Source organism: Limanda limanda, chromosome 5 (genome assembly GCF_963576545.1).
Source record: "Limanda limanda chromosome 5, fLimLim1.1, whole genome shotgun sequence".
NCBI classification, from domain to species: Eukaryota; Metazoa; Chordata; class Actinopteri; order Pleuronectiformes; family Pleuronectidae; genus Limanda; species Limanda limanda.
The window spans coordinates 25,089,464-25,232,711 of NC_083640.1; the positions used below are offsets into that span (position 1 = coordinate 25,089,464).

General features: G+C 42.6%; 6 protein-coding genes across 9 annotated transcripts in view; 4 read left to right on the top strand and 2 right to left on the bottom strand.

Annotated features, from left to right (window-relative positions):
- Positions 1-14,925, top strand: part of LOC133002300 (phospholipid-transporting ATPase ID-like) — a 25,969-nt gene extending 11,044 nt beyond the window's left edge. Inside the window, exons 5-28 of the mRNA XM_061072080.1 lie at positions 824-922; positions 1,836-1,897; positions 2,745-2,817; positions 3,084-3,154; positions 3,470-3,552; positions 3,641-3,799; positions 3,915-4,003; positions 4,728-4,921; positions 5,083-5,291; positions 5,745-5,788; positions 6,154-6,319; positions 6,594-6,782; positions 6,899-7,014; positions 7,139-7,303; positions 7,392-7,503; positions 7,690-7,795; positions 7,913-8,045; positions 8,147-8,330; positions 8,507-8,730; positions 9,895-9,978; positions 10,525-10,770; positions 10,852-10,990; positions 11,612-11,742; positions 12,107-14,925. Of these exons, the coding sequence (XP_060928063.1) occupies positions 824-922; positions 1,836-1,897; positions 2,745-2,817; positions 3,084-3,154; positions 3,470-3,552; positions 3,641-3,799; positions 3,915-4,003; positions 4,728-4,921; positions 5,083-5,291; positions 5,745-5,788; positions 6,154-6,319; positions 6,594-6,782; positions 6,899-7,014; positions 7,139-7,303; positions 7,392-7,503; positions 7,690-7,795; positions 7,913-8,045; positions 8,147-8,330; positions 8,507-8,730; positions 9,895-9,978; positions 10,525-10,770; positions 10,852-10,990; positions 11,612-11,742; positions 12,107-12,436 (3,408 nt within the window). The 3' untranslated portion in view covers positions 12,437-14,925. The remainder of the gene's footprint in view (positions 1-823; positions 923-1,835; positions 1,898-2,744; positions 2,818-3,083; positions 3,155-3,469; positions 3,553-3,640; positions 3,800-3,914; positions 4,004-4,727; positions 4,922-5,082; positions 5,292-5,744; positions 5,789-6,153; positions 6,320-6,593; positions 6,783-6,898; positions 7,015-7,138; positions 7,304-7,391; positions 7,504-7,689; positions 7,796-7,912; positions 8,046-8,146; positions 8,331-8,506; positions 8,731-9,894; positions 9,979-10,524; positions 10,771-10,851; positions 10,991-11,611; positions 11,743-12,106) is intronic.
- A 3,073-nt stretch (positions 14,926-17,998) lies between these two features.
- Positions 17,999-78,104, top strand: dapk1 (death-associated protein kinase 1). Its single transcript, XM_061072308.1, has 25 exons — positions 17,999-18,101; positions 44,739-44,960; positions 48,848-48,986; positions 51,061-51,190; positions 52,446-52,494; positions 52,666-52,692; positions 55,849-56,001; positions 57,633-57,678; positions 57,807-57,896; positions 58,101-58,193; positions 60,011-60,130; positions 60,612-60,710; positions 61,071-61,169; positions 62,320-62,418; positions 62,543-62,740; positions 63,440-63,637; positions 65,519-65,617; positions 68,560-68,637; positions 69,815-70,034; positions 71,529-71,714; positions 71,800-71,997; positions 72,556-72,694; positions 72,990-73,110; positions 73,585-73,773; positions 74,067-78,104. The coding sequence occupies exons 1-25, from the start codon at positions 18,040-18,042 to the stop codon at positions 75,345-75,347; spliced, it is 4,335 nt and encodes a 1,444-aa protein (XP_060928291.1). The 5' UTR covers positions 17,999-18,039; the 3' UTR covers positions 75,348-78,104.
- Positions 78,105-80,530: 2,426 nt separating this feature from the next.
- ctsla (cathepsin La) lies at positions 80,531-88,655 on the top strand. Of its 4 annotated transcripts, none has more exons than XM_061070819.1 (8): positions 80,531-80,594; positions 84,643-84,774; positions 84,852-84,974; positions 85,988-86,140; positions 87,091-87,315; positions 87,471-87,639; positions 87,751-87,868; positions 88,260-88,655. In XM_061070819.1, exons 2-8 carry the CDS (start codon positions 84,652-84,654, stop codon positions 88,357-88,359), a joined length of 1,011 nt encoding a protein of 336 aa, XP_060926802.1. In that variant the 5' UTR covers positions 80,531-80,594; positions 84,643-84,651; the 3' UTR covers positions 88,360-88,655. The 4 variants fall into 4 exon arrangements, with proteins under 4 accessions (XP_060926802.1, XP_060926803.1, XP_060926800.1 ...); XM_061070820.1 differs by having other exon boundaries at positions 80,532-80,594; positions 84,640-84,774; XM_061070817.1 differs by lacking the exon at positions 80,531-80,594 and adding an exon at positions 83,823-83,910 and having other exon boundaries at positions 84,640-84,774.
- A 1,031-nt stretch (positions 88,656-89,686) lies between these two features.
- On the bottom strand, positions 89,687-98,920 carry fbp2 (fructose-1,6-bisphosphatase 2). Its single transcript, XM_061071848.1, has 7 exons — positions 98,748-98,920; positions 97,576-97,738; positions 96,731-96,823; positions 95,794-95,934; positions 94,792-94,929; positions 91,168-91,287; positions 89,687-89,872 (listed from the first exon to the last, which is right to left on the bottom strand). The coding sequence occupies exons 1-7, from the start codon at positions 98,918-98,920 to the stop codon at positions 89,687-89,689; spliced, it is 1,014 nt and encodes a 337-aa protein (XP_060927831.1).
- Positions 98,921-100,148: 1,228 nt separating this feature from the next.
- Positions 100,149-104,594, bottom strand: LOC133001813 (fructose-1,6-bisphosphatase 1-like). The gene is made up of 7 exons (XM_061071511.1): positions 104,359-104,594; positions 103,162-103,324; positions 102,314-102,406; positions 102,091-102,231; positions 101,875-102,012; positions 101,645-101,764; positions 100,149-100,860 (listed from the first exon to the last, which is right to left on the bottom strand). The coding sequence occupies exons 1-7, from the start codon at positions 104,526-104,528 to the stop codon at positions 100,669-100,671; spliced, it is 1,017 nt and encodes a 338-aa protein (XP_060927494.1). The 5' UTR covers positions 104,529-104,594; the 3' UTR covers positions 100,149-100,668.
- A 38,598-nt stretch (positions 104,595-143,192) lies between these two features.
- Positions 143,193-143,248, top strand: part of kank1a (KN motif and ankyrin repeat domains 1a) — a 12,237-nt gene continuing 12,181 nt past the window's right edge. Inside the window, exon 1 of the mRNA XM_061072328.1 lies at positions 143,193-143,248. This exon is cut by the window's right edge and continues 2,595 nt beyond it. The gene's annotated coding sequence lies outside the window, so the exon portion shown is untranslated.

Consider the following 143,248-nt stretch of genomic DNA (forward strand, 5'->3'; position numbering starts at 1 on the left):
TTATAAGATGTGTTTCTCATCTCATACACAGTGTTAACTCAAAATGTCTCTGGAATGATGTGAAACCATCAGGGAAAATCTGTGTCACACGTACACGCGGCTCAACACCACTCGCCCACAGCTCTCACAGTCAAGCTGAACAGGATATGGGCAAATTAAGTGCAAAAATAGAGGAAGTGTAACGTAGCGTTCAGGAAGTTGCTTCATCGTGTGAACGGTCACGTTGCACCGCAGATAGACGAGAAGCAACTGGAGCTCTGCAGCAAATTGACACCAGAGATGCTTTTTTACTATTTATTTATGTTGCTTATACCATCTTATCAGGTCTTTTACTTTTAGTAAAACAACACAAACAGCTCCCATGTCTTATGGTTTAATACAAACTTCAGTGAAATTGAGGGGAAATTAGTTGAGATATGCTGCAAACAAAGGAAAACCTTTATTTGTTACAAGGTTTCAAGGGGCTTCACAAAAATCCATTGCAAAGAATGGATGAACTAAAATAGAAGGATTTCAATGAAGTTTAATTTTAAGCACCAAATCATAACATAATAGGTCAAGACTTTAAATATAGAGAAAACCAACATTTCTTGCAATGAGCAGCACTTTGGTGACTGGAACTGGAACTGAAAGATGGAACCAGACCTCACAAAGTGACTCTACCAATGTGATAATCATATGAGTGTTTGTGTTTGTGTGTGTGTGTGTGTGTGTGTGTGTGTGTGTGTGTGTGTGTGTGTGTGTGTGTGTGTGTGTGTGTGTGTGTGTGTGTGTGTGTGTGTGTGTGTGTGTGTGTGTGTGTGTGTGTGTGTGTGTTCTTCAGGTGATTCCTGAGATTTCCTCTCTGTCCTGGTTCACCACAGTCGTGCCTCTGGTCCTCGTGCTGTCGGTGACGGCAGCCAAAGATGCTACCGATGACATCGTAAGAACATTTTACCTTCAAAATGTCACCTTCAAACAAAATGTGCTTTTTTTTCAGCTTCATTGGGAGTTGACATAATGAACAGAGGATTTAAACCCGAGCTGAACTGCAGTGACGATGGGATCAACTCCCGGCTCTGCTACATATCATTAAAACAATATCCCGGCCATGTGAATCTTATGCAAACACACGCTGTCCTCAGCAGGGAAAACATGTGACCTCATTCTCAGTTGCCTTTGTAATGTCGCTGTGTGTTATCAGTCAAACACACATTCGTTCATTCACACAAATCGTTTATAGCCCGGTTAACGTCAGAATAAAGTCGATGTGGATCAACGTCTGCTAACTGAAAAACAAGTGACTTGATTCATGTTTTCCGGAGGAGTTACTTCTGTAGAAGTGTTGCTCAACAGATATATGGAGATGTTGCCATATAAGTCTGGTTAAACGACAAAAACTATGGCATTGGGAGTTCTTAAAAGCCCCCCCACCCCCACAGCCGACCTTTAGTGGGAGTTTTTCTTTGAGTTAATGGACAAACTGTTTTTCTTTCATCACTTTCTGAGGAAAACAGACTAAACAAACTGTGTCCTACCTCTAAAACAATGAGAGGGAAAAGAGTTTTCACTCTGGCTTCAACAAGTGTGTGTGTGTCTGTGTGTGTGTCTGTGTGTGTGTGTGTGTGTGTGTGTGTGTGTCACCCAGTGACCTGATGCCAAACCACCAGGAGGAAATAAGTGATGTAGTGAGTTAACCATTAGCTCAAGGAGGAGAACAAGAGTGTTTTTGTTTGGGCAGCGGTTGCGGTGAACGGGCGCCGGTAACCATCTGTGTCCTGGGTGAGGTCACCGGGTTAAAAATTCAAACACTCACCATGAAGTCAACATGTGTGTGTTTGTGTTGTTGTCTCCAGAATCGTCACCGGAGCGACAATCAAGTCAACACCCGAAAGGCCCAAGTTCTTATTGATAGAAAGTGAGTATAAATGTGTATTTATGTGCAATGCATCATGGGAAATACACCTGTCCTTGTTACCTCCTCCTTGTTAAACACATTCTGAACATTGTGTTAATAAAATTCTGCATTCATCCAAATATTTGTGTGTTTGTGGGGAGGCCATAATTTCCCTCAGATAACTTTCTCTACCTTTATTTTGAAAAGTCACAGTTCAATCAATGTAAAGTAGTCATACTAAGACCATTTTTAACAATGGAATTACGTCTATATACAGCATCCGTCACATACAAATCAAATAAAATAAATATTTCAGATAGCAGACTTCAGGTCAACAGGATACAAAACAAGCGCTCCTCACCATCCTGCAGCTGCTTCCTGTGGCGTTCCTGGAAAGATTATTTAACACACAGGGAATAAACAGATTCAGGACAATACAATTCAAATATACATAAACAAGTCAAAACTAACCACAGAGAACCAGCAGGTCCCAGTGTCTAAATGTGAAATGAGGAGGAGGCAGAAGAAAAGTTTATTGTTCTTTATTTATCAAAATTTTATTTATCAGTTTATCTCCACAAGTGAAGATCTAACAGTTGCTTCAAACCTCCGTGTTTCCAGGCACAGAATCGAGGTGGAGAAATAACTGATAATAATGTAATACACTCATCGAGCACTTTATTAGGAACACCTGGACTCCTCCTTCACCATGCAGTTACTCAGTCAGCCAATCACGTGGCAGCAGTGCAGTGTATACAAATCCAGCAGCAGCTTCACTTACTGTTCACATCAAACATAAGAATAAAGATAATAGTGTGATTTACATGAGGAACCAGCCTCGTACCTGACGTCTGTTTCCTGCTCTCAGGCTGCGGAGCGAGAAGTGGAAGGACGTGCAGGTGGGCGACATCATCAAGCTGGAAAACAACCAGTTTGTCACTGTGAGTCACTACAAAATAAAAGCTTCTACATTCATTTTATAAGCAATTTATTGATCTTTAAAAAGAATCATCTCAGGGCGGCTTACATCTTAATCTTTGTATTTTCTAGAATGTAAATTTAAATTTTATAATTGACAGAAATCACTGCATTTGCTTTGTATTCATGGTATCTTATGTATAACACTGTTTTGTATAGTTTCACACACTTTGCCTTGGTGTTTGTTTTGTTCATCAGAATAACAAACTGGCATCATGTTTGATTTCAGGCCGACCTCCTGTTGCTCTCCAGCAGTGAACCACTCAACCTGGTTTACATCGAGACAGCAGAGCTCGACGGGTCAGTCTGGCTTCTTTGTGTTGGAATTACACTATGTGTGTAGTAATAATAACACACATTCATAGATCAAAATCCTCTAAATGTGCCTGATATTCTTATTCTCATCAAGATCCATGAATTATATATGAAATCAGTAGAAATGTCCCAAAAATGGAATCTCGCAATGTTAGAGAAAGTTATGAAAACAAACAAACCAATAACACACATTTTCATTGTGTGGTTCTGTTCTTCCTTTTATCACTGTTCACTTATGTTTTTCCATTTTGTCTTCATCCCCTCTTCCTCCTCTTCTTCGTTTCCTCCCGTCTTCCGCAGAGAAACCAACCTGAAGGTGAGGCAGGCTCTGCCCGTCACAGGAGACCTGGGGGACGACATTGAAAAACTGGCTGACTTCAATGGTATCATTTAAAAAACTGCAGTAATCCCATTTGAGCTGGAGTTGTGTGTTTCTCGTTCTCTAACCCGTCTCCTCTCTCTGACCCGAAGGCGAGGTGCGATGTGAAGCTCCCAACAATCGCCTGGATCGCTTCACGGGAACTCTGACCTACGCCGGGCAGAAGTACTCGCTGGACAACGAGAAGATCCTGCTGCGCGGCTGCACCCTGAGGAACACCGAGTGGTGCTTCGGCCTGGTGCTGTTCGGAGGTGAGCGGGGGGTTTAACAGACAAGGACACGTTCTAATAATGAAACTTATAGAAACTGTGAATAATATGTAGAGAGACTTTACTCGTCTCTTCTTCGGTTCCGTTTGGCTCGCAGGTCCAGAGACGAAGCTGATGCAGAACTGTGGGAAGAGCACGTTCAAGAGAACCAGTATCGATCGTCTGATGAACGTCCTCGTCCTCTGTGTGAGTCGGCTTGAGATGATGTCATCGATTAAGCTGCTTATTGTTAAATCAGACATTATGGTTTATTTGGAATATACAGATCGATTCGGCCGTGAACCAGAGCAGCGAGAGGAAGATACATAGAAACTTTGAAGTTATCAAACTAATATCAATAGAAAATATCAGGATTATGGAAAACTAAAACTAAATTAGAAAATATATTGGATCACTCACATTCAGGACTATTTATTGTTTATTTATTACTTTTACAGTTTTAAGCTGTACGCTGTATATTGTTGTGATACATGTGAGGATAATCACTGATGCTTTTACACAAATGGATTTCATAATGGATAAATAAATTAAGTAGGTTTACACATTCAAAGAATTTGCTGTGGTGTGTTTATGCATAAGCACATATATAAAATAGGGAACAATAAAAAATATGATAACTACTCAGAGAAAACCATATATTTGTACAATTTGAAGTATGTGCAGTATAATTGGTATTGGCCACAATATTTTCAAGTATCAAAGGTAAGGACAATAAGTTATTTGAATTAAATTGAATGGAATTGATATGAATGTTTCCATCAGACATTTTAGATTTTTGAATTCAAATTAGAACAGGTTCTAAGTTTTCTTTTACTTACTAACTCTAGTTCTAGAAATATGTGTTTGTATGATCTTCATCTCCAGTTCTCCCTCTGAAGTCCACGTCTCCCTCTCCGTCCTCTCCCTGCAGATCTTCGGCTTCCTCGCCTTCATGTGCACCGTCCTGGCGATAGGAAACTTGTTCTGGGAGATGAACGAGGGCTCCCAGTTCACCGTCTTCCTGCCGAGGCAAAAGGACACCCATGCCGGTTTCTCCGCCTTCCTCACCTTCTGGTCCTACGTCATCATCCTCAACACGGTGGTTCCCATCTCGCTCTACGTCAGGTAACAGCACGTGTGAAGGTTCTGTTGATGCAGTTAAGGTATCAAGGAACAGAGCTTGGGTGGAAAGCCGTTCAGTAGTTTTTGCGTAACAAACCAACAGAAAGGGGCAAAAACAAGACTGATTCTCCTTCTAACCCGTCTTCCAACATCTTGTTCGGCAGTGTGGAGATCATTCGGCTCGGGAACAGCTTCTACATCGACTGGGACAGGAAGATGTACTACGCTCGCAGCGACACCCCCGCCGAGGCTCGGACCACCACCCTGAACGAGGAGCTGGGTCAAATCAAATACATCTTCAGTGACAAGACGGGGACGCTCACTCAGAATATCATGACTTTCAACAAGTGCTCCATCAATGGCAAATCCTACGGTGAGAATCCAGACGTTTTTTTCCTTTGGTGGATTCCACTTCTGTGTTTCTGAGCGTATCAGAAAACTGGAGATAAATAGGTTCCTCACCAACACAAATAGCTAAAGAGAAAGTAAACAATCTTAAGTGGGGTTGTAAATATTTTATCTGGGTGCATTCATTTAATTAGGAGTTCCCCAGGGAATATTCTTGGACCCCTTAATTAAATGTTTCTCCACCATAGACATATTTAAACTGTAGACCCACATGTCTTCTCAGGCTGAGGTTGTTTTAGTCCTCTTTTAGCATTTAATTAAATTTAATCAAATTTGAATTCATTTTATGCTTGTTTATGTTAATTCTTCTCTTTTTATTTCTATTTTGCAGCACTTAGGTTTCAAATGTGCTTTGTAAACAAACTTAGAAGAAAAGAAAAAACAAAGTGTTGATTCATCACTTTCTTCTTCTTTGCAGGAGACGTGTTCGACTACTCCGGACAAAGACTAGAAGTTTCTGACGTGAGTTAAACTGGTGATGTAAATACCTCGACTATAAGAAGTCAGGTTGTTTGTCATTTGTTCTGCAGCCCTCGTGTGATTGGCTGATGTTTTTATTCTTTATATCTGCTTCAGGTTAAAATAAGATAAGTTTATTTAGTAAGTTTTTCTCTCAGATAACGACTGTATTCCTCTACAAGGAATCTACAAAAAATATGTGCTGTCACAAAATCATTGATAAGAGTTATTTCATTGGATTACATCAAATTAGATGTTTTCTTTGGAAGAGATTCAAGTGGATCATTATTCTTACACTTCCAGATCCCTTGTATTAGGCACAAGTAGGGAGGTGGAGAGAGTAAAGACGTCTTCTGTTGTCTCTCCAGCTGACGGAGAAGGTGGACTTCTCCTTCAACCCTCTGGCAGACCCCCGCTTCGTGTTCCACGACCACGCGCTGGTGGAGGCCGTGAAGCTGGAGAACCCGGAGGTCCATGACTTCTTCAGGCTGCTGAGTCTCTGCCACACCGTCATGGCTGAGGAGAAGAAGGAAGGTGAGTCGGCATCCAGGACGTCCCTCTTTTATATTTGTGTTTATTAGGATTATCTAGGTCTGTATGTATTTCTATTTGTGATTGGAGCAACTGTAGTAAAATCTAGGTTCCTTCAGGAATCAATAACGTACTTCTGATTCTGTAAAAATCTTAAGTTGGCATTAAAATTTCAGTAATTGGGTTTCTTACAAAGCTTCAGACTACGTTCAAGAAAAGAATAGAATAAAGGAAGGAGAGTCATGACAAATGAAAACTAAGTGTTCTTCCCCTGCAGGCGAGCTGCTCTACCTGGCCCAGTCTCCAGATGAGGGAGCTCTGGTAACAGCAGCCAGAAACTTTGGTTTCGTCTTCCGCTCTCGAACGCCGGACAGCGTTTCCATCGTGGAAATGGGTCGGCAGCGCAGCTACGAGCTCCTGAACATCCTGGACTTCAACAACGTCCGCAAGAGGATGTCTGTCATAGGTACAAAATCATATACATATCAAAATTAGTTTGATTTCTCATTTAAATGTTGGTGAGCTCACTCTCTTCACTTTGTTCTCCTGTGTAAATGTTTGTGTTTTTACTTGTGTTCACAGTTCGGAGTCCGGAGGGGAAACTCTCTCTCTACTGTAAAGGTGCCGACACGATCATCTACGAGAGGCTGCATCAGTCCTGCAGCAAACTGATGGAAGTCACCACAGAGCAGCTGAACGTAAGGAAGTGTGTCAGCGTGTTGTCTCAAAGTGTTCATGTGTTCGACAGGCCTGAGAGTAAATACACAATCTCCTTCAGTATAAAAAGTTTGGATCTGTGAAGCTTTGTTTCCTGATCTGCAGGAGTTCGCAGGCGAGGGTCTGCGGACGCTGGTGCTGGCCTACAAGGATCTGGATGAGGAGTATTTCAACGAGTGGAAACAGCGGCAACATGAGGCCAGCACGACGATGGACGACCGGGAGGGAAAACTGGACCAGCTGTACGAGGAGATCGAGAAGGATCTGCTGGTAAAGAGCCCAAAACACACAACTGGATTTCTATTAAACAAAGCTTTTGATGATGATGAAGATGATGATGATGATGATGTGTGTCCAGCTGCTTGGAGCAACAGCCATAGAAGACAAGTTACAGGACGGAGTCCCTCAGACTATAGAGCAACTCTCCAAAGCCGACATCAAAATATGGGTTTTGACTGGTGACAAGCAAGGTAACTTCAAATATGATTTGAATTTCATTTATACAATTTGGGATATAATACAACTTTATATAACCTTTTTACATGGAAACAAGATGAGGAGATTATTTTCCTGTTTCATCAACTATAGTTTTTAGTATTTCAAGTATTTCAGAATTGTGGTTATTGTTTCGCTAACGTTTTTAATTTGTGTCGCAGAAACGGCTGAAAACATCGGTTTCTCGTGCAACCTGCTGCGAGAGGAGATGAACGAGATCTTCACCGTCTCAGGCAACTCCCCCGAGGACGTCCAAGAGGAACTGAGGTCAGTGTTCTCAAAATAACAATAATGGAACTCAGACTGACCGTGAGAATCTGAGCCACAAGCTGATTGTGAAGCGTTTCCACGGATTCATCCACTTTTTATTTTCTTGCGGTGCAGAAAGGCCCGAATCTCCATGAACCCAGATGCAGTGGATTCGGTGTTGCTGCCGGGAAGGAGTCTGGTGAAAGGAGTGATGATGGACGAGGAGGTGAACGGAGAACACGGCCTGGTCATCAATGGCCACAGCTTGGTACGGAACCTTTATTATTACCATACAGTTATGAAATGTTCAGCAGTCATGTAATCCCTGCCTCATCATCACGCTCCTCTTCCTCTGCCGTGGTCCCTCAGGCTTACGCCCTGGAGCGCAGCCTGGAGCTGGAGTTCCTGCGCACGGCGTGCATGTGTAAAGCAGTGATCTGCTGCAGGGTGACTCCTCTGCAGAAGGCACAGGTGGTGGAGCTGGTCAAAAAGTACAAGCAGGTGGTGACACTGGCCATCGGAGACGGAGCCAACGACGTGAGCATGATCAAAGGTACCAGCAGGGGCAGCAGAGAGCTTCATGGGATGGAAATGTATAGAATCTCCCTCCACTAAGTTTTAAGGTGGAAACATAACCTAATCTTTCTCAGGAGCTGGTGGAGACCAAACTAAAGTTTCCTCAGACAGGTGTAAAAAGATGCGTGACCTTCCTTCGTGTTCTCTTCCCAGCGGCTCACATCGGCGTGGGCATCTCGGGTCAGGAGGGGATGCAGGCGGTGCTGTCCAGCGACTTCTCCTTCGCCCAGTTCAGTTTCCTGCAGCGCCTCCTGCTGGTGCACGGCCGCTGGTCCTACCTGCGCATGTGCAAGTTCCTGCGCTACTTCTTCTATAAGAACTTCACCTTCACCTTCGTCCACTTCTGGTACGCCTTCTTCTGCGGCTTCTCTGCACAGGTGAGAGGACGGAGAGACAATAATGCTATTTATTGTCTTATTTTCTTTACGTGTATACTTCCTTTTATACCCTTTTTTTATTTATATTTTTACTAGGGCTGGGCAACGATTAAAAGTTTTAATCGAGTTAATCGCATGATTTCCCTGATTAATCACGATTAATCGCATATGTATACGCAAAATCCAATAATGAATTAAAAAGTAGTGTATAGCATACTTTTATTTGTAATGTTCTGCCATATGAACGAAAGTGCCATAACATTTGTTGTGCAAACACTTTTAACGTCAGCATTTAATACAGTAGCAGTTAAATAAAATATTCAGTGTAAACCTCAACTTAACAATGTTATCAAAGCAAATACAAAATTAAAGCTCAAGGCCACTGCCAGGTCATTAATGTTATCCTCTTCGTTATGAAAAATGTATACTCCTCCCTGCGTCTAACGTAGTCTGCCGAAGCCTCGCTCCGCTCGCTGTTTCGTTGAATGATTTGCTTATATCAACTGTGTGTTTTGCATTCAGGTGATATTTTAGACTTGAAGTACTCCGGTGATAAGAAAATTCACCTTGGCAGTGGCTACAAATAACTTTGGTTCTGTCGACTCCGCCGTCTGGAAGGACTTTAAAATTAAAATGGCCATGTAAAGCTCGGTACCTTTATCCATGGTTGTTTATCCGCCAATTATTTTCTTTTTTCCGGTTCCGCAGCAGTCAGCAACAGACTTTCACAAAATAAAAGCCTGACTTTCACAATAAAACAATAAATGATCAAACCTGAGTTAATGCGAGATAAAATAATTAGTTGAGTTAAATAAGTGATGAGTTAACTCGTAATTAACTAGTTAACTTGCCCAGCCCTAATTTTTACAGTTGTATATTTCTATTGTTGTATATTTGTGTAGAATGTCATGTTTAGACAAACATGTTTTAAGAGCATGAAATAGATGTAACAACTCTTTTATTTTATATTATTTAAATACTAGCATGTTCACATTGTGTAGACACCTGTGCACCATGATGTTTTAGCAAATGCTGTCTGGTTTTACAAAATTATTTTCCAAAGAGAAATGTAGATAAGGTCAATCTACCTTTGTTGTGTTACTAAGATTAAACCAGTTGTTGAAATATTCTCCTCTGATTTTGTTGTTTTTGTTGACTCCGCAGACAGTGTACGATGAGTGGTTCATCACACTTTACAACCTGGTGTACACAGCACTACCTGTGCTGGGGATGAGTCTGTTTGATCAGGTAACAGTGTGATGTGTGTGTGTTTATGTGTTAGTGCCTGAAACCAACAAGGATGTAACTTTAATATCTCTGTATTATCACCTATACGTACATTTGAGCTCAAGGTGTTTTATGAGTATTATTTAGACGGATATAAACATGAAGCTCAAATAACAAGAATTTCATCTCTGCAGTTTTTATGACTTTTTTTTCAGATGACTTTAGTATCTGTCACATAAAGAAACTTAAAAACACCCATTTAAATTTGACTGGAACATCTCCATCTGTATCGCCCCCTGGTGGCTGGTTACAGCACAAGTCATACTCCTCCTCCATGTTAGCAGACGTGACGTGGACCATCAAACAATCTAAGTAGACGTTACATAAATGTTTGTAAAGATGTTTAAAGTCCAAAAGGTTCTGGAGATATCGTGTTCACTAGGCTAAAAATATGCATTGTGAGGTCACAGTGACCTTGACCTTTGACCACCAAAGGTCCTGAGGTATCTAGTAGGACGGACAGACTACACAGAAACCTAATTACCATTATCTCCCCCTGCTGGTCAGGATGTGAACGACGTGTGGAGTTTCCAGCACCCTCAGCTCTACGTCCCCGGTCAACTCAACCTCTACTTCAGCAAGAAGGCCTTCTTCACATGTGCCCTGCACAGCGGCTACAGCTCCCTGGTGCTCTTCTTCATCCCCTACGCCGCCATGCACAACACGGTGAGGGACGATGGGAAGGACGTCGCCGACTACCAGTCCTTCGCCCTCCTCACCCAGACGTGTCTGCTGTTCGCCGTCAGCATCCAGGTTTGTTCTTTGGATAATTTTATCCTCTGCACTTGTGTCAGGCGTTGGTTAAAAGCATCTGATTCCTCTGTGCGTCTGAAGCTGGGGCTGGAGATGTCTTACTGGACGGCGGTGAACACCTTCTTCGTTCTGGGAAGCCTGTTCATGTACTTTGGCGTCACCTTCACCATGTACAGTAACGGCATGTTTCTCACGGTGCCATCGGCTTTTCCCTTCATAGGTGAGTGGGAGACGCACAGTTCCATGTTCCATTTATCTGCTTCCTAAGAAAAGCGTTGCTCATATTTCTATCAGGTTAATCCGGAGTAATGGTGACGATTCAAATGAGTTGAATTTTACTGACAAATGCAGCATCTAAATTTAGTTTAGTGTGTTTGCACAGGGCAAGTACACAAAGGTTTAACTAAAACAAATATGAAAACTCTCTTAAATATACTGTCATCTTTATTGAAAGTTTGCATCAAATGTTTCATTAGCCTCTTTGTCCTTTTTTCATGAATTGTTAGACTTGCTGAATTATTAATTATTAAAGTTTGGTAATTTTACAGTTTTTTTATTTTGGCAGCATTTTAATACAATTATGTGGACAAAATAAACAGTGGTGCCTCGTGTGGGGAATTAAAAAAAGATCCTGATTGATGAGATTGTTTTACATATCTCACCTTGCACATGAAATGAATGATAGTAAAGTAAACAGCCCTTCGTCTGATCTATCCGTTCTTTTCAATCTTCAATGCTAAAAATTTTAACTTTTTGTCCTGTTGATGTTTGGTACTGTAATATTCATGTTTAAAGTTTGATGGGTCAGAGTGTAAACACAGAATCGTGTGTGTGTATCCAGGAACAGCCCGTAACTCTCTGAATCAGCCCAACGTCTGGCTGACGATCCTCATCACCTCCACTCTGTGCGTCCTCCCCGTGATCACCTACCGCTTCCTGTTGATTCAGCTCTGCCCCACCATCAATGACAAGGTACTAGTCGACCACACACAGTTAAAGAAAACAGGACCCACATCTAACTCACTGGATAGTTTCTGCTTACGTACTCGAAAGGCCCCAATTCATGGGAACTGCAGTTTAAAGGAGACATTTAAGGTTTTCATGCTCTAATGTCCAGAAAACACATCACTTTGCTCAGACTGTCTACTGCTGCAGCTCCTCTCTTCAGCCTCTGTCTGAAACACTTGGGTTTAGCTCCTTGTGATTGGTGGGGTGCACTATGCAAATGTAGAACCATCAGCCGGGCATTGAACCTCCGACCTTGTGGTTGGTGGACGACCCGCTCTTCTCCCTGTGTGCCTCTCTAATATTCTGTCGTTATCTGACAAACTTCCAGGTGATGTTCAAGGTGAGACAGACCAAAGCGACTCCTCCCCCTCTTCCTCGCCGCGCCCGCATCCGTCGCACCAGCACCCGCCGCTCAGGCTACGCCTTCTCGCATGCGCAGGGCTACGGGGACCTGGTGACATCAAGGCGCTTCCTGCGGCGTCCAGCTTTGTCGGGATCTTCGAGTTTAGCAAACACGGGTCGCACTACCATGGGCTTCAGTCCAATGGGACGGTCGGCCGGATACAGCCCGACGGGACGTCCCCAGAATGTCAGGGTCCAGGATGTGGAGGTGACGTCGCTTCAGATGTACAGTACTATCAGAGACCCCGCCCCCTGACGGACAGGGGAGAACATCTGGGAGCAGGAACTGGACCATGTGAATGTCAGAAGTGTTTGAACTCACTTTTCTACTTTGGTTACCATGAAGAGCTCTCTCAGACTTTTCCAGAGAAGTTCATGTTGAAGATTTTCCAAAGTCCATCTCATCTACACAGACACGGTTTGAGAAGCGTCTGCTCTGAACCTTTTATTTTGTAAAATAACGTGCTGGCTTTTATTTTGTGTAAAGGAACTGCAGCAACATGTGTAGCCTCCTCTGACGGATCAACCGTGTTCATGTCAAACACGTCTCCTGTAAGTGAGAGACAGATGTGAAATGACACTAGACACATGTCTCCAGATGTTTACAGACTCCTCAGCCTTTGCTAACCAGGAGAATCCAGATCCACAGCAGGGTTCTGGAAACAGGAAATAACCAGCAGAGCCATGTGGAAGGGGACACGCTCATTTTTATACCCTAAGTGTCTTTTCTTAAAACTCTGGAAGCTGAATGAGCAGTCAGCACTTTGCCAGATAATAACCAAATGTCCAAGAGTTTATAAAAGTTGTTTTTCTCTGTGGCAGCAGGATTCAGCTCCAGCATTGTGGGACCATCCAGCTTTAGGACTTTTATTCAAACCGTATGTTTTTTTTTCACTTCTTCTCTGAGCTGGAAGAATTTTATGAAACCCAATGGACGAATTTATGAAGATGAAACATAACTGCATGGCAGAAGAGCTTGAATTACATTAATTAAAAAAATGGGGTTTTTAAATTATAATAATTTAGCATCATTGCCACAATGTAACGAGACATACTTTAGATTTTAAGCCTTTATTTAAGCGATGAAAAAAAAGCCAGTATTACTGCAACAGAGAAGGGAATTTAGCATGAAAGTCTTCTGCTTGATGTGGTTATGGTGGAGCCTTAAAAAAACAACAACTAAATAAAAAGAGACTATTATTGCCACTTAAAAGGAAAAGTCCTCGGAGGACAATTCTAATGTGTCATTTAAAGGGAGAATATCACAAAAGCCGCCTCTTTAGTGGAGGAGGAAATGTTTGGTAGCGGTCGACCGTGAGGTTGTCGTCGGTTACACCTGCGTGATATTCAAAGAGGTTTTATACTTTCTCAAGAAACAATGGGATTGGTTGAAGATTTTGGATCCAGAGGGAGTGAAACTCCAGCGAGCACAGGTTGTTCTTGCTTTTTAATCATGTTTTCTTACTCTTTTAATCATTAAATTATGACTTTTAACTTCTGTATCAATATGGCCCTTATACTCCATTTTATGCCAAGTTAATCAGCTCTTTATATAAATCTTTTTGTAGAGATTCTCCGTCGCCAAGTGAAAAACATTTCTGCTCAATAATTCAAACCCCTGCAGGCAGATGTTTTTAGAGGGATCATTACACCCCCACATCCTCTAAACTTGTTTCTGCTCCGTGTATTAATACAACACTTTATAGAACCAGTATTTAACTTATCTACCCATAAAGCCTGTATTTGATTAAAGTATCTTATGCAGTGCAGTTTGTAAAAGATTCAAGTCTGCAGTGCTGCACATGGAGGCCTCCAGATCATGTTTGGATCCAATTACTGTCGCTCAGAACCTGCACCAGATTGTGCCTCCCATGCACCTTGAGTTTCTGCTTCAGCAGCTTTTAGCCTCTTGGTTTGATCTTGCCTGCAAATGTTGGAAACTAGAAAAGAAGAATTCCCCCATTAAACAGCAGAGAGGTGACCTGGCTGTGTAGTAACTCATTTGCAGTGCAGACTTCAGAATGTAATGCAAAATTCAAAAACACAGAAGCTGCCTTAAATTTAAACGCAAAGGGATTTATTTCCCTTACATGGAAACAATAATGACAAGAATGTCAAGAATGTATAACAGAAAATAAGCAAATAAAAAATCCTTGTATGTAACAGTCAAGGTTAAGTGATGATTGTATGTTAGGAAAGGAAACATTATTGTACAAGGTAAGTGTTTTTATATCAGCAGCTGGACATATGAGTCTTTAATTTATTATGTGATGTGTTGAGGTTTCTGAAAGACTCCAAATGGAATTGGTTCAATAATTGAACAATATTTGATATTTGCCCACATTTATTTTTTTTCTCTGTGCCTCATTGTGTCCATATATGCAACTTCTGGTTTTATTCACTCACAGTTTAAAGGAAATCATTGCAACAGCCTGTTGGAGCAGGTTCAGTGTTTTTATCTGAATCTGAATTATTCTTTTTAATGCTTTGTGTGTCACTGTTAACTCTAAACTGTTAAACAATCGGATGCTGGAGTTCAGTGTATGTGAAGCTGGTTCACACCAACGACTGCTCCTTTCATTTTGTACTGTAAAGTGTTCTTCATGGGAAATATTTCATAGTTTGAATATGCAGAAGAAAGTACATGTTGTAGCATCTTTTGTAAAAACTGTTGCTAGTTTTGTAGATCGTCCGGTTTTGTGTCAGATTTTCATGTCACTGCAAACACACAATCACATGGGGGGGGGGGGGGGTGCTCATGTGTTGGTCCTGAATGTGGCTTTTGTGTTGATTAGTAAAATATGTCCAAACTAGAATGACACCCAGACAAGCCCATAGCTCCGCTAAGCCCCAACAGACAATTCAAGTTGCACCAAATTACACTCATCGATATCCGTCCCCTGAACATGTCTGACTGTTTTCAGCATGATTCATGAATTATTTCCAGTGAAATCAGTGACAATTTAATAAGTTCTTTCTTGGCTCATCCTTCCACCGAGTCATGTGGAACCCATACAGTAGTTTTCGTCTGAACTGACTTGGCTGAAGACGTAATGTGTCAGTGTTACTGAAATCACCCCCCCCCCCAGCATAACTGTGGTACTTTCCAAAATAAATTGCAATCATAAAATAACTAAAAGGATAATATTAATATCAATAATATTCATCAATGTAGTACAATCATTTTTGTTGTATTATTTTTGTTCTAAAGACTGAAACTGTAACAGTTTAAGAAATTAGATTTTTTAACTGCTCTACCTATTAATCATTTTGTATAATTTTGTACTTTAAAAGTTGTTATCGCAATAAAGAGAACAAAGATAACAAATATGTGGCTGTTTGTAACATTAATTCAAATGAATGATTTTAATTTGTACAACTTAACCTCTGTTCATTTGATTGATGTCACATTGTTTCATATATTTGCAGTTTCTCTTTTCACCAGTAGGTGATGCAATATACTCAGCACAAAACACACCCCCACCAGCCTGATGGTTTTAATCAGTGTGTAACACTGAAAAAATCTTACTGAGCTCTACACACCCACAACAGATTGTTGTTATTCTGTCGAGCAGCACATGTTGTGATCGTTATTGATGTGAGTACATGCAACGATCTTTCAAACAATAACAGCCCACAACTCTCATAATATCGAGTTGAGTCCCTCTCCAGCATCTCAAACATGTCATATCTTTACAGTTTGACGTCTGAAGAACCACATGAAAACTTTGCCTTGACTGAGCAGGTACAATACAAACCACGGTCACAATGAGTTTGAGGGGTCAAAGGTCAGCTGGGGCCTCCTGCTCTAATTTGTGAAGTTTGTTTTTCAGTAAATCATCCAGGGTGTGACCTGTCTCGGTCCCAGGGCGAGTCCCAGCCTCGGAGGCCCTGCAGGGGATAAGCAGGTTTAGAAAAGGGCCTGATGGAGAAGATGGATGGATGGTTGCTTATTGGAGTTTAACTTTTAATTTCTAAAAAAGAAACCCGGGTCATATTTGCTGTATTGTCACGTTAGTTTATAGTTTACATAAATAAAAACATCTGTAACTTCAGAAATATGACTGAACAACAAAGGATTTTCAGAATATTAATGAAGTTAATGTGTATAAAAATTAAATAAAATCCTTAATATGCTCTGATTTTGTGTACGATTTTCTTTATGAACCTGATCAAACATTTTAAAGTGCACATCTGCATGTTGTCCCAAAATGAATCAAGACAATGAATGCTTCTTAGAACATAGTTGAAAAATAACAAATAAAGAATAAATTAACCAGGATTTTGAGATTTTTTTCTTTATAAATACGATTAAAAATAGACTCAAGTGAACTTCTGTATCTTGACACAAAGTGACTTGTGACGATAAGAGTATTGTTGTGACATTAATTCAACTGTAAAACAATAATAAAGATACTTAGTCTTTATGAGACAGTAAGTCATTATTTTGATAAATATTATCATTATAATGACTTACAGGAGCTTTATTTGATTCCATATATATATTATAATAATATGACATTTGTTTGCCATCCAGCTGACAGGTACTGGTGCTGCGTTTATGGCCTGTAAGAAAAAACCCGGTGATATTTTGCTTTCACGTGAATAAATGTAGAATCCTAACATTTAACAAAAGGCAAATAAACCTCTAGTATAATTTAATTCAATCCCACAGGAGACAAATATCCACTGAGTTTTAAATCAGTGATGTAATGTGATGTTTAGACGTAACGTTAAAAAAAAAGGAAAACAGCGAAGTATCCGAGTTTCCCCACGGTCCCTGAAGGCGTCGGCCGCACCAGACCGCCGTACATTGTTAACGTTGATTTCGTGTTGTTCAGTCCGTCGGTTCCTGTCGGTTCGTGTCGGTTACTAACCGGAGCCCGGGTCCCCGTCCCCCGCTGCGACACCCGCCCGAGCCCCTGGACCGAACCGGACCGGACCAGACCAGACCACCGGGACCCCGACACCGGACTACCGGACCACCGTAAGAGCCTCCACCCGGCTGTTCCCCCTAACGTGTCGGAGTTCTTTCACCACCGGAGGAACCGCGCGGTGGTGAAAGCTAACGTCCCCTCGGACTGCGTGTGATAGTATAGGAAGCTAGTGGTTTACCCGGGTTAACTCAGCGGCGTGTCCCGGTTCCTCCCAGGTTGTTAGTGACAGAAAGGAGACTTTACCGGAGGGGGGGCAGGCTGCTCCGGGAGCACCGGGAGGAAGGAGGCGGAGGTCGGCGTGTTTCCCAGGGATACACCACGCTCCTCCCGGGGGGCTGTTAGCATTCCCCACCGCCCCGCCCCCCGCCGACACACTGGTAGTTTTATCGCTGTTTTTCTGTTTGTAACCCGGCAGGTGTTTGGTGTGAAGTGGCGCCTGGAGGAAGAGCAGGCACCGGGAGGAAGAGGAGAGCAGGCACTTGGAGGAAGAGCAGACCCCGGGAGGAAGAGGAGAGCAGGCACCTGGAGGAGGAGTAGGCACCGGGAGGAAGGAGAGCAGACACCGGGAGGAAGAGGAGAGCAAGCACCGGGAGAAAGGAGAGCAGGCACCGGGAGGAAGAGGAGAGCAGGCACCGGAGAGGAGGCACCGGGAGCCGTGACGTCGCCCCGGAGGTGCGGGTTCATTTTCCTTTTGTTGACCCACCGTCTTCTTCATCTTCTTCTTCTAAAACACACATATTTTCTCCTCCAGTCACATTCGAGGACCTTTCCGCCCCCCCTCCTCCACACACAACCACCCCGGCCATCATGGGGCACCGCCGGCTGTAGCCCTGCCCAGCCCGGGGGCTCCCGGTAGGGATGGTGCCGCTGTGAAGAGCCGGTGCGCCGTGTGGTTCTCCGCGGAGGGAAGCGCCTGGACACCATGACTGTGTTCAACCAGGAAAATGTTGAGGAATTTTACGAAATCGGAGACGAGCTGGGCAGGTGAGTTCCTGTTATTGTTCCTGCTGCTAACGCGTGTGAACTGGAGGCTTCTCCACGGGGGAGAAGGTGGATGAGATGCCGGGGGAAAGCTCTTCTATTCGGCCTTAACACAGACCTGAGCACTCCTCCTACACCAGTGCCTTTAAAACATGATTGAACATCTGTTTGCTTCCAACCCTTTGTGGACGTGATGTCATTAGCTGCTCTCTGTCATCCACTGAACTCCGGATATTCTCCTGCAATTAACACGAGGGGGCTGTTTTAAAAGCAAAATGTCTGAGTCAGTCGCTTTGGACATTCTCCTGAGTTCCTCCTGTCATGCCAAAGTAAAAACAATATCCCAATGAGCCCATGAGAGAAAACAGCAGGAGATTATCCGGATTCAAAACGAGGAAGTGGGGCGTGTTGATGACGTTTTTAAACACTTGATGGATGCAAAAATTAACGCTAACACCTCAGGATGAAAAAAGAGGAGCCATACATGTAGATGTCAACTTCGAAAGATTGCTGATCAGGGCTAATGTCGGGGACAGTGTGCAAGAAAAGCAATCAATCAGTCCACACACACACACACAAACTGTCATGCTTCCTATCACTTTAGCTTATTGAAATCAGTCCCAAATCCAAAGATATTCACTTTACACCCATGTGAGAGAAAGGACGGCAGCAACGTGTCACGTTTGAGCAGCTAGAATTGGCACAGTTTGGTGTTTTTTGCTTCTAAAATGATCACTAATGAATCATTTTCAACTAATATAATGGCAGAGGGGGAAATTTATGCAGTTATAAGAAGGTACATGGAAAGAAAAATTAAATTACCACGTTTATTTAGTAGGGAAATGCAGGATCGCAAATTTGTATATTCTGCATCCCGACTTCAGTTGTAAGTTTATTAAAACAGTAAAAGACAACAGCTGGAAGTCAAGATCCTATAAATGGTTGAATGTCCAGTTTCTGTCGTTGTCTTAAAAGATAGAGTCTGACCATAAATAATTCCTGAACGTCTTGTATGGATTCCCATGGAGCAGTATTTTCTCCCCAGTGAGATACCACGAAGTCATCCCACTAATGGAAGGGGTGTGACAAAGAACTGTATCAATTAATCGTCTAATCGTGGCAGTTCTAATTTTAACCCTTATACTATATCCAGAGTTTCTTAAATGTACCCACCGCACTGCGTACAGATGGCGTTAGTCCAACAAACACTAATGCATACTCTCTAATGCATAAGTCAACCACACACACACATACACACACACGAACACACACACACACACACACACACACACACACACACTACCCTTGAGAGTGGTACCCTGCTCCTGCTTCCCCCCAGTCTGACTGCATCTGATAAGCTCTGATTAATGCAGTCTATAATGCATCATTGTCAGTGATGAAGAGGGTAGCGTTTACTGTAGCTGCCCCCTTGCAGGTTATATTGCGTGGGGGGGGGGGGGGGGGTAGTCGGTATCTTTACCAGGAGAGGATTTACTCTGCAGCTCTGTTCGACAGGAGGAATGAATGTAGATGAAACAGTTTTGACAGGACGGCTGTTTTCATTCTTTGAGGGTTTTTGTTTAATGGAAAGTTGCTCAAATGACAAAGCAGCGCGGCCGCACAAAGGCTGAAGAGAAAGTGATATCCTTGATTTGCTGTCCTGACAATAGATGTGGCCGCCTTGTTTCCAGCTCATCTTTACTGCAACAGTGCATTTGTTAGCACAGGGAGTTTATGTTTTCGCTCCCTGTCCGTTTGTTTGTTTTTTTGTTTGTGAATGGATTTCCCTGGAACTTTGTTGAAGGATGTTCACACGAGCCAAGAAAGAACCCATTAACTTTTGGCACAGATCCGGACAAAAGTGGCTAATCGTTATTGCTTTCGTTAACATTGCAAATTTGGACATTTTCCCAGTAGATAACCCGTCATGACAGCTCACCAAGATTTAAGCCACGGTGTCTCAATCACCCGGTGGGTTCTGGCTGCACTATAGGTCATAAAAACCCACCTCCTCCATGTTACTGAATGAGACAGGAGCCAATAAGAAGTAAAAGTACATGTTGGTACAAGATGGTTTCGGTCATTTTAGGTAGTGAATATCATACTGATATGCCCAGTCCAGTAAATTTGGTTTTAATTGCTTATTGGATACTGTGAAACATCATGACTGACAGCTGAGACTGACATTGTTGCAAGATGACAGCGCTTGAATCATGGATATTTTATTTCAGGATAGTGGGAGGATGTGGACAGACGTTGTCCATCTTGATAGACAGTCTATTGAATTTAAGGGGACCGTTTGCTCTTGGCAGAGTTGTGCCGTTCTAGTTGACACAGCTGATTGCCGATGCCTCCTCATATGACTGTCAGAAACATGGATATGGAACTCTAAATGTCTGGTTCACAGTGACACATGTTTTCCAAAAGCAACCAATTCCTTTCTTCTCTCATGGGACCTGTCTGGAAACACAGCTTGTCCTTTTAAGCACTCACCTTCCTGCACTGTAGTGGAGAGTTTAAGTTGCTGTAGCTGCTTAACTATGCTGCCTTGGTAATGGAGACGATTGGGGAGCTTTGTGTAAGGGGATTGAATTTCTGGCTGGAGGTGAAGAGAGGTATACGTGTTTGTGACAGTCTCATATAGTCGCCATTCCAGCACCAGGATCTATTGTTCTCTAATGTGGTTTGATAAGGACATCGAGTTAAATCAGGTTATCTGCCATCATAATATAGTCACCTTGAATTTTCGATTATTCTGAGTGTTGAATTATATAAACCACACATTTGCTTTTCTTGTAAATATATCTCTGCTCTGTGCAAGCTGATTTTTATAAGGCTTTCAAGAAGAGACAGTAAAGCTATGCATGACTTGATTGGAGCTCAAGACTACAGCTTGATATGAAAATTAATAATCAGCCTATTTTAAACCTTGTTTAATCTATGAAATCCCCCTGGATACAAATACATGTGGTCTTCAGCATTAGCCTACTTTTGAAAAATGCATCCACTCATGAAGATAAATGAAAAATAGTTATTGAATTGGCTGATATAAGGTTTACACCTTGTCCACATGTAGAACAAGTCACTGGGCTTTATGCAAGTCATACAAACAAGTGGGATGAATTAGTGATTAAAGGGAACTCATTAGCCTTCAGTTAAAGAGAAGTGGCACATTGACGATTATGCATAGTTTTTTAACAGACTCCCAAACCTGTTGTGTGTGCCAGTTCCCTATATTCACTTCCTAGTGCATTTATTCATACACATGTCAATCATCAGAAGATGTATCTCCAAATAGAGAGATTTCGGTTTCATATAATTGTGAACTGAATAGTTTTTGTTTTCCGGGCAGGATGTTGATGTCGCTGCTGGCTCTGGGGAACCGAGATAAGTTTTAGCGATTTAATCAAAAAGACACCCGGCAGAATAATCTATAATAGAATAAAAGGGACCAATTTCAAGCCAAGCAAGATGAATATTTAGTGTTTACCCCAGAATGTTTTTGTCAAGAATTCTTTTAAACCATCATGCTCTGCACCTTAAACCTATACTGATTAATTCTAATGTGGCCAAGCAGCTCCCAGGTGACTCTCTGCTGTTGTTTGGGGAAAGGGGGGGGATCTGGGACACGGAGCAGCCTTTATAATGAACAGGGACATTTCAAAAGGTGCAAAATAAAAGTCTATTTGTAGGTTTTACCAAGTAGTTTTGCATGGCAGAGAGAAACCCCCATCAAGTCAGTGGTAGCTGTCTCTGACGGGCTGATATCTGATCTTCCATACGAGGCCTGTGTCAGTCTCGAATATCAGCAAACCTTTTTATGTGTCTAACCATAGAATGCAGTCATTCAGGATTACCTCAGCCCCGGTTAAAAACACGAGCAGCCTCCGAGCCTGCGTGAAGAAACAGACGTAGGAGAATTACTGTTGGATTATTCCTTCATTTTCCATGTTGTCATTCGTTTGGAGACCCACTGACTCAGCCACTTTCGTCTTGCAGAGAGAAAGATGTTATTAGCTGACTCTGGTATGCATGCGGTGCTTCTTTCATCTGGTCCACAGGGCAGATGGACTCTTATTTATTTTTGCAGTGCTCAGCCTCTGTCATTAGTCTGCATTAATGTGACCGCTGTGTCTGTGTCTCTCTACCAATCGGCCCTCGTTTAAGGTGTGTGTGTGTGCATCCATGCGTGCCTGTGTGTGTGTGTGTGTGTGTGTGTGTGTCTGTGGATGCGTTTGCCATCCATGAAGGCGGAGGAGGGACTGGTGTGTTTCAGAGTGGATTCTGCAATGCAAATGAACAAAGTCAGCATGAAGGCGTGGGACTACATTCGGGTTATTCCTCAGCAAAATTACCCCAAAGACCCATTTCTATGAATATGAAACAGGATTATATGCTCTACATCCACACGGGTTCCTATCTTAAACTGCAGGATTTCTTTTTTACCCTCAGGAAACTGGTCGTCTTTATGCTGACATTTAAAAAATAAATAAGTACAGAATATTCACTACAGCTAACTGTGACATCCTTTTTATTTGAGCACCAGCCAATACCGTAGATACACTCTGTGCAGACAGTGCCCCAGCTACTGACCTAGATATACCCCCTAGTATGGGTTGTATTATTGGGTGGAGGGGCAGACTCTAGCAGGAGTGGCCTTGATGAGACTTGTCACTCACCCGTCCCTCCCTAATCCTCCCCCCTCGACCCCGGGGAGCTGCAGCGCCGTCGCATAAATGCAGTGTTACCACTTTTCACTTCTGAGTCCAAGGGTTTAGCTTTTCATTTCATCCGTTTCAGGTTTAAATACAAAAACATCTTCAGTTTGAGAGGAGAGTTTTTAATGTAAGACTCCGGAAAAAAGAGATAATACACAGTCTGACGATGTGATGGTTCCTGTTTTGACTTTCAGTTGAGTTCAGTTGGATCTTTAATAGGTGTTTGGTTGATGTCACACAATACTGATTTAACCTGGGACCACCTCATGAAATCTGTCAAAAATATTTATTATTATATAGTACTTAGGTTAAATCCTGTAGCTCAAAGGAGGCGATTAACTTTACATTTTCACTGTGACGCATTAGAAATTAAAGGTCACGGGTGGTGATAACCGACGGTCACACTCCAGTGAGCTCAGACGTTACTGAGCAGCCAGACAGGTGATTGACACATGATCTTTCTGCCTGAGGCAATAAAGGACTCGACTAACGATTATTTTCATTATTGATTAAAAATGCAGATTATTTTTCCTTAATTGGCAGACATATTCTCTGAGCTGTCTGAGCTGCAAAGGAATTTTTGCTCTCTGCAAACTGTTGCAACAGAAAACACCAATTTACAGCTTAGATACATTTCTGAAAAGTGATAATAACCTAGAACAGTGAGCCCTACAAATAACTGGGGTCAGAGGTCAATCTGACAACTGCCTATATGCATGGATGGCAATGATAACACTCATAGTATGACATCATTGCAAGACATGCCAAACAATTTGGATAAATTTGGATAAACTCCCATTTAGTTTGTAATAAAACCTGGTGAGTCAGTGTATTCATTGACTCGATTACAGCAGCACTGACCTTCACTTTAATACCCTGCACGCTTTCAGACCGAAAGCCTTTTGATCTGGCTGTTCTCGAGCCCTGACTCCTGCTGGAACTGGGAATGAAGCCCGTTTGGTTTGGGGAAATAGGAAATCGCCCAAGCAGTGACTTTATCCTTTCCCTGACATGCCTGGTTTGGTGTTTATGCACGGTGGAGCCGAAGCCTGGTGAAGCCGAGCATCTAACCCTCATTAGTATGTAGCCACACTGAGCCGTGTGATCAGCATAATGAGCGAGGGGGTGTGGGAGAGGCTGATGCAGATGCAGAATGCTGTCTTGAGACATGAACGGTTATTTATCAACCATGTGTTGAGACTGATCTTTATTCAATATAATCCTGTCTCTAAAGCGGTTTTCAGATATGAACTCCAGAAAATATCCGGACCTTATGATGCTGACATTTTGAACAGTTTGACTTTCCCCCTATGAAATGTGCCTCAGGATAGTGTTTGGGTAAGAATATCAAATCTTGTTTTTCCCAGTTAAGTGTTTTGACCCCGCTTATTCATCCTGAGATATTTGTATTCCTCCAGTTTCATGTTTGCTTCGTGCTTGAGACATAATCAACACGCCCACTCGCTTGCTGTTGATATTCTAAACATTGGCCTGCTCTATTCTCAAATGGGCTCCAGACACTTTACTACGGGTCTGGCAGGAGAATATCAGAATGTTAGATTTAGGCTTTGCTAGTGTGGAATACAGTAGCTATATACAGCATGTTGGATATCTAGACACTTTTATTTTTAACAGCCCTACACAGGTGCAGAAAGAAACTTGGAGAACAGGAATTATTGGAAGCATAAAACTAACTAAGAGAATTGCTTGTGTTATACTGAGTTAGCCGTTGAGCCACCCTAGCTTCAGGCCGTTACTTGCAGAGCTGCACTGAAGAAAACTGTTCCAAACAAATAAATGAGCGGTTAAATTCTCCAATAATCAGTTAGCATGGATCTCAGCTCCTGATTGAAGTCACCACTGCTGGTCTGCTTCAAAGGCTTTGGGTCAATAACCCAAGCAGTGACCACATCTGTGCTCCGTTGGTGCGTCACAAATTGGCCCACAATTCCCACTTAATGTCTGAGATCAGCAGGGAATCACCGACCACTTCACAGCCGCACACATTTCAAACAATCCCCCTGATCTACCTTCAGTGTTGGGAAGGATACTTTCAAAACGTATTCCGTTACAGAATACAGAATACATGCCCAAAAATGTAATCTGTAACGTATTCCATTACATTAACTAATCTAAGTAACGTATTCTGAATACTTGGAATACTTCCGGTTTGTAATGCAAGTGTATGATTGCGGCGTTGTTATAGTCAGTGGAGCAGCAGCAGTTTAAACTCTCTCTCCGCCGATGCGGCGGGCCAGCTGGATGTCCGGCTCCCATCCTCTCCCATCTCTGTGCCGGTCCCACCGGAGGCTGAAGGACCCCCCCCCCCCTGCGCCAAGGCTGCCTCGCGCCGTGCAGCGATCGTTTCGGCGTCGAGCGTATCGCTCCAGGAAACACACTGAAAAATGATTTTAAACGATATTGATGACATTTTATATGATATAAATGATAAAGTATGCATCCCATAGTTTGTATTCCCCTTCTGTTGTCCTGGAGTTTTAATTTTACCAATTTTACCGATCACATTATTAAATGCCCCCCTCTGCCCATCCACTACAGACACACAAGCAGTCATAAAGATAAAAAGAGAGGGGGGGGGGGGGCGGAGAATACGTAATTTACCCTCGACACCCGACATTGAACGGAGCAAACAGCGGAGAAGTTCTTGCAGATAGATGACATTAAATTGGGACGCTGTTGCAGTTAATGTTGGAGCAACAAGTGACTATATGCTTTTATACTACTGGGTCAACGGGTGATATTATTAGCGCTGCCCGGCGCTTCAGCGTCCGGTGTGAACCCGGCGTGCCTCGCTGGCCTCCTGCAGAGCCATGACAGCGGAGCTCTGGGAGCGCAGGTCGGTCTTCTCTCACCAGGCGCTGGAAGGGCAGCTTGCGGATCAGCAGCTCCGTAGATTTCTGGTAGCGACGGAAGTCTCTCAGAGCCTCGGTCCCGGCCCCGAGCCGGTAGCGGTGAGGCTTCTTCACGCCGCCGGGGGAAGGTGCGCTCTTACGGCAGCCCTGGTCTCCAGCTGCTTCCTGGGGGCTGTGCCGCCGGTGGATTTACGAGAGTGAATAAACTCGAGAAGTACCGTCATGTAATCCACTGATTTCAACAATGTAACTGTATTCTGAATACCATCTATTTAATTTGTAACTGTAACGGAATACAGTTACTCATAATTTGTATTCTAAATACGTAACGCCGTTACATGTATTCCGTTACTCCCCAACACTGTCTACCTTTGTATGGTTGCAACTATCCTGCATGTATTTACATTTTAGTCATTTAGCTTACACGCTTATTTACTCACTGAAACTAATCCTCAGTCTGAGTGTTGCCAACGTTATGTAGTAGTAAGGAGAGCGTGAGTCATAGAGGAATGATAATATCCCCGTGACCTCAAGATCATCAAGTAAGAGAGAAGTGCTAGAAACATAAAAATAAGTCAAGTAAGAGCTAAGAGCGGTGAAGGGTTCATGTTTCTTCAGAATTGGTGGAGAAATGATGAATTATAGAATGATGCACAGTTACTGGTGGGCAGGTTTTTCTTTCTGTTCCGTGTCTTGAAGGCCGGTCCGCCCTCCCCTGATGACTTGAGCCTCGCGAGCTTGTCTGTCAGACGCCTCAAATTGCGGTCAGCTCACACGTCAAATTGAAATCTGACTCATTTGGAATGTCCTCGAGTCGCGTAATGAGCTATTTTCAATTAACGTCTGCAGTCAATGGAGGATAATTGGATCCCTGCCAACTGTGTTAGCGGGTGAATGGCTTGAGTGTCACGCTCTTTACATGTGTGTATGGATATATATATGTATGTATGTGTGTCTGTGGGGGGGGGGGCTACAGCCCTTTGTGGTCAATTAGCAGAGATCTTTGGGCAGTGGAACGTTGGAACTGAGGAACTGTAGCTGAAACTTTCCTCTTTTCTTTCTTTCATCCTCCTTGAGTTACTCTTGCACTCTCCCTAATACGCCGTCACAAGATCTGCTCCCCTGCAACTGACACTAATGAATGTGATTACTGCACATGAGTTAACTGTACGTTGACATTCCATTGACCATATGTAACGTACGGTTGATCAAATAGAACTGGGTACAACCGTTATTCTGTGTGAAGGGAGTGGTGCAAACCTTTTCTACTGCATTCAAAGGATGTTATGTAACACTGCTTCCAATGTGTTATCATTAGTATTTTATTTTCTCACACATGCTCGCCCACTTAACTCGAAGACAGTTCCCTGGGAGGATGTCAAACTATATACACTTTCTTGTATGAAGCATTTTCAGAAAGTTAAATAGAGAATGTACTGAAATAGGCATTGGAAATTGATTTTCTTCATTCGAACGGAAAGACTACTACCTGTCTAATTGACACCATGCCGATAAAAAACGCACGCCTGTCTTTAAACCAATCAATGTCAAGTATCTGGCCCACGCATGTGATGACGACAGGACGTACGTGTGTCATAAAAAAACAAATGAACAAAGAAAAGAAGCTTGCTTCAGACTTTCAGGTGTGAAGATGAATTAAAACACTGCCCTTGGCTGTTTCCTGTTGTTTGGTAGCCTTTCATTCGCCCACTGTATTTGTCTGGAAAATCCTCTTAAACATAGGGGGTGACGCAGAAGCAGAAACAACTTATTTCTCTTGAGTAAACATTCAAAGTTATGGGTATTTAATATTGGCCTGCGGTGGATTAGAGGATAAAAACAGCCCTGCCATCTTGTCGAGGATCAGAGCTGCAGTTGTAAAATGTTGGACATGTGCTGTGTGTGTATATACATCAGAAAGTACGTGCAGGTTTGTTGTGGGGTGTACACGAGAAAATGTCAAAGCGGCGATCAGCAGTGTTCTGTCGCGTCAGTCAGTTCATGCAGGCAGTGAACACGCAGGTTTAATGCTAAAGACTCTTCTCCATGTTGTGTCTGCTGTGTCTGTGTTTGATGTCTAACAGCGGTTTGAACAAGGAGAACCGCACGTTTTCCACACATGAAACTAAAATGTGCATTAATTTTGACACACTGACCTTTTCTTTGTTAGACGTTTTCTAAGGAGTGTTTTTCCTTGTAACTCTGAGAACCCAGCCGATGCCTCTACACTCTCTGATGGATGAAGTTTGTTGTTTGCTTGGGTTCTTTTTTACATAAGATAATGTGAAATAAAGGTCACTGGTTTCAAAGCTCATCTATTATCAGCATCAGTCCATTAGCTGAAGCTTCTGACTGCAGCAGCACAGGCAGGATACCCAGTAGTTAGTGGGAAACCTTTTGATTGGCACCTGGACAGCGATGGGTGTTTTAGCTATCAAGTTAATCAAATGCTGTTCCACCATCTTGAGTTTTTAATCCTGAGCTCATTTAAATAACAGGATCTGCAATGAGCAGCCAGGTTTTTAGCCTCAGAAAAGCCATTTTCAAACTGGGATTAGAAATACGATTTAAGGAGCTACGTGCAACCTTGGCACATAATAATGTTAGAGCTTGTGTCTGTGTTCCTGCTGGAGCCAAACAGAGCTTGAAGGAGCCATTAGTCTCTGTTTGACTTGTCAGAAGACATTATCAATGTTTTGAAAGCAAAAGCAGAAGCCTGGTTACTTACTAATTTACTTCTCTGCACAATGTAAAGGTCAGTGGAGGAAGTTTTCTGTCCCTTTCAACATAAATTTCTTATAGGGACCTGCATTACATGAGAGTATAGGCTGTGTTTAAGTGCCTCTTTGATCAGCTCTGTTTTGAAAGTGAGGTGTAAGGAGGGATTGGACCAGGGCCGAAGCTCTGAAGAGGCTGCAGCGCTTAAAATCATACAAATAATCATCAAATAATGACCCTGAGGGACTGGCTAAGGTTGACTATGTTTTTTTTTTAAAGCTTATTGTTTAGCTGTCAGTCCAAATATCTACTGTGGTTTTTCTCTCTGAGCTGTAGTTATTGTTTTTGGCCTCAGTTGTGTTTTTCTTTAAAGCTTCAATAACTGCTCAGCACAGTCAAACTAACTGATGGCAGCAGAAGAAGCATTTAGTAGCTTAAGAGTTGGATCTTTCCTTCAGTAGCTGGTTGAGACCAAAAAGAGTGAAAAAAGAGGGGAGATGTTGGAGATGCTAACCCAGGTAGATGGAAACAGATCTACAAGTGAAAGCTCAAAGCTCAGTACAAGTCTGTAAGGGTCAGAAACTGAAGTCAGGAAGGGGACAAGATATAGCTAATCTGGGTTTTCATGGCCATGTGTTTTCTATTGCATTGTTGTTTGTTTAAAATAGTGACAAAGCATCAGAAATTACATTTTTGTGCAGAATCAAACCCAAACGAAAGCTGCCTCTTGTTTGTTAGATGCTACAGCGCCCCCTGGCTGTATTGCTCAGACTGCAGCTCGTGTTTGTGTCACGTAAAAACTCCTGACTTTGAATAGCTCCAAATAAATTCATGTATGATCAACCATGTTTGGGGCTCAAAGGTGTGTAAGTTGGCCTGGAATCAACTGAGCTAGAGCGTCATGCATTTGAGTTTTATCTTTCTCATGCTGTCACTTTTCCTGGATTCTCTCTTCTGCTTTCTCTTCCTCTAAATGTTGCCTTACTGCTGCTTGAATGTCAGTAACATTTAATTATATTCTCATGACACAAATAAAAGGATATTATGAAACTTTCCAACAGTTTTTCTGTATCCTGTTAAACCTCTCGCAGTGTCTTGCCAACCTTTTTCTGTTGCCTGTTTCTAGGTGGATCGTTGTTGTCGTTCTGAGTTGCCTTGGCTGTGTTCATGCTCAGACTGTTATTGTTTGGTTTCCTTGAAAATCCTCTCCTTGAAGCTCAGCGGCCCCTTTGTGCCGTCTCTGATGTGTTTCTGCTTTAGGATGATCAAAAGAAAGGGCAAGGGCTTCTCAAAACTCGGCTCACTTTTAATTAATGTCTGCAAGGTCAGAAGACAGGTGAGGCAATTGAGCTCCGTTAATCTCCCAGTCATTTATTCATAAAGTGAAGTCTTCATCAAACATGTGTACGTCATCACTCGCCTACTTGTCAGTTTGTCTCATAATAACACATCAGCACATAACGTCTTTTGCCAAACCTACAAAACCAGTCTGCGCGCCTGCCGACTTTCCTTGAGTCATGACAGTTAACTGCCTCGAAACCAGCTGAATGTCAGTATCAGCAGACGTATAGGGGCCCTGTGTTAAAGAGCAAGAACAAAATAAAACAGGAGACGACGGATGGACCAGCTGAAGCACCAACAGCTACCCCCCCTGTCCCCTGTCCTCACCCCCTGCCACCACCTCCTTGGTTGTCAGAACAACCGTCTTGCACTTCTTTCAATTTGTATGCACTGCCTGATGTCATGTGTTTAACAAGCAGAGCACATCGGCATTCGCAGAAGAACAGGTGAAGCAAAGCCTGTCCTTTTCCTGAGGACCAGCTGAGAGGGGCTCAACCAATACCAGGAAATGTCAGATGAAGTGCAAACCCGAAAGCCTGATGCTGATGGCGATTACCTCCAGTAATCTTTAACATTGTGAGGTTGGGTGTTTGTTTTCAATTTTTTCTTTGATTTCGCAGATAATATTTCATGGATCTTGATTTTTGCTAAATCAGGCATGTTTTGGGGATTGTCATTTATGAGTGAGTTTCGATTCCTTGCAAATCCAAATGAAAATCTGGATATTGTGAAGTTAAACGTGGTTTGATAAGGGGACTGTAGGGCCTTTGCGGAGGTATGAACGCTACAGGGTGCCATTCTTGTTATTGAAAAATTCTGAGAATCCATGTGTTTGATATGATTAGTTAAATACATATATTTAGTGTAATAATAATAGGATGGGAGTTGAATATTGAACCTTTGTGGTTCTGACTGGAGATTTGAATCCAGACCTTTTCAGTCATATCTTCTCTCTACCTCATCAATTGATCACATCGTTACTTGCTTAATGGCACATACATAATGTTGATGTGAGTCATAATCACACTATAATCTGTAAAATTTTCCATTACAGTTCTGTAAAATGACTACATTGATAATTAAATAAGAGGAACTACCTCTGCTAACTAGCTTCCTGGGGAAATCACCAGTACGGTTATGTTCCTGTTTCTGGTAAGTTAAGTGTTACCATGAGAAGATTTTAAAACAATGCTGAGGCCAATTGGGAAAGTTACCCGGCACTCACTGTCATCGAGATGTGAGAGAAGGTGAAAGCGTGACAATCCTCAGTTTGTCAGTGTGTGAAATCTGCGGTGATGCACGTGCCTCACACTGTCTAAAGTGATTCTAATCAGTCCCTCAAGTTTATTTATATGGATTTTAGTTGACGTTTCGTGTCCACTGGGAGTTTTGTCACCAGCCAAGAGTTTAATTCAGAGACAATACCAAAGACTCAAACTTTCAGATTCAGAGAATATGTGCATTAAGCCGTAGAACAAGCTTGGATGGACTTCAATTCCAGTATTTCACATTTAATGTTATTTTATCAGGTTGTCGCAGTTATCTCTACCTGATTAATTCATTCTGTTGGAGGATGTCTGTCTGGTCTATTACATCAAATCAAATCCCTGGGATCATGGTCACATCTGTTCTTTGACAGTAGAAACCTTTGGGGAATCTCAGAGGCTGTACATCATAACAGCTCTGTGGATGGCAAGAGAAACCTTTCACCTCTCTTTACCTTTAAGCACAATGTTTCCATTGTTGCCACTGCATTAAAACCTGGGGGCTGGGGGAGGTGAATGACATTCCTCTGACACATTGAATGGCTTCTCACTGTGGCTACGAGACAAGGGCAAACACTGCCTGCCTCTCATTTAGCTCCCTGTCAGTAATCTGTCTGTCAGTGCTGTCGCTCGTATAGTTTCTTAAGCCGCGACTGTCTGACTGTACGAGACTGAGTTCACGTTGAACTTTAAAACAGCCGCAAGTGGAGAAGGTCTTTACGCCTGTACTCTGCAGCCGGGTTAGAGCTAACGATGTCCCAGTGGCCTCTGGGTTTAAGGTGCTGAGCTTCCTGGATCAAGTCTGCCCAGTTACGTTCATCAGATATTTGTACTGTCATTATCAACCCACATTATTTTACCATACTAGACAATGATTTACTGTCAGAGATATGTTAAGTATATCTTAACAGTATAAAAACCTGTAAATTCATATCATTGACCTATCTTAAACCACATGATGTATTTTTCATGTCTTGAAATATATTTCAGACAAGCATTTTTTAAGTATAGTTTCTAAGGGGTCCCAGAAGCGTAATAAAGATAGTTTAGCCATGTCAAAGTAGAAGTGTCAATAATAATAATCATTTATATATTTCTTATAATCTACTTTCATTTAATAATTAGTAATAATAGTAATGATAGAATAGGTGTTGGGGTAAGAAAAACTCCATCAGGACATCCTGACAAAATCTGTATCTCTACACAAACACACTCTCACGCTGTTTACGCCCACCCATCTATCTCACACTCTTCCTTCCTCCAAACAGCGCTGGTTCCTCTGGTCGGTGTCCGAGTCCTGTTGCCGTGGTTACCCTTCCGCTGTACACAATGGGCATGGTGGTTGCGTAATGTTTTTCTACCGGTGCCGTTTGCGGGCCGCACTACAGCTGAGTGGGCAGCAAACAGTCCGAGGCGTCCTCCCACACTTGGCTCCATGCTAATGAAAAGCTTGGCCTCACCGGGGAGTTTTCACACCGAATCATATCGGATAGCAGAACGCCACAGACCCTCCGAGGTCAAGGGTTCTGTCCTGCTGCAAACACACATGCTCTTTTGGCTTCTCTGTCACTGGTTGAGCTGCACATCTTATATGTGAGGCTGGCACAAAGTGAGCATTACATCTATGAAACTCTTTTTTTTCCATTGGCGTAGTAGAGTCACAGCAGTGATGGAGTGATGTGTCTCCACTGCCCTTTAACTTATCAACGACCCTAACCCACATGAAGCAGGTTTGTATATGTTCTGTTTTAAATGTGCAAAAAGGAGAAAATCCACATATCGGGAAGCTCCCATTACAGGGATTCCTCTGCGGAGGAAGATTCTGGTGCTCTACACTACACTACGACAAATAGAATCCTTTAATCGTGATTATTTCTGGAATAATTGAATAATTGATTGCTGAAGAATATCTAAATGATGTGCTGATTTGCCTTGTTTGTCCACCTAGATGTTTTTCTGTCACATAAACAAAGGAAAGAAGACAAGAGTTGAATAATTGTTTTTATTTTGTCTTGACTCAGCCTGAATCAGCACTGAACAGAGGTACGCCCGTTTACAGTTGGTCAACAGTATGCAGTTTCTCTTCTGTTTTTTTTTTGTTCTGTCATCTATACTTAACATTTCCTGTAGCACAAAAACACAGAAACATTCGTGAAAAGCAAAGTGTGGAAGTGCTCAGAGCCGTTATCGCCTCCAGCTCTGAAGGAGTTGTGCCACGATGTGGTGGATTTGGCAAAAGGATGGCGAGCTGTGCACGGGGGCTTCATTCAACCCACATGAGCCAAAGACAATTTAATTAACTAGAGAAGCAGGACTGTAATTGCAGTGACCAGGCACATTTTAAGTGATGCCTCACACAAGAACAAAGGCTGTTCCTTCTCTTCTTTTTATGTGGAGATGTGGATGGAAACCAAACCTCACCCAAATAGCTTTTTGGGGGGAAATAGGCCTGTGGTTTTTTGGCTGCTGAAATCATTTTCAAACACCTTTTTCAAGGGGAATCAATAGATCCAACTGTGAACAACTAGAAGAATATGATGCACGCTTATGTTGAGCCATTGCCAAGTTTTAAAATTGTACTGCTTTCTTCCTCTTACACACTCTCACTTTGTGTCTAGTTTTTCAACCGAGATGATTTTTATCCTAAAAAATATTAATTTCTAATTCAACAGACAAAACTCACCTTCGCACAGCACATTGTCCCTTTTTCTTTTATTAGAGCTTCCATTAAATGTTTACTGAGGATTTTTGACACTTGGTAAGAAAGTAATTGCAATGTGGAAAAGCAGCATGATCTGACTCAGTTTCTAAGTGCTGATTAAAGAGAAGGACTATTAATTCAGTTGAATAAACATTCATTAGTGTTTTCCAACCATCAGTCCCCCTATTTGTTAAACTTATAGTGTTTATAATAAATGTTGATATAGAGCATCCTCACACAGGCTTTTCACATTGTGTGGGGTGTGTGAAAACACTATAACTCCATTTAGGCCAAACACGCTCACGCTAATGTGTTTTAAAACAGCATTTTAAAACTAAAATTATCTCCGTCCAGAGAAGCAGCAAGACAGTGCAGAGTACAGTGGAAAGAAAAGTTACACTGTCCTAATTTTACATCTCCCTGTTTATTTTACTCACCAGGGACTCAAAGCTTTAAATATAATGTGATATAATGACATTACAGCTTTAACCACTGCAGGATAAATGTTGTAAAATGGTAACCATGGGTCTGCTGTGCTATAATTTAGTTTTATAGAGAACCAGGACAGCCCTGCCACTCTTTACCTCTCTCTCTGTGTGTCTGGCTGACATGGCGATGCCAGATCCCATCAGCAGAGTCACCAAGCTGCATAAAAGCTGCTTTGTCACAAAGCCGACGGGCATCGAGACTCACGCCAGATTACAGGACCTCACTTTTATCTGATAGCGACTTAATCCAACCTGAAATGTGAACCTGTGTTTAATGACAGCAAATCCTTTTTCTGTATATCATCTCCAGAAAGCATAGTCCAGATTAAACCATGAGATGTGTGGCAGCAGCGTAGATTAGGTATTTACTGGGATTATCACGAGATAACCACACTGCAAACATACCATTTGTGCAGAGAAACAATTGAGCAGCAATTTATAAAATCAAGATTCTGTTTCGTTTCTGATTTTACCCTTGTGTCTTGACTTTCTATTTTCTTATTTCTCAGCCTGTTACCCTGTGTGTTTTCATCCCTGTGTTTGTGTGTGTTTGTGTTTGTGTGTGTTTGTACACACATTATCTCAACAATGCATGAACACATTTTAACCAAACTTGCTGATCAGTCATGGGGGGGAGGGCTACACACACACACAGTACACTCTTACACAGCAGGGCCAATGTTGAGCTGCTGCCTGCAGAGAACCGTATGCTTGTTGCCTGTACTTGCATAGTGAAAGTAGTATTTATGCTGAATTCTGCCTGCCTATGGAGAACAGTATAAACTTCATGGAGGTTTTAATGGACCACCAACATGGGCAAGACTTCTGTCTGTGCTGGCAATGGCCAGTCTGACTGTGACAGACCGGTCAATGTGTGTATCTAATAGAGAGAGAGCAACAGAGAGTTGGACAAACACTATGACATATTTCATAATGTGTAAAGAAGTGTATGTATCATTATGGAATTATGTCGGTTGCACTTACGCCTACTGCTGCACAGTCAAGGTAATTAATGGTAAACACTATAGTGCTGTTTATAACATACTTGCAGGGTGTACATCACCTCGCCAATACTTTAATTATGTTTGTAACTGGGCGGCTTTCCCCAAATAAACAAAAACACAGCAAAGCAAACTTCTTCTGTTGTTCAATGGACCAAACTGTAGGTGAGATCACACCCATTGTTTCCATGTGCATCCGTATCGGATTGGACAGAGAAGCCGTGTGTGTTGTGTGTTTGTGCGTGTGTGTGCTGAGCTATAGCTCTGTGAGCCTGCCTGCTATTGTACTTAACGCTTTTCAGCTTCTCAGCACCTTCTCTTATTTCACAGCCGTAGTACAGCGAGCCAATCAATAGCTGGCTCTCAGCAGTGGAACAGAGATGATACACAGTGTAGTACTGAACCACTACAGTGACAGCCAGTGCTGCTTTTCCTTGAAAGTTACATCAAGATGAAGATGGTGAAAAGGCTGTAGGAGTTTCATTGTTATCTTGTGTTTTTATTTTAATCCATATCTTATATGTGAGACTTTCACAAAGAATACTGCGACCTATCAGCTGTTTTATGTTGTTATAGGAAAAACTCAGTTCATTACGATTCTGTGTTGTGACAAATAATCATCTGTCGGCAACCAGTCAATAGGAAATGGTGATCAAGACAATGCTTATTTGGTTTGGTGTGATTTTCCAGTTGATTGAGTCATTTACTAAGCAAAAATACAAAACATTTTTGTTTCCAGCTCAAGAATTATGTGAATTTATTGCTTGTTTCATTTTATAATAATAAAGAAAGTGGCTTGATGAAAACTTAGAATAATTAAATTAAATAAATCTCCTAAATTCTCGAGTTGGTTGTATTTCCCTCTTAAAAAAAGAAGAAAACCCAAGGTAAGACAGGGATTGAAAAGTAATTTAGCAAGTAATGCGTCTGTATTGATCGCATGAATTCACAGACACACATATCTGTCAGATGTCCTTGAGATCAGGTATTTTAGCCACACTGATATTTAATCAAATAATGTTGAACACACCAGCTTTTTCTCATCAGCAGATATATCTTTCATGAAAATTACTTGTTGTCTTAACTCGATATTTGTCCTAATTGTGTGAACTAAGTTGAGTGAGTTTTTTATCGTGTTTTCCAAGTTGCTGATGTGACGCAGAGGAGAAGTAAAATGTGGAACTTTTGGGCAGGTTTGCTTTTCAGCTGTAAATGACTCTGTACTACGTTTGTTGTCAGTGTGTTATTCTTGAATCCAGCAATGACTCAGCTCTAATCGATTAAACAACAGCTGCTGCGATGTAGCTGCTCGCAGGGTTGTTTTACTGGTTTGAAAAAATAAATACCTGATGTGAGGGCTGAGGCTCGGCAGCTTCTGTAACAGTCGGAGAAGCTACTGAAAGGAAAAGTGTGTTTTATAGCATTATCTCAGAGAAATGGTGTATCACACACCGTTTACCATGTTCAGACGCTCTGTTGCATGTACGGCTTTTATCGTTATTTATTGGGGGGGGGGACAACTAAGTGTCTGGGGGCGTGGTTTTCAAAGATGCATTATTCCCCCACAACCGCTGTATTTAAGAGGCTGTATTATATGGATGGATTATGGTGGGATTGAGGCCGAAGATTAGAAGGGTGAGTTTCCTTTTCCAGCCCCTGAGAATAACTCACATATTAGATTATTCTGCAGTAAATGATTTACTTATAATACTGTCCAGACAAACATGAGCTTAGCAGGAGGATTTGTTCTGCACTGTCTGGACTGGAAGGAGAATACTGAGATCAGTATCAGGAATATATGCAAAAGGAAATCACAGAGAATGGTCCTTGCCTCTGAGATCCTGAAGTCAAACTGAGCATGTGTTAAAATCAGCTCTCAAGCAGAGAAAATACAGGTTTTCTAGACAGGTGTGTGTGTGTGTGTGTGTGTGTGTGTGTGTGTGTGTGTGTGTGTGTGTGTGTGTGTGTGTGTGTGTGTGTGTGTGTGTGTGTGTGTGTGTGTGTGTGTGTGTGTGTGTGTGTGTGTGTGTGTGTGTGTGTGTGTGTGTGTGTGTGTGTGTGTGTGTGTGTGTGTGTGTGTGTGTGTGTGTGTGTGTGTGTGTGTGTGTGTGTGTGTGTGTGTGTCTAAAGTACCTGTGTGTGTGTCATCTTCAGCTGCTGTCAGCCCGAGCTGTGTCAGACACCCTGACGACTTCAGACAAGCTGGTTATCACCTCACTCTCACAGAAGAAATGTTCCTTTTCCCCGTCTACTTCAAACCCCCAAAAAAGATTTTATGTAACATTTAAATAAAGGTTTCACGTGGTTCACACTTTACGTGTGATCAAATGGTTTCACTTAGAAAACTGCTTAGAGTGTTAATAACAAGCCGTGCTTCACCTCAACAAGAAACTTTATATCACAAGACTTGATCTTAGCGATGAATTAACTTCGTTGCACTTCTTTACCCGGTGGAGAAAGTTCATTTGCGTTCATGCACCTCCTCTGCTGTTGGTTTCCAACTCCTGAGGGAAACATCTGGTGCTTTAGTTTCCTAATGTTCCACAATCTTCAGCAGCTAATTTCAGGGTTCTGTGATCTGAGCTAAATCTTTTATTCCAGTAGTTGTCGATTCATATCTAGATATGTCGCTACTTCAACTTTAAGGCTTTTAGTTAATGTGCAGCATGAAAAGATGCCTCTTCTCCCCGTTTGCACGACAGTATTTATAAGATACCATCCTCCCATAGCCATCTGACTGGTTGGCTGCTCACCAGCATGTTTGTTTGGTTGGCCGTCTGTAGCTCTGTGTCCCAGCAGCCTTTAGTCAGCTGACTGAGTTACCGCAGCGAGTCGATTCCTCTTCCCCTCTCATTCCCTCACATTTTTATTTCCTCTGACAGATAACAGCTGTAACTCTCAGCTATTTGGGTTACTTCCTGATTTCATATTCGGACGATGTATCTGGGCTACCGGCACAAACTTGTTAGAAACTATAAAACCACTGCATCACAGTTTGACACAACTCATTGTTTTTACAGTGAAATATAATTTCTTAGTGTGAAGAAGCTGCTTCTGGGTGTGGCTGTTTAACATCCGGCCGTTTACAGTGTTAAACATCCTAACAGATCAAACAGGGGAGAAATATACTGGCGTTAATGTAGAAATCATCCACAGCTCCTTGTTCTGTCCAGACTGATTCATCCACTTCACTTTTATTTTGGCAACTCGGTGTTGTGATTTATTGGGATTCATTGTGTGCTTGTTACCATCCAGTGTATTCTCCACCATGCCCACGCACACTTGACTTATCTTTGTTTACAAGGCCGCCGCCGTGTTGCTCATTACCGCCGAACATTGTTCATTCCAGCGCGGTCTGATCTTGACAAGGCCAGACTCCCCGTGTGAGCGCCATGCAGCCTCTAACTCCCATCAAACGTCCAGGCGAGGCGCGGCTGATTTGACAGCTCGCCAGTGTCCGTAGTCAGTCTTCTTACTGAGTGGACACGAGACTCTGTTACATCACATCTCTGTTATTTAAAGCTGTTCTGTTCATTGTTTGTCGTGCTTTTCCTGCTCAGAAACTTTCTGGGTCATGTGTGATTTCAGGGCAGCAACAGGACAAGAGCTTTTTACCCAAACCATCAATAGATAGTGACATTCCTAGATTATCTTTGATTTAACTCATAATAATAATCATTAAAGAATTTAACTTGGGTGGGTTCATTTTCATGTACAATACTTTGCAGTATTGCTTCACTAATAGATTATTGGACTCCACATCACATTAAGTTCATTTAACAGCTGCCATTTGTATGAACGGAGTTGTAGTAAGGTCATTTTTTTAGTTTCTGCAGCGTAAAGAGGTGTTTCAAGCATTAGATCTGTATAATGAAAGCCTGTGAACGCTTCCACTATAGTCAACATAAAATCAACATCATTTAGTACAGCTGGAGAAGATCATGCAGTCACTTTTGCTTCCTGATTGGTTCTTATCCGTCACGACTCGACTACCAGCGATGAGGGCGAAACGTTAACGTATGATAAAGTTCACATAGATAACAATTTTACCTCTGGAACAATTCCACCTCATAGTCTGTCCAAGTAAAGAAATCCCTGCTCTTACTTTTCATCATTGCTGTTTCTCTTTTGTAGTATTTTCTGTAACTAAGCAACCGACCACAGGGCGAACAATTTGCTTCCTGTTTACACCGGATCTCACACATGCTGATTAGATAATATGTGTTATGTGTTTTTGTTTGGACAGAGAATTACTGCAAAATATTGCATTAATTAACCGCCGCAGTATCTTTCCACACATGCAGTCTCCCGCCAGCGGTGTTAAGTAATGCAAGGCTCTGTCCCACACCCAGGCAGCTCTGACAGACGCAAACAAACCTCTCCTCTCCTTTTGCAACCTGCCTCTTTTACCACCATCCCCTCCCCTCCAGTTGAGAAACAAGTAGGCCAAAAGTGGGAAGCCTTGTCTGTGTTTCAAGCACAACAAAGGGAGCCGAGCAATTTGATCCTGCAGACTATCTGGGGTTTTGCGCTGCACAGGCTTGAGAGGCAGCGCTGCTCTTGAAAAACAGCCTCACTCCTGCTTTTTGTCAGTGATTCCCAGGAATGTTTTTTTCTTGTCTGCATGCACATTATTTCTGCCCCATCTCTGCGCTTATTGAGCATCATCCGTGCAAGTTGGTGCTCTCCCTGTACATCCCTGGAGGATGAGAGGGGATTCCCATCCAGCCTCCGCTAGTAGGTAAACATAAGGGCTTCGTCAAACAGGGAGAATCCACCACATAAAATCCTGTTTACTTCACTCTTAGTTAGATTTTAGAAAGAGAAGCCAGGGAAAGGCTGTTTCGATTTACAAGCCTGCACTGGGTTGTACTTTTCCCTCCACTACCTCACTTAGGGAAGACGACTCAGTTGAACCGTTTCAATTTTCCCCTTGTTTGTGTGTGTTTGTGTGTGTTTGTGTACAGCTGGTGTTGTTAACAGAGGGTAGGCTTACTTTCACCTCTGTTTATGTGCATGCAGCTTTAGAAATCACAGAAATGTGGAGTTTGAGATACAAGCCAGCAGCAAATTTTCCCTCATGCACCTTCTAACTATTTTCATTTACATCCTGAAATATGATAATAGTGATTAGAAACATTTCCATGTTTTTAAGATATTCTTCACCATAAGCTTATGATCTCTCTCTCTCTCTACTACATTTGTAGACTACTGCTTCTTTACTACTACGCAGCTTTCATGAACTAATTTTCTGCAGCTGTAATTACATGAACTTGCGGAGCTGCACATTTTGACGACCTTAATTTGTCGTTTGGCCTATATTTCAGTATTCAACATCTCTTGCTTTAATTACCACGTCATCATAGCTGTATTTGACTCTCTCTCGTCTGTTTACTTGCTCTGAACATTAGTGCTGTTATGAAACCTCAAATCCTTGTTACTCCAGAAAGTCCTCTTTCAGCCCCATCTGACTTTTTGTCTGTGAATCTTTTTGCTCCTCTGCCTCGCACAGTTTTACATCTCAGAAATGTTCATGGATATAAATCCTTATAGCCGACTGGGCCTTGCTCCTGGACAGATTCTCGGTGGTTGCTGAGGGGAAACAACAACACGACTTGGATTTCTTCACCTCCATTTATTAGTTTGAAGCCTCCCCACCACGCCCCCTGGTTTTTAACTGTAACATAATTACTGTGGTTACACTTGTAAACACAGAGATTTGCAGAGGCTGGATCTGCCCTCTGCTTGTGTGACCTAACCCACGAGGAGATCAACTTCTCTCATGGAGCAATCCTCCAGAGTCACTGTTACTGCAGGTCTTTGACACAGATTGCTCCACTTGACACGTTGGGAAGGAGATATTCTTGCTGTTTAAACACACAATCAGATGCATCATGAGTGCAACTGCTCACACAGCTGCTGTGTGTTACACACTAAAGGCCATAACATAGAATTCAGACCCACACCCCATTCACCAGCCCACACACCTGCATACCTGCTGTGGCTTCGCTTGCAATACACGTTGTGAAAAGTGTCAACTTCACAAGCAATTTGAAAAAGAAAACACTTCAAGCTGATGCTGCAACATAGAGGAAGATAAATCACATATTTAATAGCAGCACGAGCAGCAGCTACAGCAGAAAGTCGATGCTGAGAGTGAGACCCAGGGTGAGGACGCTGCTCGGCCTCGTCATCAGGACGACCGTGATGAGGCAGAACATTTTCTTGCTCAGTTTACATTCTGAAATCCCAGATGTATATTTCTCTGTGTTTGAGAAAGTTGAGTCCTAGTCACTCCCGACTTTACACAGCCCCTAGTGATCATGTGCGTTCTGCATATTGCAGACACGTAGCATTAATTTGTGAGGAATTGCAAAACTGACGCAAAAAATGGATGCAGGACACATGAAGCAGCCGCGGTGTGTACGAGGAGTTATAAGGAAATATCTCCGACCTTAAATGTGCTTTATTGTAACACATCATGGTACATGTAAGTTTTGAATGACGAGAGCAGATCACTGGATAAATAAATAAATAAAACCTCTGTAAAGATTCGACAGTGCTGCATCAACTTGACAAGTACGGGTGGCACAGGATGTCTCCAAATCTGCACAGATGGTGTTCCGTCAAGAACAGGAAATCGGGTGTGTTTTCCTGTTTTCTCTTTCTCAGAGAAGAAGAGTGTTTTCACACCAAATCCCACGGCTTCACAGAATACTCTTCTTTTCCTCTGCATGAAGTTTCAGCAGCGGAAAAGTTTGACAGCCCAGGAATAAGTAAAAGGACGTACTTGTGGTGTCTACATTTCCAGTTTCAGTGGTTTTAAAGTTTAGGTTTTAAACATGCAGTTTGTTGTGTGCACTGAAATTATGTCTGTTCTTCCAAAAGGGAAAAATAAGGAGAAAGCATTATTTGAACGTATAGATTAGAAGAAATAGTTAGTTATACACATTCCTGTCGCCTTGAATGTCTAAACGTGACCTTTACATCTGCACCTTTGTGGTACAGTGATCATCATTTGAGGTTTGACAGCATCCACAGATCTGTCGTCGGCTCATTGTGGCTTCACCCCTCGAGGCGTATGTGTAACAGGTGTTCAGTCATTTGAATACAGATTGTGTTGGCCTGAATCTGTGTGTAACCACTTCGTACTGTCAATGTCTCTGGAAGAAACTGATCATATCCTGATGTTTGTCCCTTCTGTCTACATGCCGTAGCCCCGACTGATCTGTGTGTGAGATGTGTGTGGAGTGGGGGGGTGTAAGTGTGATTAGCATGATAAAGCCCTGCTCTCTTTTCCTCTTCACATTGTCTGCTTTGTGTCTCGGGCTCAGCTGCAGGACAAGTCACATCCTCATAGAGACATCGTTCCCCAGGCTGTAGTTCAGCTTGTCAGGAAACACTTAGCAACTGCCAGAAAACATTATTTACTTTAGGATAAACAACAGTTTGTCATTGGCATTATCAAACGGTCCACACAAATGGGAGTAAATTTGGAAATCATTTATTCAACTTTCAGCCCACTATCCACGCTAATCTTTCAAAGTGGATGAAAACAATGACATGAACTCCAGACAGTAAGTTGGTCTTTACAAAGAACACGTTGTAGAGCATCAGGAGGCTGATGTATAAACTCTTTTATCTCTTTTCAAGTTAACTATTTCGTCTGCGTCTTCTACACATGGCTCCTATTTTGAATCCTGAGATAAAAGTAGTTCTTCCAGTTTCACATATGTCGCGTGTCAGAAAAATATATATAATAACACTCCCACTAATTTGCTGTGAATTTTCTGGACACTTCCTGATGTATTCTCAATGCTTAAGGAGCGGAAATAGCCATAAAACAAAATGCCGTTAAATCATTAATAACTTAAGTAAGTTAATATTATTCCCTGGCGTATTGGTGAGTAAGAGTTGTTTTCACTGCTGAAAGACAAACGAGGGAGACAACGCTACGAGTTTCACCTCGCTCAGTATAAAACCCACAGGCTCAGGTTTCACATCAAACATAATTTAATTCAGTTGGCTTCACTGTGACCGACGCATTCAGACATGGACGTGAAGGAGATTTGCACCGTGCCTTTTCGTAATTTCACTTTGGTAAACTGATATAAGTGGAACCGGTGACCCACAGATGAAGCGACTGCAGAGTCTGAAGTCACGTTGCCTGTGTTGCATCCGTCCATTTTAAATCCTGTAACTGAGAGTGGGGCTAATTCATTTTGCTGCAAATTAAACCTGCAACAATCGACTGCACTTTCGGCACCAGCTCATTTCCAGGGTTGTTAAACATTAAGTTGCTTTTTAATGAAATGTGCTGTATAAATAAAATTGCCATCTGTCCCGTTAATGAAACAGCCCTAACCGTGCAACCGTGTTTTAGCTGTTTCTTTAACGGCTTTGTTAACTTCCTAAATATAAAAAGTTAGCTTAGAGGCAGATTCTTGTTTTTTTTTAAAACAAAGTTGAAATGTGGTTTTCCCTGGTGAGCGTTGAGATGACCTCAGACGCCACTGATCAGCCCGTGTGAGTCGCTGCAGTTACGGGTCACAACAGGGTCACTGATACTTCCTGAGGGAGTTTCCCTTTGAAGCTCCACTACAGCCGGCAGCCTTATAGTCTGGATCCTACGTTTACTCATCAAACATTGTGACACACATTGTAGAGAGGATTAGCGTGGGAGACATACAGATGAATTTCTAAACTGCTTCCGGGAAAACCATAGGACTGAGGACATGACTCAATAGCATGGCCTCTTTTTTCCCCCGGGCCAGATAGCTTCCTCCTCTCTGCTGAGAACCTGCGTGAAAATCTGGCTGTGAAATTACAAAATGAGACAGAATGTTGCTCTCGCTCTTCTTTCGCTCGCCCCCTACCCCCTCGTTCTCTCCGGTTGTGTGGTACACTGAGTGCTCGGTGAATTCCACGGCCATGAGGAGGTGGAACTGGCCAAGGCATCAACAGCCCTCAGCCAAGTGTCCTCGCTTCCCCGAGTGGATTATACTGGCGTTGTTTTGGTAGAGTGACAGTTGAGTCAGTGTTATCCGGTCGGATAGCAGCAACAATGCTGCACGTCAACATGACGGTGGAATTTCCACACAACAGCTCCTGTGACAATGACACAATTTCTGTCACGCAAAAATGCAACACAAGCTCACAACACTTTATGGTGAATTTGATGATCATGATTCATCAGACACTTACTAACTAAAGCTGTTTCTGATCAGTAGTTTTTATGCTGTATAATCCCACCCACGTCTTTGGCTCAGATGTCTGTTTTTAAACTGATTCAGCAACAAGACTTTATTTTGAATGTATCGCTGAAGCTTTTCTTAAAGAGTCGTTACTGTTGAGATTGATTTAAATGATGTTACTTTATACAAATGAGATCATTGAGTCCTGTTGATCGTCTTATTTGTTCATAATTGTACTTAAAAATTCAGTTTTGGCGTTGAAATGCTAAAGGAATTGTTAAATACTTTGGTAGATAATCTAGATGTTTAAATTGTCAATCTCTGTCTTCTCCTCTCTCTAGTGGCCAGTTTGCTGTGGTCAGACGATGTCGGCACAGGAACACGGGCGTGGATTTCGCCGGCAAATTCATCAAGAAGCGGCGCAGCAAATCAAGTCGACGGGGGGTGACGAGGGAGGACATCGAGCGGGAGGTGACCATCCTGAAGGAGATCCAGCACCCGAACATCATCACGCTGCACGAGGTCTTCGAGAACAAGGCGGAGGTCATCCTCATCCTGGAGCTGTGAGTGGTTCTCTCTTCTCCTCCTCCCTCTGTTCTCAACACAGACGAAGAATTTAGATTTTTATTTCCGCTCCACAATTAGAAGGGCAATTATTATGATGTATTCCATGAAGGTGTCAGCTTAAAACATCAGTTATATTATCTGCTTGTGTAGCGAGACAGCGGTTAACGCAGCATTTTCTAAATATTGTGCTCTTGAAAGTATGAAAGACAAACAATATAAATTAAAGACTCTCTGTAGCATCTTATGGGAACAGTGTTTAAGTGACAATTGTATTCTCTTTAAATGTGTAATTCTCAATTAAAGGGGAATTCTGAGATGAGCTCTGAAACATGATTAAAACATTTCAGGGCTGTGGCGATAAGATCAGGTTATTAAATAACATAGTAGTCAAAAAAAATGTCCCAAATTCTTTCCAGCATCATCGCAGCCCCTACTGGTTTAGATTACACATTATAATTTAAAATCAAGATAACACTTTTCAAACTGGGGAAAATTCCCCTCAGAGCCACAGGAGACATTATCCAGCTGTTCATATTCTTCTCCAAGATTAAACACTTAAAGTGGACATGTGGAGTGGCTCAATTAAAATAGGCAAATTTAAAAACGTTCCATTACTTTAGCATCTCTAGAACCCTGTTCTGGTTTTGTCATTTAAACCTCGAAGTGCGAGCAATGTCAAAACCATTCACACATTTCAAAGAGTCTACATAATACAGGGACTTAATTGTCATCATCTCACAGACGTTCCACGTTCATCGGAGTGACCTACCAGCTCTTTACTCCACTGAGCTGCAAATGAACGCTGTTATTCACACACTGAACCGTTGGCCCGGACTGGTTTGGTGTTTATCATTTCTTCCTTTCTATTCTACCGTATGTGATCATTTGTCAGGAATGTTGTCAGACAGCTGCACTGCTCCACATTGCGCAGCCATTACCGCCGGCTGTAAGCTGACCTTGTAATTGAAGTGTTCTTTATTCTGCTTCCATGCTTGTTTGTTCTGAATAAGCGTGCCAGCTGAATACTTGTTATGTAAACACGAGTGATCTCACAGTGTCTGTAGTGCACTGGTCTAACTGGCCTTTTTGCAAAACATCTCTAACGGGTCCATCCTGAACACTTGTTGCTATGACAACCATCTGAACAATTTGACAAGGTTATTTGAATTTTGAAAAACGGTTTTCCAGTCATGTTAAATTGTATTCTCTCATCTGAGGGAAATTAGGTTACAATATCAATACGACATCAAACATAAAATCCTCAAGGATAAAGACAAAGGAGAGTTGTTTTAAGTCACTAAAACTGCGATTTTTCAACGTGTAGATCTTCAGAAAACTATGGTTTCTGAATATTTATGTGTACGTTTGGTTATCATTGCTAGCTCTTGGATCTCCAATGTTCTCCTCTGGTATTTCATGGACTATCAATGTAGATTTTATCACCACTTATTGGCCTGTCGTGCTTGTCTAAGTGTTTGAAGTCTTTTATGGAAAATATAAATTTGAGACGATGTCTGCAGTAGTGTAGATGAGGCCTGGATCTGTTGGTCCTATAGGCTGAAGCAGAAGCGCAGGGTTTGGTCAGTTCAGCTCTGAGCTCCTTAAAACAACAACTTACATGTGGCTGGTAAAGATATTTCATGTTGTGGCCTTTTGTCCTCCACTCCCTCTCCTCCCCCCTGCTGCACTCTGGGTAAATACAAGCGTGACAACAGCTGCCCTTTGACCTCAAGCACAGACCGAACTGTGAGAAAAGACGCAGACGCGACATGTTTGGGCAGAAACTTTCCTTCCAGTCTTGTGCATGTGTGTTTACGCCCTGTTAACCGGCTGAAGCAGATGATGAAATAGACATCTCTGATATAGGGAGGGAGTGTTGTGGGAGGGGGGGGGGGACGACTCAGCTGTGCAGCTGGTCTGGTGTTTTCCTCCCTGAAGGGCGGAGTAGTGTGTGTCTGTATGTGTGTGTGTGTGTGTGTTTGTGCAGGAGAAGATAGAAAGGCAATAACTGGTGGTAATTTATTATACAGCAACATGAAATTCACATTATCTCAGCCTACACTTTGTTTGTAGTTTCAGGTTTGTGGCCTGGTTTATTATCATCCAGCAGCTAGAAGAAATCCTTCACCCTGCATGATTACTATTATGTTCCCCGTCAATATCCTTGAATTGATCCCTGGGAAATTTCAGAAAATGTCAAAAAACACCCTTTCGCAATGTTCCTGGACTCCTGGATCTTCCCCTTTGTCTGGATCTGCTCCTAAATGTAATGGATTGATTCTTGGCCCATGGATCATCTTCCCAGCAAGTTTCATCCAAATCCATTCCAGAGTCTTTGTTTGATTCCTACTGACAAACAAACACAGGGGCGAAAACAGTCTCCTTGGTGGAGGTGAAAATATGAGACAGTTAAATGATGATAATGTGTGAATAGGCCTAAATTGTAACATACAGAATATAATTGCTGTTATAAAAGTAATAATTAACCTGGATGCGACTCGTATTGTGAACATAATGTATATTGTAAGACAAACGTGTTTGTATTTGTGGATGTTCACTCAAGTGTACGCTCAGTCTGGATAATCATTTCTGTAATTACAGTTTTCTGTGCTCGTCCTCTGCTCCCCCCCCCCTCTCCCTCGCTGCAGGCAGTCACTCACGTTATCGCGCTGTGACCATGATAAATCATCTGCTCTCTCTCTCTCCTCTTATCCTCACACTGTTTCCTCCTATCACCACAGTAATTGTTCAACAAGAGCTGGATCACACTGTCGTTGTATTGAAAGATCTCCGGCTCCGATGTGAACCCGAGCTCTTTAAAAGTTTGGGCAGATAAAGGGTCGTAGTGATTAGTGAGCATTGATGCTGACATTAAAAGACTCAAGCAAGTTATATTCTGATATGACAAGATACCAATGACATCACAAGCCTTTCTCTTTTATGATAACGTGTTGGATCAGTTTTTGAATTGAAGCATGGAGATTAATTAATTGAATTTAATTTGCAGCTAGTTTGATTATCTAATAATCATTTATCTCATTTTCTCAACAAAAATACTGAATATTTTCTCGTTTCCAGCTTCTTAAATGTGATTATTTTGTTCTTTGTTTTAAACATGATAATAAACTTAGTATGTTTGGGTTTGCATGATATAAAATAATAAGTAGTTGCAACCCAAAACTTGTCTTGGTAAATATTTTAAAAGGTATTTATCAAAGTATTTCACTATTTTTGTGTTGTCCTTTTGTTTTGTGTGTTGTGTTGTCAATATTTTTGCCTTTGCTCTGTTTGAGTCTGCAAAAATTACTGGAGAGATTTCCAAGAAACTTGGTGGGTGGTTGTGAAATGAGCCAAGAGAGATTTTTTACCAATTTCCCAGATAAAAGTGGATCTTGATGAAAACAACACATTTAGAGGACTGATATTTCTGAGTGTGTGAAATTTAGCATGATTTAATTTATGAGGACTTTGGGCCTTGGTAGAGTTATGGGCTCTACTGAGTGTCCTTCTTGTTTTATGTTATTTACTTCTTCTTATTATTCACATTTATCTTCACCTGGTTTGTCATTCTTTCCAGGTCTGAGGTCTGTTGGTGCAAAAACTCATAAAACAATATTCTAATAAAACATACTTCTCCTTTCCCCAACTGTTCCTAAGAGCGGGTTTTCTTTGTTGAGACAGAGTCTAAAGTTCTCTCTTGTGAACGGCGCTGGTTAAAATGTGCTCTGGATGTGTAAATTGGTCGGGCTCTAATGCACCAGGATGATTAGATTACATCAGATCAGCTCTGTTAAGCTGGGATTTGTAGCTGGCTCTGATCTGAGAGATCTCACACTTTAATACTCCCTCCCCCCCCCCCTCTCTCTCCCTCTCTCTCGTCCAGCGTGGCGGGCGGTGAGCTGTTTGACTTTCTCGCAGAGAAGGAGTCGCTGAGCGAGGAGGAAGCCACTCAGTTCCTCAAGCAGATCCTGGAAGGAGTCCTCTACCTGCACTCCAAGCAAATCGCCCACTTTGACCTTAAGGTACAGCAGCCGACCCCACTGTCTGATGTCTGATTCCCTCAGTCGGTCATGTGCTCAGCAGGAGGACAGGATAATGTCAATTTCTGCATTTCAAAAGACCAACGTGAATGCTAAACATGAGCTGATCCTGGGCCTGTACCGCACACTAATCCTCAGCAAGTATAGAGCTTGAACTGGGAAAGCAAACAGGTTTTATCATAAAATAAACACAGAAATGCACATCCTGTCTGCACTGCTTAGTGCATCAAATAAAAGTTTTCATATCAGCAAATGTAAACACAGATGATTGTCTTGTTAAGGTTCATTTGGACTGATTTTAATAAGTTGGGCATCAGTTTTTTACCTTTGCTTTTGTTCTATATCTGTTTTTTGAGCTGGTGCACTTGAGGCTGATGACTGACTAATTTTTTGGAAATATTTGTTTGTTTTTTAAACTCCTGAGGGAAAAAGAGTCAAGGTTATTGTGTTCTCGCTGCAGAACACATAGTTCACATGGTTCCAGTCCATTACACTTCATTGAGTTATCTTTGAAACCTTGTTGTGAGGTTTTTTCTTAAATCACAATCAATAGCATCGACCAGTTGTCCACTTACAGCTGTATATGTGGCGTCTTCAGGCCGGACTGACTCCTCCACTCACAGGACAGTCTTCACAAATCGTCCATCGCAGCTCAGGACATTTAACTTCAAGGTCTTTAGAAAATAACCCGTGTGCCCAGCGAGCCACTTCTGATCAACGTCAGAGCTTTGACCAACTTCTGATGCTTCACTATGGATCATATTTACTGTTGTTCTCTGTTGTTCTCTGTCTGTCAGCGGAGTTGGGAGTGTTTTGTGTTTTTTCACTTTTATTCTACAACATTTTTCATTGTGTTTGACACCATTGAGAGAAAAAAACCTCAAAAAGTTAGAGCTCCAGGATTATTCCGTGGATTTGAAGCAGATTTGACCTCGTGTCACTGGACATTAAGGGTCAGAAATAACAGCAGCCCAGATGTTTTTTCTGACCATTTTAAAACGCCTGGAGAATTCTTTTCTGTTTTTAAAATGGGTTTCAGAGTCTGATAAATTCTACAGAGACAGTAATATTGCCACTCAGTGTATTTAATATGCTCCACAGCTCGATATGTTGGGCAGCGCAGACTAATGATGTCTGACTCCTCAGAAGTCGTCTCATATGGTCTTTGTATCTGAAGGACCAAAGTTATTTTTGGTCTGCGGTTATTTAAGTGGAAAACCATTAAAAACGTTAATATCTCTACTGTAGCGTTGTTACAATAATCAAACTAATATAAGCTATGTATCAAATACAAATGTATTAGCTGATATAATGTATTTAGAAAATAAATGGCATGATCCCTAAGATGTTGTTATAAAACCCTTTTGACAAGGAAACGTAATTGAGGCTTGATGTATTTAAAAATGCAGATGATGCAGAGATCAGATGAGATCATTCAGACACGTAACCATGTCAGAGAATAAAACCAACACGCTGAGCTGGAGTTTTCTCATCATGTTCCTTCCCAGACTAAATCCTCAGCTCAGGGTCCAGCTGAATGGACGAGGTTTGGAAGGGAAAGAGGTTTGGTCCTGAAAGAAGCTTTGTGTCCGTAGGAATGTCCAGCTCCTCTTGTCCTTGCTTGAAGCTCATCTCTGCCGCTCTTTCCTTTCTCCCACTTCCTCGAGATGTTTTGCATGAGATTTCCATGATTGCAGAGCCTCCTTCCTGACAGACGGTTCCTGGTTTTGTGTCTGACTCTCGCACTCTTGTTTCCACTTATAGTGTTTGTCCTGCAGCGGTGGAATGTCACTAAGTACTTAAAGTACTTGAATTTTATTTGATTACCTGTATTTTTTAAACCGCTTCAGATATTTGACGGCTGTAGTTACTGCAAACTAAGATTTGAGGTACCAAAAATATGAAGAGCTTTTATAATAAGATGTGTTAAAGCATCAAAACAGTTTTGCATTGAATTCAAAACACACATATCCTCTTTAAAGCAAAGCGAGATGGTCACTTCACTTCTCCTCCATCCTCCTTGTCTCAACTCTTTTGTTTCTGTTTGTTTCTCCAGCCGGAGAACATCATGCTGCTGAACCGCTCGGTGCCTCACCCGCGCATCAAGGTCATCGACTTCGGTCTGGCCCACAAGATCGACCTTGGCAATGATTTTAAAAACATCTTTGGAACTCCAGAATTTGTAGGTCAGTGCACGTGTGCTTGGTGTTTTAAAGCTCATTTGTCTACTCTAGGTACGGGTAGATATACTTTCTCTTTTCCTTTCTCTCTAACAAACACAGACACACCCACAAAAATCACTATGTAACTACATGTAAATATAGTTTTTCTCTCTCACACTCGCACACACACACACACACACTCACTCACACACACACACACACAAACCCTCGCAGCACCGCCCTGTTTCTCTGGCTTTATCCCAGGGGTTGCATATTGTGAGAGCAGGTGCCAACTGTGCCATAGGGACAAAGTGAGAGAGACTTGATAATAGACTTTGATTATCAGAACTGCTCCTTCCTGCCAACACAGACACACACACACACACACACACACACACACACACACACACACACACACACACACACACACACACACACACACACACACACACATATATACACACACACACACCCTATCCCATCTCTCACCCGCTTTGCCTGGGGTTCCCGCCAACATTCCCAGTCTCCCCAGGCCTGTTTCCACCACGAGCACCATCCAGGCCAGAACCTGAACCTGTTCCCAGTTCAGCAGGGTGGCAGCGGTCAAATGGTCTAATTAAAGTCACCAGTGTTGGACCTGCTCATGCTGGAAATCAGGCCTTTCAGCTCATGAATTCATTATGTACAAAACAGATTGCGTTATTATTCCATTGCAAATATAAGTTGTGAGTCTCTTGCGTTTGTCTTCTTAAGATGTGGTTTTCAAACTGAGGTTTGCCCAAGGTAAATTCATTTTATGAAATGTATCATTCCCCCTCACTATTTTGTAAATGATTATCCCCGAGATACAAGTAAGACAAGGAATACTATTATCTTCAATAGTAATATTAATAATGAAGATGATTGTAATAATAATATTGCCAACTAACTCAACTAAAAGCTTCTTTCTCACAGAATTTCAGTTTCCTGTCGAACTTGTTAAAGTGGATTAGAAAGGACTGAATCATTCTGTTCATCTTATAATTTAATTATTCACACATCAGAAGAGCTGTGAGTAGAGAAAAGACGAGCAGAAATAATCACAGTTCTTGTAGGTGTTGTTTATATTTCATTACATAACAACAACATCTCTAAATCAGTGAACTCTCTCAAAATAGAACTCATCAGGATGGATGGATTAATTATTCAGGGGGAAATTACTCACAGACAATAAATGAAGGTAAAGTCAGTGAGGTGTGTTTTTGACCTGAATGTTAATTATCTTTGTTTTGTCTTGCAGCACCAGAGGTAGTCAACTATGAGCCTCTGGGCCTGGAGGCAGACATGTGGTGAGTAACTAATAACTTGGTCTGCTCCACTAAGACCATCAGGCACATCTGCTGTTTGAAATTATTCCCATTTGTGAGCAACCTCAGCTGTTTTGCTGTAAACACACGTGACTGTTTACTGATGAACTACTTGATTCTAAAAGCTTCTCCTCTCTCTCCTTCTCTCTTCAGGAGCGTTGGAGTGATAACCTACATCCTGTAAGTATCTGAAACGCCACCCGGGACGATGTTTGATTTTGTAAAAACGTTAAACGTGCATAAATAAGAAATGTGCAGCACGAGACTTGAGGTTTTTACAACCGCCACCTTCATGTTCACGGTTTCTCACAAACCCCAGGTCGTCGCTCGCTGAACATGAGGACATGGAAATGTTTAGTCAGATGTGAAGAGGTTAATGACGTCTCTTTGACCTCGAGCACAAACAATAGTGAAGCTCACATACTTGTGAATAATGAATAAGACTGAAGCAAGAACCACTGTGCAAATTAAATCTGTTTTTTTATGTGATATTCAGTAAAAAAAATTAAATGTAAATTACCAGCCGTGCCTCACGCTAACATATAAGCACAGATCATCATTAAGCTCTAAATGGCATATTTGTAATCCTGATTACAGCAGGATTATTATCGTCTGTATGTTTTTTAAAATCTGACTTTCGCCTGTTTTTTTAATTTTCAAAGTAAACAAAATGCTGAAATAATAAAATTAATGCATTGTTTAGGCTGCAAGAAGCTGATTAACTGAATCTGGATCTTTTGACAAGTTGAGCACAAAACTCCAGTGAGGCCAAAACCAGTTCCCTAAATCAAACTGCCCCAGTTAAACACACTCCTAGATATGAGTTGTCAAACGTGTCTGATTTTATTCATCAAGATCCATTTATTATTCCCTGGGAATTTCACAGCTCGTCTCAAAGTTGACGCGCAAACAAGTGATTTTAAAAGTTCGACTGATTTGCTCCGAATTCAATTTGTTCAATTGATCATTAGAACAACTCCACAAACAGCTTTCATTGAATTGAATGTTCCTGCAGCAGCCGTCTGCATGAACATCAGAACAGTTTAATTCAACAGCGAAAAGTTGTTGCACTCGCCGACCCACCGATCAACCGCTGTTCTTTCCTCCTTCGCACCAGGTTAAAAAGCTTTACGTGCTCCCACACACCTTTATCCTTCAGAGAGACACCTACACAAAACCACACGTGCACTGAACTGTACATCAGGTGCATTTGCCCACACACAGTTCTGACTTGGATAAAGCAGAGTAAATAAAGGGAAAGGTCAAATGCCAACATGTACGTGATCTCATAATTATATAAAAGATATCACAGTTGATTTTAGGAGAGAAACGTGTAGGTGCATCATTTAACCTCCACACATCACAGTCGTACAGCTGCACAACATCTGTGCTCACGTACGTACTGTACAAACACACGGGATCTTTGTTCCTGCTGTCCACCCCCACAGATGTCACAGCTCTGCCTGGCGAGGCAGGAAATAGATTGTTCGCTGCCTGTTATCACAGCCGAGCTGCAGCGATGTGATGCCACTCCTCATCTCCTGCTGTTAAAAACTGACGCCAAACGATTCAATTAACGATCTCCAAACTCGAGAATATTCTGCTTGACTCAGTTGCCACAAAGTGATTAAAAACTCCAGTTGGCAGGACATACAACTGTTGATGCAACTTCTTGCTCTGCTCGAGCCCTAATTTGGGTTTAAGGTTGTCAAGTTGAGTGTATTCCAGTTTTAGAAACGTGCCCTCCGCCTTCAAGCTTCGTATCGAATGCATTTTGGGAGAACAGTTGATAAAACGTTTCCTCGGAGCCGACTCAACAAATTCTTGCTGCGGTTACCGCCCGGTCCTGTGAAGAATGGCTTTAATTACTTTGTTGTGAGCAACTGCAACTTATACCGTGAATTCATGCATTTCCCTCTCAGCTTGAGCTTGACTTGCACCACCTCCGTGTTTCTCCGAGCTGGTGTGGTAATTAGTGGCTGGTGCTGCTGGAGAGGGGAAGTCCCAGGGTTTGGCATGGACCCGTGTTTTGGTTTAACTGCCGGAGCTCCAGGAAGCTGGGACCTCATCACCATGCATGAGCGATCAGCCCTGTGTGTACGCGCCTGTGTGTGCTAGACTCAGTGTCTTGGCTTTATCCATTAAAAGAGACATATTCTGCTCATATTCAGGTTCATGATTTTTAATTGATCATCAGTTGAAAACATTGTTTTTTAGGTCATGTCTCTTTAAAGTGTTGACCTCCGCTCAGGCTGTACCTGGTTTTGTTATGGAAGGTGCCACAGGAACCACTAGACGTGCCCTTATACAAATGTGGGAAGTATCAGTACACTGAGCTCCCTCTTCTGTGGACCGCAGATATTTAAATACACAAAACACCTTTATAACACACTAGAGGACAAAAACAACTGCAGAAGCATCATGTCTCCTTATTGTCCCCTCGCTGCATCTTCAGATTTTTGATGTGCTCTTGCTTATTCCTGCACTCGCACCAAACTCCTCACATATTCACCGGAGCTGAGAGTCGTCCAGCTGGCTTCCCTGTGAGTGTTTGACTAACAAACACCAAATACTTCAGCCTGATAGCGAGGTTGGACTAATGAGTCACCATTAGTTGCTACGCAGCTTTGAAATCACATTATCCACAAGCAGCGAGGTTCTAGTTTTGTTTTTTTGAGGAACAAAGCTAATCAGCGGTGGGAGAGTCGGTGTTTGAATGTAAATCAAATGTATTCCTTTTTCCCGTTAGTGTAAGAGAGCTACTGTTGTTTAAGTAGAAAACATCAGAGTCTCTGAAGCTGTTTAAATGATTGAAGCATAAATAAAGATAATGAACATGTCTGCTCATACTTGAGAAGTGTTATATTCACAAAGCAAATTATTGTGTTATCTTCATTGTCTTGTTTGCTAAACATTTAGTTTACATCTCCAAGGCTGAACAACCCGACACAAAATGATCTAGTTCTTACAGAAGAATCTGCCACACAATAGGTTACATATGTTTTTCAGGTCTAAAACTATCAGAGTTACCTTGAAGCTATTTTATTTCCTGCCTGAATTGATATTATAGTGAAAGAGTAAGTGAAAATAAAATTCCAGGATCCGCAAAAAACGTTATTGGGTTATTTCCATGCCCCGAAATCGGTTCAGTAGTTTTTTTTTAAACTCTATTAAACCGATGAATCATTTACTTTATAAAAAAGCCCCACAGGCTCAGGGGACTTATTCAAATGTCTGTTTTCTTTAACAAACACTATGCAAAGATTGGGTAATATTTATTAATGACTTCTCACCATTTCTAACCTTGTTGTTCTTATTATTGTTGGTTACTTGCAGTTTGAGCGGTGCGTCTCCTTTCCTGGGCGACAACAAGCAGGAGACACTGGCCAACGTGTCGGCCGTGGACTACGCCTTCGAGGAGGAGTTCTTCAGCAACACCAGCGCCCTCGCCAAAGACTTCATAGCAAAGCTCCTCGTCAAAGATCCCAAGTAGGTCTGATGACATGATGTTTGCTTTTAATGGTTCATCAAGGATGACAATAATAGTTATTCTCCTATTTTAGTTCATATTTTCATCCGTCAGTCAGGAACTTTGCAAACACAGCAGCCAGTTTTCAAAAGTTAGGATTCAAAAGCGATGCGTTATCTGAAATACAAAGTCGATTCTCATCCCTATTTCTGTATTTATTCTCTAATAATGCAATTTAAAAACCCAATTACCAGATAATTGAAAACCGTCTCTGCCGTTTTTCCAAAGAAAACTCTCTTGTCCACATTAAAGATTGAACATAACAAATAGAATAAATATGAAAAAAATAGAACACAATGTATGTTATTTACAACTGAATGCCCTCATTACCGAGTCGCTCCTGCAGCATCTGAATGAGCTGCAGCTCCAGTTATAGTCAGTTACTCACAGGTAATTGCTCCAGTTTCTTCAGGACAATGGAGCGAGCGGGAGGGAGCCAACACAGATGAATAATATGGGGGTGTGGAGATAATTTCAGGCTATAGGAAGAATAATTAAAGGCGTGGACAAGTTGCTATAAACAGACTGTGAGCAAGAGGATAGGCTGACTTAACGTACTTTTAAAAAAAATATGGGGCTTTCAGAAATCCCCGATCGAGTCCTATGAAAGGGAACGAGACTTTGAGCTTTTTAATGTTTAAAAACATGTCTCCTTCACATAATGTTCGCTGTGATATCCTGATTCAGATTATTCTCAGTCAGACATGGGTATGTGGTCATGAAGAGGCGTAGACAGGAGGAAGTGGCTAGCTCACTGAACCACACCAGTCTCTGTAATGGTCAGTTTATGTCGAACACATTGAAACGTTTCCAGAACAATGAGTTGTGGTTTTCATTGTTAGTTCACAGCAGTTGTGTTCAGGGATGTGGCGTCTGGACTTTCAACCACGTCGGTTTCTATCTCGGCTTTTAACAAATGTCAGGTGTTAATTAGAGATCGTGGACGTCCCATCCGCTGCTCAGTAGGTTATGTATCATAGAAAGTAAAGCACAAGTTGCAACAGAAGTTTTTCCCTGTTTACTCTGAGGTTTGTCTCACTACCTTATTTAATGTGTTGTTAAAGAGAAGAACAAAAACTTTAAAAAGGAAGTAACATGTTCTAGTTTAACAAATGTCAATGCAGCAGAAAATAACTAAACTTAATCACCTTTTTTTCAGGACAAAAGTAATGAATTTGCTAAATATGTTTTCCAATAGTACTTTCATTGTAGGAATCTTTAGAAAATTAGGAATTTTGTTCCAGCCTTCAATATTAGAGGCTGGAACGAGTGAATGTTCTAAAATAGAGTAGTGAACAAATTGATTAATCTCTACATTTCAAAGATCTTCCTCTTTTTACACAGAGACAAATCACATGTTTATGCACAAAACCTTCCCACATGCATTTCAAATTTCTAGAGCTGCAAAAGTGTTTTACAAAAAAGGTGATTTACAACTACAACAATAAAACGTTGACCCGAATTTGATCCCATTAAGTCATTGATGATGTTGTATCTTTTCATAGCGATAAATGAGATGTTTACCTATCAACTGCTGGAAACTTCTGAAGACACTTGACAATTATAAAATGTTTGACTTCTCTGTTTGCAGAAGGAGAATGAGCATTCAGGACAGTTTCCTTCACCCCTGGATCAAGGTAGTTCTTTTAATAGCTGACTGATAAAATGTTCTCAATAAATTGATTCTCTACCAGATTTATCTTTACCATAATATCTTGAAAAGCTCTCTATTGATTTATAAATTGTTGTGTTTGTGTGAAATCAGCCAAAAGATACTCTGCAAGCACTGAGCAGGAAGGAGTCGGCTGTCAACATGGAAAAGTTCAAGAAGTTCGCGGCTCGAAGAAAATGGAAAGTAAGTTTTCTGCGATACTGTTTCTAAAGGTTTAAGAACTTATGGACCACGTTACATCATCACATCCCCGAGACACAAGTGAATTCAAATGGAACAGGACTTTTCTTTATGTTTACACCTGCCTGCCTTTTCAAAATCACTTTACATAAACTTTTTCTGGGTCTTGATATTCATTCATGTATCGTCATTTCATCTCTCTTCCAGCAATCCGTCCGACTCATCTCCTTGTGCAACCGTCTATCCCGCTCCTTCCTGTCCAGGAGCAACATGAGTGTGGCGCGCAGTGAGGACACGCTGGTAAGACATCACTTAACAAAAGATAAAAACACCCAACTTGCTTTGTCCGAGAAGGTAAAATAAATTATCTGAGTTCTTTCTTGGTTCATGTCCCAACTTTCCACCAAGTTTCATGGAAATCCGTTGGGTCAGATAATCAGACAGGGGTGAGGACACGAGGACGGTGACTCTTATCTCCACAGTCCTGTGCGATCTTTAATTTAAGTCCCAGTAAAAAGTCATTGACAAGAGACCGGCAGCGTAACGAGTTTCATTTAGTTTTTATTGAGGTGCATTAACTTATAGGACCTGAAGCTCTCAGTTTACAGCTCTGGTATTTTCAGCTCCTCAATCTCTTGGAGAATCTCGGGCTTCTACGTGTAATTGATCTGTTCCTCATTTCCTCCCAAGTGCCACAGGTCAGATGTTTGCAGAATTGTTGGAATTTCACTGTGTGTGTTAAAACCAGGCTGAGCTGGCAGGAATGTGTCTCCCAGGGAAGGAAAAGTCCTCCTCAGTGTCTAGAAGTTGATAGTGGCGATGTAAACACTGCAGCGTCTGTCAGAGGCTTAATCATTAACGCAGCGTTGCCAGCAGGCCAAGGCCGGGCCTGGCTCCTCAGAGGATTACACATCAACGTCCCTGTGTCGCAGGTGAACTGGCAGGTGCACGTAGATGTGTAGGAGTTGCTGCGCCCCCTGCAGTACGCAAACAGAGCTGCAGCTGTGAGGGACGTTGACAAGTTCAAGCTTCTCAATAGATCAGGGTTTTATTGGCTGAGCAGGTTCGGGGTTAAGTGCTTTAAATAACGACCTCACTCACATGTGGGCGTTTAGTGCAGCTCCCCCTCTGTAAATCAACTAGGACATTGTTTGTGTTCAGACTCAGAGGTTGAGAGTCTGTGATCAGGCTGTGTTCAAATATCAGGGCTTTATTTTCTACATTGATTTGTTTTTATTGATTTCATTGCTTTAGGTCGACATTGTTGCAACTAATTTTGTGTTTGTGGCTCATGAGAAACGAGATTGTGGATTAGTATGAATCTGTCGTGTCTGCACACAACTGGACAGGAAGGATCAGTGTTTGGTTGTTAGCAGCATTATGGAAAACTGATTTGGATGGAACTTGGTGGAAGGATGAGTTTTAATTAGGGAGATGCATTTTCATTGATTTCTCAGAGAATAATTCATGGTACTTCTTAAAAAAATAATTTGGTGGACTGATATCTATGACTTTGTGAAATTCTGTTCACACCAAAGAGAAGATTCATCTCAATCCCATGTCGTGAGTTAGCATTTTCAGAAGGTAACAATCCCAAACCGCTGTGTTTAACAGTCAGTCCCCAGCAATCAGATTCCTGCTCATACATATTTGTGTTGTGCTCGCTGCTCTCGGCGGTGGTTTATTCATGGCTTCCCCCCCAGCAGGGAGGTTATGTCGAGGAATGTAGCTGGAGTATCACGCTTGGCCGAGCAAATGCCACATCGGCCTCACCTCCTCTCCCCCGCACCTCCCTGCGTTTCTTCCCCTCGTCTCTTTGTGCAGCGGAGCATCACAGCCAATTTCTGCGGCGTCCAGCTGACTCTGGCTGAAGGTTATCGGGTCATGTGTCAGAGGCAGGAAAAAGAAACAGTCTTGATCTGTTTTTAAAACTAAAATGCTGATGTGAAAGAAAGTTCAGCTGTTTCTCTGTTTAGTTTCTGTGAATGAAAGCCGGAGGAAAAGATGAAAGAGCGACTTAGGAGCCTTGTGATAGAAAGAATTCACAGGATTAACGCTCACAGGATCTGATCATCCCATGAACTGCAGACGAGTAATTGTCGTTCCCACCTGTTCAGGATGAAGAGGACTCCTTCGTGATGAAGGCCATCATCCACGCCATAAACGACGACAATGTGCCTGGTCTGCAGCATCTGCTTGGCTCTCTGAACAGTTATGACATCAACCAGCCCAACAAGGTGAATTAACAGACATTACACCTCATAGACCTTTTCAAAGCAGCCTTTTTACACAAAATCATAGGTCAGCACATGTTAAGACTTATTACACAAACAGACCTTTAATTACATCTATATTTACTTTCTATTTCCTGCCGAAATTGCTGCTGTTCTAAAGTTTGCAGCTGTTTTATTCTTTCAACCTATTTTTTTTTATTTTAGTCTTTTGATTTGAAAGTGTGAAATGCTTCCTGTCCACTTATTTTAAAGTGGGAAGAGGAGAAGGAGAATAACACAGAATAACACCTGACGGAGGGAAAGAATGATTTAAAAAGATTAAAGAAAAGAGTGAATAACAGCGAATTGAACATTTATTTTTCTCACTTTGCTCCAGAATACTTTATCTGGCCTTTTCCTGTTTCATACATCAGCCGGTACTTTCATGCAGACACACAATTTACATGTTGTAAAGAGGTTTAACTCATATTAAAATGTGTTGCAGCACGGGACCCCTCCCCTCCTGATCGCCGCTGGCTGTGGCAACATTCAGATCATCGAGGTGCTGATGAGAAAAGGTGCAGAGATCCAGGCCCACGACAAGGTACTGATGTGTCATCAGTGTGACTCTGACAAGCAGCTGTTGACTCTATAACACACACACCGGCGTTGAAGACGTCACATTTCTTTCCAAATAGACTAAACCCTGAATAAATTCAGTTTAATAAAAATGTGTCACTGCAGAGCTGGAATTTATTTAATGGATACACTCATCTGCTACTTGCATTCATTCAGTCACTCGCTTTGAAATACGACTGAATGACTCCAAACATTGAGATTTACAGATTTTAAATACGGGGAAAAGAGCAACAGAAATTGACGGGCACTCAGTTGTAGCAGATACCTTGAGTCGAGTTACTGGAATTAGCATTTCAAGGGATTTACTTCTCTCTGCCTCCTTCAGAGCGGAGCCAACGCCATCTACTACGCAGCGAGACACGGCCACGTCGAGACCTTGAGATTCCTTCATGAAAAGAAATGCCCTCTGGATGTCCAAGATAAGGTGAATCAAGTGCCTCTTTTCTCTCTCTCTCTCTTGCTCTCTCTCTGCCTGTCTCTCACAAACACACACACATTTGTACAGAAACTCAGATTCTTACTACCACTCCACACGCTGCTATCTATCGGCGATCGCTCACACACTCCCACACCATTAAACCCCTTGAGAAGCATTAGTGAGAATCTCCAAAAGGCCCAGAAACGCACACACACAAACACTCTCAAAAGCACATTCACACGCTGACACTCACCACACTCTGCCCCTGTGGAGAAAACCAGTTACTCGGGCATTTTATCATCTTATTCGCTGTTGCTATAGAAACCAGCCTTGCTGAGAAAGAATGGTCTGCGTGAGTCTGCGTGGGTGTTTGCTTTAGATGCTGGTTTGATGTTAGCCTCGATCACAGAGCCGGCTCGGGCAGACGAAATCCCAAAAGCATTTTTTCCAATCTCTTTTAATCATGGTGCTCGCTGGTGGTGTCCTCTTCTGTCGGAGGTGGGGCAGACTCCTCCGCCAGCTCAGCTAATCTGCACACCAGGCACTTTCCTGATTATTATCTACTTCCCGTCCAAGGATAATTTAAGTTTCATCTTACTTTATTACGCTATAACCCTGGATCCCAAGCAGAGGTGTCTGTATGTAACTAAGTGATCGCCTTACGAGAAAGGCAAAGCTGTAAAGCCTTTCAACGCCTTTATTTAGGAAAGATGAACCTTTTCCCTCTAATTAAATAAATCTATGAAGCTTTTTTTATCCCGAACATAAATCCATGAGATGTTTTGCTAAGCGGTTCACTTTCCTTTCTACACGCGAACACCTTGGGCGCCGTTTCCCGTAAGCAGCTCCTCAGCAATTTAACTTCTGCTCTGACTGGCAGCCATAACGTGAGGCTGAAGGATCGATGTCTAGAGAGTGGGATGTCTGGGAACGCAGGACTGAAAAATATAAATGTCTTGTTTAAGTGGAAGTGTTTGGAAAGTTGCTGACTCTGAGGAATAAAGTCAAATGCTTCCTGTTACCATTTTTTCTAAGTACAAAAAACTTTTCCTTGATATTTGTTATTTCATGTGCAAAAAGCCGTTTGAATAAAAGTGCATTTGAGATGCTGAGCAGCTAACGTCATAATCTTCTGTTTTCCTTCCTGTTCCTGCAGTCTGGAGAGACAGCTCTTCATGTGGCGGCTCGCTACGGCAACGTGGACGTGGTGAACTACCTGTGCAGCATCCGGGCCAACCCAGACCTGTCCGACAGGGTGAGCACCTGCGTACATTAACATGCACGTGCAAAAGAAATGACCTGGTTTTTAACAGAGAGATTCTTCTCCCAACCAAAGGACGCAGGTTTTATTCTTTTGCATCCTTTGTTTCCGTCTCCAGGAGCAGGAGACCCCGCTGCATTGCGCTGCCTGGCACGGCTACTCGCCAGTAGCCCGGGCGCTCTGCCAGACCGGCTGCCATGTGGACGCAAAGAACCGGGAGGGCGAGAGTCCGCTGCTGACGGCGTCTGCTCGGGGCTTCGCAGACATCGTGGAGTGCCTGGTGGAGCACGGGGCCGATCTACAAGCAACTGACAAGGTGATAATCTCAGATGAAAGATTTAGTTCAACCTCATACACACGTCTTACTTTTCTTTTAGCACAACATGCACTTGCTTCCCGCTTTGCCGTTGATGCTGTGTGAGAGAAATTCAACTTGTTATTTGGGTCGGGAGTATTTCTGCAGGGTTTTCCAGATCCTTATGGGGATTCTCAGCACTTGAGGGTCTGCCTCAGGGTTTCCTGCCATTTGTTTGTTCCCAGTATCTTTGAAGATGAAAAGAGGTTAAACTAGTGTGGATTACTCGTGTGCACTGAGAAGAGAGCAAGGAATGACAGTAAATATGATAATAACACTGATATTAAGCTTTCAGGGAACCAAACAAGAAATCCGATTCAACAAAAACAATTCATGCCCATTGAACAGGACCAATAGAAAAGACAAAACATTGAAGAAGCTTAAGGACATTATTCACCTCCGAGGATCAGTCTGATAAAACACCTGCATCTTTGCAGCTCCTGCACAGTTGAATGTTTAGATCAACAACAATTAAGAGATTAATGATTTACATTGTGTGTGTGTGTGTGTGTGTGTGTGTGTGTGTGTGTGTGTGTGTGTGTGTGTGTGTGTGTGTGTGTGTGTGTGTGTGTGTGTGTGTGTGTGTGTGTGTGTGTGTGTGTGTGTGTGTGTGTGTGTGTGTGTGTGTGTGTGTGTGTGTGTGTGTGTGTGTGTGTCCAGGACGGCCACACCGCCCTCCACCTGGCCGTACGGAGGTGTCAGGTTGAGGTGGTCCGCTGCCTCCTCAGGCACCACTGCCACCTGGACCAGCAGGATCGCCATGGCAACACGCCGCTGCACATCGCCTGCAAGGACGGAAACCTGCCCATCGTCATGGCGATCTGCAGCGCCAAGGCGAACCTCGACCTCGCCAACAAGGTGAGGACCTTGTTTTCTTTTTGTCCGTCTGATATCTTAACAACCCTTTGAGGGGATTTCGGTACAAAACATTCAGTTCGACTCAAGGATGAACTGATTCGATTTTGGAGGTCAAAGGTCAAGGTCACTGTGGCTTCTAGAACACGGTATCTCCAGTCGGCCGTACCAGTTACACCTGGACTCAACAAGGAACTAATTACATATCAGTGGTCACAGTGACTTCTGGAAAATACGGGTATGTAGACTGAAACTGAATTGGTTTTGCAGAGGCATCAAACTGCAGGATGGACATTCTACTTGAGAACTGTTATAACAACAATAACATTGAATTGATTTATCCTTGAATTAAAATGCTCCTGTTTGCACAATGAGCAGTTTTGACTCATCTCACATAAACCAAACACAGCTATTGTTTTACAGCCGGCAGCTTCACACTGGCAACATCACGTGATGCATTAACCTTGAGTCAATTCTAAGTTTCAGTTCACCTTTCTGAAGGTATTTAAAAAGAGTGGAGGCTGTAGGAAAATCATTTTTCAGAACTGTTGCAGTTGGACTCGCAGCTCAACTATCCAGATACTTTCAGACATCTTGTGTAGCTGAACGAGGGTTAATCACAGAGGGACAAAAAAACAGAGAAAGCAAACCTATTACCAGGAATTAAAGGATTTTGTCCAGGAGTAAATACATTTCTGATCTGTGATCCAGTCTGAGCTAGACTCATAAATCTGGCTTTCAGTAAAAATATTTACTATAGGCGTATTGTGATAGTAGCCGAGAATGTTTTTATTCTGATAACAGCTGGAGGCTTTTGTCTTATTTTGATAAACTCTTCCTTCACGGCAGCTCTCTCGTACATGGTTTATATTTCTGACTGTCGAGCACGACTTCCCACACGTTCCTGCCTTTGGTGTTTTCACAAGCTATTTTGACACCATCCATTTTAATATATTCTGCGGTGGGATGCTTCTCTCAGACACTGACGCTGCAGCCCTCCTTTTCTTTTTATTTTATTCTTTTTGCATACAGAAACATTTCTTTCCCAGAGTAGCTCAGGGAAGTGATGTGCATCAGCAGCAGACAACACAACCAGGGATGTTATTTATTCACTATTTCCAGTCTCTGCCTGTTTTTTTAAGCCCTATCTCAAGCAGCATATCACACGTTGCTGAGTCTGGATCTGTCAGCTGGAGACACTGGGGAAGGAAATAAGAGGCGTGGAATTGAAAATGTCTCCTGTTTTGTTTAGATTCAAACAGGATGAATGATGCCTTGTGTTTTCAAGTTGTGACCGACTGGAATTGATTCTGCTTTCAGGGATGGGTATCCACACTTTCCAAATCTTTACTTTTATCCTCCATGAGGGAAAAATCTATTTTGTGATGTTTCAATACGTTTAAGAGGAAACTAAATAATAGCTGTGATTTGCAGGTGTCAGTATTTCAGGTCTACTATTTAATTTTTGGTGAAAGATAGTGATGCAATCGGTCGACCAGCTGAAGCACTAGGATGTGGGTGCTAAGTCGAGAAATTATGCATTTCATGGGACTGGGAGAAAAACAGTACCTTCAAATCATTGCCTTGGTGTTTTTTGTACAGTCAGCTGCTCAGTGTGTGTTTAATGTAACGCAACACAAAACACCCTGAGACGTATTATTACTTATCTGACAGAACAGATCAGGATATTTGTAATAGTTCTGAGTGCTATTCTTCTTAAATTAGGTTTTTATTTAGAAAAGATAGAAAATTATAAATATTGATTTACAGAAAACCCATCGGCCCATTTTTACAGCCCCTACCTTAATTATGTTAAATCTTTTTCTCACTTTTCCATCAACTGAAAATTCATTCTTCTTCTTCTTCTTCTCTTCTCTCGTCCAGTACGGCCGGACGCCGCTCCACCTGGCGGCGAACAACGGCGGCCTGGAGGTCGTCCGTCACCTCTGCCTGTCCGGAGCCAACATCGACGCCGTCACAAACGTGAGTCACTGCACACTTCTCCATTTCCCCTTCACTTTACAGAGGCACAACCTCAACACGCAGGATCGTATGATTTATTATGACTGTAACTTATCTCAGGTTGTGTTTTTCCAATGCCTCTCTGCGCTCGGATTAATTAAACTGTCACTTAGGAGCTGCTGCTGCTCACAGTCGAGCTGAATGCATTAGCTTGTGTCGAGGATTTGTCACCATGACAGATTGCAGCGTATGGATCTTGTATCTTCTGAGGGATGTTGCTGTGGTTCAATGGAATGGATGAATAACATACATGACATTACTTATATAACGAACATCCTGGAAACGTCTGTGTCTCTCTTGACTTATTTCTATGGCGACTTGTTCATTTTCTGCTTTAGCTGCAGAGAAAGTTGATGCTCGACTCACTTCGCTGTCACACGCGCTTCATAAGCTGGATTTTTGTATAATTTATATAAAATGATAGAAAGTAGATTCACTTCATTTTCTCAGTTCTGACTGTTGAGTTGTTTTCTGCAGAGTCTGAGCAGCAGGTAAGAAGTCGAAGGCTCCAGCAGCCGCAGGCTAAGAGCTTTTTATCAAACCGCTCAGAATCATTACGAGGAGTCAGGGACCAGATTCTGTCGTTTGACCTCAGATCTGTGGGAGTCCACGAACAGTGATCTGTAAATGCTGCTGTTTTGTTGCTGCACCTCAGCTCTGCCAGCTCATGTTTCTTCAGGATCAGGATGAGTTGTAGTGATGTACAAAAGTTTTGGCACCAAGTAAACGTCCCATTGCCTGAGAAGCATTGAGGTGGAGGTTCTTTGCTTTGGGGCTGTGTGGCTACAGAAAGAGAAAAGAATGGATCCCATTACAAATCTACAAATACTTAGATTTCCAGAAAATTTCAGTAAAGAATATATGTGAAAACACAAATGTCAGAGTCAGTTCCTCTTAACAGCTTCCCAGTAAAATCTCAAAAATATCCAAGTGGGCATGTTGATGACATTTCTGCTGCACACCCAAAGTGACCTCAAAATTCAGCATGAAACACTGGGGGGGCTCACAGTCCCCTGACAAGAACAACATCATGAGGTCTGTGGGTGGATCTGGAACCTGCCGTGTGCGCAGCCCAAAAACATGTCAGAATTTGAAGAAATCTGCCGGAGGAGTGGGTGAAAGAAAATTAAATCCAGAAGAGAAAATGGTCTGAGCCGACGACAAAATATGTTTGCAAGCTGTGATGTCTGCCAGATGTGTCATTTTACATCCTCGACATAATAGCAGGAACTGATCCGTCATTCCTTTCTTCATTTTCCTTGTCGCAATGATTCCTGGATCGTTTCTCATCCATTTTAAATCTCCTGAAGTTAAATTCATCGGAGCAGCTGCAGCTTCTCTGTCTCAGTTCTGCTTCAAGTTGTTTTAAAATCCTTTACATCACAGTCGCCTCGGCTTCGCTTCAGTGACCATGTTCTGTATTTAGATTTTTCTGTGCAGCACCAAGTTCTTTGTCTTGTTAGGCCTTTACGTAGATCATTTATTAAATATATGGTCAAAACATTTTATCTCCCTCTCATCTGGGTTAGTAAATATGTTTTTCATTGTCTTTATGTATCTGTAGATTAAGAAATAAAACCATTAATGGATCCTGCCAGATGTCCCAATCTGAGGTTTCTCTTTCTCTCCCTCCTGCTGCATTCTGGAGCTGTTAATATTGTATGACAGCTGATGTGCTACTTGATGCATGTTTAATCTGGAAATCACACACTGAAATGTATAATTCATCGTGCAGTGACCTGCAGTTAGTGGCTTTTAGAGCAGACTAGAGGAAACGGAAAAGCTCACAGTTTAGATTTCTACGATTTGCTCAGTTTTTGACGTTTCGTAGGAAGTAAAAGGAGAAATGTTTCGCTTGATGGCGTCTGCTACACGTCACAAATTGACAGCATTAGGATTATTCTTCTCTCCTCTACGTATAATTCATAAACCGTAAATAAAGATGAAATACCCTGTATGTGGTGCCATTTAAAGTTATCTGGAACCGGAGCCAATCATGATGTTTCACCCTGTTTTGGGGTTTATGACCTTTACTGCATTGAAGATTCTTTTCTGTATCTTTATTTGACATATAATCAATTAAAACACTGCTCTATTTTCAATTATATTCTCTAAAAACGAGAAACCGCAGAAGATCAAATGTTCATCTGGTGTTTTTTACTTGGAACTTAGCACCAGCCGCTCCTCTGTCGCTGCCGAGCACCAGTAGTAATAATCCTGACACTCCATCTGTCTGAGCATATTCCCGTGAATTGGTTCGCTTATTAAAATCACTCTTAAGTGGTCGGTTGGAGCTGCTCTTCATTTACTTGACATTCAGCTCATACGAACAACTGGAAGGTCGTTGTTCTTGTTGTGTTCCTATAATATGATGCAACCTTATCAGAGGAGCACTTTAGAGAGAAGGACATACTGAAACCAAGCGGAAAATTAAAGCTGTACAGCGAAGGTCTCGCATGAAAAGAGTGATTTCAAAGTGTTTTTAATGATGTTATGTTTCTGGATCAAACACAGAACGATTGGTGTCTCCTCTGCCTCAGTGGGCTGTGGACAGGGGGAAGTGGTTTGTGGGCGTTTCAGGCTGTCGATGCCGGACAGTGACAGATGGCCGAGTCAATGAAAGAGACGTGAAAGTTGTCGGGTCTGTGGCGTTTCTGTGTCAGTGTGTTGAGGAGGAAATGGAGAGATTAACAAATGAGTGCGGTTGTGGAGCTGGACGAAGAGAGAAGAATGATGGTGCACGGACTGAAATGAAAGACTCGGGCGACAGCGTCAGAGGCAGTGATGTGAATCAGAAACACTTGAGTGCCCATTCAAACAGCTACGGGAAATGTGGAGGATTATCTGTTTGGTGACGAGTTCTCATGCATATATTTATCCTTCTCTTCTTTCTCCTCCCTCAGGATGGAAAGACAGCGGAGGACTTGGCTTCTACCGATCAACATGAACACATCATTTCTTTGTTGGGGAAGCTGAAAAAGGTTAAAGAAAGGACCTTATGTTTATCAATGTTGTTTGGTGATTTCTTCATAACTCAACTATTTAAATGGAGTCAAGGGAAAAGGCTGCGTTGTGCAAACCAAGGTTTCACAAACACTCATCTCACTTTGGTCTATTTCAGTGCAGTGAGGTGTGCAGAGACGTTTTCCAACAGGAATGTGTTAGACCAATTTTAGACTGTGGCAGCACTTGCCTCACTCTCACAGGTAGAAGCGGATGATAAAACATTTCAACTCAATTGAAGGTTCTGAAGCACAGAGCTTGAGGAACTAGAGAAGTGTTGCTGTCCACACACTTAATCCACGATGACTTAAAGAGTCACTGCCTGTGCTCGAGGGCTCTTTAATAGGACCGGACTCAAACCGGCGGGATCAAAGCTGAGACTCCTGTTATCTGACATCCAGCTTTTCTACGCTCTTCCCTCCAGAGGTGTACGAGCTGGAGCTGCGTCCAGTGTTCCCAGTCCAAGACCATTTTCTTGTTCACCTAAAGTTAAATGTTCTCCTCTAATCGTTTTTTGTCCAGAAAACCCGCTGGGATTTAGTGCACAGCGTGAAAACACCAAAGCAGCAACTTGCGAAAACAGTCATCCTCTGCATATGCTCGGCTAATTTAAGACACTTCACAAACCGACGCCAGATTCAAACGAACGACTCAGACTTCCCAAAACCCCAGAGAGAGAAAGACGGATAATAAGAGGCCCACAAAATGTATTTCCAAAAGGAAAAGTGTTGTTTTCTGCTCAGATGTGAATCACATGGATTGAATTTAGAAACTTTCTTTATTAACATAACTCAGGTGGGAGCGTGGAGGGTTTTCACATCCCACACAACCACACCAGCATTGGAGGTCGCTCCTGATTCATGACTCATCTAGTGGATCAGTTTTAAGTGTTTTACACATTAACAAATGTTATATGATGAACTCGCAGAAATACAGGAGGCAGAGGAGTGTTTGGAAACGTCTCGTGCTGGTGTGTTTGTATCATAGAAAAACCTTTAGATTAGTTTAAATCAATTAAAGCAACATGAAGAGAGTCACATATCTAACATCACTGTGGACTCTAATGGGAGTTGATGCCATGACGGTGAGAAATGTGTATTTCAGAGCGATCTGAACCATCATGTGTGTGTTTATTTTTTTTATTTGGGTCTTCAGGACAACCACAAGCTGAGCTACATCCAGCAGCTGCGGCCCACGCAGACAGTCCAGCCCAGGATCAAGCTGAAGCTGTTCGGACACTCCGGAGCCGGGAAGAGTTCCCTGCTGGAGTCTCTGAAGTGTGGCATCCTGCGCAGCTTCTTCAGGAGGAGGAGGACGACACGCATGAGCAACACGACCCGGCACCCCAACTCCCCCGTCAACTCCAAACCTGCCGGTAGGTTAACGGACGGATCTGAGGGAGCTGTGATAATCCAACACAAGTTTAATCCTCCAGATCACCTGCCAAGAACCAGAACTACCTTCTTAGAATAATGTATAAGTCACGTTAATGCACATTAACAGTGTTGATTTAATGTTTGCTCACCTTCATTCGCAACTCATCAAGCGCATGCAACAGTTTTCATGTTTGTCAGATGTTTTGAAGCTTGAAAATGTGAATTTTAGTTTAAGAAAATCACATTTGAGTCACAGTCTGACTGGAGAACAAAGGAGATGAAACACCTGCATCAAGGTAAAAGAAGAAACTAGTCGAACTGTAAATGGTTTACGACAAACATAAGATGCCAGAAGCCTTGATATATTTGACTTGGTCCTTATTCCTCGTCAGATGATAGCTGATGGAATATCTGGGTTTTAGTTATTCTCTAAAGTAGAAACAAACGTTTTCTCCTCCTCCTGGTCCAAGAAAAGCCTTTTTTTCCCTCTGAGGGTTTGTAAAGACTCAATGATCTGTTCAGTGTAGTGTAAGAAAAACAAAATCTCCCATCAATCTTTCTCTGTATTTGCGCTCATCTCCCCTCACACACACACACACACACACACACACACACACACACACACACACACACACACACACACACACACACACACACACACACACACACACACACACACACACACACACACACACACACACACACACACACACACACACACACACACACTCTCACACAGCGCTCAGAGCCATTACCTCTCAGACAGACCTGATGCTCAGTCATGTGTATAGAGTTACCGATCCCATCTTCTTTACTGGGAGCAAACCAGTGGCCCGAGTCCGAGCTGCACAGGAAGCTGCTACGTTTCTGCCTGAATTCAGTAACTGTCTCTGTTGACTCTGTCACAACTGAGGTGATGTTGACAGACGGGGAAAAACAAAGAAACCGAGAGGGAATGAAGAGCATTGTGATTCCATACTGGCATCAATCTTCAACTTTTATGATCCTGTTGAATGTGGCGCGTTAATAACATATTTATACTCGTCAAAAACCCATTTATGATGCTTATAGGCACATATCTGAAAGTGTTCTGCTCTGTGTGATATTTCCTGGCAGAGACTGATCTTCCTTTATCATTTTACTTAACTAATCTGTCAAATAACAGAAGGCGTCACCGTTTTTGTATGAAGTGATGGATTAGAAAAGAAATAGACTCAAACTCTATCCACCTGATTAAGTCACAATAAGGAAGGATGATGATAAACAAAGCTGCTGCAGACCTGTGGTTCAACACCACAGAAAATCAACTGGTAGGTGTGGCCCTCAGTGTTTAGCACATCTGGATGTGGAGTTGCTAACTGGATTTATCTGCTATAGAACAGCACCACCTTGTGGCAGCAAGTGGGAAACATATGACTGGATACACATCTGATTACAGGATTGATTATTTAAGTTACTTTTTTGAACTGAACTACTCTATTTTCCTCCTTCAGTGTCGGTGAGTATTTCCAACTTGTACCCGGGCTGTGAGAATGTGAGCGTGCGGAGTCGCAGCATGATGTTTGAGCCCAGTCTCACCAAAGGCGTCCTGGAGGTCTTCTCCCCCGTCCACAGCGCCCTGTCCACCGGCGACGACCAGGCCACGAAGGCCATCGACATCCAGCACGCCAACATCCACGGTGAGAACCGGAGGCAGCTACGTTTAAACAGAACTATAACGAAACACAGGAAATACTTAGACTGCACTTCTTTCCCTCTCTGCAGGTGTGGGGGATTTCAGCGTGTGGGAGTTTTCGGGGAACCCGGTTTATTACTGCTCCTACGACTACTTTGCCGCCAACGACGTCACAGCGATCCACTTGGTCCTGTTCAGCCTGGAGGAGCCGTACGAGACTCAGCTGAGCCACATCACCTACTGGCTGAACCTACTGAAGGCGCTCACGCTGCCACAGGACAACATCGGTGAGCACCGCCTCTTCAGCCACAGCTGTATTAACACTGCAGGACCGGAAAAACCTTAAGCTCTGGATTCAGTTTCCACAAAAAGGCCATAAAAGGCTTAAAAAGTCTTCCATTTAATTTATTAAAGTGTTCAACATGTCTGCTTTAAAAACCTAATTTATTTCAACGTTATACATCTGTAAACATTTCTAAACAAAGTACTGTGACAATGGATAATTGTCAAATACACCCAGGATGTAATTTATTCACTAGGTAAAGAATTGCAGCCTTATTGTCCATGATGGTGAAATTATGATGAAATGGTATTAAACTAATAAAAATAAATGTTCTGTCCTGAAGTTAATCAGTTAAACTGCTGCAGAAACACGATCCGTAGTAAATCCACTCAGATATTATAAGTTATTGACCAGATTTCGGCACATGAGACAAGACTGTGTCTTAATTGTATAAGTGCAATTAGCTCCTTAATCTTTAGAAAGATGATTTCACCAGACAACATGTACAAAGTCATTGTAAAGTGACTTGCATTATAAATCCGCTGTCCTCTGTTCTCTCCAGCGTTCGGGGGTCGGATCCCGCAGCCCCTCATGGTCGTCCTGGTGGCCACGCACGCCGACCTCGCCGACGTCCCCAGAGCGTTTTCTGGAGACTTCAGCTACGACAAGGAGCGAGCTCTGCTGAAGGAAGTCCGGAACAGGTCGGGAGTCGAACCTCAGAACAACGTTGTTTGTTGTTGTTGGATCATTTTATTTACCAGATGAAACCTCCCTCAATGCTGTTATAAGTTATTGCTCCAAACATCTTGTAAAAACTACAGTACCCATGAGCCTCAGCAACTTTTCCAGTTGTGAGCAAAACACCACAACCTTTTACATGCCACTAAAATAATAATTAGAGCCACGTGTAGCTCCAGTGTTTCTGTTATTTTATTATCTCATTAATCCGGTAAGCAGGTGTCACTTTTTAATAATGTCGGTCTTGTCTTATTTCAGATTTGGGAACGACATGCAGTTCAGTGACAAGTTGTTTGTGATGGATTCTGGAGCCTCGAACTCCAGAGACATAAAGCTGCTCAGGAGCCACTTACAGGAGCTGCGCACCAACATCATATCGGTGAGCACTGCTTCCTCTGACTCCTACTTCCTTCCTCTCCTTCCTCAACTGCCTCCTCTGTTTACTCTTCTTCCTCTGTTTGCTCTCCTTCCTCGTCTACTTCCTCTTCCTCCTCTGCTTCCTCGTCTGGTCCCTCTGTTTCCTCTGCTTCCTTTATTTCCTCTCCTACCTCTCCTTCCTTGTCTGCTTCCTCTGTTTCTTCTCCTTTCTCTCCTACTTCGTCTACCTCCTCTTCTGCCTCTGTTTCTTCTCCTTCCTCTCCTTCCTCGTCTGCCTCCTCTTCCTCCTTTGTTTCACCTGCTTCCTCTGCCTCCTCTGCTCCTCCCTGTGTCTTTTCACTTTTATCTAATCTCCCTGAAAGAACGCAAGCAGAGAATAGATGTAATTGATTTGAAAGTAAAAATATTTATTGAACTTGGTTAAAATTCTATCAGATGACAGATATATCTGACGTGTTGTGACTTGTCGCTGCAGACGTGCAGTCCCATGACGCTGCTGTCGGAGCGCCTGCTGACCACGCTGCCGTCCTGGAGGAAGCTGAGTGGACCCAACCAGCTGACGTCCTGGCAGCAGTTTGTCAGCGACGTCCAGGAGCACATCAACCCTCTGGTCAGCCAGGATCACCTGCGCACACTGGCCCTGCAGCTTCACAGCATGGGAGAGGTGCGTGTGTGTTTATCAGCAGCTGGCTGTCACTTCACCAGACTAACACCAGGGGGCACTGTGCTTTCATGTTTGTTTGTATGTTTTTCATCTATAAAGAAAAAAACTCCACAGCTGGAAGTTGTTGTCTCTGTTTATTCACCAGAATGACTCAGCTCAGGAGGAAGAATTTGGGAAACTGACTCTGAAAAGCGTCTTATTAATTTCCTGTTAGTTTTATCTCACTCTTTTTCTTTTCCTCTCCCTCCCTCTCTCACCATCTCTCCTCTTTGATTTGCTCCTTCCTTCCACAGATCAACATCATGCAGAGTGAGACGGTGCAGGACGTGGTTCTGCTGGAGCCGCGCTGGCTCTGCAGCAATGTCCTCGGCAAGCTGCTCTCCGTGGAGACGCCCAAGGCCATCCACCACTACAGGGGGCGCTACAGGCTGGAGGAGGTGCAGGCTCTGGCCCCTGAGAGTGACGTGGACGAGCTGCTGCAGATTCTAGACGCCATGGATGTCTGCGCCCGTGACGCCACCAACCCGTCCATGGTGGACGTTCCTGCGCTCATCAAGACAAACGGTCTCCACCGCTCCTGGACCGAAGAGGAGGAAGAAGAGTCTCTGCTCTACGGCGGCGTGCGCCTCGTCCCTGCTGAGCACCTCACGCCCTTCCCCTGCGGCCTGTTCCACAAACTGCAGGTCAACCTGTGTCGCTGGAGCCACCAGCAGAAGCCAGAGGAGGAGGGAATGGAGGACATCGCCGGAGACATCCATCTCTGGACCAACGGGGCCAAGGTCAGCCAGGGGACGGTGGAGGCCATGATCCTGCTGGTCAACCACGGGCAGGGGCTGGAGATCCAGGTGCGTGGACATGACTCCGAGCGGGCCAAGTGCTACGCCCTGCTGGACACCATCTGCAGCATCACAGAGAACCTGCTGGCCTCCACGCTGCCGGGCCTGCTCACCGCCAAATACTACCTGAGTCCTCAGCAGCTGCGGGAGCACCACGCCCCCATCATGGTCTACCAACCCAAAGATTTCTTCCGGGCTCAAGTCCAGCGGGAAAACTCTCTGACCAACACGATGGGAGGTTACCGGGAGAGCTTCAGCAGCATCCTGGTGTTCGGTTGTGCTGAGGTTTACCAGCAGGGGATTCTGGGAACTGACATCCACATATCAGACGTCCCCCTGCTGGCTCGCAGGAAGCTCTGCCGCATGCTGGACCCTCCGGACGCGCTGGGGAAAGACTGGTGCCTGCTCGCCATGAACCTGGGCCTCACGGACCTGGTGGCCAAACACAGCAGCGGGACTCCAAACGGCGACCCCGAGCTGGAGCCCGACTCCCAGCAGGCCGTGCTGCAGCCCAGCCCCACGGCGGCGCTGCTGCAGGAGTGGAGCGGGCGAGCGGACAGCACGGTCGGCGTGCTGATGGCCAAACTGAGGGAGCTCGGCCGTCGGGACGCCGCCGACTTCCTGCTCAAAGCTTCCCCCGTCTTCAGGGTCAACATGGAGGCAGTCGTCAACGGCTACCCCCCCACCTGCAACGGAGGCATGTCGTACAACTCCATCAGCTCCGTCGTGTCCCGCTGAACTGATCAGGGTCGACTCTCTGTCCTCGCCAGACGAGACGGTTTGTCCCCTGAGACTTTTCCCCCTGAACAGACTCCTGTGTGTGTGCGTGTGTGTGTGAAAATAAACAAGTGCAATCGTTACCCGAGTGGAGCAGCTCGCTCTTCAATCACTCCCATCACGTCGGGGCCAGATGTTGTGTTTGTGCTCTCCACATCTGTACAGACGAACTCTCCTTCCACTATGAATGTTGTGAAAACCTGAACGTCCTGAGCTCCAAAGAGGAATCTGTGCTTTTATTCTGTTCTTATTCTCGTCGTGCTGCTTTTTAAAATCCCTCCTCCTCCTCTCTCTCCTCACAGCGAAAGTTCAACTCTCATAACAGACAGGACAAGATGGCGGTCCCATGTTCGGACCTTTCTCATGTTCAGGACTGTATGAAATCAGTGTCGACTCGGAGGCTGGGGTCTTTCCTCCCTCGAGCCTTCACCTCTCTCCCGTTTAATACGTGAAGAGCATTTCTGCGAGTGCCTTTGAGGCCTTCTACCTCCCTACAGAGCACAAAGTCGTCCCAGCAGTGGTTCGGTCCAAACATTTGAACAACTGTGCCTTGTTGACACTGATCGAAACTCGACTTCGAGGAAAAAGAAATGAAAAGCTTGTCTCGTTTTACGAAGTTCTGAAATTTGAATTTCCCAAACGCGACTGAAATCAGATCCTCGTCTCTGCTGAGTTCTGTTTGATGACTCTAATGTTGTCAAGTTGTCGGGAGAAGTTTGATCTCAGATTGAATTCAGTGAGGAGTTGATGTGACGCTGTGAGTCAAAGGGAAACTGGTGTGTTGTTGGGTTTTTACAGCCCTGCATATTGTAAAAGTATTATCCATCCAACAACAAAACTCTATGTTCTGGATTCATTTGATGACGTTTAATCTCATAGGTTTTGTTGAAGGATTCCTGGAAAGAAAATAACAGGAACAGAAAGTGTCTTAAACTGTCTGATGTAGTCTGAGCAGTTTATTATTGAATTTCCATGAAGGTAATTTGCTCCGGGGAAACGAACTTTTGTGAAACCAAAGCTCTGCACCGAGGAATAGAAGACAGTTGTGTTACAGATTATTTTAATCACTTAAGATTCAGTTTCTGGTGTTGGTCAAAGCTTTCTTATCTGACGACAGGTTTGAAAGAATAAAACAATTATCTGCTTTCCATCGATTTCCAGAAGGAGAAAGACGGAAATTAAATTTGAGCTTGAACAAGTTAAAACTCTGTGTAGTGATTGAACACGTCCACATTTTCCAGGAATCTTTATCAGAATTACTCAGCTGCACATCTTAAGAAACGATGGGACCTGTAAGTGAAAGTGTTTCTCTGCTGTTCAGCCTCACAAATGGAACTGGAGCCATGTTTTTCCTCGACCACTGAAGACTCGCCCCTCCCTGAGTCGTGAGTCGTGTGTTTACTGAGCGTGAACGTGGCCGACAGAGAGAAGCGCAGCACTGACACTGTTCAGCTTCAAGGTCCAAATCAAAACTGAAGTAAACAACCCGAAGAGGGGACATTTTGTAATTTGGTCGATTTCTAAACTTTTGTAACGAGCAAAAAGCAACACGTTTTCTACACGTGTGACGGACGCCAACAGTCACAGAGTCCGAGTCACCAACGCCGCTTGTGTCTGAGCGTCGGTGTCTCGGTCGGTTTCGCTCGGTTTCACGTTTTCTTTCACTTCTCGTGACACAAAGCTGCAGCTCAGCGGAATCATTCAATATAAACGAAGCTGAATAGAAAAGGCCAAAGGCTGCAGATGATAGAAGAACATGTTCACCTTGTGGAAGCTGGTGTTTTAAAATGTTTGCGTCAACAAAACCTGGACCAGAAAAAATTCTCTTTTGTGTTTTAATGTTGAGAAAAAGACAGTTTCATTCTCATAACGTTGGTGTAAAGAACCTTTTTCTAGACGCTGTGTCCCAGTCTGGTAGAAAACCAGCGGCTCTGTGCAGTATTTCCTGTTTCTCTGTCTTTTCTTCCTCCAGCGTCTCCAGCTGCTCAGAGATGAGACTTGACAGACAATTTCCAATCCTCTCTCTCTCTGTCCATCTCAGCTTGAACTTGCCAATCGACACAGCGAACCTCGAGCTGTGGTGTAAATACTCGAGTGTCCTTCACTTCATCCTCTTGTTTGTTATTTCACCTCCTTCGGCTTCGCCCGATACGTCGATTGCAACGAGGCTAAATGAATGTACAACACATTTCTCCTAAAAACAATAGAACTCCTGCTTGTGTATAAAACATGACAAAGTGAAATGTCCCAAACTGCTCGTGAACATTGTTTTATTTTGTTCTTGTTTTACTGAAGTTGCCAACGTCGTGTGCCTGAACAACACACTTCTTCATTCCTCTGTTGTTGCCTTGTAAACACCGAGAGGTGATGTTTGAGAAAGGGAAGTGAACATGAAGTTTTTCCTCCCAGAGAAAGAGACTCTCTGTGCTGAGAGCTGAGAATCACCTCGATATTGTCACGTTTGTTTTTTTCCACATGGTTCCGGCTGCGAGTGCAACTGGAACAAAGAGGTTTTCTGAAAAACACGGTTCTGTGAGTTCCTGTCGAACGAGGAAACTCGACTTCACCTCTGAGCGACGCTCGGTCCAATCGCCACATTGCACAAGTCTTATTGTCGCTATTTATGTTACGTTCTTTAAGCATGTCTTGGAATGCCATGTTCTTAGTACTTCTGACACTTTATAGTGTAATACATTTTATAATAAATTCTTTACTTAATATCAACGTCTCTGTCCTTCCTGAAGAGAAACACCTGTGTGCAGATCATCTTTAACTTTGGATTTTCATTTTATAAAGTTAAGAGCCTCACAAGGAGGTTAAGAGGGTTTTTAATATTTTATAATCCTTTATTAATCCCACAGGAAAGTTGCTGAGTTACAACAGCTCAGTTGATGCAAAATAAGTGCTTAATATGTATAAACATGAAGTATGAACATGGAAAATGGAAAAAAAATTGGATATAAATTTATGGAAGTATTTTGAATGGAAAAAGTATATAGAGTGTAAGAAGCATTGCACATAATAAAATATTGTAATTACAGGGACATAAACAAATGAATGAAACTTCACCCGAGTGAATTATTGGTGCAATATTAAGAATTTGGATCAAGAGAAAGTTCCTGACTTTTCTGTTTACTTATGAATTATTGAATGAGTAAGAGGTTTAAAACAAAGGAAAGAGAAATTACTGGTTTAACTGGTTTAGTTTACAACTGATAATTAGCAAGTAGAGGTTAATTTTTCTTTTTAAAGTGAGAAACAACTCATGCACATAAGACTGACGAGGATTTACTTAAATAACTCATTATAGAAAACGAACTCTTACAGCACTTATAGAAAAAAATCACCTTATATCAACTTCTGCTTCATGTCATTGTCTCTTTATTGATTTAAAATATATATTCGAAGGTTCCTGATGTAGAATGAACAAAAGGCTTCTTCATTATTTTATCATGAGTTTTTAGATTCTGTATTTTTAATTGGAAGTTGAAATGTGGATGTTTCTTATTAGTGTGAATATAAAGTGTCTTTGAAAACGTCCTCCTTAATTTACTTTAATTAACTTAAGAAAAGAGTAAAGAGTATTCATGCACCAGATTGAAGGACGACTTCACTTGTTGCAGCGACTCACTGAGTTTCTGACTCTGTGGTTCACTGGTTCCTCTGCTGAATTCCAGGCTGTGTTATTTACACTTCTCTGGCTTCATTGTGGGGCCCGAGCTGCAGCAACACACACACAGACACACACACACAGACACACAAACACACACTCCACCCACACACTCACATGACTGCTGCTGAAGGACTCGGGGTTTGTCTCGACTCGTCCCAGCTGCTGACGCTGTTGACTGTCATTCAAAATATTTGTTCAGTCAGAGAAACGAAGGCGACGCCGTGAATCTGAATTTGTCTCGTTTGTTTTTTTACAGAGAAGCAACAGCAGAGAAATGACACTTACATTAAATATATATCATCTATAACCAGTGTATTTGTTTAATATCACACACAATCATGTAGTCTTGATATATTTAACTTTTAAATCGTCATTCAATCCAACACCTTTAATGTCTTTTAAATGTTCCACTTTGCGACATAGTTTATTTTAGTTTAACGTGAAGTTCTGAAAACTGCTTGTTTGTTTTTCATATAAATCCTCTACAGGAAACCAATATTATTATTGATATGTTATTATATTAACTTTCCTTTTACATGATTTATCACATCATTACAAAATAGTAAAGCCGCTCACGTTGACGTCTCACCTGTTTGTAATTTCAGGAACATGCATCAAATAAAACTAAATGAAAGCAACTAAAGAAAGTGCTTCAGGGTGTTTAATGCTTTGATGCTCTTCCCGTTGTGAACGGTTCATTTAGCTGTTCTGCAGCTTTCAGTCACATCACGTGATCTTCCTGAGGTTTGTTCACTTGTCTTAAGTACTTTGTGTTTTTCACCTGAGTTTCATCTTGGTTCCTGGAATCAGCAGCTGAGAAAAAACCAACGAGCCTCATTCACCAACCTCTTCCTCAGTTTTTGTTCTCAAATTTGTTCTTGTGCAGAAGTGTGTGCACAGGTGTTCGTACTTTGATGAAACCCATTGTCTCTGTTGAAAGGTCAAATCCCTGACACACACTCAGAAGTCACAGAGACTGAAAAGAGGATTTAAGAAGTAAAATTACTCGACAGAAAAGATGGTGACTCACTGGACTCTAACTGTAAAAAGAAGCTGATCTATGTCGTAATGTGTCTAAACAGTGAAAAACCATTTACCAGCAAAATATTATAGATAATAAAATAACATGTTGATTTAAATCTCATCCTGCTTTACCGAGCTTCTCAGTCGTCACTCGCTCGTCACTGTTTGTTGATTCTTTTCTTACATAACAACAAATCCCAGATAAGAAAACGCTGCTGAACGTCAGAGTCCGAGGTTTTAAGAAGAGTTCTCTGGGATTGAGCCTCATTCCCACTAAAGTCTTCTGGCTGCTGTTGTGGAGCTTCTGTGAACTTCATCGTGGAAAATGTCCCCAAAATGTTGTTGTTGTTTGACGGCAGCAAAACATCAATGATGCAGAGAAACAGTGTGAGGACAGGAGAAGACGTCGGTACGGACCCTGATGAAGACGTGTCCCTCAGCTCTGCTCTGTCCTCTGGGACAAACGGAGGGAGGATCAGATCAGATGTGTGTCTGTGCAGCGTCTTCTTCTTGTGAGTAATGTTGACTCCATATGGTTCTCAAAAAATAACGCAGGAGCGTCACAAGTGACAGGAAAACAAAACCTTCAAAATAACGTTCATTAGAGATAAACTGCAGCAGGATGTTGTTATATGTTGATGATACCATGACATATATCGGTATTTATTTTAGGAAAATTACAAATATATACAACATTGATTAGAAGAAACAGTTTGTAACATAATGGAAAAATGTGTAAAAGTATTTGTACATAAGAAAATATCTAATAGAGGTAAACAAAAGTTAATTACGGCGTTCCTCAGGGTTCTGTGCTCGGCACAATTTCATTCACCTTCCACATGATTCCATTAGGAAACATTACTGGGACACACTGCCATGCGGATGACACCCAGTTGAATTAGTCAGCGCTTCTTTCCACCACAGCCGACAGTATAACTACTGGATAAGCAGAAACCAGTGGAGTCGGGGGGGTAACGGCAGGAGTCACTCTGCTTTTCTGCTCATGTGGGGAAATGATGTATTTTTACTCTGAGGCCGTGATGACCTGACGACAGTTACACCAGAGACATGTGACAGCTTCAGACATTGTTCATCACATGGACCAGATGTAAATGAGTCATCATATCTCTGGGTGGTATTTAATATATACGTTGAGTACGTTAAAACTTGGTATAATTAATGTAAAATATGTTTTCTTTCTACAGTTTGGGAAACACACTTATTTGCTTTCTTTTCAAGATTGAGGTTCAAAGCTTGATTCAAATTTTACATTGTTCTGTTGATATGAAGCCGGAGCCAGTTCCAGTCTATAGAGAAATTAAGTAAACTTTAAATGTTAATAAGCTAATTTCCATCTCATTTTTACAATATTATAATATTCTCTATATATGAATGTATCACGCTGAAGTAACTGAAAGCACGATTTCAATATTTTTTGTTTCATTTAGTTTAGTTTAATCTAATATTGTATTTATATATGAGTTGCGTCGGCTGACTGAATAATTATTAAATTAAAGTTAAATATAAAGTGAGTAGAGGAGTAAATATAGTTACATAATTTCCACCTCAGACGTCCTTATCATAGTAAAAGAGCATCACACCTTCAAAACAAAAGGTTTGGTCCTGAAGCAGAGAACAATGTGTTTGATCAGCTTCTCAGTCACATGACTATCGAGCCTGATGAGTGCAGATGTTGTTTCAGGAAGTGCGAACGCGACGTGACGATGAACACATTGACCATCGCTGATAATATGAAGGATCTTATCTGTTCTGTGAGGGTTCGACTGTGTCGTCGTCAGGATGCAAAGAGCTCACACACAACAGAGTTATGTCATACACGTCCTGAAAGATGTCGACCTGAGTTCTGCTTGGTTGTGTAACTTTGACTTTAGTGTCTGTTAATCAGTACTTTGTGTACTTGCCCTCGAGGAACCTGTGTGAGGAGTCAGGCTCAGAAACAGAGTCTGAATTTCTGATATAATCTACACTGACATATTTAGACTCATAGACATAATGTAGACAGACGGACAAGAGACACTATTATTTTTTTCCAAACCCCTTAATATATTCAATGGAAGCACTTTCCTCCTCCGTGGTATTCATCGTGCACATTTAGAAAAGTAAAGCGAAATCTACTTCTGCTTTCTCGAAACATCTGCACCTGTCGGACAATCTATGTTTTGTTTTTTTAAACCTTGGGTTCATGAGACCAAATTACTGCAGAAAGTCAAAGGCCTCACGTGTCCAGCTCGGACAGAAACAATAAGAGACCAACGCAGGAGTTTGACTATTTATAGGTACGTGTTCAAACTAAATGAACTTTCAGCAGTGGAACAGACGCTGGAGGTAAAAGGCTTCCACGCGTGTAGAGCTGCAGATATAAGATAACAAGAGTCGTCTCTTATTTCCGTCCAGCTGCATCTGTCTGGATGAACCCGGTGAGGACAAACATTTATTACAACTGCTGTAGAAACTGAACTGGTAACAACTTCTCTGATGTATTTACTTGCTCATCTCCACAGTTTTCTGTGAATTTTAAATCAATATCCCAAAACTCTATCAGATATGTGAACTTTTGCTTCAGGGAACAATAATGGGAATTTGAAAATTTTATTCATTGTATTATAAATGGATTACTTCGATGAAATTTTAAAAACTGTGAGTTGTAGCCTCACAGTCCTATGAACCAGTAAAAGTTCAAAGACAGAAAAAGAGCCGAGTCATTCCTCCAGGTGAAGCGTTACTTAAAACATGTGTTACATGTATTTGAATGTTGCTTACCTAAGCGTTTGTTTGTTTACTTTCTTTGGGGTTGAGGGTCAAATTCTGCCCAGGCCCTGGAGCAGCCCTTTCACAGTGTTGTAATGGGTTTAGCTCCACCTCCATATCTCACTGTCTCCAAAGGCAACAAACACTCAGACCTGCTGCAGATAATATGTACACACACACACACACACACACACCTGCTGCAGTTTAATGCTCTGTGAAGTTATGGAAGTGTGCCACTCGTCAGGAACTTCACAAATCATTGAACTAAAGCAGGTTCATCACTGTCCCCTGGAAAAATATCTGTTGTCGTTTTTACTTGTGTTGAGACTTTTTGTAGCAAAGTGATGAAGTTGTTTTTCTTGTTTTGCTCTTTGTTGAGCTCTTTGCATCAGAAATTCAAATTAAAAAAAAACTGTATTTGTCCCCCGAGGACAATTAAAAGGCCCATAGAGTAAAAGTAAAGAATATGAAAGAAGACCACAAGGACATCAGTGCAATGTCTGCGTACAGATCAAATGAAAGAGTATGAGAATATGAATGTAAAAGGACGATGGGATACCGGCTGCAAAAAATAATTTTTACCAACTTGGATAAATAATTGAATGATTTAAGTGATTGAAGTGTATTGAGATAGTAATACAGTATGTACAGTTAAAGTCAATGAAAATATATAAACAAGACCAGGTAGCATCAGATGAATAAATACTGTAGCGTATGAAAATATGTAATTATATAAGCAGCAGATAAATATACATACAGATAATAAACAGTTGAAGTGAGAACTGATATTAATGAATGAAAACAAGTGCAAAAAAAGTTACAGTAATTGAATGAATCGAGGTTAAACCCCAGAGAAAAACAACTTTGTGTCTCAGGAGCAGTCACGTGCTGCCGCGGTGGCGTCACTCTGCGGGGGCGGGGCCTGGTGCTGATAAATACAAAGAGCAGACCAATCAGCGAGTTCGAGGGGCGGGGCCTAAGCGGCTTTATAAAACGCTGTGTTCGAGTCGCTCTGGATATTCTTCTTCTTCTTCTTTCTTCGACAACAACAGATTCACAGTAAGATTCAAATCCTCTTGTTTTATATAACTTTGATTCTAGAACTTGTGAATGAGACGTTGGACCTGAACCGTTATTCACGGGTTTTAGTCCCTCACTGGTTTTATTCCCACTGAGTTTTTATTCCCACTGGTTTCTGGACTCGACGCGTTAAAACCACCAAAGGCTCCATTTTGAAAAGGTCTATTTAAGCCAGTTTCTCGAGGAATGTGGAGATCTGTTGTGATCGTCCCCCAGCCCGAGCCATTTTGTTTCATTCGGCTCTTTGTCCCCCCCCCCCCCCCCCCCTCTCTCTCGCTCCCTCGGCTCTTTCCCACTGTTGTTGCTTTTTAAAAAAGGGAGAAACGTCCCTCAACTTGTGGATCGAACCCTGGAAACAACACCCATTTATAGGGTTGAGTCTCCTACTGGTTCCCAGTCTTCCCAGTGGTCCAGGCCTCGTCCTCGGCTCAATCCCGTGACTGGGCTGAGAGTCTGGGATGTGGCCAAGACTCCAGAGAACAGAGTGTTTCCTGCTGTCTCATCCAAACACTGTGGAGATCCACGTCCCAGTTTAATCTGCTCCTGTGTCACTGGGAAACATGTCAACATGTGATATGGGGGGTGGGGGGATTCGAACCATGACTTATCAGTTGTTGTTGTGCACAGAGACTGGTGTGTGTGTGTGTTGTAATGCAGCTCCAGGCCTCTACACCAGTGTTTCACCCTTGTTTACTGGTTGTTTCTCAGCAGGAAGCCAGGATGCTGCCCCTCCTGGTGCTGACCGCCTGTCTCAGCTCGGTCCTCTCCGCCCCGGCTCTGGACAAACAGCTGGACGACCACTGGGATCTGTGGAAGAGCTGGCACAGTAAGAAATACCACGAGGTGAGACCCCCGGTTCCCTTTCCCTCTCGATGTCTGACCGCTGCAGGCGAAGCTCTTAACCTGTGGTTTCTCTGCAGAAGGAGGAAGGCTGGAGGAGGATGATCTGGGAGAAGAACCTGCAGAAGATCGAGATGCACAACCTGGAGCACTCCATGGGGACACACTCCTTCCGCCTGGGCATGAACCACTTTGGAGACATGGTAACGTCCCCCCCTCACCACACAGACCCCCGTCTCACTGGTAAACACAGAGCTTAGGTCTTAACAAAGACACAAAGAACTTAAATAACTTTAACACAAGGGCTAGAAGCTGGAAAGAGAAGCAGTTCATTTGTTTGAGTTTCATAAATATCCTGTAGCCCATATCTAGAGTTAAAACAACAGATAAAGTATTAAAAACAAATGATATTCTTATAAAATATGTTTTCAAGCAATGATTTGAAAACAAGTTGATAGCTGGTGAGTCTAATCTACCATGACTGGGAGTTCCAGAGCCTCAGGGCCCTGATAGCAAACGCCCAGTTACTCTCAGTCAGCAAACCTAACACCAGCAAGTTTCGGGGGGGTGGGGTGGAAAATCCTAGATTATAAGATTTACACAACCAGGACAATGTTAACAAAACAAAAAAAGTGGGTTTAATCTCATGTGAGGAACAAGTTGAAGTCAGATATGGTGATTAAATAATACAGAAGAGAAATGTAGGGTGAACAGTTTGTATGTATTATACTGGAAGTGTGATAAAAGAAAAGATGATGCAACAGTTTAACGATTAATCACAAATATTCTTTGAAATTTTTTTGTTTCAACTATCAGACAGATAGTTGAACAAAAACTCAAATACAAGGACATAAAACTGAAAACATTGGTAAAATATCCAGAGGAAATGGATTCTTCATACCTTCCAGGTTTCTCGATTGGTTCTTAAACATTAAAAAATTATTCTGGGTCAATAAATATGCAAGATAAGAATAACAAGTGAAGGAGAGAACTGTTCAGTGTACGTTTAATGTTTATATACAAACGTATTCCTTCAGAGTTCTACTATTATCACTGAGTTGTAAAAACCAGGTTTGATTCACAGCTGCAGCTAGAATCCCCGGATCCCCTCTAGAGAAACCCCCCCGAGCCCCAGCTGCTCCCGTGTCTCTGCTGTGAGTGAAACCTTTTGTCTCTGTGTCACTTCCTCACTTCCTCTCGTCCTCTTGTCCCTCAGACTCACGAGGAGTTCAGGCAGATCATGAACGGCTACAAGCTCAAAACGCAGAGGAAGTTCTCCGGCTCTCTGTTCATGGAACCCAACTTCATGACGGCCCCGTCGGCTGTGGACTGGAGGGAGAAGGGCTACGTCACCCCCGTCAAGGACCAGGTACACATGTGGTTTCCCCTGACGGTCACATGACAGTCACATGACCCGTCTAGGTGTGGTTCACGATGTATGAGTTCACATCAGGAGCCACGAGTTTGGAACTGTGGCAGCGACACCAGATTTTCAGGAAGTCAGAAGTGCACAAACCAGTTAAAAATACGTTTAATAATTGTCAATACATCCTGAGTCACTGTAATGAAAGACATGTTAGTCAGATTCATATTTTACAGTTTAAACACAAATACAACCACGTCTATAGAACTTGAGAAAGTAGATTATTCAGACAAGAGGTAAATCATTAATTTGATCTTTTCTACATTGTTGAATCGGTAAAATAGTTTTTTTCCATTAATAAAACTAAAAAATGTCAGTGACTTCTGCTAAACACTGTTGTTGTTACAATAATAGAAAGTCAGGAGACGGAACCTTTAAGTTGGTTCGTCTTGGTTTGTCACAAATTAACCAACTGTTCCACTGAAGTAAATGTTTTCGCCTGAACAGATAAGGTGAAGGGTCGAGGGTTTGTTCTTATCGGGCGGCTTCACACTGACTGTACACTGTGTCCCCCCCCCCCCCCGTGTGTACATTAACAGCCTGTAAGATGAAACCTGTTCCACAGGATCACTGCAGTGCGTCAACACATCAGGTCTGAGTGCTGAACAGCAGCTCCCAGTGAAGTTTCACCTCCTAGACTCCAGAAAGTTCCAGAGATACACACTGTGACATTAGAACAACGATTATAAATGACTGAAGAACAACAAAAACAAAGTATAATAAAATGGAGGAGTATGAATGACTTATTTACATGACAAGGCAACTTTAGGCCGTTGTCAGGATCAGTATGAGTCCTCGAGGAGCTGTTTGTTCACAGAGCGTTAGGATAACTTCATTAGGTCAAACTGTCCTGATCCCGGCTTCATGCTTCCACCCGTCCTCTCTCTCTCTCTCAGGGTCAGTGCGGCTCCTGCTGGGCATTCAGCACCACCGGCGCTCTGGAGGGTCAACAGTTCAGGAAGACCGGCAAGCTGGTGTCGCTGAGCGAGCAAAACCTGGTGGACTGCTCCCGGCCCGAGGGCAACGAGGGCTGCGGCGGCGGCCTGATGGACCAGGCCTTCCAGTACGTGACTGACAACCAGGGCCTGGACTCTGAGGACTCCTACCCGTACACGGGAACGGTACGTACCTCGCGGGACAGAGCACAAAGTCCAGGAGCTGTAGACTAAAGACCTGTTATTGATCTGCTCAGTTCCACGTGAAGTGATGACCTTAACAGTTTGGATCTGTTGTTCTGTGTCGTTGCCAAAACATTGTGTTCCCCTTGTTCCTCCAGGACGACCAGCCCTGTCACTACGACCCCATGTACAACTCCGCCAATGACACCGGCTTCGTGGACATCCCCAGCGGCAAGGAGCACGCTCTGATGAAGGCCATTGCGTCTGTGGGCCCGGTGTCTGTGGCCATCGACGCCGGACACGAATCCTTCCAGTTCTACCAATCAGGTCAGTCCTTTGTTTTTAGACGTAGGAGGCTGTGAAAGATGAATTAAGGAACGAGAGTGTTCAGCAGCTTCTGGTTCTGTAAATTAATTATTGGATTGTTGAATCTTGTAGGAATCTACTACGAGAAGGAGTGCAGCAGCGAGGAGCTGGACCACGGCGTGCTGGCGGTGGGTTACGGTTTCGAGGGAGAAGATAAGATGGGCAAGAAGTACTGGATTGTCAAGAACAGGTCAGTAAAAAAGAAAACATAAACTCTTGTTTCAAACTTGTGTGTCGTTCTTCTGTTATAAGCATTTTGATTATTCATTTGTACAGCTAATTAGCATTAGCTTAGAACCTCTAATCTCAGCTGCTATGCAACAGTGAATGTTTGTTTCATGTAGGTTCTGGTTTTGTTAAATCAGCGGTTTTGTTGAGCTTTTGTTTTACGTGGGGAAAAAGGCCGACTTGCAAATTATAACAGGATATCATTCTACCTGTAGAACCTCAACAACTCCTAGTCTCAAACTGGCATTTACATATGTTTGCATATTTTGGATACAGAGAATTTACTGTAGATATTCAAATTGGATCAAATCCATCAACGTAATTTCGCTGACATGTTGTCTCTCCTCCTGCAGCTGGGGTGAGAAGTGGGGAGACAAAGGCTACATCTACATGGCCAAGGACCGGAAGAACCACTGTGGGATTGCGACGGCCGCCAGTTACCCACTGGTCTAACGTTAGCTCCGCCTCTTAGAGTTTTTATTGCAATAGTTCGATCGGGTCCGCGCGACACGTCAACGTTTTATGAGAAGAAACACCGTTTTACTTGTTTTAGGAAAATGCCGCCATTTTGTTTTGGCTGATCTAATGCAACTTTAATTTGTTTTGACAAAAGATTTTAGTTCAGTGTTTTATTCTTTGTAAATATGTGTGTATGCTGCCAGCTGAGTGATACATCCAACACTTGCTTCTGTCATTGTAAATGATTTTTTTCTACTTTTACTGTGATCAATTAAAGTTGTGAAACACTAGTTTGCTGTTTTGGACTTTGTGTTTAAAGTATTTGACGATTTTATGGATAAGGTTGAAAAACGCTCTGGTTTCAAAGTTACTTCATGAAAGTGAGACCACGATTCTGTTGATTTACTCACTCAGACACCAGCACTGATAGAAAGTGTTTGTTTGGGCAGAAATCAACTTGGTTCTTTAATTTCAGAGTCTCAAATTAAACTCCAACATTAAAACTCCACTGTGTTATTCCCACGTGTCGGAGTCACATGCTCTCAGCTGTTCCCCCTCATGTCTGGTACTGTGAGCATCTTATAGGATTAACAACCACACAACAATGCTGTCGAATCATGACCACAAATCTGTAAAACCATATATATATATATATATAAGCTTGTTCTCAAAGTAAAGTCCTAAAGGTATTGGGTTAAGTGATTACTTTCAGTTTTGGTTGAATTAAACAGTTGTTTGATTAAACTAACATTTAGTCTCCAAAATAAAAGAAAATGATGCAAATTGTTTGCCGATGACATAAAACTGAAAACACTCGAAAAAATATCCAGCGGAAATATGGATTCTTCATATTTTCCAGACTTCATGTCTTGGTTCTTAGACATTTTTCCATTTTTGAACTCCGGGTCAATATACAAGATAAGAATAACAAGTGATTTTCTCTTTTTTTCTTTTCCCTTCACCTAGAGACAGGCAGGGTTGGGACATCTACAGGGGAAGGATGTGTGGGAGGGGGGGTGGGGGGTCACTGTAAATTGTAAAATTTGGAAAAATCTGAGCATTGTACAGTATCTCTTTAATGTCCTCATTTTGTATCACCGATGCTCAATAAACATACTATAAAAAAAAAATAATAACAAGTGAAGAAAGAAGAACTATGTTCTTGTGGAAAATAGTGTATGTTTAATGTTTATATACAATATGATGAGTCATACGATGAATTTGCAGTTTGGAAATATTTTCAGACTCTGGGTTTATGATTCATATTTTGATAATTGAAAAGTAATAATTTGTCTGCTCATATTAAAGTGTCGTGAACCCTTCATGGGAACTTCTTGACGAAGGACAGGTACTCGTTGACGTCGTCACGGGAACCGACCACGAAGGGAACCCGCTGGTGGAGCGCCTCAGGCTGCACGTCCAGGACCCGCTGGGTGCCAGTGGTGGCGAGCCCCCCCGCCTGCTCCACCAGGAAGGCGATGGGGTTGCACTCGTACATCAGCCGCAGCTTTCAGGGGAAACATAATAAAAAAACATCCAGTTTTAGTTTCCTGCACAAATATGAAGCAAACATTCACTTTAGATTAGAATTTATGAGTGAACTCAAGATTTTTTTAGCCATAATCTGAATTTTAAAATGTAAACTAGATTTATTTTGCATCAACATCATTGAACTATGGACATGACAAGTAACAGGTGAAAATCTGATACTAATTGTTTGCTGGTTTCTCTCTTTCATGGTGGCTGAGTTTACACAGGTTCACTTCCCATTGAGAGCTCAACTTTGTTTATTTAAAAACAGGTTAGATTTGGATCAAGCGTGAAAGTTATTTGGGGGGGGGGTTCTCAGGTTACATACAGGTTAGAAACTGTTGTTTCTATATGAATTATTATGGTTGGTTTATTGGTCGATCATTTTGTTGGGCGGTTGGTTGGGATCCACTTCTGTAAACAACGTGCTCTACACGCTCATATCATTGATTATTGATAAAATACCTTTAGCTGTAAATCATTTCAGTGTGTTCATGATAACCGCGTCCCAGACTCCAGACGGAAACTGAGTGAGAGCTTTTATCTGCTCGAGCTGCTTCGACTGTCTCTGAGCTTTATTTATCACCGGGCGAGAAAAACAACTCTCAGCTCAGGTTGCAGTGCAGCGAGGATCCCGGGAGTCATCACATGTCAGGGAGTCAGTTACCAGCATGAATACCTCAGGTGCTGCACAGTTTCTCAACCAGCTGAGTTAAACCACAGAGAACACCACAGAGCTGGAGCTGAGACTGAAGCTGTGTCCCCGGAAGTCCTGAGCCCGACCTGGGACTCGGCCACGTTCATTCATTCTCCAGTCTGGGTCACTAGTCTCCTCAGGTTAGGGTTAGATTCCTGTTTGTCAGCAGGATTACACACAAAAAACTAAACAACTGGTTTTCCTGAAACTTGGTGGAAGGACGGGACACGAGAGCAGAGGATGAACCCAGAACTTTTGTAATAATAAATAATCCAACATAGAACTGATATTGCTGATTGCAGCTTCACCTTAAGGGAAAAGTTGGACTCATTTAAGCTTGTGTCGATGTTCAGTGTAAATGTCACTGACGGGTTATTATGAGACGAGCCTGAACACTGCAGGTCTCCCTCTCCTGCTGCTGCATGCCAAGTACAGCGTGTACTCTGAGGAACACATCCTGATGTCACATGGGGTCGGTCTGGGTTTTACTAAGAGGTTTAATAAGTGTCAGTACTTTGCACAGTACCGGGCATATAAGGTTTCAGGTTTCCGTTTTCCTGGAGGTCTTGGATTACCTTTCCCTTCGGGCTCTTCTCATTGGCTGGATACATGAAGATTCCTCCGTAGGCGATGGTGCGGTGAACATCTGAGACCATTGAGCCCACATACCGAGCTCCGTAGGGAGAGCTGCCGTCCTGCAGGAGGACAGGAGGACAGGAGGACAGGAGGTCAGGAGGACAGGAGGACAGAAGGACAGGAGGACAGAAGGACAGGAGGTCAGGAGGTCAGGAGGACAGGAGGACAGGAGGTCAGGAGGACAGGAGGACAGGAGGACACGTTGAAATGTTAATGTCTTAATTTCACCAACGTGTTTCTACATCCATCAAAGTTCTTCTGATTCACTTTGATTCTCCACGTTATCAAGTCTGTGTGATAAATGATCATTTAACAACCTATTATCTGAAGGGACTTTTATAATCCAGAGATAGTAAAAGGCCTCAAGTCATCAGGGTCATTCATTTTCTCTGGCTCTCACACACACACACACACACACTCACACACGCACACATGCACACACACACACACACACACTGTCTGTCCGTCCGTCCGTCCGTCCGTCCGTCCGTCCATCTATCTATCTATCTATCTATCTATCTATCTATCTATCTATCTATCTATCTATCTATCTATCTATCTATCTATCTATCTTTATATCCATCTTGGCACCAAAGAAAACTCCCTACATACAGATTTTGTTGTTTCAAAGTTTCAACATCTTCACAGTGATTGATGCAGCAGGTTTTAAACACTTATCTTCTTTCCCTGTATAGTTTAAAGCTATAAAACATTATTCATCAGTGTAATTAATCATATACATGTCATATAAAGGCCGAGCAGGGAGGCAGCCTCAAGTCAGAGACGCAACCACAGCAGATCTGTTCCCGTCAGAGATCACGACCTGCAGAGAAGAACTGAACAGCAAACAACAAACAGGTCAAAGTCCAACTGCCAGACACACACACACACACACACACACACACACACACACACACACACACACACACACACACACACACACACACACACACACACTAAACCTGCTGAAGACAGGGAAGCAGTGCTTTTACACAAACCTAAAGAAACTGGCTGATGAGCAGAAGATCAGCGACTGTTTTACACGCAGACTTTCAAAGTGCGAACAGGTTTATTTATTTCAGTCCCCGACAGACGAGAACTCTACTGAGCAGAATCTGAGGAGTTTCCCTGAACTGAGCTTCATGTTCAGACTGGAACAGCGTGATAAATAGTCATGTGCTTGCTGAGTCACACCTCAGTCATCATGAGGGAGGGGTGTGTGTGTTTCCTGAAACCATATGCAACAACACACACACATACAAACACATCCAGATGTTCACATGGGGGCAGAAAGAAACTTACTAAAGAAAAGAAAGTGAATAAAACCAGAAGAAAAGGTGCAGAGAAAAGTTTTTAAACAGAAAAACAAATGATCTTCAAACCAAAGACAAGAATCTGTTGGAGCTGAAGGATAAGAACGTTTCAGGTGGATCAGTTCTTTTCATGAACAACAACAGACAAACACAAGAATCAAGATATGAGGAATAAGAGTATATGAGAATAAATATTGCAGATTGCAGAGGAGGTAAAGGATTTAAATTAGCGTTTAGTTTAACAAGCAGGTAAAACCTAACAAGGTCCTGACGGCAACAAGGGAAACTCACGAATAAGAAAATGTTTAGACAATTTACTCAGTGCTTTCCAGAGGATTTTTTGGTGAAAAACTAATTAGATGTCTTTGTTTCTTTAGAAGTAACTGAATATTTCATTCATATCACGGGCTAAAATCATTTTTGAGGTTCACCACATTGCACCACATTTGTATCTTATTCTACATTAATATTGGGACTCTAACAGGTTTAATAAACACAGTCCGTAGTTGTGCAGCTTGTTTGAAAGGGAAAATGGGGATTTGTTTCAAGGAAGTTGCAAAATAATTTGTAGAATAGAAACAACGAAAGAAGATAATGTATATTATCATATTCTGAGGATTTCTCCAAACTCGTGCTGTTCGTGACTTTGCATTTGGAACCTGTGGTGAAGACATTTTCTTTCATCATGTCATGAAGCAGAAACTGAGCAACAGGTGTTAAAAAGAACAGAAATGAATGATACAGATTAAAACCTCCACGTTACTGGAATCTAAACTTCCCTTTTACAGTCACACGTGAGACCGGCTGGTTTCATTTCATAACCTCATGCAAACGTATATCTGTGGTGACTGGGCGGATGCTTTGTGCTCCGTCACGATGCTGAGAAGAGGAACATGATGATGAGTCTTCAGCGGACGGAGCTTTTTGAGAGTGTGGCAACATTTCTTATAATATTTTCATGCACGAATCTGAGTTTGCGGTTTCCAGCGTCAAAGCTTCAGTAAAACTGATGAATCGAACGCTGATGTCCAAACCCACTGGTGCTGCGGAATCGCTGAGTGGGCATGTGTGTCCAGATGAGATGCTGCAGCAGTTTCCTGAGGAACAGGATGTTTTCTGTGGCGTGTCACCATCCTGCAGCTCAGCTGATAGAGCTGACCAAGCTGCTCTGTCCTGTCTGACCCCTTATCACATGTTTAACCTCTGCTCACCTCTTCCTGTTGTACCTGCACGATGCTTCCGAGATTTACACCTTCGATGTTCCTTTAATTCACAATATGACGTGTGTGATCCATTGGGGAAGCTGTGCGACCTTTAAACTGTGTTTCACTGTTGTACCTTCATTTCATTCAAAGATTTAAGTGCAAACACTGCTAATCTGTTCACTTTCCAAATATATTATCAATTGATTGTCACTTTTGCACATAAAAATAGAAACTAAATATTTAACAAAGTGGTTAAAGTTTATTTTTATATTATCTACCTAATTTTAAGAATAAGGCTGAGACGGTAAATTACTTTGAGAAAACAGAAAAGTGTGTAAATATAGTTTCTCCTTAACTTAAATTTAAGACTGTTTGAACATCCAGTGTCAGACCCAATGTTCTGGTGTAAACTCAGTGTGAGAGTTCAGTTTGATCTCCAGCGTCTGGTCTGAGTTCAGCTCACGACTCATTTCCACCAAACGGTTTCACTTTGCGGCGTCGGATTCACAAAGCAAAGAAATGAAAGAAGAACTGATCCGAGTCACAACTTTGGCTCCAATTAACCTGGAAACATTCAAACTTGCAGGTGTGCATCACCTGATTAAAACCGTTTCTTTAGAAGTTTCTCTAGAAGACAAGGAAGTTATGTTGTAACCTCGTCTGTTTGTCTGTCAGCAACATAACACAATACCTACACAACAAGAATTCTACTAAACTTGGTGGATTTGTGTTCTTTACTACAGCAGATATTTATTTAATTGATATGTCCCCCTCTGTTCTTGATAAACTCTCCATCCAAACTAAAAATGTGACGCATGTGGGTGAGAGGAAACATTTAATTTAGCAGGGACCAAATTATTTTGGGGCTGATCCAGGATTTTCAATTTTAAATTGTGAAACAGGACGTTTTCTTTTGATTTATCAGAAAATAATTTCATGGATCCTGATGAGAGAGGCTCGTTTGGGGGACGGACATTTATGAGTGTGTGTAATTTGCTGCAATTTGAATTGTTTATTACCACTCTAGTTTAACATGCTCTCTCACCTCTGGATACTTCTTGTGCTTCAGGTACTCATTGATCGACGGATGGAAGTATTTGGCGTAGCCCTCGTTCAGGCTGTAGATCTTTCCCTTCGGCTTGATCTTCACGTTCCTCTCGCTGAGGATGAACTCACCAATCGCCTGAAACCAGAAAACAGGATGAAGAGTCGATGGAAACAAGGTTTACACTAGATGAGCAGAGATTTTAAGTTTGAGTTTTGTTCTGAGGGAAGAAGTAGAATATCATAACAATGTGATCTATCATGACTTTCATTTAGAGGTTTAAAAATGAAGGTGAAATATGAATCTCAACATTTTTCTTATGGCTGGTGAACAACATGTGTAAAAACAGCACAACAACCTGGATTCGTCTGTGCACAACAACAACAATAAGATTACTCACAAACCTAAACTGAACTTTTTCATTCATTCCCTTAATAACTAAAGCCGATAATCAGTTGTTTTCCTTGTTTTTGTGGGTAAATCTGAATCTGGAACGAGACGCAGAACATGATACAGCAAAGTCCTTGTGTTAGTGTGAATGAGGATAAGAGGGCTGTTTTTAAGTGTTTTTAGTCATGTGAATGACTGTGTGCACGGTTTGTCGTCCTGTTTTGGCACAAAGAATGAATGAAGACCTAAGGAGCTTGGAATCAAACCACCGACCTTCTGGAGGCAGGTTGCCCCTTAGGTTGAATCAGGGTTTCCAGGTCAAGGAAACGACTGAAATACACGATTCACTATTTTGAATTGAGGACAGATGATGTCGCTAAAACCTACTGCCAAGTTAATATAAATTTGTGTGTTTACAGTCGTCTACATACGATTGTACACACAAAACCACAGCACCGGGAGAAATGATTGACAGGTTAATGTTTGTTTTCTCAAATTAAAGAAGTTATTGGACAATAAAACCATAAACACTGATAGCATGAGACATGGAGGCAGAGGCAGTAGAGCAGAATATTAAAGAGAGGATCAGCGATCTCTGGGAGAAACACTCACCGGGTCCAGCATGAAGAAGTTGAGGCCGGCGCCGGTGCTGAGGGCCACCAGGGTGGCGCTGCCGTACAGAGCGTAGCCGGCACACACGATGCTGCTGCCCGGCTGCAGGGCGTCTTTCTCTGTGGGCTCCCCCTCGGTGACCTATGGGGGGGGGGGAGGAAAGAGGACGTGTAACATATAAGCAGAAACTCAATATTCAGATTGTACAAACCCTGAAAATATGTATATATTAAGTGATATAAAGGGTTTGCTTGTTATGGGAACTGTTGGGTTTCTCTGTGTAAAGGGCTTTGAGATAATGTCAATATGATTTCACACTATACAAATTAAATGTAATTTCATATAAGTAAACAGGAAAAAGCACTTATATGAGAAAAACCCATGAATTTTGTCAAACAGAATGAGACAGAATGAAACTCCAATTAAAACTTCTTCTCTGTGGCTGCACTTTAATAAACAGAAACCTGGATTAGCTGGTCACCATCGCCCCCCTGTGTCTGCTCAGTGTAACTGCACATTACAGTTAGTACAGGGAATTTTCTACGTCACAATTATTTCTGTTGATGTTATTCTCTGACTTTTGAGCATGTATCTAATTGGCTGTAAATCTAAAACAGCTGAGATGTAATTAAGCATTTTTGTTGAAATAAATATATATCGATGAGTGATAGGAAAAACTACCAAAGACATATAATCATACAATCACCGACAACATAACAAACAGTTACACAATCTACAAATAATCAGGATAATTTAGTTTGTTTCTCATGGGAGTTTCTTGACCTCTAACTTAAGTTAAAAATGGAGTAAAACAAACAAAAAAAACACTATTTTCAATATTTGCTACAACCCTGCTCTACATTTTCATATTTTTGACCAACATTCAATCATACAACATTCAGTGGCAGCCTGGTTTGTGAATGGAGGTCAGACTCACCCTTTTGTAAATGGCAAATATGGTGCCGATGGAGGCCAAGCAGTCGATGTTACTGGATCCGTCCAGGGGGTCGAAACACACCACGTACTTTCCCTGTGACACAACCAGGTCAACGACAAGACGTTAGATTGGCTTGAGGCGTCACTGTGTGTGAATGGGATGTGTGAGTGAAAGACAAGTATGAAGTGTGAGCGTCGGTTAGCAATCAGAACAACTCTACACAGGCAGTTCGTTTATGTTCACAGATACTTCTCTAAAATTTAATCCTGATGAGCATTCGTTATTCTCAGTAAAATAGTGTTTGAGCAAAAAAGGGCCCACTCACTTTTCTATGAGTCGGTCCACTTTGGCGGATGTTACATTGAGTGAATTTTTTTTTTCACAGATGAGTTAAAGGTTCAGTGTGTAGGATTTAGTGACATCTAGTGGTGAAGTGTTATGTTGCAGCTGAACACCCCTCACCTCACCCTCCCCTTCCACACATGACAGAGAACCTGTGGAAGCCTCCATTTATAAAGACTCAAAAGTTTAGTTTGTCCAGTCTGGGCTACTGTAAAAAAAACAACATGGCGGCCTCTGTAAAGAGGACCAACTCCTGATGTCAATTTCAAGTATTTATATATAATGGGTTCATCTAGGGTGAAGAAAACTACAATTCATACAATTAAGATGAAACACACGAGTGAAAACATCACAGGGATTATTTTATATTAAATTTCTGCCAATAGATCCTTTCACCTGAATCTTACACAGTGAACCTTTAAAATGTCAAACGTTCACTTTAACTGACTCTATAACTTGTGAATAAGAGGACGGGTGTCACATGACCGGCCTTCCTCACTCACCCTCTTGTCTTTGGGCGTGATGACGAGCTCCTCGTTCTCCTCTGACACCAGGCAGCAGGTCCCGTAGGAGGCCTGCAGCATGTTGATGACCAGGTCGTTGGACAGCACGTCCAGCTTCTTCTGATCGTCTCCAGTCACGTTCACCGAGCCCGCCATGCCCTGCCTGCGTGGAAGCAAATCACAAGCTTTAATCTTGTACATTGAAAAAGGATTAAGCGGCCACTTGGCCGTTTGGAAAGATGAGCTTGTTCAAACCCGGAATTTTCATTTAAATCAAAATGGACAAAGCTCATCAGCTTGTGAGCTCTGATTCTCTCCAGCGTCAAACAATGTGGATCTGTGATCGTTACATCATTACAATGAGAATTAAAGTTCCTGAATAACAACTGATTCCTCATGAGTTGGCACAGTTTCAGTATTCTCCCTCTTATGGGACATTTTCAGAATAAATTAAAAAAAAATTTAAATCAATACTTTACAACTGTTGTACCCTAAACCAGCAGCTTTATTAAAACTAGTGTGATGTTTGAGTGAGTGTGAACATGGAGAAAGTTTCCTCCTTCACTCCCTGAACTTTCTATGTTCCATCTCCTGTGAGAAGAACTGAGTGAGAGTCGCAGCTTCAACAGCTTCACAATCAGCTCCAGATGAAGAGTAGAGCTCCACACATTGGTTTCTGTCTAAATGAAAACCACTTCATCAACACCATCACGTGGCTGCAGGGGGCGCTGTTGCTCAGTTAACGTTTTCTTTCAGGCCCAAAGGAAATAAATCAAAAGTCTTTGACTGCCTCTAAGTTCACAGGGTTGAAATGCACCTAATTCACACATCATTCATCCTGGTCCCACCGGAACAGCTCGACCTCTACCAGCTCCAAACACTGGTTCATATCAACCATTGTTCCACCTCCTTGATGGTGTTGAAACCAGAACTGGAACAACGAGTTCTAATCTCCTGAACACAAACACATCATCTCTCTTTACTCTAGAGGAGTGAACATTTCCAGCCTCCGACCTGAACCAGCTGTTCGGCAGCAGACCTTGACCTCTGACCTCTTTGAGTTATCATCACATTATTCATTGTAAAATAACCACTTTGGTTAATAGAGTTTGATAGTAGGTGTCTATGACCCTTCTATGAGTCAGTTATATAACACACACATCAGTACTTACAGGTGGGCCAGGCCTGCCTTGCGCACAGCGGAGGAAATGGCTTTGATTGACGTGAGGATGGCGGTGATGAGTTGGGTCAGCTCCCCGGTCGCTCCCTTGGCCTGGCGCCCGGTCTCCAGGATGAACCGGGTCAGGGTCCATACGTCCGTGTCGAAGGCCGACTGGTCCGACATGCTGCTGCTGCTGCTGATCTGTCCCGTGTGGTCGGGGAGGCGGCTGCGTGTTCACCAGGCAGAGGACGGGCAGCGAATGAGCCACCTCATTTCCAGCCAAGTGCTTTTCATACCCAGGCCAGAGGATCTATTTGTGTGTGGGTGAGTGTGTGTGTGTGTGTGTGTGTGTGTGTGTGTGTGTGTGTGTGTGTGTGTGTGTGTGTGTGTGCAGCCACGTGGACGAGTGAGTGTGTGTGTGAACTTGGGGGTGGGTGGGTGTCGGGTATCAGCTGTAGAGACCAACACACTGAGACTAGAACTCATCAGGTCCTTTATCCATTCACTCAGAAAGGTTTGCACCATGTTGGTCAACAGGGACCGAGCAGCACTGTGGTGACATCACAGCGCTTTTGTAATTTAAGCTTTAACCACAACGTGAAAAACAACTTTCTGTCCATTTGATCCAGATTCATGGACATGAAATAACCCTCTGGTTTGGCTCTGGACGTCCTGCAGCTCTTTAATTGTTATTTTGTTTATTGAAGTTTTTGATTGAGTGTTTTTTTCTGAAATAAACCACACGTTGGTTACAAACAGAAGGATGTGAGTTTTATACTGAGAGACTATAAGCAGCTGTTTTCACAGCTCAAGTTTGCTTTAAATGTCATTTGGGATCTGGGAGCTTCCAACGACCTTTAGCTTAAAGGTCAACTCTACTGGGTGAACTGTCCTCCGACTCGTATCGACAGTCCGGCTTCAAACCTTTTCATTCTTTAAATTAAACTTTTCTATCCATCTGTGCACTCTGTCGCTTTAAAATACACATTATATACAAAACACATTTAAATATTACTACATAAAACTGGAGGTTGAATTTCTAGGCTTCACGGGAAAACAGCCTTTGGTCAATAAAAACTCAAAGTAAATATCAGCAACTAGAATTACCGGTCTGTGGAATGTCTCAGCCGTTTCAATCCATATACATTTACTACAAACTCGTACAGTTCATAGCCGTGACCTTTGACCACTGAAATCGAATCAGTTTGGATTCCTGGTGACAACTGGTTACAATTGGAAGAAATGGCCTGAGACCCGACTTGAGATATCATGTGTAAGAGGCAGTGACCTTTGACCTTCCAAATATTGGATTCCTGAAAGGTTATGTTCATTAGAATGGGACGTAAAAGACAAACTGAAAATATGAAGCCTCAGAGGAATGTAAATAAAACCACGAGTCAAAATGATAAAATCACTCTACTTTTCCTTCTTGGACTTGTTTGAATTTATTGATAATTTCAAACAGTATTTGTTTACACAATAGAACAGGCATCAGGGTTTTTGTTGCATAGAAGTTGTTGCTTTTGGTCCTTCACACATCTAGAATGTTTATTTTATTAAAAGGCACATTTGGAGGTAAACAGAGGAGGAATTCTCTTTTTCTTCACATTTTTGGTCTTTGCTTGTTTGTGTGGAATGAGAGCGTTTATGCCACAGTTCATGTTTTTCACTGAATCATCTTCTTCCAGCAGTTTTCTATAAACAGAACAGCAACATGGCGGCTGTGGCATGAAAACCTTGTAACTGTAAACATAGTCGACGTCCCAAAAGAAAACGCCCTGATACTTCTGGCCTGGAGAAACCTTCTCAAACGCCATAACACACGATTCAAAATACATTTACATTAAGATTATTAAAAGCACAACTTTCTCAGACCGACGGGAGATACAAGGTTTCTTCTTAAAGCCGGAGAGTGATGAGTCGGTGTGGTCTCACTTCTTGGCGTGCTTCTGGCAGATGGCGATGTACTCCCGCACGTCCTCCGGGGAGCCCATGGCCACGGGCGCCCGCTGGTGGATGCTCTCCGGCTGGATGTCCAGGATGTTCTCTAACCCGGTGGAGGCCTTGCCCCCCGCCTGCTCGATGATGAAGGCCATGGGGTTGCATTCGTACAGCAGCCGCAGCTTTCAAGGAAGAGAGGGGGAGTTTAGTTTTTAGTCAAACTCTGAAAGGAAATTACATTTTCATTAATAGTTTTACACGGCGCTGATCACATTTATACCTAATTGATAGTAAAGGAGGCAGATACATTGAGATTATAGATTTGACCGACTAATCGAGTCACACTCTTCGTAAACTCCCAGCTCAAGTTCTGAAAATGTAAACATTCAGCGATTGCGATCGTTCTTCATTCCTTTGCAATTTGACTCTTTGAAATCCTCTTGGACATTTCTCAAACTTATTTCAAGATGTTATTTCTCACGTTTGGCTCAGTCTTGCAAACACTGGAAGGAAGTGGATGGTGAAGAAAGGACATTGTGACACCTTCTTCTTGTAAGTTCTCCTCTTACAAACAAAGAGTCTGAACAAAGAACTTTTCTTTTCATGGAACTTCCCCCTTGAGAACGGCTGAAAGTCTCAAAGTCACCGTGAGTGAAACGGGAACTAAGCTGGTTCTTAAAAGATGAAAATATATGAATGTTTAAATTAAATACTTGCAGCCGCTTGTGGTCCCATGAAGTCCTGTTCAGGATTTTATGAAATCACTTTCTTTATCATTGCAAGAGGGGGCATTAAAAAAATAAACCAGACATATTTAGAAGACTGATATGAGTGTTTGGTTTTATTGAATTTAAGGAAACAGTTGTATGCGGTATGTTGCCATTCTGACTTTAAGATTCAAACTTTATTCCGAGCAGCTTGATGTGATAGTGACAGGAGCAGGAGAAAGACGTAACTGGACTTTACCTTTCCCTTGGGGCACTTCACATTGCCCGGGTACAAAAAGATGCCTCCGTACATCAGTGTCCGGTGAACGTCTGCCACCATGGAACCGATGTAGCGGGCGCCATAGGGCTCAGTGCCGTCCTGGAAGGGTTTTTAAAACACAGCAGTAGTTAGCTTACTTCTGCGACATCCACCACCAGGATCTATGGAGCTTGAATCGTTCCCCTCCCACATGGTGACGTCGGCGTTACCTCGGGGAACTTCTTCTTCTGCAGGTACTCCGTGACGGCAGGATCGAAATACTTTGCATAGCCTTCGTTCAAGCTGTAAATCTTCCCTCGCTTCTTGATCTTCACGTCCCGATCAACCAGGATGAATTCACCGATTGCCTGGTGAGCGGAAAGCAGCGATTGTTACCCTCTGCGTCATGTGCACAGAAAACGTAAAGAAAGATAGAGAGCACTAACTGGGTCGAGCATGAAGCAGTTGACTCCTTGGCCGGTGGAGAGCACGACCATGGTGGCGCTGCCGTAGAGGGCGTAGCCGGCCGCCACCAGGCTTCTGCCCGGGTGCAGCGCGTCCTTCTCACCCGGCTCATCGTCTGTGTCCTGAGAGAAATAACAATTTGCTTTCAATGAAGAGGAACAGTTTCAACATTTCTCGTTTCTGGAGTGTGGGGAAAGTTATTACCTTTCTGTAGATGGCAAAGATGGTGCCGATGGAGACGAGACAGTCGATGTTGGACGAGCCGTCCAAAGGATCGAAGCACACCACATATTTTCCCTGGAAGACGATAGTGCAAGACAGTTACTCATGTATTCTGCAGGGACGATGTCATGAGCTGGACATTTACTGAGCAGAGCAGCAGGAGGCAGGACATCACAATGCTGCAGGAACACTTGTTTTTGATTATAGCACATCGACACTGGATTCAGCTCTTATCACTAAAAGCTGTAGTCGTCTTTTCGAAGTTGATATCTCAGTGTAAGGCTTCTCTTTTACATCCTGAGCTAATTGTTTTCCGTCCACTTTCACCTCTGTAGCGTGTGAGAAACTCTGTCAACACGTTCACTCGCTGTATTTTCACATTGGCTCATTCAGGCCTTTTTCCAGACATGTTCCTAGAGGGCTGCGAGGAACAGCTCCAGAAAATTTCTGGACTAACTCACTCCGAAATTTGAGTTCTTACACACAGCCTCTCTGGACAATTTTCCGGGATGTAGCCGGACTAAAGCAGGTCTGAGAGTCGGCTCAATCACACCAGACTCATGACACAGGAGAGAGGTGAAAGGTCGTGTCTGACCAGAGTCACACCACATGCATCCCAGCCAGCTGAGCCTGATCCTCTCATTTGAATAACAGACGTTTTAAATTCAGCAGGAGAAAAGTGGATGATCCAGTTTCAGAAAGGGGTCGTTCCAGATCCTCAATACATAAAAGCCGGTTTTCTGAGCTCAGCAGTGTCTTCAGAGAGCGTAAAGGCAGAGATCCCTGATTGTGTTTTAACATGTGAAGTCGATGCCTTCAGAGACTCTTACCCTTGTGTCCGGCTCTACAATGATGGCCTTGTCGTTCTCTTCAGACACCAGAACGCAGGAGGTGAAGGATGACTTGATCATGTTGATGATCAGATCATTGGACAGAATGTCCAGCTTCTTCACCTGGTCGCCCGTCACGTTCGTGCATCCAGCGATACCGTAACTGATAAAGTACAGAAGAGAGAAAAGGTGAAAACTAACAAAACTGAGGACTGTCATATTAATTAAATAAAAATAACAAAAGTCACTTCTCTCTACACACGGAATTAGATTACATGTGTATGATGGAAGTTATCAAATACCTAGTTTCTGTAACATCCTCCTGTGAATATCACACTTTGGTGCTGAGATAAGGTTTGAAAAAATGCCACTGATGCATGACGCAGCATTTCCTGACAGCAGAGGCTGGGTCGTGATTCGAGGAGAAATCAGATCAACAGCAGTCGAACAATCTGAATCAGTGTAAGTCTCTTCTGCAAAATCTCGGCTCATGTAGGTCACACGAACACAGTACTCAGACATTTCAAGTAAAAGTACAAATAAATAGACAAAATGCAAGTAAAAGTACCGCATTACAATACTACTTTAGTGAAGTAAGTACTCAGAGTGTGGCCTCCTTCATCATTAACTCTGCCTATTGTTTATTTAGTTTACTACAAAAAATACACACCATCATTTTAATAAAGGATGCTGCAGAAGATGCTACTGAAAACACTTTGTCGTATTAACATAAAGTACAGTTACATACAAAATTAGGTAGAATACAGTAAGAAAGTAAATGTACTGTGTTGCATGAACTCACATGGCTGTAAATATTTAGGAAATACCTCAATTTTGAAATTGGAACATTAATGTGAGTCTTTAACAGGAGAGATGGGTGGAATCAGTAAAAAGGTGCAGAGGACAGAAACGAGAGGATTTCTCTCTCATGTGCTGATCTCCTGGTCCCTAACAACACATGCACATGACTGACAGCTCACATAAGAAGTATGATTGTTAGAATAAAGAATTTATGCCATTTAAAGTGGGCGTGGCGGTGTCAGGTATGCGTTTCCCGATTGGCTCAGACGACTCCTGCCTCAGCCCGTGCCAACGTGGAGCTGAAACTCCACTGAGCAACTCGTGTTTTTCCCTGTGTGCCCGAGAGCTGGGGCATCGAACCCCTGACCCCCTGACCCCTGCCATGTGCCTACTCACAGGTGGGCGATGCCAGCTTTGCGCACGGCGCTGGAGATGGCCTTCACCGCCGTGCCCACCGCGGTGAGCAGCGTGGTCAGCTCCCCGGTGGCCTTCGCCTTGCGGCCCTCCTCCATCACGAAGCGGGTCATGGTCACCACGTTGGTGTCGAAGGTTCCTCGGTCGGACATGTTGGCGGCAGCTGGTGTCCTCCTGCAGCCTGGTGGGAAGTTAGTGGACAAGCTGCGGAACTTAAATGTCCCCGAGAGGCGGAACTCGGTGGAGGAAGTGGAGGACGCGAGGGCCAATCCACAGCCGGAGAAGAGGCGTGGTCCCCAGCGGAGGAAAGCGAACGAGAGCCGCTCTGTACAAACTGTACCTGTGATGAAATGATAAGAATAATAGAGGCTTCGCATACCTGCGTTCACAGAGTGGTTACACAAGACAAGTGGTGTCCCTGTCCTCAAGAGAGAGGAGGAGGAGGAACAGATGCATATGGTCTTCCCTTTCAACTTCCATATCTATCTATCTATCATTCTATCTATCTATCTATCTATCTATCTATCTATCTATCTATCTATCTATCTATCTATCTATCTATCTATCTATCTATCTATCTATCTATCTATCTATCTATCTATCTATCTATCTATCTATCTATCTATCTGTCTATCTCTATCTATAAATCTATCTATCTATCTATCTATCTATCTATCTATCTATCTATCTATCTATCTATCTATCTATCTATCTATCTATCTATCTATCTATCTATCTATCTATCTATCTATCTATCTATCAGTCTATCAGTCTATCATTCTCTCTCTCTAGTCATCTGTCTCTATTCATCCCTCCATCCCTCTATTTCTCTCTCTATCTATCCCTCTATCCCTTTCTCTCTCTATCTATCCCTCTATCCCTTTCTCTCTCTCTCTCTCTCTCTCTCTCTCTCTCTCTCTCTCTCTCTCTCTCTCTCTCTCTCTCTCTCTCTTGTCTATATTTTGTATCTATATTGTATGTAATTAACTCTGAGCTGCTTCATGTATGAAAGCTGCTCAACAAATAAAGTTTATTATTAAAGTTTATTGATGCTGTTTTAACAAACTACCACAAGGTGGAGACCTCCCCCTGGTGTTGGGTCCTAACCTGCTCTCTGAGTGAATCTAGATTCCAGCATCATCATACATCTTGTAAAATATGACTGTATTAATTTACATTTTATTTAACACTGTGATTTCACTTTCATAAACTGTTCAAATTAACAGAAACACAGCTCTTATTGTGACAGGGAGCCACAGAGAAATGTTGATATCTAGTTCAGTAAACGTTAAAACATGTCTCTTTACTTCAGCTTTTAACTACATCTTACACTTGCCTGTGCTTTCTGTTTTTATGCATTTTTTATTTAATTAATTGTATATTCCTTTATTTACTATTCTTTAAAATGTCATTTTAACATATTCTTATGTAACTTAAAATCTGTTATGTGAATGACGTTTTAACATGTTTTTATTTCGTATTAAAACTATTTTAACTAAATTGTATGTAAAGCACTTTGAGCTGAATTTCCTGTATGAAAGGTGCTAAAGATATAAACTTTATTATTCATATATTTATTATAAATAATATATGCACATTACATGTATCACCATTATTATCACTATTCTTCTTCTTATTATTAATATTATTATTATTATTATAACTTTTATAACGCAGCGGCATGCTTTCCCCTGGAGGACTGTACCTCCACACCAGGGGGTCTCTGACTCCCTTCCGCCGGAGGAGTGGGTCCCCCCGGCGGCAGGTACCTCTCCCACCTGTCCCTCTCCGGGTTAGGGTTAGGTTAGGGTCCGGGTAAGGGTAAGGGTAAGGGTAAGGGTAAGGGTAAGGGTTAGGTCAGCTCGGGTTAGGGTTTGGGTTAGGTCAGCTTGGACCTCCATCCAGCCCGAGCTGCTCCGGGTCGCACTGCGCATGTCCGCCCGGGGAACAACTCGCGGCAGAGGCGCACCAGTACAAAGAGGCTCCGGCTGCTGGTGGTGGAGGAGCTGCTGGGAGCTGTGGGACGTGTGGAGCTGCGTGGTGTCCGCCACTGGGCTCATGTTGACTGGTTTCATGTAGAGTTCTCTCTCCTGTGAAGTTTCCCCTTCGAGAACCACCAGAGCCGAGGAGGAGAAGCTGCTTTCCCAGTCCGAGAAGAGACGCTGGGAGTCGGGTGAGTGGATCTCTGTCTCCTCGCTGCTGATCAACTCCATGCAGCGGCTCTTTAAACTTTGTGATGAAGTCTTTTTAAAAGCATGCATGAACTTTTCTCTTCTCAATGTGTTCGAGTCCCCTGTGTCCTGTACGTGCGTGTACTGGGTCAGGTGGTCCTGCTGGGAGCAGACCAGACAATCCCATGAAGCGCTGCTGGTTAAGCAGGATTATGGTTAAAGTCATATGGTGTTTGTCGAATCTGCTCCTTGTGCTAATCTGCTGTGTGTGTGTTGGGGGTTCTTTCTATCGTTTCCCGCGAACAAACAAGCAGGTTCGCGCCAAGCAGGTGTCGTGGAAATGTTTGAAGTGGCCACATGCTTCAGTCAGGGTTGAACTTTGACCCCCGAAGGAAGGAGGTCAATGGAATGAGGAAGCAGCGTTAACTAGTGTCTGTTTGCGTCACGATTAAAGATTCAATACTTTACTAAACTTCTCATCAGCCTGACGTTATCTGGTGTGTTGATATACACAAGTATTAATAATATTTATATTATTTATTATACTTGTCTATATCAATCACTTTACTCATTGCTCTTTGAATCCAACTTGTGTTTACTAAATACTTGATTGAAAAACTTTATTTTATTCTAATGTTTTGTATTATAAAGTACATTTTATTTCACATAAGTTCATGTTCCTTATGTAAATCTTAACAACAGGCTGAATTTGATTTGAATCTCTTTGCCATATAAACAGTTGTTAGGAGCCCCCCCCTGTTACCTCTTTGAAAAAAAGGTTAGTCACTGAAGCGTTGGGACGGGAAGGATCCAGTTGTCGGAGCCTTTGTTTCTCGGGGGGGATGAAAGGACGCATTTGTCGGAGCCTTCACAAGGTTCCAGCTGCAGCCTCTGAAGGACGCAAAAACCCTAACCCGGACATGAGACAGAACCAGTGACACCAGCACCTGTAGAGCGAGAATCACTAGATTAGTGCAAAATGCAGAATAAGAAATGCATCTGCTTTACTGAGCTCGTTTAAAACCCACCGAGCGGCCTGCAGGTGGACAGCTATTCTGGAATCTGGTTGTTTTTGTCTCACACTTTTCAGTCTCTTTTTACAAGAAGGAGGAAATCTAGAAAGGCAGTTGGCTCAGTGGGTGGGGGTTCCTTTAAAAGCTGTAGGACATTATTTTTTCCTTTTGGCTTCGCACATTTCCTCGAGTGTCAGCAGTTTGAAACCACCTCGTTCAACCATCTCCTCACCTTTTTGAGGCTTGTGTTGGTGGCCTCTCCTGGACGGACTGTGCTCCTGTCCCTGTGACCCGTCCCTCTCATGTGACCCGGTAATCCTTCGTCATCACTCCATCCACACTGACTCATCTTTGCCTGGGATTTAACAGCTTAAACCAGTGTCACAAACATCCTCGAGCCTTCAAAAACAAGGTTATTCTCTCTCTCTCTTTCTGTCTTTCTTTCACCACGCTCACTTTCCCTGCCTCGTCCCCGTAGTTTGAAATACAGAACATCGCATGACTCCCAACAGAAGCCTCTTTATAGGCTCCTCAAAGAGACGGTCGTCCACTTTGAGATTTATGGTGTATTATGGTCCATATCTGTTATCCAGTGTCCAAACCTTCTGCTCAGAATTGGTGGCGGGGGAGCGTCGGCATGTTGTTGGGCTGTAGACCTTGATGGTGGTCCCTATTGTGCTGGTGAAGAGCTGGGGGGGTCAAACAGAGGGCTCTTCATCTTCTCAGGCTTTCCAACTTTTTTTTTTTTTTTTTAGTAAAGAAAGATAAAGCAGTGAATTGATACTTCAGGACTGAAGAATATGAGCATTGTGACGGTGGTTTAATGAAATTCTTTGGCGGCCGGTTTGGCACTTTTGGCTCGTTCGCTGAATCCATTTTTCTACACTTGCGTATAATAAAACCTGATTTCATCCAACAAAGCATTCCTTCGGATACAAAAAGTCCCGACCTGTTGTGTCTTCGGTGAACTTTTGAATACTCCAGGTTGGAAAATGTCTATAAGTTGTACTGGTGTTACTTTATCATATTTTAAAGTAGTTAAACTGCTTTTTGCTGATATAACATTGATCCTCAGTCGTCATTCATGTCGTTAACTCGATACCAAATCCTGAACTGGCGTTTTCTTCAGTATTGGCGTTATTTCTGAAGCTGGTATCAGAATATCTCTAGTTTCATTGATAAAAACGTGAGAATGTCACTCTGACCATGTATTTGTGATTTGTGATTTATGATATAAACTTAAATCTCTCTAAGATGCTTGTTTTTTTCCCTTGGCAGAGACAAAAAGCTTGTTATGGAAACTGCAACCAGCAGACACGTCTTGTTTTGCCCAGATACAAAGTATACAGACCCTGTCTTTAGTGTGTTGTCAGTCTATTCATCTGTCTGCACATTCAACTCGAGAGTAAAAACCAGTATTTACCATTTAAATGTCCTTATTATTTGACATTGTTGGCTTACAACATCTGGGAACTACTGCTATTCATTGTATTTGTGTATCAAAAAGTTAGGGGAAAGTATTTTGGTAATAAGATGGTTCAATGTGAAACTACAGATGATTTGTATTGATGCACTGGGAGATTTATTTTCTTGATTTGATCTATAAAATGCCTCAAAATCCACGATGACGTCTCTTCAAAGATAGTTAGAACATGTTCACATCTGAGTTGCTTGAACCAACAACTTTGTAATATATTTACTCGGAGATGAATGTTTTATTTATTTTAAAAACAGTTTCTGAACACGTTTCTATCTTCAACTGATAATGACTCAGCATATGTACACATTCAGCCCACGTGCCTCCTGTTTATTCCACTGACATTTCTCTGAGCTCAGATTTGCTCTTTCTGTAAAAAAGCTTAAGAGTTAAATCTGTACATTGTTCAAGTCCCCGGCGACACACGGAACATTCCTCGTTTCCCATGAACACATAAGCAGATCTGGAGGGAGCACGGGCTGGCGTGGGTTGGTACGTGAGGCTCAGCGGCCCTCGGGGTCCACATCATCAGACCAGGTCACTCGGCCTTTTGTGGACATATGGCAGAGGTCTCTCAATTAACACCTTGGTGAGACGAGCCTTCTGCCCACATGATCAAAGCCGGGCCTCCTCCGCTCAGATGTGTCCCCCAGCAGCCGGCACCTCCCTGTGATTACGACTCCCCGTCCCTCCGCTGTTTGTTTGGAGAAATGACTTCCACTCCGCTGCGCCGTCTGAGCGCATTAACTCCGGCCCTGGCCTTTTCTTCCGGCTCTGAACTTTTTGTGCCGTGTGGTGTTTTTCTCTGTAATTTTGAGGTGGAGGAGGTGCTGAGCTGTAATTTTAGTTCTGGTTGAACATCTGTGCGTCTGTAGTCACGTCCCATTTGTGCCTCTCTTGCATCTTTCAGTGCTAAAAATACCGGGTGGTTTTCGAGGTGTTTTAACTTGGAGAGATGGATTTTCTGAGAGTTCCCCTGCTGTGTGACAGCTCTGACTGCGGAGGTGAAGGGAGTTGTTACAGCTGCTCAGGCTTCTAAGTGTGGGATGAGAACCTACATGAGCCTCAGGGACAGCCCTGTTATTACCAGATCAAATCTACTTTATATAGTAAATCCACCAAAACTAAACAAGTAGAGCTCACTTTCCAAAAACAAACCTTACGGAGAACTGCACCGAAGAATATTTAATGAAAACTTAAATGTATGAAGTGAGATATCAGATTAGGTTAAAGATATCACACAAGTTTCCAACAAGCATTTACTTATAAGATATAAAATAAGGTGCAGCAGAGCAGACTATATATTGAGTATATGAACATAATAAAAACAAAAAGGTGAAGTGAAGGTTCAGGGAATCCTCCTAAAAGATTTGCAGTGGCCCGGGGCAGCTGCCAGGCCGGCACCACATTGTTTTCGGTCATTATTCGGCTGATCAAAGCACTGGCAGAACTTCGCAATAATCTTTTCAAATCAGCACTTCCTGGATTTAGAAGCTTAACAGAGCCGGGGGAGACCTGCGATGGGTTTGTGTTGGTTGGGGTTCGGCTTTTTTATATGTGCAGATGTTACCAAGAGTGTAAAACACAGAATACAAACATTAAAGTTGTTTACTTAGTAGTGCGTACAATTTTCAAGTTATAAATCCAGTTCATCATCCACTTTGCTCATACCAATAAAGTTGTATTCATTTTTTAAATATAAGTGTAATGCAGTGACACGGTTGAGAAATATCCATCTACTGAACTTTCACGCTGCCCAGCTTTCTCTCCATCTTGTTAATTAGCTCCAATGCTCTTTTGAACCCCAGAATCGCTGAATGAGCGGAAGCTATTGTCTCGCTGATGCTCGACTTGATAACCTCTCTCTGCCTCTGAGGCCTGTGGAGCTTAAGAACCCATCAGTGGTCGATTCGGAGGCTTGGATTTCAGCTGGTGCGTCACAAAGAGAATCTCCACGCCCACAAACTGTCACGTTTACCTGTCAAGAATATGTCCACAAAAACAAAGAGTGTTTGACTGAAACGTTCCCTCCTCTGGACCCGGATGGGATTTCATCTCTTTGACAATCTAGTTGTTTCAGCTGCGTTTCTGGAGAGGTGCTGCAGGCTTCAACCTGCTGGAGGTTTCAGTTTGTGAGGAACCTCGTCGCGGGGAACATGAATGAGTGAAGGTATTTCTCTGTGCGGCTCGGATTAACCCCGGCCAAAACCTTGAAGTGTGTTTCACAAAGATGTTTTGTTTCCCGGTATGTTAATCCCCTCCTCCTGCCTTCGTGCCTCCTCTCGGTCATTATGGGCTCTTTTATATCACATATGATCAGGAGGAAGCATTGATATTTGAAAATGAATTTGGTGTAAATGAGACCATGAATGTTTTTAAGCAAGTTTCCCTATATTAGTTTTCTAAGTAGTAGGTAGATACCTTACTGAATAGCTTTGACCCCATGTTAACACAAAATACAATTGCTTCTTATTGCTGTGTGATATATGACCAAGATCTCACATCTTGATAAAGGGCGTGTAAATTGGGGTCGTATCTTTACAGATGTAAGTTATAGCGGCAGTCCTGATGGTCGATGAAAGTGTTTGTTCTGTTTTTAGATGAACAGATAAACCGGCTCAACATCAACCTTCATGCTTTGGGTTTTTCTTGTCTCTGTCGGAGAGGATGGGTTGATCCTGTGAATTAAATTAATTGCACATCAAAAACCAACCCTGGAGTAACAGCACAGTGCCTGACTTGGCTTGCTGAAAATGATTGTTTTGATATTTGACCACGATGGGAAGAATGCCAGAAAAAACAGAATGTGGTGAGGCAGCGAACTCCAATTATCCTTCAGTGCCTAACCCACGCTTTAAGGGAAAAGCAGATTTAATTTACGATCACATTCAGAAAAGAAGAAGCAACTTCTGCTGATGTTTTTTGCGGATTTTGCTTCCATGCAGAACTGCATGTAGAGGGGAAAGTGTTCAAATTCAAATGCCCACAGCTCCTACGTGCACTGAGCTGTTGACTGCAGTGTTTCCCACAGAATTCATTCAATCCATAGCCGTTTTCAGACATGACCTACAGGTAAAAGCCGGTGAATTGGCTTCCTGGTTTACCCACAGTCAGACTTTCACACATGCACAACGCAGCAGGAGGAACTGCATTGCGTGCACGTGCACATCTGTAGCTGAGGCTGAGGTCTGTCTGCATGGACACAACTTTATGGATGATAGAGTGCACATCTCAAATTGGGCTGCACACAGCTATACTACAATATTACATTTATGAAACTCTGCAGGAGGAATTAGAACATGGCAGAGTGCCAGAGTCTAGATAATAAATGGTAAACACTGACTGTCCATATCGAGTTTATTAACTCCACTTTTCAGGATTCTTTTAAGGGTTTTTTCTCTCTCTGATTGAACTCGGCAGAAACCGCAAATGCCTCCATAATGCAAACTGTGGACCAGCTGCATCAGGTGCTGGTGGGACTTCCTGCATTGCCCCTGGTGTCCAGTATCATCCGAGGCATTTGCCACGGATTAAACCAGTCGTGTCTTTGTTGTGACTGGGTCATGTTAGACTCCTGCAAGTCTTGGCGCTTGTTTCTCTCTGTCTTCAAGCAGCAGAAACGATAAAGATCGACCAAACATTGAGAACTTTCACATACCAAAGCGCCAGGGCCGCATGCGTCAGGAGGAAGTGTCTGTTTGTAGAAGCAGCGCTCCCTCAGATTGGCTTTATCCCGCTCATCTCCACTGGTGAGAGGCGGGTCGTCTGAAACGGGGGAGGAGTGAAGAATCCCGCCTGCTTCTTGTACACTAAGCAAGACAATGCAGGTGCAAAGTGAACTCGGGGCTAAAGGGATCCTGTGATAATCCCTCAGCTATGTAGGCATGCACAGACTTTGCCTGTCAAGTTAAAGTGTTTCACAAGAAGGTGGTTTGAGTCGATTCAAACAGAACTTAACACGTATCAGGAGCGCTAACTACCCATGAGCCTTGTTACCAAAAATACCAATTTCTAGTAACATACAGTGTTGTATTTTAGTGAAAACGTTTGCATTTCTGTTTTATTCATATTTACAACACAGAATATGTCCTAAATATATTGAGCAATAAGCAACCAAATTGTTACCCCCACCTCCTCCTTGTTAGTGGATGGCACATGGACCAAACAAAACATTCAAAGTATGTGTTGCATAAAATGTGGGCAAAGGTAGTTTTCTCATTTTAGGTCCGTTCTTATCACACTTATATGTTCAGGGGCTTTTTTTCTTCTACTAAATTTGGTTTTAATTGGTAATTTGATGCTTTGTAAACAAAGTGAAATGTCATGATTGACAGCTGAGCCTGACCCGAGTTGAGGGTCCACAGACTCTGGATGGTTTGGCTTTGTTTCTGGATAGTGGGAGGATTTCTTTATAACAATAATGTCAAGCAAAGACTATACATAAAGACCTGTGTGCTTGTGATTGACAGCTGAGTCTGACTTGCAGTTGGTCGAGCTTGTGTATCGTACTGTGGCTCCTCATCGTAAACCACTCCTGCACAGACCAGAGCAAGATGACACCAGTTTTCTTTTTGTAGAGCAAATGATTGATTTAAGAAGACGAGCACATTCAGTGATGATTAGGTTTAATGCTCCTTTTCTTTTTCTTTCTCACTATAAATCAACTCGCGTTTAACAGCAAATTACAGTCACCGCCAGGACCCCCGAGGGAGATGGTGTGTTTCATTCTGAAATAATAGATGTTGGGCGTAGTCTTGCTTAAACGAGAGGAAAGGTGCATTAAAACCCTTGCCTTGAGCAGCATTTGCCCCAAGACTCCTCACTCCCATTGTCCTGCAGCCACATCAAGAGCTGCTGGGTTCACCTCCTGGATGCTCCTGTTGCCTGCTGGGAGAAGCCCACACCCTCGGCCCACTGGTCACCAGCCTGCTCATGTTGCAGGCTCCCTCGCTGCCTGGTATTGTCAGGTTACAGTGGGTGTGTGTGTGTGGTGTCTGAGCGGGCTGTGTTGCGATTGGCTCGTGTTCAGCCGTGTGAGACACCGCTGGGTGACGTCTCCATGCTAATCCCACTTCTCTCTCTGGGATGTTTTCTCTCTGGTGGCACTGGGAGCTCTCTGTCAGGCGCAGCTGAGGGAAATGCAGTCGCGTAATAACTTTTGCAAAACGAGGAAGGTGAGTGAAAATGATGTCTTTGAGTTGGTCAGATCCATAACCATGTAACCTGCTGATGCCAACACTTTTGTTTTTTATTCATAGAGCCGATAAATGCTGTTGTGTTTAACTAGTATCTCTATGTTAAAGATAACGGCAAATACCGAGAGGGCAAAATCTTTAAGATATGTCTAATTCACACAGGCTGCCTGGTGAATCAATTCATAATAGGACTTGTTGGTCGTGTTGAATAAAAAGCATGTGATAAAAACATTAATATTTTAACAGTCGACTAGAATAGAGGGTTTCTTTGTACAAATTACAGCATTAAATCTCTCAGAATCGTATATGTTTTTTTAACTGAAATATCTAGCACCTTGTTTATCAGGTTTGAATCCATTGGGGGAGTTTATGTCGGTACCGACCTCCACCAGGAGACTGTGGCATGTTATCACTGTATCTCTGAGGTACAGAACATGCTGATCATAAGAAACCTGGATACTGTACGAATTATGTAAACTGGGATATGAAAACTTTTATTATAATTTCTCATGTTCCACGTATGTACGCCTCATCCTGAATATGATCCCAAACACAGACCCAAAGCCAGTTTATTAAAATGCATGTTGCATTTCTTATATTATACTGTAGGTTATAATATCTGGAAATGATGACACCGTTTGACAATATTGTTTCTGCGACTGTGTCATCTTACAAAAACTTAAGCTTCACCAATCTGCTGTTGTTGATGTGATTGAAGTGTTGTTCCCGGGGAAAGAAACGGAGTGAGAGCAGCAGAGTTGAGATCTGTGAGATGGTCGATGGTGTGAACTAGGACGAGGGTCTGGTTAAAGGGTTTGTCTGTGGGCGGGGGGTCTGTTGTGTCTACAGCTGCTGCCCAACACATTCCTAGTGAAGAGCCAGTCACTCTGACCTCACGGCTGACTGAGCTTCCACCTTCTGACTGCAGACATGGCAGCTGGCAGTTTGGATTCAGCTGATATCAGAGTGAATGTTTCCCATTTTAAAAATACTGGGTTTGAGGAACGTAGATTTGTATGCATTTTTATTTTGCTGCTTTCTAGTTTAGAGCTTGACGAGTGTGTCACTTTCCAAACAAGTTGTGTGTTACTGAAACACACAAACTGCTGCACAAGCTGAGACGGATGATGGTGATCAGAGTCAGAACCATTTATGGGTTGTCTTTATGATATTGTCAGATATGAGCCCTTCACTGACTGAATGGCCTCAGTGTTTGTTTGCCAATATGCACCAGTATGACAACTTCTATTTTACAGAACAAACGGTTTCCCGGCTGTGGCTCAGGAGGTAAAGAGGGTTGTCTTCTAATCAGAGGGTCGGTGATTCACAAGGGTTTGATAACAACATGTAATGCATCATTGAAATTGATTTAAACTGGAAATGGTGTTGGCTCTGACACAGCTGGAGACAAACTTCCTCAGTGCCTGAATCTCAGCTCCACATTTTGAACCATCCCAATTAAATGATCATGACTTTCTTCCTGTTTGAAGTTGAGGCCTCGTGCAACACTTCACCTGTTTGGAGAACTTTTCCCCCCTTATTTTAATTAAATTCCCACCGGTGTGTGACAAACCAGTATAGAACTAGAAGCGGAAGCAAAGTTTCAGTTAAACCCATCTGCAGCCTCGTGCCTTAGAAGCTCGGGCGTTTCTCGGTAAACTGTTAAACTGCAGCAGTAAATGATTTCCTCTTGCGCTCAGCAGGGCTTTGTTGACAGTGGAGATTGAGTCCCTGGTGGCTCCATTGATCTTATCTGCCGTGGCCGAAGCCTCAGTGCACACGAGCCCCTGCTGTCAGCGCGGCACATGGGCGCTGCTTTTAATATGAGGCTGCATTTACAGGAGAGCGTAATTCAACAGGCCACATTAATTATAGACTAAAACAAACCCTGTGTGGCCAGTGGGCTCACAGACGATTCACTGGATGTGTCACGTTTGCAGCTTCGTGGTGATAAAGGCTTCGGTTTGCTGTTGAACGACAGAGTTTGACCGTGTGACTTTACTCTTTGCCTGAGCTGCTGTGGTGAAGTCGGCCTGACAAAGGCCGTGCAGCCTCTCAAGTTACAGTTTCCACAGAGTGAGGGGCAGGTCGCCATGGCAACGCTGGGCCACAGGTTCCCTGATCTATCCTGACCGACTAGTGGCTGTGACTTGGAGATGGAGGCTGGTGACCTGCTGTCCTCCGACTTGTCCTGTCACAGTTTCATAATGAGTTTGTTCCTGTTGCCGTCACACAGACAGAACTCATCATAAAACCAGATGTTACCCAGCGTGACCTCACAAAAATATCATTTAGAATTTGTCCAATCCCAGTCCGACTCGTTGGCTCCCAATAGGCTTGCTTCAGGTGTCCACACTAAAAGTGTAAATGGTTTGTATTGCCTTTACTTGAGGGCATCTATAGATGTTTGTGTAGCACTGAGATACGTTATCACCACACCAGGTCGACAGGAAGCTGTAAGTTGACCCTCTTTTGTTTATTCAAATCAGAGATTGTGCTTTTTTTTCACAGCTCAGCTGGTTTGAACCTTTTCAGTTGAACGGACACAACGACAGCGTCTCATGTTAATTACACAAACGGCAAAGTGAGACACTATTGTCTCATGAATGTGGCCTCTGCAAACCTCAGAAACAAAACGCTTCTGTCGGTGTCTGATTAAAACATATAAAACCCTGCTAAATGAGTTTATTTAAATAACATTTAGCTAGAAGAACCAAACAGACATGGGGATGACATGTTTCTGTGGTTATCAGCCCCCTCCCCTCCTCCGCTTCCATCTTGTTCATATGCATATTCAGGGACATCTGCCACCAAAACCTCCCCGACAGCAAATGATGATTGTTCCTACCCTTGTGCGGAGCTGAAATAATAATAATAGCCGAGCACTGGTAACCAGTCAGGTTAATATTTGTTCCTGGACGGCGGCTGTCTTCTGTCTCTGAGACGCTTGGTGATGTGTGGATGTTCTTCAGAAACTCGTACTGCAGGATAGTGGATAAGAGATGAAACATTTGATTATAGCCACTGATTACTGAGAAAAGGCTTAAAACACTGAACAACTTTAAACACATTTCAGACTCAAACATGGATGTTGTGAGTGTTTGTGTTTAAACCTCAACCAGTTTAAACTATGTTGTGCAATAGGAGTAGACTTGACGTTGGCTAATTATTAATAATCATGAAATATGATTATTAAAATAATAAAAATTATCTATCAAAAATAATTAAATTATTAATTGAAGATGATCAGTAATCAAATAACAATAAAACCACTAATGAGAAAATAGGAATTATCAATTAGAAAGTACAAGCCATCAATTAACAATGATAAGGTTATCAACCAAGAATAATGAAAATAATTAGTCCAACACAATAAAATTATCAATTTAAGAATAATACTATCTATATTAATAATTGAGAAAGGGGGGCACCACCCTGGTTTCCCAGGGGCCAACGATGTCAAGCTATAATTATCAGTCTCATAATGATAAATGTCAAATTAATAATGTCAATATTTTAATATTAACGATTACTTAATAAACAGTGAAGGCTTCTAAGTTCGAGCACAGGCGATCATAATCCAGCTGCAATCACATACATATGCACAAATAATCACAGACTACAGATACTTTAATTACAAAAGTATTTATTAAAAAGGGGAAATAAAGTTATAATGTTATTCAATGATTTATCATTTTAACAAGCTCCAATATTTCAAAGGTAAACACAGCAGCAGCACTTATCACAATTCAGAAAATACATGGACAACCTGCGGTCTACCTATGTATGTCTGTCTCTATGTGTGTGTGTGTCTGTGTCAAAGTGTCTCTCTGTGTGTGTGTGTCTATGTGTGTGTGGGTGAAATAAAGTTAGTGTTATTTAATGATTCATCATCTTAACAAACTCCCATATTTCAAAGATAACAACAGCAGCTTATCACAATTTAGAACACGCATGTAACCTCTGGTCCATCTATGTGTCTCTGTGTGTGTGTGTGTCTGTCTGTGTCTATCAATGTGTGTGTGTGTGTGTGTGTGTGTGTGTGTGTGTGCGAGAGAGAGAAAAAGAAGGGGGGTGGCGATGACGCGTAGTGACATCACATCTAAGATGGAGGCCGATCATGATTCGTGGAATCAAGGCCTAAAAACTCTCAAAATGGCGGATTGACTACAAAACAAGATGGCGGAGCCGTTATGAATTTAGAGCCAGGATGGGAGGAGAGAGAGAGCGGAGGCGTGGCAATAATAGACTCAAAATGGTGGGTTAACTTGCGTTATTCAAGATGGAGTCTATGTTAATGACACCATGTGGCCGGAGCGCACACTGGTGGTCGTCACATGAATTACACAAAGGAAATTTTAGACAAAGAGAATTCTTATCTCTGCTTGGCTTTGGGGGCCGAATGGTTTCCAGATGTGTTCAGCCTCTCTAAGCATAGATTTAACTATGTGACATGACCTGTATTATAAATACAGGTCAGGAGTGTGTATAGGTCGGTTTAGAAGGAGAGAGAGAGAGAGAGAGAGAGAGAGAGAAAACATGAGAAAAACATGTAAGGAGAGTTCAAAGAAGCTCTTAAAAGTACACGCCTGAGATGAGTTAACTGTGATTCACCCCTCAGCCCTCAAGCGAGCGTTGTGGGCCGAGGTTCTGATCGGTGAAATCACTGCAGACTCACACAGACGTTAACAGTGCGTGGCTGGAGGCTTTCCTCGCGGCCTCAAGCACTAACACAAAACCCGGAAATGAACCGGAAGTAGCGGCTCGTCGTAGCCGGCTAAAACAATGAGACTCAGCGGTCTCGCAACAAATACAATCAAATGTTAAATAATATGCTACGTATCAAAACTAACATCTGCCCAGATAATCAAGTCTTACTGTACCACCCTCGCGGTGTGTCTGCACCTCGGCGCGAATGTGTCGGGGGCCAGTGAATCACGTGGTCTTCCTCACGAGCGGAGCTCCGGAGCTCAGCCGCTGGACCGGAAAAGGGAGCGAATTCCTCGTGCTCCTTGACGAGGTGAGGTTTCGTCTTCTTCTGCAGCAGCGGAGATCGTGCTGCCTCACAGGGACGTTCGGCTGCTTGTAGCCGTTGTAGATCGTGTGGAAAAAAGAAAAAGTAAAGTCTATGGAAGGGTGGGAGTCCGTCCAGCGGGGCACTTCCTGTTTCGATGTCTAATCGCCTCCTTAGTTACTGAGTCGTGTGGTTAGACCTCTTGAGGTCAGAAAACAACTTGAGCAGCGTGGAAAAGAGGAGTACAAAGAAAGTCTCTTAAAAATACCGAGTTAACTAGTAGAACCCCGGAGGGGTTCTGTTGTCGCTTGGGCATCTGAGTGAAGAGAGAGGGAGAAGTCTGTGAGTTCAGCCCTTTTAAGTCATGTCTCAGGTGACTCCCCCCTGGGAGGAGGGGTCAGGGGTCAGTGTGGCCCTCCAGCCAATTGAGTTGTCAGGATTTGGCCCCCAGGGGCGGGCTTACCGTGGGGGACCAGGACGTGATCTTTTGCCACATGGAGATAAGGGCCCATGCTGGGTTTTTAAATGTAAGGGGTTACCCGAGCCTGGCCTAAGGTTTTACGACCCTTTGTTCTAAGTCGGATCACTGGGCCTTGCCCAACAACTATAACGTTTCTCACTATATACATTTCCTTTAGCTAGTGAGTAGGAGTGCTTCTCAAAGGGATTGTGGCAAATTGCTGATTAAAATGAACGCAGATGTCGAAATCCAACAAATAAATGTATGAATTTAGGTGTACACTGCTACAAATAGTAGTACCACTTCTCATTGTTTAAGTATTTGTATCTGAAGCCCCAAGATAAAGCGTTTACTCCCACTACTTGACCTGCAGTATCCTCAGAAAACCTTTAATTTGATGGGTTCTTCCCTCACCCATACGACATCCCTCCATTGTAATAAGTCCAAAGATTTTTGCGTAATCTTGCCAACAAAAAACCTGCTGTAATGATAAAAACATTACCTCTCCAGCGAAGGTAATTAAAATACCAATATCAGATCAAATAAGATTGAGAGACTGTAAATTCTGTCATGTCATGTTTCGCACCGATCTGTGGGAACCTGGCAGACTAGGAATATGTTTTTCCTCGTTCAGAGCTGAGAAAAAAACATGTCTGTCCAACAAAGCGTGACATTTTATGAATAATTTTCACAACACTGCACGAGTTGTTGTTCTTCTGGTTTTCCCCTACCGCCCCAAAAAGTGACGTGGAAAATTCCCAGAATACCGCGGGAGTTAATCCCTTTGTTTTGGTGGAAGTGGGGATCCTCCCGGCGATCGGAGGGCAGCCATAATGCCACAGTGTTTCCAGTGGAATGCAACTGCCATTGTTGACCAGGATGACTCCCACTGGGAAGACAGCCCCTCCCCCAAACCCTTCCTCGCCCCCTCACCCCTGCACTGCCAACATAATACAATGTGTTGCATTATACCTATGAGGCATGCTACTGTTTTCATAGCCTATGACCCCTTGACCCCGAGCCGAGGCCAAGATAATGAAAAGGATGACACGGAAGTCATTGGTTAGTCCCACAGTTATTACAGCTTCCTTCGCACAACCACGGCTGGGAATTCAAATTTTTATTATCTCAGGCACGGAACTCTCACTTTGTGTAGTTTGTTTGTCTAATTCTATCTCATTCATATCAGTATGGCAGAAGAAACAAAACCAAAGTTATCAAAGTTATTTTATTATTGTTCAATCTGTCAAAATATTTGAATTCACTGAGCATTTAGTCTATTAAGTTTCCAAAAAAACAAATACTTGTCGACATTTCTCGGGACCCGACATGACTTCCTGTCATAAAGGGTCAACACTTAAAAATAGTAATTTCATAATGTTAAAGAACTTTTGAGAAGTGGAACCAGAATATATTTGGCATTTGTTTGATATGGTTTTAAAAGGGTCAGGCTTTCTTTTACATATGATGAATTTTTTTGGAATTTTCTATAAAATTACATATTGTGATGACATAAAATTTGTATAGAAACCTCAGAAAACGCCATTAACTCTTTGAGGTTATCGAGCTGATAATTTATTTACATCTGTTAAATCAAGCACTTCTGTCTCTTCTCTCTCTTGGAGCAAAACACCCTTTTGCTGTTTTTACTACTTCCTGAAGCCGTTTGGGTGTGTGTGTGTGTGGGGGGGGGGGTTCACTGTCTGAAGTTGGGGATTCTCCTTGTTGTTCTTGGAGAATGGACACAGCTCAAGTAACAGTGACGAAGGACACACCCTCTCTTCAAGTCTGTGGTTCCTCGTGTCACTGGATATTGGGCCTTTCTGTGTAGACTGGACATGTAAACTGAATGAGATCGAATAGAAATAGATCTTAATAGTTGCAGATTCCTTTGGCTTGTTTAAAAAACGTTTATTTCGAACCGTGGCTCTGATGCGGTCCCGGTTTTGCCCCGATCCACTTGCACGATCTCTTTTGTTCTCGTTTCCTTGTTGTCGCCTCCCCCTTGGGAACAAATCAGATTTTTTCAAATTTGGGAGTAAAGTGGCGTGTGGACAGCCGTCAGTGAAGACGCCCGGGGCTGCTGACACAGGGAGAGGAGGAGAAAGGGTTTCCCTTGTGGAGGAGGTTTATGCCTCAAAGCTACTGTCCCCCCCCCCTCTTCCTTCCTTCCTCGTACGCACCTTTTTATCTCCCCTTCTCCCAGTGGAACAAATCATTTAGCTGCCAACCTAATGGGATTAGTCCTCTCCCTCCCTCTCTCTCCCTCCCTCCCTCTCTTGTCTCCGTTCCTTTCTTTCAAAAACCTGGAGTCCATCCTTAAGTTCTTCTCTTTTCAGACTCGGCCTTTGGAAAAAAAACCTCCTCTGGTCCATCTCAATGAAAAGAGGTAAAAATGTGAATTAATGAGGAATAAATGGAGCGTTTTCAGAGCGTCCTTCAGCTCATTGGGCCTCTGGGAGTTTCCTCAGTCTGTTGGTGAAATCTCCTCGGCTGTGATCTGCGTGGATGAAGGTGACTTTTAGTCTGTTTGCTCTTAAATAAACGTGATAGCTGCTGTTTGGGTGCGTTATCATCACAAGGCGTCCCGGCGCCGGAGCGAGGGTTAATGGCGAGGTCCCTCAGATTAGCACGCTTGAAATCCCCTGATGAGAAACGACGCTGGAGCCAGTTAATCACAGTTAACCACTGATGTCACCACATGATAAACAATGAGTCCAGCTGAAGGGACAGAGGGATCACAAAAGACGGCCGGCGTCGGGGCCAGCTGGGGACGAGCTGCTCAACAGATGGACATGTACATCACATGACCAATGCAGGAGCATGAAGTCATTGCATAATAATTAAAGTTTAAAAAGCCTGTTCGCACCAGAGAGCAGCACCACACAGTTCACCTGCTGGTCTTTGTGAGAGCGGCTCAGTGATGAACTAGGCAGGAATTTGCTTTCTGATTAAAATGTGAAGCCTGACAGGAATCTGAGACGTGCAGTCACCTGTTGGTCACACAGTCAGTCGCTGCCCTCTGTTTGCACACCGACCTATAGAATCTGATCAATTTGACGACAAACTGATTCAAATAGTTCACTTATGGATTTGAAAGGATCTTATCTACTGGGACCTGTTCTCGTCTTGTGGTTGAACCCCCCTGAAGCCGGCAGGCGTCTTTCCCCGGTGATGCTCGACCGACCTTTTAGTTCCCAGGAGCTGAACCATGGCACAGCTGGGACTGGGACAGAGAGGAAGCCCTGGCTCTGGAGGGAGTGCTGATTGATTTTTTTAAAACGCTCTAAAAACATGCCCCGGTTCTGCTTTGAAAATGAAATGTGGAGGGAAAAGTCCCCTGCTCACCATTATAAACAGTAGGTCAGTAGGTCAGTTTGAGAAGAGTGTTTAAACAGTCTAAAAAGAGACAAATGAAAGTATAGATGTGTGTGTGTGTGTGTAGGTGAAGGTTACTTTCATTAGACCTTGAAAACAGTCTGGTCTTTATCTCTCAACCTCTGTAGTCTCTTTCATCTTTCATTTTTCAAACATCAGTTGCCTTAAAGGGACTCTTACCTTTGTTGCATTTTTACACTTTTTTTTGGATAAGGTTAAATTGGTATTAATAAGGTAATGACACTCTAAAATGCAAGACAGACCCACCAGGAGTAAAAACAAACAATTATTTCACTCTCATAATATTTAGTGAAAACTTCAACCAATAAAATTCTTCGGACCGAAGGACCTTATTGGCCGACAGACCTGTCTGTTTGCTGCATGGACATGCAGGTTTTCCGTCTGCTTCTTGTGGCGCATTCGGGCCCGCGTCATCAAGGCATGTGAATGTAAATGTATATAACTTACCGAATCCATTGCTTTGGTAAACAAAAACTCACGTGCGTGCGCGGAGGCAGTAGGTTCTAAGTCTGCTTGTAAATAAAGTTTCTTCAAAAAAACACCGCGGATGGGAACGAGGGGGTGGGGCATTGGAGGAAGGCTGGATGATTTGAATGTGCTGTAATTCTCAAATGCAACAAAGGTAAGAGTCCCTTTAACCTGAGTGATCTTTCAAAAGTCCCTACAGTGAAACAAAAACAGAATCGAGACAAACACACACAAACAGGGACACACACACACCAACACACACACTAGGGATGGCCCAAAGTTTTTTGGCTTCGATCTTAATCCGGTTCCTTGAACTCTGGTTGGGAGCGGCGGTCGTCCACTGATTAGAAGATCTGCAGTTCAAATTCCACGCTCCTCCAGTCTGTGTGCTGGGGCAAGACACTGAACCCTAAAGTGCCCCCCCCCCCCCCGATGTCTGTACCGTTAGTAAGTGGAAGATGTGTGCTTGAAGAAGAGCTGCATTGAGATGCATTATATATAAATTTGCTCTGAAAAGAGCTTTGAGTGGTTGATGAGACTCAATATCTTATTTTTCTATCTTTAAATATTAGATTTTCTTGAAGCAGAAGCACTATGAAACTACTTTGATTAGAATGTAGTACAGATGGATACGGACTCATGAGTATTTGTAGCCTTGTCCTCCCAGTTAACCAGTTTCCCCTCACGCCCGTATAGGGTTGTGATCATTATGGGACCCATACATCAGTGGAACCCCCCCCCATCACCTCCTGGCTGTAATCCAGTGTAGCGTGACCCGTGACTCATTAGCACATCGCTGGTCCAACAGCTCGAGTGTTTGTGGAGCTCTGAAGATAAACGTCTAATCAAGTTATCTGCTCCACCAGCAGGATGTTGCTGTTACTGACACGTACCTGTCAATCACAGTCGTCAATCACAAACCATAGAATCAATTTAAAAGTGACTTTTAATTCTGCAGATATCGGCTGGCTGGTCGTAACTTTTCTTCACAAGTCTGTAGTTTCTTTCCAAAGTTGGTTCTCTTAACAGGCTCAGTTCAGTGGAAGAGCTGCTCCTCCCTCCTCCGGGCTGTGATGAGTTTAATTAGCTTGTTCTTCTTTGTCTGGCCGCTGTCAGAGGAGAAGGGCAACGGCGGATCTCATTGGTCCGTCTCGCAGAGGTCAGCAGCGTGGGCTCACTTGCCACAAAAGCAAACATGGGAGCACTTAAGACGGGGAATTTGTCCCACAATGCCTCTTTGAGTGAGCTGACAGCAGGAGTGAAAGCTCAGGGAGTGTCTCCGGAGCGACAGTGTTCAGACTCAGGCCGTTTGAAGCAAAGCTGTGTTTTGAGACTGTGATGAAGGAAATAAACCGAAGAATAAGTGACGGCAATTCTTTTCTCTCCTCTGTTCTGTTTACTCCTATCACTCCATCAAAATTAGATTAGGGCTGCAACAAACACTAATTTCATCAGTATATTTAGTTTGCCAATTAATCGCGATAATACAATGAACTTTATCTATTTCGCAGTATGTGCTTGAAAGAAAGCATCAGAAAAGTTTATTATCCATTAAACTAATTGATTAATTTGTGGACTGCTGCAGCCGTGGCACTAGAATGAAAATGTATAATAGCGACTGAAGTTAAATATGGTGTTACCTGTGCAGCCAATAATAACAGCTGGACTGTTATGAGGTCCTAGTTACAGATACTGGACTCCATTCTTATATAATAATATCAACACAGAAAATGCTGCCGGTATTTAGCGGGATAAACTATTGGAGTTTTGTTTGACTTGACAAACTGTCGAACTCGCTCTCTGTGTAGTTTGTGCGGTGCCTCATCTCGTGTTCCCTTCGCCGGGCGCTGTGTGGTATTCACCAGCCCGAGGCTCCTCTCCACTCTCATGACTCCACTCAAGAGCTAAACAAATACATGGCTCCAGCCTGTCCTTGGTCAAGTGCAGGCTGAATAGAGCAGGGCATGTGTGTGGGGGGGTGGGGGTAGGGAGAGAGGGAGGTGTGAAGGGAGGATGACCGAGTCTGATTCAGGGAGAGAGGGAGGACAAAGAGAGAGAGGGTAACGGCCCGTCCTGGCGTAAAGCAGGATTGTCCCAGACAGAACGAGGATGATGGAGCGAGGCCGAGCGACGAGACCCAAAGAGACGAAGCTGTTTCTGTGCACCTCCGACTCGGCTGCGGTTTGGGAAACGGCTCAAACTTCAACTCTCTGTCGGTGAGAGACGCTGCAGGAATCACAGGGTGAGATGTAAACTTCTTTGAGGTGCTAAAAGGTGGACGTGGAAATGGGGAGTCAAAATGTTGCTTCTTTAAGCAGTTTTTTCCTCTAAATTAGATCTTTAATTATTCACTTATAATTGGATTGAACTAAAATGATCAATTATTCCCTTGTTGGTTGTTTTGAGCAAGAATATCAAAGTGAATCACTTTTTTTTAGATGTGAAACTTTGCTGCTTTTCTCTCTTTTACATCATTATAATTTATCTCTAGGTTTTGAACCTGTTGATTTGGCATCTTCGGCAATTACTGATGTTCTTACTCACTCCAGGAAAAATGCTTTTTGCACATCCTAATAAAATACGTTTGGAGCAGGTTCCTGAATAAATGAAAATAATCTATAAAATCTGCAGTGCCTTTCTGGATTTAGCTGTAAAGATGAAGTTAGTGTTCTTTGGGTTATTTGAAAGTGAATTGAGTTCAGTCTGAGGTGTTTTGTCCTCTAATGCTCTGTGAATCTGAATCATGTTTGTCCTCTAGGGGGCAGTGTTGTCAGCAGGGTTAAGTTTGAGGGTCCTGGACTAAACCACTGCTCAGGACAGGTTGCAGCAGCAGATTAATGATCCGTCGCATGATGTCTGTGCACAGTGAAGCTTTAACATGCAGGTTTTTTTAAGGAAAGGTGAAAACAGGAAACAGAATCTGATTGAGCCAATAACAAACTGGTGGCCACTTGACAGAGACATAAGTTGTGGCTTGTCTAAGTATCTAGAATGTCAGAGTCGTAATTTTAAAGGTGGAGCACAGAGCTGGATTGCATCTGACAGATATTTATCCCACAGGCTGTTCTCCAGCAGAATAAATCATGTCGGGGTATCACTCCCAAGTATACTCTGGAAGTTAGCAGCCTGAAATATATATCACTTTAACCTTTTATTAATATTATAGCTTATTGAATTCTTCCTTTCATTTGTCCAAACCGAGCTGAGGATATACTGGAGGTGGATCCTGGAACACACACACACACACGGGTTTATCTGTATTTGACAGTCTTCTTACGAGGTGACACTGAACCTCTGAAGAGCGGCTGTCAAGATAAATGGTCGAACCTGATAAAGCACATTCTTAAAATGGAGACAATCGAAGACACCTATCTGATATGTGGCTTCCTTGCTTCAGGGGCAGATTTGCAAGTCAAGTACATTTATTCCCTTCTTGAAGTTCTTTTAAAAACAAACTCTCAGACTCTGGATTTCACATTCTTTCGATCCCGCCTCCACCAAGTTTGCAAAGCATTTCAACTCTTGCGGAATTTGTAAAAGAGCCCCATATGCTTTAGGTTTGAGAGTCGGCTCTGCATGTGTCTCGCAGATGCTTCAATTCTGATTCTCTGTAATTTTTTTAATCCGCGCTCCACAAACCAGAAGTTTTATGATCGCAAACTCCGATTCTGTCATTTCCAATCTTGAAATAACAAGCGTCTGAGTTTTCCTGAGAGAGATACATTCAGGTGGAAATGGTCAGAAAGAGAAAGGAATGATAAAGGTACTGTTGTTGTTTTGAGCGTTTTGCATGGAGGGTTTTCACTTGTGTTGTGTTCATCTTTTGTCTGTTACTGTTCCTGCAAGTCTCCGTTTGGTAAAAGTTCAGCAAAAACACCTGCAAAACTTGCATTTTCTGAGGGCTAATTAGCAGTTGGGATCCTGGAAACACTCTAAAATAAGATGGTTTATATAATATTTGCTTAAACACCGACATATAAACATTGTCATTGTGTTGTCTGAGTGTGTAACCGTCTCCTAGAGCTGTTAGCATGGCTGTTTCCTCTTTTTCATGCACTCTTCAACTTTAATCTTCATTGTCTACATAGGAACTATTGTCTTTGTTTTCAGAAAAAGCTTTGTCATCCTCTTCCTGAAGAAGGGATATTTGAATCCACTGGGATGTAGCTGGAAGCGTTTTGGTTTCCTCCTGTGAGCCTGTGACTTTAGCAGAGAGCATGCCACCCTCCCGACTGTAAACTCATAAAGCAGAAGACAAAATCCTTTCATTCCTCCTGAGTTTCTCCCTCCTCGCTGGGATAATTGAAAGGCTCGGAGGCAACTCTCCCTGAGTTGAACCCAGCAGGCCCATGCAGAGCGTCAAAGGGAATCGAACCCAGCGGACAGCGTGAGCCCGGGTCAGCACCGCGGCCGACGAGCTGCCAAGCGGCCGAGCACGTCTTCTCCACCGCCGACACAGAAGCTGCTGCTCCGAAGCTTCAAAACGTTTCTTTAACAAGGTCCAGATGCTGAGCTGAGACGACAAGTAGCTACTGCTTGTTCTACTGCTACACACACACACACACACACACACACACACACACACACACACACACACACACACACACACACACACACACACACACACACACACACACACACACACACACACACACACAAACAGTGACTACTGAGCCTGTTCTGAAGGAGACATTACTCCGATCAAGATATTGAGATTCTAATTCAATATTCCATTAATATTATTATATTTTAAAACCCCAACCTGAAATTTTCTTTGTGTTTTCTTGTCAATTTTGCAAAAGCTTCGCCTCCTCGTCATATTTCCATCTTGTTTCTGCTCTGACCCGGTGCTCACGTCCTCAGGCAGCTGGTAACTGTCGTATGTGCATGTTGCAAAATGCTGAAAAGGATATGATGCTAAAATGTGATTTAAACCCTTAACTAAGGTCTGAATACTCCACAGGTTTTAATATAATTAGTATTTATTCTAAATGTGACCTTATTCAGGTTAAGACGATCCAAAAATGCGTATTCAGACTATTCTCTAAATAATATGGTTCATATCGCAGAAAAACTCCTGTCCACACTCGTATCGAGAGATAAAACTGCTGCTGCACAACTCATTGGTATATAAACGTCCCTGGGGCCTTTCTGGTGCTCTGAATCTAAATGAGCCCAGTTTGTCTCCAGGCCTTTTCCCTCCATTAAAGCTGAAAACCTCAGTATTTTTTTATTAGAGGAAAAACAAGCCTGATGAATATTCAGCGCAGCGGCTTTGCTTCCTTTACAGCCATCTCTTAACTTTTCGTGCCGTTTCCTGTTGACAAAAGTTACAGTGGAAAGCGTGAACTGTCGCACCACATACTAAATTCAGTGCTGTTGTTTCTAAAGTTGCTCAGTTTATAACACAAACAAACGGGTCCAGACACTCTGGTGTCGGTCTGCGTCAGTGCAAGTTGGACACAATAGTTTTACAATCTCCAGTTTCACTTCTCTGACACTAAGCTCTTCATTCCACAGGGATTTCAGGTGAAGCTTTTCACGTGGCCCCTGAATTTGAATATTTATCTGGACTAAACTGAAGTTTGACTCAGAAGTATATTACTTAATTCAGTTTCACCTCTTTTGTCTTTGTTACATGATTTTGAAAACCAGTTATATGAAAATTACGTTACTTCACTTGAATTATCAACCTTTCTAACTTTTTTTTGGTCAAGTGACGGCTCCGTTCACTTTTAGACGTTAGGACAGATCTTATTTGACCATTAAAACACTTGATTTAACAATTTTACACCTAAGAAGATTCAAATGATGCTATTTTAGAAACTAGGTGCTCCACAATGAATTAGTTGAGCAACAGAAATGTCAGATACGTCTTTGTTACACGTGGGATTAAGTTATAATTGACTTTTGCTATTTTCTGGCATTTAACTGGCAAGCAATTAATTAATTAATAGAAGAATTATTGGCATAATAACCCAATGATCTCCGATCAGTTAAACACTCTTTCTGTATAAAACGGCGAATAATTGTTTCACAGATTAGTGAACGTGCCAGTGTTTTTACCTCACAATTTGAGTTATCATTAAGCAGAATGAAAATAAAAAGTCGTAAAATGTTGTTCTCCACAATCCAGAGATATTTGCTTCACTACACTATTTTACTATTATACTCTGTAACTGATTTAAATTGATTTGTTGGTTAAAAAACTGTCAATTGATTTTTTTGTCTGTTGAATAATTGATCGTTAGCCAATTATTTCAGCTCGGCCGTGTATTTGTATTTATTGACAATCGATGAAGTGCTCCAGTATTCATAAGGTGGATTTTATTTCCTATTCATTCATGAGAATCTATTCTTTGGTTTGAAAGTATAAATTCTAGCTACTTTTTCTCGCCATCCCCTGTAATTTGTGCAGTTCTTAAAAAGCGTCCGGTAGTTTGCATCTGATTTTGTTCCTCTTGCACGTGAAGTGTATCATATCACAATTAAACCGGTAGGCAGGTTTCTTTTAACCACAGCCACACGCCTCCATCTGTCACCGGAGTCCATACGTGCGTGTTTCATATTTATGTAGCAGCTGAGGAGGAGACAAACAAGTTGTTCTGGTTTGTGTCCGCTGATGTCGTGGCGCTTTGTGTTTTCTCTTTTTCTTTTACTTTTTCCCGAGAGCTTGTGAGTTCCACTTCAGTTTATAAATCGGTTTGCTCGGCTCCGCGTGGAGGACGTCCTGGTGAGTCATGTTCTCTTTATCTCGTGTGGGTTCAGATTCAATGGAAAGATCAATTTGTAAAAGCTTTGGATCACTCGAAAAGGTCGTGAGGATAAACTGATCGTTAGACCAGCGACCTTCTGAGCTGAGTGATTCCTGAGAAATACTACAAAGCAGAAATATAAACAGCAGTGGTGCTTCGGTCAATAAGCAATGAGTAGAAAGATTTCACACTCGACTCTACAAATGGAAGGTTTGGGCTTTTGGAAGTTGTTTCTTTTTAGCCAGTTCCAAGTCCAAAGTGTTTTATTCCAGCACATATATAATATCAATCAACACCTAAATTCTTCTGAGGCTCTTTCAGAAGAGATCCGCTCCTTTTTTTGTCCTGAATATTTGCAGTTTGGGAGATTTTGGTCGAACAAAACGCGACAAACTCACATTACAACCGTCCTCTTTACATCCGCTTCCCAGAAAAGCTCAGGATTCGTTTCAATGTTTACATCTCTGCTCCTAACTTGGGTCACTCAGGTCAAAACACAAGGTGATAGTGTATTTGAAGTTGTGGCTCCAACCCTGGAACACACTTCCTATAGAGATATCTGGTAAAAAGCAGCTTAAAACATATTTATTCAAACTGGCCTTTATCATATCTTCTACTGTCGTGTTTTCTGAATGTTTTATGTGGTTCTTTTTTTGTCTCTGCCCAGGAGGTTATGTTTTCACCCCTGTTTGGTTTGTTCGTTTGTAAGCAAGATTACGCAAAAACGGTCGGACAGATTACCAAGAGCCTTTTGTTGAAGGAAGCGATTACGGGTCAGGGAAGAAACCATAAAACAGATTCAGACAAAGTGGCACATCCAGGATTTGAGTTTTTCATATTTCGAGGACTGATACCAGTGTGAGTGGAACTTGTTGCAGCTTGAATTTAAGTGACAGTTGAGCCTTGTGCTCTCCTGAGTGACTTTTGAGTTGTTACATTTTTTTAACAATTGTCCTTTTGTGAGGCAACACAAAATACAACATTCAACAGATGATCCATAATGAAGGTAATCGTTATTTCCAGCGGAAGGTTTGAAGGTTTCGGACGTTAACTCTCTTTAACGCCTCCTAACTATGAGTTTCAATATTGTTTTGAACATTGCAGGTTAAATAGAAAGTGGGTTTTCATGTCTCTCACTTATCGGTCCCGGGCTCATCCGTGCTGGACGACCCCAGCTTGGATGAGACTTAGTGATTTTGGCTTTTTGTTGACTCTGTCTTCACCTCCAGTTGCTGAGGACTGAAGAGAAACGCTCTGTCGGTTAATCAGTAACCGAGTGTTGACGGATTTTCCATTATGGTCGAGCTCATTAGCTGCGTTTCAGCCGTGACTTGAAGGTCAGCGGGGCTGAAGAGTGACCGGAGGTTGTCAACCACATTAGTGCACCATGCGTTTCACCTGGAGGCCCCGTGCAGGGGTCGGTTCTGCCCAAACAGCCGGAAAGTCCTGTTTCCTCTTATAGGACACGGATCGGTTGGCTGTCATCTGAGGAAGTCGTCTAATCTTAGCCGTGAAACTTATCCCCCCGACTCGGAGGCTCGCTGGGTACAGGCTCGTTGTCGGGCGGCTGGTGGACTCAGTTGTGTGTTTGCTACCTGCGTGCAGTGGGAGGAAGTTAGAATGAAAATTACAGGTAAGCTGCGTGATTTGATTGTTGGAAAGACTCCTCGACTGTGGTTTAGATGAAGGTGAATGTGCAACAACCAAACGTGTCTGTAGCCTGGTAGCTGCTGGTGTGTCTCTGCTGTCGGTGCATGCATCAGATCCTGCAGGCTCCGACCTGCAGCGCTACACCTCAACACGCAACAACAACATGTTGTTTTCACTGTAAACCTCACGTGTTCCCGAGGACAAAAGCAGTCTGAGCGACCAGATGTGTTGGAATCAATTCCTCAAACGTGTGTGGGATAAAACGTGTAGAAAGTGATAAGTTTAAAACAGGAGCTCTTGCATGTGACATTTAAATCTTTTCCACAAAGTTTTCTTTCAAGTGAGTCCAGGCAGTTTTACAGAGCGGTTATGCAACAGGCTGAGAGGTCCCGAGGCTGTTGATAGAAATGTTGAAACATCAGCGTGTCTCAGTCCCGTGTTTTTTATTGGTTCTTATGTTTCTATGAAGCAGAAAATATTCAGAAAAGTCTTTTAAAACCTTCGGCAGGAGTGTAAGGTCATTTCTTCAGTCCTGACATCAGTTCTATCCACTTTGAGCTTCAGTGCGAGTGGATCAAACTTTAAACCTTTTGGGAGGTTCCCACGGTTTCAGTTAATGCTTTAATCCCTCATGTGATTCTGTATATCGCCATAGATACTGTACGAGACATAACCATAATAATTTTAACCCTATGGAGTCGCCAGTGTAATCAAATCCTGGTTTTTTTTAAGAGAAATGTCCATAAATATAAAATATGAATTCCTCATTCCAGCCGAACAGTACTTTGATGGACCAGCTTTATTTTAATATTCCCTCTTTGTTAGCTTGTGATAAATATAAGGCGGAGACACGTAATGGGCTAAACTAAAAATCTATAAAAAATAGTCATGTTTTGGTTTTGCACACTTCATCTGTTTGTCTCTTAGCAAACTTTATGATTTAAGGGAGGATGGTTATGAGGAGGAAGGACAGAATCCATATTGTGTTTGTTTTCTTTGCTCCTGCTGAGTGAATCTGAAATATCTTGTTATCCTAAGTCTGAGGCTTTCCGGCTCCTTCCTTCAGGTTTGTGCTCTGACAGCCGATGGAACAGGAAACTTGGGAGATGTTGGGTCAGTCTGATGTGTTTTTATTTATCTATTTTTTGCTGCATGGAGTTGGCCATTTGTAGATTGAAGATATTTTTGAAAGTTGCATTAGGATGATTTTTAAAATCCGGCTTCTCTCTGTGCTTCTTTTATCTTCTCTCCACAAAATCTGTGCAGCGAATCAGCAACTGCAACTTTTAACTCCAGCTTCAACCGCTGTCACAAATATAACTCATTGTTATATTATTCTACATTGTGCCATTAATAACCTTTTTTTTAATATGATCAAATTGTTTGATTTCTTATTTCATAAACATTCACATCCTGATCTGTTGCTCGGGGGCTTTAATCAAATGTTCCTTCTATTAGTCGTTAAATAACAAACATCACCGAGATCATCAGTAACCTACCCTTATGTAATTATTCGTTAAACTCTAATAAGCTCCTATCTTCATAATCTTCAGCGTAAGAAGCTGTATCTTTTCATTTCTGTGTTCCCTGAATCGTCTGTGAATACAGTTCACATCAAAACAAATGCTGCACTAATTTACCAAGTTTCTTTTCCATAGTGTTTGATTTTAAATATGAGGCAGAACATCTCGAGACGTCACAGTCCCTTTGAAACGTGGCTGTGGTTTATTTGGGTGTTGGAGGAGCCTCGTGTCTCTCCTCTCTGTGTCACGTCTATAACTGTTCCTCTGGATGACGGACAGTCAGGATTTAGACTCGTCAGCTTAATGACTTCGCTGTGCCTCTTTATTTGGGTGCTTACTGTAAACAAGGCTTCACGTGTGCAGCAGGAGAGAGAGAGTGACCTTTCAGATGTTGCCTCTGTGACTCGTCAGGTCCCCGGACGGATCTGACGACTGTTATCGATCTACAGTCGGTTCTGCTTCTCTGGAAAGGTCAAAATCGTGACCCCGGTAAAAGACCAAGGTCAAAGGAGTTGGCTCAACATTCAAAATTCTCAAGAACCGGTTTGCTTTTACATCTGCTCGAGCCGTCCATAGATCCACGTGATTACGTCTCTGAGCCAAGCACAACATTAACAATCTGTCTGTGCATCTGTGCTGCTTTGAAAAAGGCTCGTCACAATAATCCCGGCCCCTGACATCAACTGTTCATTCCTCTAGACGAGCTTCTGCCCAAGAGACACTTAATGGGCTAAAGAAACTCTGGTTCGAGATTCTGCACTGGCTTCACAGCAGCTATGGAACTGCCTCGGTGGAAAAGGGCTATAAGGGGCGACGCTTTCACTTGCCTCAGATCAGAGATCAGTTATCGTGTTTTTAAAAGGGGGGGGGGGGCAGGTAAATGTGGCCTGACATCTTCTGGATGTAAATATTCTTTGTGAAACTATCAGAGCCTTGTCTCGGTCTCTTTCCCTCCCAGATGCTTCTCACAGATCTGTGTTCTCTCCGTGGACGTTCTCCCCTCGCCTTGGAGAGAACAGCTCTTTTGTTCCCGCTCATAATGTTTCCATTGATCCCGAGCAGACCCGAGCACACAGGACCTCTATGTTCATAAATGTCAGATGCAAACACACCTGCGTAAGAAAAAAAAAAAAAAGCAGAGGTCAGCGCCGTCGCTCACATTAAGTGGGCTTCAGCTTTCACAAAGGGAGGCTGTTGTCTGACGGAACATGAAATACCCGTCGGATGGACACTTGTCTTGTTCTTCTGTCAAAGTTCAAATGGAAATGTGACTTTTAAACCAACACGATGAAGATTTCTATAAAATTACAGCTTGAGACACAAACTTCTATTGGGAATGAACACAGTGCTACTGGAACATGTATCGGGAAGCTCAGACCTGCTTTTGCTTGAAAGCTGGAGAGATGGAGACCTGGTTGATTATCTGAAGGACATTTCCAGATTAATTATGTTTTGGTAAAGATATAAATGCCTTTCACCTGTAGGGGGAGCAATTCTCAAATCGCTTTAAGTGTGTTCCGTTAGCAGGTTGTATTTTTATTTCAGGTTCACGTCATTATTGTCGGACAGTGAAATTAAGTTTATTCGTTGGCTTGTACTGTTTGTTCAGGTAATAAGTTATTTAAATTTAGTTTTAAATATGCCTGTTTTTTAAAGTCCAAACCATGAATTCTCACTTCAAGCGTATTTTTGAGGGGATTTGGGATTTGCTCCTTTTTCCCATATGATCTTTAACGGACCCGGTTTTAACTTTTGGTTGCATTACAAAAAAACGTAAGATGTCACCGGAGTTCTTTGACATTTCATAGATTAAATCATTTATCATTTGAGGAAGCATGAAAATAATCCCGAGCTGCAGCCCTGTGATATAAAGAGATTCCTCTACGGCTGCTTGCATGTTTTACATCTGACTCTCATCACTAACGTGTCCTCTGTGTGTTTTGTCTCAGTTTGCAGGTTGCATGGTAATCTGGACTTGATGCATGGCAGTTGCATGACCGCAGTCGGTCTTGTTGTGGGACTGAGAGCACGCAGCTGCAGCCATGGCTCAAACCATGCACGTGAATGGCAATGGCCCAGGTAACAAACCCCTTTATGTTGCTTTATGGAATTTTGCCTGTTTTTTACTGTGGTTTTGTGTTGTGTGTGTATTTACTGTAGCATGTATTTTAGGTGAAAGAAGTCCTGTTCTCTTTTTATGTTATTTCATAGTTGACTATAGTTTCCCGTGTCAATCACCATGACTGTATTCTAACCAGTGGGACTGATGTGTTTCCCTGTGGTTCACTGTCAGTAAATGCACCCCCACATGTCAAGTGATCCCCGGCTGCCTCATGAGCGAGATGTGCTCATCCAGGCTAAATAAAACGGAGCAGGCCGGGAATACAATGGGTCTAAATGTGGAGTGTGAGGTGTCAACTTTCAGGTGCATGTCAGACGTGTATATTTAGCTGCTCGGCTCCTGCAATAATATCGGTTTCTGTCTTGACAACACAGAGAAGTGAAAGCTCTTCATTCTTGCATCAAATTTGAGAAAAAGGAAGATTATTTTACTGTTCGATGGAGGATATTGTCCGAGTCAGACATGTTCACAACAGTCAGGCGAGGGGTGGAGCCTGGGTAGAGCAGGCAGGAAGCAGGACGTATCATTTATGCTTTTTTACAGCCAATCAAGATCGGTGTCGGCCCTTATCATCAAAAGCTGTTTGTCGACATGTTTGTTAGCATCTTCCAAGTATTTGGTACCTGCTGAGATGTTGGATTCAGATAAAGTATATTGTAGAAATCCCTCAAATACTAAAATGATGTGTATTTTAAAAGTCCAATACATTTATTTTGTACTACATTCTCCTCGTGACTCTCACACACGTGCAGGAATGTTAAACATTAGCTTATGGTGGACAAAAACACCCGCTGCAGCTCTCGTGCTCCTCGAGCCCGGCTGTGCGTTCACACGTGCACACGCAGAGAAGCCGTCCTCGCCGCGGTGTGAAATGAACGCTGTCAGCCGAGGGCGCAGCGCTGAGCACACACCTGCAGGCGGCTCACATTCCTGAGCAGACTAACAGGAGAGAGTGATGCTTCTTGCTTCCAAATCCCTCCAGGAATGCACAGCATGCAGGAGGACGCTCGCACACCGACCTCAGCGTCTGTCTGCACGCCGGCGTGCATCCGACTCTGACACGACACCTTCTTAGTGTCCTGGGAGGGGGGGGGGGGGGGGAGGAATGTGAAGATTCCCTTCAAAGAAACAAAGCAGAGAGTTTTTATTATCAGATTTTTACTGAATGCAAAGAGAAACAGAAATCAGAGGAATGTTGCGCTAACTGTGTTAACCCCCCCCTTTTTCAAACTATAAAAATAGCTTCCCTGCGGTGTTGGCAGTTTACTCGCCAAAGTCTTCACCTGCTGCACAGAAAGAATTTCACCAATATGGAGAAACTGTTCAGTTGTTGTTCATTTATCTGAATCTGTGATGCTGGTATTCGAAGCCAGAACACTCCCAGTTGGAGTAGTATTTAATGCATCTAGTTTTCTGTTCAGCCTGTGAAATACCAGTTCAATGTAGAGGATATGACTCGGGACCGGCTTTGTCACGTGACTGAGGGAAATAACACAAATGATGAAATCAGAGTTGTTTGAGCTGTTAAACACTTTTATTCCTCCAGCCATTGACTGGTGGCAGAATGTTTTCAGGTTCTGTTCCGGTCTTGTGAACACGAAACCTCAAGAACACCCTGAGGTAGATTATTTAAATCTGATGCAGACGTTCACTTGTACTCGCAGATGAACTGGTTAGATTTTGGTGGTCGAAGGTCACAGAGTTTTAATCTTTTTTAGTACATCTGTAATATGAGGTGTTGAATAATGTGGTTGAGTTGCATTCTGGGAAGTGTAGGATCCAGTGTTTTTGTAGCCTGACCCACTCTATGCAACTGAACCTCACTCAGAGCAGACCAGTCTCACAGGTCGACTCCAAGCAGCTCGTTCAAACCCACTGGAGCGGTTTGGTTTCTGCAGCGAAGACAAACCCAGCTGCCATTTAAAATCCCCGTTCCTGTGGTGTTGGTGAGAAACCGTGCTGTACTTACATAAACACACCCAGTGTGTTCCAGTGGAGGCAGAAACTCAACGGGCTAATTGTTTGTTTTACTCGCTGCTCTGGACTCGTTCTGTCTTCACACAACAGAGGTTGATGAATTAAAGTGGTTCTGGTTTGTTTGAGCGTGACTGGGCCTCGTTGTTCAGGGACCGGTTCATTGTCTGGAGCTGAGCTGTGCGTCTGCAGCCGGGGGTGGGGGGGTGGAACACGACACGATGCTGTGCCCATCTGCAAAAACTGACACCGCAAAGGATGAGTTCAAGGCCAATTTATTTACATCCACCCATTCCACCGTCACTTATACTGTATATTGGTTCATGGCCCCTTTTTCTACAGCGATCATCTACCACTGGCATCTACAGTCTATTTTATATTGTTAGAATATAAAGCCTTACAATTATATTGTTGACGTGCTCTTGTTTTCTCTAAAGAAACATCGACACTCATCGGTGGTTTTTCATTAAACCTCGTGTTTGTAGAAAACTTTCCAATCAGTCACTTATAAGGTGTTTTCAGCTGTGACAGATCACAGTGTTTGAAACAACATTTTTAGTAAAACCCAAATAGTTTGTTAACTTCCATTTCCTTCTGACCAAATATTTTCTAGTTTATTAAATGAAACACAGTTTGGTTAACTAGCCTTTGACCCCAAGTCTTTTTCATCACCCTCCCTGAGAAAAGGACCAAACTGGGCAAAGTTGGTCAAACTGCGTCTCTGTTTGCAGAAGAAGCCCAAACATCCCCCCCCCCCCCACTCTGCATCGTCATGTGCAAAGTTAAGTTGTTGAATTTGGCAGCGGCGACTGGCACGGTCATGTGACTTTCTAGGAGAAGCCCACAGATCCCAGTGAGCAGCTCTGCTCCCTCGGTCCAGCCTGTGTTTGCCTGGGCAGGAATGTGCAGCTTTAATGTTCCTTATTGTGTTGTGTTTGGTTTCCTGTTATTTTTTTATACGAGCGGATGTGTCTCGCTGCCGCACTTTGAGGCATTGAACCAAACGCTGCCTCAACTTTTCTCAACTTGTGAGTAATTAGGTGCCTACAGCTCACAGGCCGGGGCCAGGAAATACCGAGCAGGCCGAGCGAGAGAAGGGTCTTTGTGTGTTTCAGGTATTCACCGTCCCCCCCCACCCAGGCACTTGCATCATGCTTCACTGTCACTCAGTGTAAAGCTCGAATTGAGTGTTTCACTCTGGATGTGTGAGATCGGTACGACTGTGAAACGTCTCCGTCCCGAGAGTTTGTGGCTTTGGAAGAGAAATGTGTTGACGTGCTTCACTGAGACATTTAGTTTCTCACTGTTTTGTCAAAATAAAGACAAATCTTTAAACCTAGTTCAGCGGCTCTAAAGCTGCGAAACCAGCTAAATCGTTTTGCCTGTTGCGATAAAACCTGAAGAAACCAGAATGAAAAGCAGATAAAAGAAGTTTGATGTGAGATTTCTGCAGATAAATCAGATAAATTCTGCAGCTTTTACACTGGATGACAATGGTACTTTAAAAACTACATGTTTTGTGGTTTAGAGAAGCCGATAATGTGGATACATTTTGTGGTTCAAGAATGAAGTTTTACCTCTGATGAGACGTGTTTATAGTTGAGTGATTTTCTGAAAAACTAAAATTAATGGATCAGTGAGTTAAACCAAGAGATTTCTGTCCTCTGGTCTGAAGTCAAACAACTGGCAGACGACTTTCCAGCAGTAGCCTTGTTTCTTCTGAGTCTCCGGGTGCTGGGGATGTTAAAAGCCTTTTGTCAGCTCTAAATTTTAACTTTTACAGAGCCAAACAAGCAAAGTCCCTCTTGTGTGTTTCTGCTCACAGGTGTAACACCAAGACCCAAACCGGCTTGCAGAACAATATTTTAAACAAGCAGAATTTGCTGTTGGACTTAATTCATAGTTTAATGTTGGATAATTAGACTGAAATATCTTAATATCTCAGTTGGAAGAATGAGAGCAGGGCTTAGGAAGCTGTGTGTCGAGCTCTCAGTGCTACTTTAAGATGTTGACTTGGCTCTTACATCGTTTTTCGACCATAATTTAAACTCCCCTGGTTAAGTTCCTTTCCTTTTGCTCCAAAAAGAAGTAGTTGTTTTTTTTTAAAATAAAATCCTTATTTTGTACTATGTTGGTTTTTAAAGGGGTTTGCTGGTATAGCAAAACATAACTTGTATGTGTATATATTTGTAAAGCCCTTCTAAAGATTTAAGTTTTCAGTGGAAACGAATCAAAACATTTTTAATAGAAAGAATGAATTTGTGTCGACAGTAAATACATTTCTGATAAAACTAAGCTTTTCATGATGTCAATGGATGACAACTTATCTTTATGCAAAAGATGGAATTAGACCAAATAAAAGAAGAAGCAAGTGAGGTTCCAACAAGTAAAAACAGCTCAGGGGTTTGAGAGAATAATGTTGACGTTAAAGACATGAACTGAGCTCATTGAGTCTGTCATTGCATTTTGCTTCAGGATTTGCAGAATGTAATAAAGAATTGTTCTGTAAATGAAATATAACTTCAATTGCAGACTCTGCAGTTGCTTGGAAAAATAATCTGCTGCATCTGATACTTTATAAAAGAAATTATAAAATTCCATTTTTCTCCTGGGGCGAGTACAGACGGAAGTTTAATCAGAGTTCAGGTCTGTTTTTTTAGTTTTTTTTTACATTTCTTAAATACCAGCACGGTTCAAACTGCTGGAATTTAATTTAACTTGCTTGGGAAAGTTTCAGGACATCGCTTCATCTTCCCAAAGAAATAACTCGTCTGTCGGTTGTGTAACTTGAGGCTGGACGTGTTCCGGAGGAAGAAGACTTCTTCAAAAACATCACAGCGGAAACGCATCCACTCGTTAAAAGCGTTCTCCTGTAAAAAGAAAGGGAGACCAGCCTGTGGATTCTGGCGGTGTCAGGGTTGTGTAACAGCTGTAGATCAGTGGTCTCTCTCTCCCCCCCCCCCCCCCCCCCCCCCCCCCCTTCAGTGGGCCCTTGATCATGAGGTCATCCCTCAGCTGTCGAGGGTCCCCATGGTACCAGGGGTCCGCCTGTCACTCCTCTGCGAGAGTGACACGGCCGGTCAGCGACGGTAGCTCGTGCCGGGGGGGAGGGGGGAGTCCTCCAAACCAGACGGCACAACACGGTGACTGTGCCGTCTCACAGAGATTTATTTATACCAGGGAAAAACAGGACGTGCAGAGAACGCACAGTCAGAGCTTTGTCTCGAAGGTTCACTCACTTCTGACAAAATAAAAGGAAAAGGAGTTTAAACTAGTATGAAAACACTGTAGAATATGCAAATAACCATTATGTTCTCCTGATTTTCTAAAGATTTTTTCTTCTTTAGATCGTCAATAAATAATGAAAATGCCATTTATGATTCCCCCCGAGCCCAACTTATGTTAAAGATGACTTCATGCTTGATGAAGCAAAACAGCAAATCCTCACATTTGAGAATGTTTGACACAGGACTTAAGTAATATTCTATTATAGAAAAAAAGGGTGATTCATATACTGTTGATCGTTATAGCTTTTTTCATCAAACAAGATAGAAAACTTAACAAAATATTGTTTTAGACTTTTGGTTTTTGACTGATTTGACAACTACATACCATAAATGGCATTTTCACTATTTTCTATCAATTCAGCTCTAATACAGTGCTTATTGATGGTTTTAATAACTAGCTGTGAAAAAAAATTTGAACAAAAGAGGATTTATTTATTAAAATTTAAGACTTTCACTTCAATTGTACAAGACAAATGTCAAAGATTTGTAGGTTTAAGCATCTTAAAGTGTGATTTTCTATTTTACAGTAAATTTACTATAAATTTTATTTCGGGATTTGGAACTAGAGATGTTTGGATACAGCAACAGAAATACTTTTGATACTGCTGAAAGTTCCACTATAATCCGATATGAAGTCATTAAAGTTCATTAGTTTATATATAAAACTGCAATTCTCTTGATCGTGATCTCCGGTCATGTAGCATTAGACAGAACTCGCTGAAATGTCAATATTTGTGAAGTGAGAAGTGCCACGAGTAAAAGGGCGACGTGCGCTGTGTGCAAGACTTCTGCTTTTAAAGAGGAAATATTTCTGTATTCCTTGATTTATTTGTGTTCTGTATCAGGAGGGGAAATGAAATCAGGAATTTTCTATTTTTAACCACTGGTTGGAGCAATGTGACAAAAATGTGGAAGTAGTTTAAAGGCCTTAATATCTACAGTAGCAGTGAAATGCAGAATTTACTTTAACATTACTCAACTTGGTGTATACTGCAAGAATAAACCAGAGTATAAAAGTTTGACGTGCACAGAAGCAGAAGTATTTGTCTTAAGGAACAGGCTGTTGTTGTAATGAGTTCACGTCCCCTCCCCTGAATAACAGGACTTGTATTTGGGTTGGGAAGCGCCCAGGCTCACAGCCTCACGGGATTGGAGGACGCAGCTGTCCAATCGAGCGCCAGGGCAGTGCTGTGCTTAGTTTACACCAATAGTGGGATTTTTTTCTCCCCCCCTAACGGAGACAGGATTGAGAAAGAGAGCAGAGAGTGAGGAGAAACGGCTCAAACGACCTGATCTCGGTGCAGCAGACCCTGCAGAGAGCAGAGAGGAGGAGGAGGAGGGGAAAGTGAAAATGGAGTGAGCGCTGTCGGCCTGAGGTGAGTGCAGCTCTCACAACAAGGTGGTGAGGTTTCACCAGCAGGAGTTACTCCTCTAATCTCCTCCTCTGGTGGATCTGAATGGAGAGGAGAAGTTGTCTGAGCTGCGTGGACTCGAGAGGAAGAGCCGGGCTGTTTATTTCCAGCCTGTGTTTGCGTTGGTCGGTGAGAGTTCCAGGCATTCCAGGAACAAGACGCTGTATTTAGCCAACACGGGGCAACTGTAGTGGCGTGTCCTGAGCTCGGCTCTCTGACGGGGCATTTTCTACTAGTTGGGTGGAGTTTGGACTGTTGTTTAACTGGTTTTTATTGATCTGTACAAGAGTAGAACCTCTTCAACTCAACTTTAGTTTCCTTCTTTATCTCTGTCTCCAGACTGTTGTGACAAATCTGCTGGTTTCTGGTTCATGTTTGTCCGTGAATTGTCAAATGCCGACATGAGGAATGGATTTTGGACTTGAAAATATTGACATTACCTGATTTCCTTGCTCTCTTCAGCCCTTTGGCTCATCTCTTATCCAGCATTGTCAACAATAGATTGTTTATCTGTAACAGGCTTTCTGCTTTCCACAATCCTCACCAGGCTTAAATACCACATTTGTTTTTCATTTTGAAGAAGATTCTTTTTCTAGCTTTGTTTGCGTCATACAGTTGGATCTTACATAGTTTTGGGCTGACCTAAACTATCCCTTCCCAAAATGATTACCACTCACCCTTTTCCAGCCGAGATGTCAGAAATATCAGACATGTTTGAACTTGCATGGTTAAATAACAGTGGTTGTCAGCGGCTGAGGAAACCCTATGTGACACTCTAGTTCAGGGACAAATACAATTCAAGTGTTGCTTCACCAGTAACATTTTTTGGTCTTTACAAAAAACACTAGAATTAGAACTCTCCACTAAAATGTTCTTGTGGTTTTGATTTCAGAACGGGGACAAAGATGCCAAAGCACAGAAGACGAGAAGGACTCTGTGGCGCCCTACTATG

What these genes read in the sequence shown, in the direction of transcription:
- dapk1 (XM_061072308.1), top strand. Translation starts at nt 18,040, where the DNA reads ATGACTGTGTTCAACCAGGAAAATGTTGAGGAATTTTACGAAATCGGA. An exon ending in CGGCTCGAAGAAAATGGAAA is followed by an intron (nt 57,897 to 58,100) that starts GTAAGTTTTCTG and finishes TCTCTCTTCCAG; the next exon opens with CAATCCGTCCGACTCATCTC. An exon ending in CTCTGGATGTCCAAGATAAG is followed by an intron (nt 61,170 to 62,319) that starts GTGAATCAAGTG and finishes CTGTTCCTGCAG; the next exon opens with TCTGGAGAGACAGCTCTTCA.
- ctsla (XM_061070819.1), top strand. Translation starts at nt 84,652, where the DNA reads ATGCTGCCCCTCCTGGTGCTGACCGCCTGTCTCAGCTCGGTCCTCTCC. An exon ending in TGAACCACTTTGGAGACATG is followed by an intron (nt 84,975 to 85,987) that starts GTAACGTCCCCC and finishes CTTGTCCCTCAG; the next exon opens with ACTCACGAGGAGTTCAGGCA. An exon ending in TACTGGATTGTCAAGAACAG is followed by an intron (nt 87,869 to 88,259) that starts GTCAGTAAAAAA and finishes CTCCTCCTGCAG; the next exon opens with CTGGGGTGAGAAGTGGGGAG.
- fbp2 (XM_061071848.1), bottom strand. Translation starts at nt 98,920, where the DNA reads ATGTCGGACCAGTCGGCCTTCGACACGGACGTATGGACCCTGACCCGG. An exon ending in AAGGCAGGCCTGGCCCACCT is followed by an intron (nt 97,739 to 98,747) that starts GTAAGTACTGAT and finishes GCTTCCACGCAG; the next exon opens with GCAGGGCATGGCGGGCTCGG. An exon ending in AGCACAAGAAGTATCCAGAG is followed by an intron (nt 91,288 to 94,791) that starts GTGAGAGAGCAT and finishes GTCCTCCTGCAG; the next exon opens with GACGGCAGCTCTCCCTACGG.
- LOC133001813 (XM_061071511.1), bottom strand. Translation starts at nt 104,528, where the DNA reads ATGTCCGACCGAGGAACCTTCGACACCAACGTGGTGACCATGACCCGC. An exon ending in TCTTTGCCATCTACAGAAAG is followed by an intron (nt 102,232 to 102,313) that starts GTAATAACTTTC and finishes TATTTCTCTCAG; the next exon opens with GACACAGACGATGAGCCGGG. An exon ending in AGAAGAAGAAGTTCCCCGAG is followed by an intron (nt 101,765 to 101,874) that starts GTAACGCCGACG and finishes AAACCCTTCCAG; the next exon opens with GACGGCACTGAGCCCTATGG.